The sequence below is a fragment of the Cottoperca gobio genome, chromosome 3, assembly GCF_900634415.1.
Source record: "Cottoperca gobio chromosome 3, fCotGob3.1, whole genome shotgun sequence".
NCBI lineage: Eukaryota > Metazoa > Chordata > Actinopteri > Perciformes > Bovichtidae > Cottoperca > Cottoperca gobio.
The window spans coordinates 25,381,599-25,503,494 of NC_041357.1; the positions used below are offsets into that span (position 1 = coordinate 25,381,599).

Below are 121,896 nucleotides of genomic sequence, written 5' to 3' on the forward strand. Positions count from 1 at the left end.
GAGATGTGCCAGTGGATGGCAGATGCTCAGACTTGTGAGCAAACATGCAAGAGTTTTAGAATAGCACAAAGACTTTGGAGGCTTTTTTGGGGGGCATAACATGTGTTTTCTGAGCACATTTGTCGTTATGGTACTTTTTGAATGTGTTTGTATCTTTGCTTCCTTTTGCTATAGTAGCATGCTAACATCCCAGCTCTAATGCACTGCAAGGATTTTTATAGATTGTTACTGTTTTTGTAAGAAAGGTGAATGTGCTGTATATAAGGAACACTTTTACACACCGCTCATACCATAAGATTATGCTTTTCCTTGAAGCATGAAGTTTCTCCAGCTGTTGTGTCGGATATTGATACATATCTTTACCGTCTTTATCCATTTGTGGCCATCATGTATTCCCAAGGGCATGATGGGAAATTTCAGAAAGATAATGCATAGTACTAGAATCATGAAGGAAGGACTTGAAGAACATTAAAGTATGTTAATGATCTGGCCACTGCAAACTCCTGATGCTAATCCTATTGAGTCCCTTCAGGATGAACTCCATCCCACCCAAACACGTCGAGCAGTTGCACTGATTAATGCATGGTCAGCTTTTACACTCTTACACTACAATTTCCCAGGGAAGTAAAGTTTATTTTCACTAACACGGACTGCATTTTATGGTGGGAGATGTATACATTTCTGTGATAAGGCAGGAGGCTTTTATTAGGGATTAGATTTGTTTCTCCCAGAATGAGGAGGGCCATGAATATGACTTATGGGAAGTAATGCTGCTCTGTCGGGCCCCGTTGGGCACAGCATGCAAAATTGTCCACCAAATTGCCATAATGCTGCCTCTGTTGGCTCCATTCATCACGTACAGTAGCTGTGGTTTTGCTGTCAGATGTTTATTGATTGTAAAAGCAGGATTCAGTAGATCTACATTTGTAGATTCGGGCAAATAAGAAGAAAGGTACCATTGTATTAAAGTATTAAATATTTTTGATTGACTTCTTCGTAATGTCATAGTCATAGTTCTGTTTTAGCTTTGTTCATTACTCTTCATGCTCCTTCAAGTAAAACCCATAAATATGTGAAAAATAATATGTCTAGTGTGTGGATGCATTATGTTTTATTGAGACAATTCAAGGTGTGGATGCATTATGTTTTATTGAGACAATTCAAGGTTCAATGTTTTAATAATGTGCTCGTCACTAACCATGTTGTCTTTGAGTAAATAGGAAGACACCACCAGATTTATATATATATATATATATATATATATATATATATATATATTATATATATATATATATATATATATATATATATATATATAATATATATATATACTTATATATATATATATATATATATATATATACTTATATTGTTTATATATATATATATATATATATATACGCACATGTAGTATTATTTATTATTATTTATGTATTATTTATTATATTTTTGCTATACTTGTTTAAGGTTCCTGGAAGATAAAAACAAAATGTCATCTAAAAAAGTTAATCAGATGGGCAAAATATACTTTGTATTATTTCTCATATTTCACTTTCACCTATAATAGTAACATCTCTTCCTATTAATAATTAACAAAATACTTCCATTTAGTTAAGTAAATGTGGATGACTTAATTTCACCAAATGAAAACATGCATTTGTGTCTTTCTCTGGTATAATTATATATTTTCAAATCCTTGAGATCTACATTAGTGGCCATCTGTTTCTCTTTGCTGGAGTATTTGAGTTAGAATCTCCTTTTTGCAGAAAACCCTGAGGTCATGTTCACAATATGCCTTTGGAAAAATATGAGTGTTTTACCACAATAAAACATTATTTATTGAGTTAACCTTGTCATCATTCATTCACTTTGTAGCAGACAGAGCGACTGCCTGGCATCAGGTGCATGGATGAATAATCTGACAAGAATGGAAATGGACGTCAGTAACGTGCCGACGTGCCCCAGTTAACAATTAATTAAGCAGATGAAAACCACTGAGATGTATATAAAATCCAGAAGAATACATCATGGCTGCATTCCTTTCTAAATAACATGTCGTTAATTTTGTTAATTACAATTCTATGATGGAAGGAAAGGTAAAGCTACCTTGTAATACATGTAGGTATGTTGCTTTGGTAAGTGAATCAGAGGTAATTAGCCGGAAGTGTTATTTAATTTTGTCACATATTTCATTTGTCCTTACAAAACATACATGTTTATGTATGATGGCTGTCTTTAGTGTTCTCAGTAAACTCTGGTCCCCCCAGGCAGTGGAGAGACCAGTGTTTGCAGCATTAAAGGGGAACTCGATAGGATGCAAGTGACCCTTCAGGTGCTGCTTGACACAGGTGCAGCTTTTCAGATACACAACATGCTGGTACACATACAGAAGATTGGGTAGAAGAGGAATGATTATTATAAGCATATTTTCTGGAAGGTAAGTTTTAATGTACATGAGAAAACAGTCTGTGAAGTTATTATAATAATAATAATAATAATAATAATAATAATAATAATAATAATAATAATAATAATAATAATAATAATAATAATAATAATAATAATAAGTCTTTTAATAACCATAATGAAACCTAAAAGAAACGCATCCCACAATAATAAATCCATTAATTAAAGAGATGGGGATATTGTCGATATTTAACATCAATATACTGTATTTTCCCGTATAGGAAACAAATAAAAAATAAAGGGAAACCTAAGTTAATGATTCAGTTTTGTTACATGTGTTCATACACTGGATATATTTTGTGTTACTGTGCTAATATACTGAGAAACAAACATGATGCACTGCTAAGCATTGTTGCATCAAAAGCAACACATTCTGCATTAACAAAGGCAGTTCTTAATTACTTGTTAGTAATTAAAGATCTTGTCATACTCTGCCTCCTTAACCTGGAACACGCTTCAGCAGGAATTTAAGATGTCCAGCTTGATACCCCGAGGAGATTTTAAACTCATTTTAAATAATCTGGAGAAATCATCTGTCGGTGTTTGTTCTTGCAATATCTAATTCTACGCACTTTGCACTTTCAGTGACGATTTCTTTCTGATGTTTTATTTGACTGTTGCCTCTGTGTTTAGCGTCTGTCTGTAACTTTGTGTGGTGCTGTTACCATCTGATCAGGTGTCTCTTGAGAATGAGACCCTGTGTCTCAATGAGATGTTACCTGTATAAATAAAGGCTAAATTAAAAACAACATTATTCTAATAAGAGTCTCAGTTTCTGTGGAGAAGCAGAGAGACATATTCCAGTTCAAAATGATATGCTGCCTCATGTCAATTTATCTACTAGTAACAAAAAACAGCAGAGGTTTGAATTTTCTTTTACTCATCCGTCCCATAAAACGCTCTGATGATGAAAGCGCAGTCTTTGCTTCTCAGCGTTCCAGCCGTTAAAAACCACAGAAAACAACTTCCTTCTGCTTGCGTGCAGGTTTTGTGATGCAGGGATCGTTTAGGATTCTCAGATGACCCAGGGTTGATCTATCTTGTAGTTGTATTCTGTGAAATAAACACTTTAACAGGTTTAAAAGAGGCATACTCATGCAATAAAGAAATGATGGTTTATAGTCTGTTGTTGGTGAGATCCCATTACCTTGTATTGCCACCTTTGGGTTGTGAAACAACATGGCCAGATGTGTGTTAATGATTCCCTCTGAGATGTCTAACATTTAAATAGACAGGGACGTTTTATTCCACAGCACTGTGAGCTGGAGAGTGAGTTTTAAAAGTTCAACCCCATCAACCTCCCTGCAGATATATTATCGTCTAGGGACACTACATTTATGTTTAGTGCTCTATTGAATGTTCATTTAGTTAATACTATTTTGGCACCTGTTGTGATTTGCCTAGAAAATTCAAATGTCAAATGTTTTGAATTATTTTAACACATACTCACAAAACAAAACACTTGTTTTTTATGCTCTTTATCTATTTAGCATATATGGCTTCTTTAGAGCATAATGAATTAGTACACAACTTTTATTGACGTACATAAGAAATGCATTATTATATTTTCAAATAAAAAGCTCAAACATAGGCTTCTATATCATATAAGTAATTATTTGATGTGTCAGGATTTGTGTGTGTGAGGTACTTTATCTTTACCTGTTCTAGTAGTGTGAGAAGAACAGCACTTCAGGTTTTTTAGCTTGATTTTGATCTCAAAAAGACCAAATAATTATGTATAATTTGTGGGTTGATGTATTATGGCAGTGAGGGAGTTGTAATGCCTTTGTTGTATGGTTTACAGTGTTATAAAATGGATTATTAATGTGAAAATATCCATTAAATGTATCCAAAGTCTCATGAATAGGCCAAATCTATTCTCAGAAAATAGTCCCAGACAAATGCACTAATAAGAACTACTTGAGTAACATTTGTAAAAAACTACAGAGCCCAGGTGTAAATTTCAAGTGCAGCCGGGGACATTTGTTACATGTCATTCCACATTTCCTTTCAACTGTCTGCTGCCCTCTACAGTATGCAACGAAGGCAGAACATGGCCAAAGATGCAAAAATACTTTTTTAAGTGACTTGCTTTTAACAATGTATGTTTTCAATGTGACCGGTGGCTTAAGACTGAGAGCTACAAACAAACTAGCTTTTAAGAGTTAGGCAGGATGCATGTTCGCATTCACCCTCCAAAGCTAGAGCCAAGATCAAACCAGCGTCCATTCAGTGGTTTACCAACTTTTTAAACTAAGATCAGAGCCATTGTTATGAAATACAGAAAAATACAATAGGTACAAATAATTTGCCATATAATATATAAAAAAGGAAAATTATAATGAATATAAATGTGTTATGAAGCCCAGGTAATTGAGTTGTGTGACTGCAGAATACTATGCGATACTTGTTACTATAATAATAATAATTTAACAGTTTATGTTTAGTACAATAGACACACACAATCACACACCGTCATGGTTGTGTATAAGCTTCTTCATTCGTTGTTTTTGTTTACTCACTCCTGCTCAGTTATCCCCCTCACAACGTTTCTGCCAAAAGAAATCTGGCATGGCACTACAGGAAAACCAGCTCACAGGGAGAAAACAATTTTGGGATATTTTTAAAGCAGCAACATTTGTGAAGTTGAGAGAAGATAGATGTGCATGTATATATACAAGTGTTTCACATGGAAGTGCATGTAATTGATATTCTTCAAAGCTTCATTTTCAAAGTGTGTGTGATTGTGGAAGAGCAGCAGTAGGGGATGTATCGGTCCCTGCAACTGATAAGAAAGTACTTTTAGTGCCACGTATGCTATGACACACAAACATTTGCACTGATAGAAAGCACACACATGTAAGCATTTGCAGATTGCAGCAGTTCTGCTATGAGATTACATCTTCCTCTGATCTGTGAAGAAAGTGCCGTCCCCTCCCACGGGCCAGACGGTAAACAAAAATCCCAAAATGCTGCACTGTCACACAACAACAAACTGATGTCTCGTCTGAGAGACCAAACAAGCGTCTAGATATTATTCATGCACTCTGTTTAAGAACATGCTTCTTCTCTTGTAATCAGTCATTGTTGAAGTGATTATTAAGCAGGGATAGATGCTAGAGAGGGGTGAGGCTAAAAAAAGAAAAGATTGGAAGACTGGACAGAGATTTCAGGGATTGAGATATATGTAGTCAACGCTCTGATTTGAGCTAAGCACTGATATGAACGCAGCTACACATCAGGACTACACATGGAGCCACGGCATTGTCTTTACATTACATTACAGTTCATTTAGCTGACGCTTTTGTCCAAAGCGACTTACAAAAAGTGCAACAGCAAGAATCTTGCAAGGACATTAGCTTCAAATAGGTACAATCCTTTAAGTGCAGAACACTAGCTTCAAATAAGCCAAACCAATAAGTGTTGCGGGCTTTGTGCACTTAGTGATACTGAATTAACAAAGTGATGACGTCAAAAAACTGTGGATTGTGGTCGTCTTTCTTTGGATTTAATTTTACTCTCAGGTATTTCTGGTATTCTGCCCACCAAGAAACACCTTATTATTACTTGCTAAAATGATTATGTTGTCTAATTCCATTATCATCATATAATGTATTTTTATTCGTCTGTTCATGGGGCAATAACTCTAAATAAGTGTAATGTCTAGAAGAAGAAGAAGAAGAAGAAGAAGAAGAAGAAGAAGAAGAAGAAGAAGAAGAAGAAGAAGAAGAAGAAGAAGAAGAAGAAGAAGAAGAAGAAGCAGAAGAAGAAGAAGAAGAAGAAGAAGAAGAAGAAGAAGAAGAAGAAGAAGAAGAAGAAGAAGCAGAAGCAGAAGAAGAAGCAGAAGAAGAAGAAGAAGAAGAAGAAGAAGAAGAAGAAGCAGAAGCAGAAGCAGAAGCAGAAGCAGAAGAAGAGAAGAAGAAGAGAAAAGAGAAGAAGAAGGTCTTTAGTAATTATTTGTTAGGTTTCTTTGTAACTGGTAACATCCTCTTATATCCTGAAGTGAGTGCTGTGCGCTTCGTAAATCGACCGCGGGACGTCGCCATTGTTCTCCTTTCCTTACTTCTACGAGACGGTTTGCCATCTGCTGAGCGGTCACGTGACACATCTGTCAGGGGACAGCATGGCGGACATGCATGTGGAGCCTCAAAACAAATTCCACCGATTGTCCAGCTAACCCCGCCGCGAGAAACATCGATACCGCGCGTGAAGCCGGGCCGGCGGTGCCCGAACAGACAGCACAATGGACGAGGCGAACAAACTTCAGTTCCCGTCTCTGCCCGTGTCCAAGGAGGACCTTCTGGTGAGTGCACAGCAGCCTGCGTTAGCCGATCTCCCCTAGATGTCTGGCTAATCTGAGCTAACCTCCACTTCTGCATTACTGTCTGGCAGCTAAAATATGCGCCGTAAATGATGTATGTTTTGGACCATAACGCATTAATGTGATTCCTTTAAACATGGTCGTGTCTTTGAATACGTCTGTGTGGACATCTTTTCTTTGCTAACTAACGTTACAGTTGACTGTGCCAACACTGAGTAGCATAGTCTCCAAAACACCAAGCCACGAATGTCCACAAAGTAAACTAGTGCTCATTCCTCACCCCTGCAATGGTTGCTGAAATACTTCCTGCAACTGTCACATCATCAAAGCAACTTCTTCAGCTTCTAACCTTGTTTTTATTTCCCCCTTTTTGCAGGACTGGGCTTATCCAATGAGACGAGAAATGCAGGTACGTAAAGAGGTTGTAGTCTGTGTAGGGAAGAAGAATACTTGGCAGTGGGTTGCTATGCACCAAATCCCTTGTATTCCCACTTTTGATAGTTGTTTCTGGTAAAAGTATTCATAATGTCACAATCTCTACCAACAATAATGTTATTTCAATTCCAAGCAAATGCATAAGAGTGTGTTGGTGTACAAATATAAGTGGCTATATGAGGGTGTGGTCATGTTTTAAGTAACAACTTATTGATGTGATGATATGATCATGTCGTTGTTGTTTTTCAAAATTCTGCTGTCCAAAGTAATTGACAATATGATTAACTGAAAGTGTTTTGGCATAATAAAGAGTTATGTTTTATGTAAACAGTGAAGCTGCAGCATTAAATACCAATGTGATAAAGTTACATATTGTGATATGTATCTTAAATATATTCCTACTAACATTAAGTTCTTGATTTCAAACATATAGCCCGGTGTTATTTCAAAAATTGAAGGTTTACAGGTTAGAGAACCTGATATTTACACGCCCAAAATTACAAACGCTGAATGTCCGTATTAATAGTTCTTTCTAGGATAGATGTACTTTAGGTCCTGCTCCATTTTCATTGTGGACATTGGCTGCTAAATGCACGTTATAACTCATGCATATATACTAGTAAATGCATCATATTTATGAAATAAAGTGAATAAACGTAGCATAGGATTGGGTTGTTGGTGATGTCTTGCTCTATCTTCATTTTTAGGAGATATTACCAGGACTGTTTTTAGGTCCCTACTCTGCTGCAATGAAAAGCAAGGTAAAGTTTACAGAGTTTAATGTGGCAATAGACAATATATTTATTTATTTAGTATTAAAATATATATATATATATATATATATAATTCTTTTCTATTTTTTTATATATATATTTCAAATAAAGTATATTTAGTTAAAATCAATGAGTAGGCTGGTGTTGTAACTTACTGATCTAGTAGAAAGAATGCCAACTTGACTTTTCTTCCTTTGCTGGGTAGAGTTTCCACACAGTAATATTACAATACAAATACTCCGGCTGTACAAAAGTCCGCCATTTCCGCAACCTGAAAGTAGCCACCGATAGCTACCGGGGGGGAATAAAAGCGATATCCTCTTGCTAGATGTTTGACAAGCCTAAGTCCTTATTCTATAGGCATTACATTGTGTAATCGGCATTCAACCATAATGATAAGATGATGTCTATTGCCACTTTAAACACGGCTACTTCAAGACACTGACTGAGAAAGTAAAACATTATTTTGTCATATTTCATAACTCATGTTGCTTTTCTTCTTTGTCCAGCTGCCAATCCTTGAGCGACAGGGCATAACGCATGTTGTGTGTGTCCGCCAAGACATTGAAGCCAATTTTATCAAACCTAATTTCCCTCACACGTTTAGGTAAGTAAGAAGTGGCATGATCTGTGCGCTGTGCTTGATGTGCAGTTAGTTCTCGCTAACTGAATGTTGCTGTGTCTTTGCAGATACCTTGTGTTAGACATCGCTGACAATCCCGTGGAAAATATAATACGATGTTTCCCTTCAGTGAGTTACAAAGTGGGCTTTTTACTTCCTACTTGGCAAGTGTTTCATTGACTGAAAGGTATGGCATTTACAATATGCCTGATGCACTGTCCTTCGTTTCCCTCCTGACAGACTAAAGAATTTATTGATGGCTGCTTAGCAACAGGAGGTAACGGTGCATGCAGTTTCCATTTTTCATACTTAGTGTCAAGTAGCAAAAAAGATTATTTCGTCAACAATCATTCTGTCTTGTTCTTTTAGGAAAGGTACTAGGTTCATGGTAATGCAGGGATATCAAGAAGGTGAGTTTTTTTAATATCATATTTAATTATACAACTCCACATGCATCTGACGGCATTATGCACGGGATTTCCATCGCATTAGAAATGCTCAGGTGTTTTCTAAATGTCATTGGATATAGTATTTATCATTTTCTTGAGCCAAAACACAGCTGCAGATATAAAACTGTCTCCTTTTGTGTTTATTCTTTCAGTGCTGCCTTAGTGATTGCGTATCTTATGGAAACATTTGGGATGAAATACAGGTGAGTGTTTGTTTTCTCACATCAAATTATGGTTTTCCATTTCACCCCAAGTCTAACTTTTCTTTCATAAATGTATGTTGTTGTTTTTTTTAAAGCATTTAAATAATGCACATTAAATAGTTTTTTTTTGTACCAGTATGTGGCAACCATGTACGCCATGCATCGTGTTTAAGCATGAATATAAGAAAGTGTCATAGTGTGCAGGTATAATAAAGAAACTGCAGCATAGTTGTTAGAATATAAAAAGTAACACATAGAAGCATAATTATATCCACATTTGCTACATGCATGTTATTAGTATATGTTACTGTTTGCAGTGGTATAACTCAGTGTTTCAGCGGCTGTGGTTGTAACTCTCTACATTTCCTCCACAGGGAGGCATTCAGCCACGTCCAGGAGAGGAGGTTCTGCATCAACCCCAACGTGGGCTTTGTGCATCAGCTACAGGTGCGTCTTTACTTTGTTATATATATAAAAGCACTCTACTAAGTTGTTAGTCCACAAAATGTCTCGAGCTCCTTGACTTTAAAAGGCTCGGGTGAGTCAGGCTGTTGTCTTTCTGCATGTGCGAGTCGTTTGCTTCTGATGCGACACTGCAGAAGTTATTTCCCCTTTTATTTTTTTTTTAAGTACGATGTTACATCTCTGCTATTAATCACACTTTATTTGTTTAGTAGCTTTCATACAAGTTAGTGCGGTTCAGAGTGCTTCACACGTTGCAGCCTGACGAGCAGACGATGATCAGAACTGAAAAGACAAAAATACTATTGACAATTTGAGACCAATACACACAAGATGATAAATGTATAAACGGTAATAGTAGTAAAAGAGCATGAAATAAAAACAAGATTAGTAAAATAACAATAAAATAGTATAAAAATTATACATTTTACAATAAAATCTGGGATTAAATATTCAAATTAAATACAATAACAAAAAAGTAAAGAAAATAATGTTTAAAATAAAAATCTATAAACCATTTTGGAACAACTAACAACCGCTTTGTTTCCCAGGAATATGAAGCGATCTACCTGGCCAAATTGACGATTAAAATGATGTCACCAATGCAGTTGGGCAGATCCTTCTCCTTACAAGCTGGGATGCCAGGTTTGTACACCAGTGTACCGCTCGGCCACACCTGTCTCTTCAATTTCCTTTTGTTTCTCACTCTGACTTTCTGAAAAGCATTCCAAACATGGTTCACTGGCACCGTGTTATTTAGGCATGGAGTAGCATTAGTTGTTTGTTTGGCACATTGTTGAGTCTGACTTGCTGGATGGCTGACATCATTTATCAGCAGCATTGAGTGATTATGTTCCAGAGGTGTGTTCCACTTCTGTACAAAGCAGCTCGAGTCTTTCTTTGAATCCACAATGAAGCTGGCAGCAGGGAGCCAGATCCATTGTGTGGGGGGTTTCATAACTTACTGTATTCATCTTTTCTATTTACGAGACGTAAACAGACGCTAACATTCACACACACTTGGAGCCTTTGACAACCGGCTTATAATTTGAGCTATTTCTGTTCTCCCTGAACTGTCTGTGACTTCACCCAGCACAGACTGAGGAAGTCTTTAATCCAGGAGGGGTTACGGTTGAACTAGGGTGTAACGTTTTATTCTTTTACGTCTCCACATTTCTGTAACAGGAAGCCGTAAACGCAGCCTGGAAGAAGACGAAGACTTTGGAGCCATGCAGGTCACAGCAGCACAGAACGGATGAGCTTTGCTGATATTTAGCCGTGTGGCGCAGTGCACTCAATTTTCTTTTTTTTTTTTCTACATTTTTAATGGGATTAAAAATGTTGTAAATATTTGAACTTTTTCTAAGGAGAAGGGACTTGGGTGGGAGGGGGATCGCTCATGTCTGAGACGTGGAGCACTGACTGGGATCGGGCCAATTTGATAACTCCTTTTTTTTCTCGAGCTGTATGCACTGATGGGAGATTTTTTGCAGTTTTATAGTATTTAAAAGCATTTTGCATTTGCAGCGGGACAGTATTGCAATAATGCACTTTCGATACTTGAATTTGTGTAGATGACCAGAAAGGGGCAGTCGGCAAAAGGGAAAGTAGCCAGGACGTCGCCCAGTGGAGGACAGGAGAAGAAGAATAGCTAACGCCTTTATTTTGGGAGTAATAGGATTATGGACTAATATCAGGCTTAACATGGGGTAGTAAGGAATGAATAAATAACTCACTGCTTAATAAAATAAAATAAAAGGTCTGACTGAGTCCTGTTCAGCTGTGTTTTTATATCATGTTATGTTGTGCATAAACATCAACATTGTTTCCAGCGCTTTGTTTGTAGTTATTGAATGTTATTATTTAGAGACAAACAGTTCAAAACTATCACAAGTTCACTTTCATACGTAGTGATGAGCTCTTGGGGACAGAATGTGTCTACCTAAAGTAATTAATTTTGAATTCATGTAAAGAAAATATGGTATTTACTTGGGTTTTCCAAAATCTAACGTGGCAGAGGGTTACTAACTTGTGATCTGATGCTAAAGTAACTATTTGAATTATAGATTGAACTTGAATTTGGAACAATTATGATTAGTAGACATCAATAGCTTCCCAGCTTCAACAAACAAACATGAATTTGTTTTACAACCAAGAATATAAGCAAAGAAACAGTACGGTAGATTGTGGAATATTTTATGTAACAATTACATATTTCTTTTAATAAATTACATTAAATATGTTGCAATGTTCTCCAGAAATGCAGCATGATTATATAACTTAAATAATTGTATCCCTTTCCCATCACAAAATGTTTCAGTCCTCATCACAGCTGTGATCAAAATTCAAATATCGGCCAAATACAAAACTTTAAGAACCGTGATTCCTCAGATACACAAAATGTAAACCTTTTTGTTCTCTAGAAATATTATACATAAGTCTTGATTTGAGAGTAATGCTTGTAGCATCCGAACTTTCATTAGTTATCCAGCAACACCGCTGTCGAAGACACAGAGCACTTTGTACCAAAGACAACATATTAGAAAAAGGAAACTCCTGTAAAACCCAAAGTAATATTAATAAGCACATTAGAGAGAAAGAAATCTGCTTTTCTTTGGTGACAGATTGGTGAGACTAATCATGATCTGAGGTAATTCCTTCCAGCATACGAGTAAATTTGAGAAGCTGTATTAAATTATTATTTAATTGCTTCGGAAATATAACTTCATTTGTACCATCTTGATTTCCTGCATTTACTGACAATTACATGGTAGTCACAAATATAAATATGTTCTCTGTTAGTACACAGAAAGTTACTTGTTGTTAATGTAACACAATGAGAATACATTACATTTACAGGAAATGACACTCCTTTCTTCGGATGACGTGGGAAGATGATGACAGAGCTCCGCCCTGCTGGTTACCAAAGGGGCGGAGGGTTTCCAACATACTTTTGCGTTTACTCAAGTGTGTTCAATTCAGGATGAGCGTTCCAGAACGACTCACAACCACATGCTCATCCTTGAGCAGCTCTCCCAATTCCTAAGACGATTTGTCAACTTTTGATGTCAGCGGGTGTATAAAAAGGTGTGGTGCACGCCCCAAAAACGGAGGTTTAAAGCCGAAGTCATCAGTTGGAAAATCGACACTGCATGTAAGTTTCTTGGGAGGCTGTGTATCCAAACTTTTGGTAGAATGTCACATTGTTGGCCGAGCATTCCAGCGTGATTTTGTAGCAGTTCAGTTTTTTGCTGAGAAGAGTAAGAGCTGAAACTAACCTATAGGGACAGAGAGAAGAAGACAAAGAGAGGAAGAGGAAAATAAATCAGCACGACACGTACCATAATTCCTAAATAAGTCTCACATGAATCAGGATTGAAATATTAAAAAACAGGCCGAAGCAAGAAGTCACAGATCTACTCACAGTTTGCCCAGCTGCTTCCCTCTGCACACGTCACTGACTACTACCTCCTCCACTCGGCCCCGCTACAAAACAGAACATCTCAATCATTTTCAAGATCAATACAAATTAACATTTATTATGCAAATTCAATTTGCATCGTTTTTAATGTAATTAAATGGAACTTCTTTTGGTTTATGGTGGTGAACCAAGTCAATAATTACCACCGTTCTAATAATAATTAACTTCTTCCGGGGTAACTACAGTTGTGTTAATGTTAAATATTAGTGAACAGCTTGCCGGGATGTGATTTACCTTTGCACACGAGTGGATGAATTTATTTTCTGTGATCAATGTGGCCGTGGCAACGATCTGTCCCAGATGTGTGTCCTCCACCACAACAACGTAGTAGTCTCCCGTCTTCTTCATATGTTCAAACTTTTCTGAAAAGGCAACAGACAACATAAATGCATTTTCTTTTTTTATCTTTTATTACATTGCTTTGAATTCAAAGTTTGTCTTCCAGGGTACGGGTTGTTTCTATTCTCAAATGTGTGATCTGATGTATGTAAAGTAAAAACTGTTTTTGGCACCAAATCCAAGTTTAAAAACTTGGGAAAACTTTATGATTCGAATTAAACCGTTAATGGTAAATAGCATTATGCTTAGCATGACTTACTCGTGAACTGCTCTGGTGTGACGTCGCCCGTCGTGGTGAGTTGAGATAAAACCTTGAAGAATCCTGAAAAACAGTTGGTGAAAATGTCGGGGGTGAATTGTCACACCATCGCTTGTGAATGCTTCACTCCTGTTGCTGTTATGTTTTAAATGTTTATTAAATTACCAAGATCTCTCAAAGAGGATGCCAAGGAACAAAAAGCATGTTTTACACATCATCTATCACAAACTGGCCACGTTCTTATCTTCATATTCTCTTGAGAATTCAAGTACTGGAGTCAGGAATATGTTATCCATCCAGTCTCTGTCTCACCCCTGTTGAAGTCTGCCGTACAGAGCGGTCTGAGCACCAGGCCTTCCCCTGGGCTGGACGGAGAAATGGGGGGAGAGAAGGGGACAGTGTTGCTACTCCAGTCCAGCTCCTGAAGCAGCGAGGGCTCAAAAAGTGGAGTCTCGTTTAGCAGCATTTCACAATCTCTGCTTAGAAAACATACACACATAAATCGATAAGTCCACAGACACACACACATAAATTACACTGAATAGAATATGCTGAATCAGCACATACTGTCAGCGTGGACTTGAACTATGTTTGTTTTAAGTTACACAGAACTTTGACCTGACAAATAAAGTTTCACTTGGTAAAAAAGTTGTCATTACTTTACAGCCATACTTCAGTGGTTGATAAGCCAGTTGACATATAAATGAATTAAAATGTACAATCTTCTTACAAAAATACATCATGAGGTGATTTCCATCTTTAGCATTCACTCATTCATTCATTCATTCATTCATCCAGGACCTGTTCCAGGATGTGTAATATGAACGGGGCCCCTCCTACAAAAGGTTTGGTTCTTGTTTCAGCGAAGTCAGAATTGTCGTTTCCATGACAGAAAAACACAATCACTATGTCACATCTTGGAAAGACTTAAGAATTACATATTGTGCAAAAACAACACATGAAGTAATTAATATAGAAGGGGAAAAAATGTATCACTTATTTTGAATGGGATGATAACAGTATGTGCAATATTATTAACTTGTTTATTGCTTATTAGGGAAATGTCATTCATAAAATAATTGATTAATTTACCACAATTTTTAAAGTTGTTTTTCATTTTAATGTTATTTTGAGTCTCTTAAATGTGTAAGAAATGCATGTCAGTACCTAAGATTTACTCAAGAGATGTTTGTCTGAAGAAGTATGTCACCAAGTTTTATATTTAGTATTATTATTATTATTATTATTATTATTATTATTATTAATATTACTTTCTGGTGTAACTTTTATTCTGTATGTATTGAACTTGTATGGCTAATTGTTAGTAGATTATTATATGTAAATAAATAAATAAAACACAATTACTGTTTAGGGGTGTCATATTCCTGATAGTAAAGACGGCAGGGTTCCCCTGAAGTTAACCACGTTACATTTCACCAAACTGCTCTTATTAACCGAGTTTAGCAAATGTAGTGTTTTGTTTAGCTAACGTTAGCATCAAATCATTAGTTTAATTTCTATAGTTAGCATTAATTAAGTAGCTAGCTATATAAAGCGTCTCACTTTTCTCGTGTGTCCTGTCAAACAGCTACAGGAGGACACCTTCACTCAAGCAAACTATCCAGCTAAGCTAGCGTCAGAGCTGTAACTTCACATTTCACATTAGCATTACCTCTTTAGGCTAAGGCTAGCTAGCTTAACTACTTACCTGTGGAAGAAGAAACACCTGAAGAGATGGTCCAGTTGGAAACTCAGACTGAGGTAACTAAGTGACAACAGGGCAGTTTTGATGGAGGTTGGGTTGCTGTTTCCGCCTGGCACGCGCCCATCTGTGTTCTATGACGTGGCAGAGACATACCTGTCAACCCTCCCGTTTTTCCCGGGATTATCCCGTATCTTTCCTTCTATCCCGCTGTCCTCCCGGTTAAATATTTAACCGTAATCATCCCGTATTTTTTAACCTTTAAAAAATAAAAATAGGCCTCATTTAAAAAAGTGTACACGGTAAAGTGGCCTCCGGTACAGCAGGTGGCAGTATTATGTTTAACTTTAGCTGAAAAACGTTATCCGGCAATAAACACAGAGAAGAAGAAAACAGGAACAATAACAGAAGAACAGAAGAAGAGACCAAGTGACCAAAGCTGAGGTATCAGGTTTCCCGATTCCCGATCAGGGAAAACAAAAGCCACACAACTCATCAGATAAATTGATAACTAATAAATAAAATACATAAATCTTATAAACATGTATATCCTGAATGTATATACCCGTCCTTTATGTGTTTACAAAACAGAGGCAAAGGCAAGATGACATCCACAAAGCATCAACAAAAGTGACATAAATTACTATAGTTTGTTAAAAAGCTGTAGAAGCTCTGTTTATTGAGTCTTTTGTATTAACATATTTTACAAAAACTACATTTACATAAATTATCCATAACTGAACCCTTCTTGGATTAGGCACAAACATACAGGAAAGCTCAGTCCAAAAAGCCTTTCAGTTTTGATTAAATAAAGTAATGTTTATGAAAAATAACCAGGAAAATAAATCAGGCATTTTAATTAAGAGTTGCTAAATTACTGAATGAAAAACTAAATTGTCCAATTTCTTTTTTTTTTTTACATTTTGACTTATTGAAATCTGAAATCAAAAATCCTATACTGTATCTTCTTACAACACTTCCAAAATGTGAAAACGTTTGAGCAATAAAATAAACACAAAATAAAGATCACAACACTACAGCTTTTAGTGGAAGTTTGTGGGCTGTTCTTTGGGATAAAGTGGAAGGAAACAAAAGCACTTGTCTAGATTCATGCGCATCTCACCCCAAACTGCCCTCGCACTGTAATAACAAAAATTTAAACACTTAAAATAAACAGTTTCCATATTTGTGTCCATTGATATGGCTCAACCAGCTAGACTCATTGAAATTTGACAATACCGAAAATTATGTGCAAATGACTCGGGTGTATCTGGTCCGACCTGATTGACGGGAAACCAATAAAGAGGAGGGAGGAACCTTGGCTTACGTTCTTTCCACCTTCCGGCTTCAGCAGCAGCAGTTTGTATTTGTGACTGACAGGATTTAAATCTTTTGCCTTTGTTAGTTCTTTGTTTTCGATGAGTCGGCTTTGAGTTGGCTTAAGTTAGAGGGAAAGAAAGCAGAGGATGATTAAGTTCCTCAGTACTAAGAATTTAGAATTGGCACTCGTCAATGTGAGTAGATAGAAGCCGCGCAAATAAAACACCCTAAACATTTTTTTCATAAAGACTCTTAGTCATTCAGGTAATTGAATATCTAGAATTAAAGTCAAAAGGCAACTGCATTTGTTGTCAAGTCGTGATGTTTTGCTGCTGCTGAATCCTCTTGAATGAGTCTGTCAGCAAGTCACAGACTTAACAATTTCTACATACCCTCAAAACTCCAAAATGGTGGACACAGATGACCAAGGTCCCCATTGATATATTCAGTAGAAAATGTTTCCTTATTCAGACAGAACTGATCATTTTCAGAGGATGACACCCATTGTACTTGTACAAAATGTAATACATCCCCTGTGTTGCCTATGCACCTCAAGCGAACAGTATTAGAAAAACTAAGATGTACATGCCCACTGTGTGTTAAATAACAAAACGCTTTGCAATGGGTGATATCTCACACACACACTAAATACAGAACAACCCATGTGGGTCAAAAAACACTTTGTTTGCAGCATTATGTTGAGAGGAACATTCATATTTGACAGAAAGGCTGAACAATACTAAAGTGACATTCTCTTACTCCACGGGTAAGAAATAAAAACATGTTATTTTGCCTACAGTTATTTCACAGTTGAAACTCTTAAAATAAACACACAAATACATCAGATGAGTTTCTCCATTCAGAATACGTAGCTGTCAGCCTTTAGTAAAACAAGTGAAAACAAAGTCTGGTAAAAAGGAAAAACAAAGACCCAAATAGCTTTTAACTAGTAATGACACCTTTAAACCCCTCTCTTCAAAGACTCTTCTGAATGCAAAGCATGCTCATTTTTGATAGCCAGTCCTAATCATGGCAGAAACTGACTCCCTACTGAAGCTGGTGGTTGCAATGTGTGGCACATGAATAAAGGGCAATGCAACCTTGCATTTCTTGACTTGCACCCATCAATTTATATAACGCTCCAAATACTCAGTGACGCAGAGGCCATACGCAATAGTCCCACCTTATTAAGGCAGCCCAAAACAGTCCAAAGGCCATGTTTGCAATGCTTTTTAATTATTGTTTTGAATAGGTGATGACCACTGACTAAATGGGGCAGGTTTGAAATAGCACTGTCTGTGCCTCTTGGGATGATAACGCGGTAGACTCTTCTGCTGAAACCAATCCGTATCAGGGTGCGGGGTCTTGTTGGTTTTGCATGCGTCTCTCTGCAGCTGCCGCCATGGTTCTACGTCTCAGCACAGTCAAGTTCAATTCTGGAACAGTGTCCTCCTCCAGTCCAGGTAAATCCTCATCCGGATCCTCTGGACTATTGTACAGATATCTCCTACAGGGAAGTAATGAAAAACATACAGTATAATCATGGGATGAAAAATAAAATGAAAGATAATGGAGGAAATAGGCAACAAATGTTCTACTTATAATTTCTGTGTAACCTTTCAGATATTCTGGTAGTCGAATAAAGAAGGCTTTTAAACATTTTATTTGTCCGCCTTGATTCACAGGCCGAGACTAACTTGTGTCACAAGGAAGGGTCTATTTTCAGAAAACATCTAGTGTGATCACACTCCTGACCGTTTTTTATTTTCATTTTCAAAAACAAGGAGATTTCTTTTTTTAATTTTTAATTGAACCTATTTTGAATATAAAACATAGCTTAACACCACTTTCTATGAGGTAGAAAACCAGCAGTTTGACTGTCCCAACCTGCGTGCCTGCTGGATCATCTCTTCTTTCCTCTGCTTTAACATCTTCTGTCTCTCCTCAGCCGACTTAGAGAAGCGACCTCCTCTGACCTCCATGTTGTCTGCCTCACTGAGGCCCTGCTCAGCTGCTCCACTGGACCCTTCCTGCTCATCTGGCGCAGAGTTCAACTGTGAAGGGGCACGCTCTATGGCCTGACAAAGGAAACACAGACAGAATATGTGACAGATGTTGCATTCTGCCTTTCAACCAAACCATCAACCATAGGGAATGTGATCAACATGAAACAGAAAGCCAGGAAGCACTGACATGAGAGAATTGTGTTATGAACACAAGGTCATTAATGACTTTAGGAAAAATGACACTTCTATTAACATTTTACCCCAAATTGACTGACCTGTGTTGGGAAAGGCACCTGGATGCGTCCCTCCAGGATGTTGTCAGTGGTGACCTCCACAGAGCGGGTCAACTGCAGATCCTGCATCACCAGGTAGGGGGGCACCTGAGGGAACATCTCCTGGATCTGATGGGCCTGAGGACCACAAGGTACATCCAAAATGAAGAGAGCAATAGAGAAATGATTTAGAGAAAGATTGTTGGAGATGGAAGAGCAGAACATAAGTGGAAATTAAAACTAGATATTTTTAAAACAAACCGTGTGTGTGTGTGTGTGTGTGTAAAATATAATATAATATAATATAATATAATATAATATAATATAATATAATATAATATAAGGCATCTCTTGTAACCAACAGATCCTAAGTTAATCTGTATGTATGTATATATGTATATATATATATATATACACGTTTGTGTGTGTGCGTAAAATATAATATAATATAATATAATATAATATAATATAAGGCATCTCTTGTAACCAACAGATCAGTTAATCTGTTGGTTAAATAAAGATGTTATCGCTATGTCAGCACAGATGTACCAGGAAATCAAATATGGGTCATGGTCCACGACCCAGGCAACTGATTACTCATAAACAGATAGACATGGAGTGCAGAGTGTGACGCAGAATTGGCTTTATGCAAATTAAGTAGAAAAACATAAAAACACATACCTAGCCTCTAATTACTATCTGTGTATCATCTCTCATAAAACTAACACGACTTTCATCAGACTGTAAACATGAACTCACCATGGCCATGAGCTGGGAGTTGTTGGCCTGAGCAATGCCCAAGATATTGGTGGTGTGCATTACTTCCACTGAGAAACTGGGCAGCCAGCTGGCAATGCGAGATCCTGTAAGAGAATGAATGGACTTTATAATTCACTGTCATACACAGCCTGTCTGATGTAAAGTAACGTCCACAACCAGATTCATTCTTAGATCTGTGTCCGACAGACTAACCATCAAAGTGGAAGAAGTGATTGTGGTGGTTGATATGTGGTCTGGCATCTGGAGCAGCTCCTGCTGGGCCGATGTTGTCTTCCAAGCCCCCGCCCTGCTGCTGGCCTCTCGCCGGGCCCCCGTCCCCATTAATGTTCAGGGACGTCCGACATGTTGGACAGGAGGTGTCCTGCTCGAGCCATGAGCGCAAACAAGAGCTAGAAACAAAACACGCAGACACAACTCGCAAATGTTATTACGACATTTATCTGAATAAAACTTGAAATTCATTTCAAGTCTTCTGTAGCTAAACATTAGGATCTGTGCAGGGCATCTTACTAAAGCTGAACATATTCAACACACTGCTATAAACAGTAGGGCAGCAGATACACATCCAAACAAAATATTACAAAAGCTAAGTTCTGCAGTCAGGTCTGCTTTGGGAACGAGCCACATTAAAGATTCAAGCTGCAGTCTCTCCTTCAGCCATCTTTATGCTGCAAGTCATTTTTATCTAGGCTACGTATGGAGCCACAGGTACGTGGACTACATAATAAAGTCCAAGCAGGGATTGCTGATTTAAAAAAACAAAAACACTTTACTTGTGGAAGAGATGGCCACAGGGTAGTTTGCGTGCCGTCAACATGGTATCCCAGCAGATGGCACAATCGTCATCATTAGCCGTCAGCTCCTCTGCAGTAGCAACTGCAAATCTGCAAAAACAAAAGTTCAAGAGAACACACAAATAATGATGAAACAAGTAATGATTATTGGATGTATTAGAAACAGTGGAATTACACAAACAGAGAACCACAACACTATGAGGTAAAAAAAAAGGGGAAAACGATTAAATCAAAAATCTATTATCACCTGGCCTCCATGTTGTTGATGACCCGAAGGTAGTTCTTGTGTCGGCGGACACGCCGCTGGACCTCATGGAAGAGATAGCGCAGCTGCATGAAGATAACCAAGCTTGCCATGGAAAGCCAGATGTTTCCAAAAAGCTAATGAGAGACATGAAGGCGAAAAGATTAAGCGAGTGGAAAAGAGACAGGGACGGACTAAATGATCACATGACCACACGTGTTCCACATGTTCCCTCTGTGTCTTACCAGCATGTGGATGTGGTGCATCAGGTCCAGGAAGAGCATCGCCAGCTCCATGACGAAGTCTGTGTAATAGACATATGTTCCCTTATTCTCCCAGGTCCCGGGATGGTTCAGATCCCACAGATGAATAGAATATCTGAGGAGGACACGCACAAATCTATCAGGCCACGAAACACCGGTGATATTAAGACAGTGTGCTGGATGACGCAGCATTTATTTTAGGATTGGAAATTCATAATGCAAAGATGGTGTAAAAGTATGTTTAAATAGCTTTATGTCAATATGCTTGGTTGAAAATAAGAAGCGCTATTGTGTGTAGTCAAACACAAACTAAGGTAACTATTGTTAAAGTAACGCGCAGTTCGTTTCAACAAACACTACGTTGCTATGTGCCTGAACACAGTTTGTATGTTTTAATGTTAGACTAATCTATAAGTATCTATGTGCGCCACAGCTGATTAGAGTTGTTTATGCTGTTTGTATAATCCCAACCACTCTCTTAGGGACAAAGAAGCCTTTCACACTGCTGTAATGGAACCAGAGAAAAACAAATGGGGAGGCTAACATTAGCTCCGGATTCTAAATCTGCACAGGCTAGGTCATCCGTACTGCTGCAGTATGCTCACGTGCATGCATGTGTAAGGAAGCTTTGAAGGGACTTACCGCATGATGACATGCCCAGTGCGCACAGTCACCAGCAGACACTGGGGAGAAAAAAAGGACACAGGTGAATTCGTTTTCCATGCAGACATGGACATTTCAGTTGTGGGTGAAAAAAAAGAACCATCTGAAGGAAATGAGAGGAGTATTTTGAGCTAAAGAATGGTGCAGAGACTCTAAAAACATATTCCCTTTGAGACTTCAGGAGCTTCTGTATCATATAAATAAGCCTTTGTCCACAGTAGACATTTTGGCTTGTCATAGCAGAAACAAAAGCAGTTGTAGCTGAAAACATTAGGGATGATTCCAGAGCCCCGGTAAACCAGCATGCACAATACTGGAGCCCTGGAACTGGTACACCTACATTAAATGCATTATTACTGTAATTAATGACCACAGGTGCTTTTCAAGCTTTAATGTCCAATTGTTTGACCATGAAAGAGGTTTACAGTGTTTACATGAAACACGGATTTACCCATAAGCATGTTAAATACACTGATTTAACCAAAAGCTTACATTATACAAACAGTCCACAACCATCATGCCTTTGTCCCCACATCGGGAACCCATTTGTATACAGTTGAGGCTCCAAGTTCTCACCTCTGCTGCCATGAAGCTGAAGGTGTGCATGCCATGGGAAGCTCCCATCAGACCACCACAGCCCACAGCCAGCCCACAGCAGTCCAACAGCAGGGAGACCAGCAGACAAAGCACCCGTACGTGGCTGTTCATGGGAGTGGAGGGTGAGAAAGACAGCTGTAGGGAAGAAAACGTGAATTATGAGTGAATTGTGCCTCACGCAAAGTTTCTCCCTTTCATTATGCCTGAGGGTTTCCTTGTCTTCTTCGAGATCTTGTGCTGGTTGGGGAAGTTCATGTGGGCCCACTAAGACATTGTATGTAATAGCCGGGCTATACAAATAAAGTTGACAAGTTGTAAGTATTAGTTAGTAGATTATTCTGGCATGTATACAATATCTGCAACAACTCATTTAAAAAAGGGGATTATTCCTAAATCAAAGGAAACATGTCCTTTCAACTTTTTCAAATTTGACACAACCCTTTAAAATCAATAGACTCCTCACACACAACCCCCCCCCCCCCCCCCCAAAAAAAAAAAGCATATATGTACTGGCAAAACATTGCATAAGACTGTAAACTGAGAGCTAACATTGTCTGTAGTAGAAAGAGTACCATTCATCACTTCACAAGAAAACATATAACAGTAATTCTGTAAAGCTATAATACCACAAGTTTCCCCCAGCACAATGACAACACTATATACCATCATCATCATCATCATCATCATCATCATCAGCCGTTTAACCTACAAGCGTCATCCTGACCCAAAAAGCTAAACCCACAGAAAGAGGGAGCAGGAAGGAAGACAGCTGAGCGAACACAACTGACAAACTTCCACCAAACATGTGTAAATGCATATCTAAAGTCAAAGCTGAGAAACAAAGACTTGAAAACAGTTACACACACACACAACACAGCACACACACACACCACAGGACATTCACTCACACACACACACAAAGCCAGTCAGCATTACATCACAGGCAGCATATCTACTTAATGCCCATTTAAATGTCATTGCTTGAGAGGAGGTTGATTAAATTTGATATTTTGTTTACCCCGTCTTGCAGAGCATAATCTGATACAAGAGCGTGTCAATCAGCCACCTCACATGCCAGTACAAGAAACTATATATAGATCCAGAGCTGAGGAGAGTACTGTTACTCTCAGACCTTTGGGGACGCTACCCACACCTTTAAAATAAAAAAAATACACTTTATAAAATTTGAAAGTACATTACATTTAGCTGACGCTTTTTGTCCAAAGCTACTTTCAATAAGTGCCGTGCATGCAGGTGTCGTCCTTTGACAGGCTTCTGGTTACCTCCATATCGGGTTCACAGAGTAACATAAATAGAGAGCAGGTCTCATACAGGGACATTTAGGCCCATCTATTATATCTCAGAGCAAAGAAACAGACTAAACTTGCTCTAAACGTACACTTTTGTGAAAAAGCTCTAACGTTATTTCTGTTAATTGTAAACATCTTGTACAATATCATTAGTTGTTGTAGCTATTCTCAGTTTTGGAAAATTGTGATGAGTGTATTTGTAATAATAACTGATTTATAATAGCAATAATTAAATACACTTGGTATATTGTCCTGCTCTAGATTACAATACAAGGTCAAGTCTTAAACCATGGTTAAGGGCACTAGAAGGAATTGAAACACAATGGTGTTGTTTATAAAAACTTACATATTCAAATCGGTCTTTGCAGAGCTGCACCATGAGGTGGAGAAAGACCAGCGCAGAGAACCACAAACACCACATGACCACCTCCTCCACCGTCTGCACGTTCAATACGCCAAAGATGAAAATGAACTTGTAGAAGATGAAGTTCCAGAACTTATCTTTCAGGTGCTGAGGAATAAACACAAATGAGCACATTAGATGCATTTCTCATTATCAAAACAATAACAAAAGACGGAGTTTGGTGGCGTTGTGAAGTAGCATGGGATCATGGGAGTTTGTCTTTGCAGTCAGCTTCTCCCGGTTAAGAATCTTTCATGTGTCAAACAGATCAAGTGAGTAAAACTACTAAATAAAGCAGTTTCAAGTTAGGAAATAGTATTTCCCCTGTGGACAGAGGGCTCAGCTTGTTTCTACGATAACTTAAGATCCAGATGTCCAATGACTAAAATCCTTTATCCGGTTAACAAATAAGCAAGATCAATAAATTGTATCGTAAAAATGTGGCTTAGAATTGGACAAGAAAGTTAATGGGGATACACCGCCTTTACAGGCAATCAAACATAATGATCCCTTGATAAAAATGACATATTTCACTAGGTTTGAAAATCGTTGGAAACATTATGGATAATCCAAGTACACAACTCAAGTTTTTCGACCTTTTAATGGCAGAAATGTTACATATTATACCTTTAACTCAGTCCTAGATGCAGACTCACCTGCTTCTCGCTGACTCTGAGCGGGCCAAACACAATATACTGAATCATTTTAGCAATTAACATCAAAGAGCAGCAGAATGTGTTGACCAAGACCTAAAAGGAGTACAGAGAATAAAGTGAAAATGTAGTTTTTTGTAAGATCAAACATCATCTTATCAAGCCATTTAAAGTCATACACTGGATGACACTCACCCATACAAAGAGACTGTCAGTGACAAGATACCACAGGACAGTAGTTGCCTAATTCTGTGTTAGTAATATCATTGTTTAGATGTTCAAGATCCACATCAGGAGCAGCTGGTGTTTCATCAGCTTCCAAGACTCCGAAGCCTGGATCTGTCACAGTGGTGTAGGCACTAAAGATGCTGCCGGCAAGCAAAGCCACACTCAGGGCGGTGTAGGTCTGCAGGCTGGGCCAGGGAAACCTCTCCAAAAACAGCAGAGGCATTGCAGTGTTTACGGTCCTCTTCTCAACTTATGAAAATGGTGTTTTGTCCCCGATCCAAGAATTCAAACAACCTGTGAGAGCGGAAGTGAGTTAGCTAGCTAACGATGGTTGCGGAGACATTAATTTCGCAAAATACATACAAAAGTGTTAGCATAGGTTCGTTGCTAAGTCTTGTTAACAACTTATTTAGTAATGATTTTGAAAATTGAACATGCGTACGCAATGTTCTTGCTTGTTTCCAAGAAGTTAGAAGACTGACATTAGCTAGCTGGATATGTTAACGTACGTTACTGTCAGTTGTCAAACGAGGCTAACTTCACGTTAGCTCAGTAGTTGGGAAAGGTACTCCTGGACTGGACTGTCTTTAGTGACACGTCAAATGTTAAATCAGCAAAACAGGACAACTGATGCCTAGCTATCAAACTGGCTAACATTAATACTCTAGTAACTATAACGTTATACATGTAACGCTAAATAATAGCAGTTCACGCCCTGTAACATTAGCTATTTACATGGCTAACGTTACCTAATACTAGCTTGCTTTTAGCTAACACTAGCAACGTAGCTAGCGACTGTTAAGCACCACACAACAAGCTCGTATTAAATCGTCACTTACACTCTTTTTTAAATGTAGTCAAACACAATATCCAATGTCCCTCGTTGTATTCAGTGTTGTACTTTTAGTGCAGCTGCACTGAGAGCGTCGTAGTTGTCAACATCGTCATGTTTTTATTTAATCGACAAGGCAGCTGACTGAGAGAGACTTCTTCTTCTTCTGTGGTTGAACAGTTTCACTGCCCTCTTCTGGAGTTAGTTCACATTTGTTCCATCAACTGTTCTCCTGGGAAGCTGATCAAACACATGCTGCCATGTCCACCTCCACCACACACACACAAGCAATGAACAATAAATGATAGAATAAAGCACCTGTGAGATGAGACAACAACTATACCTCAGGGGCGTGCAGGTTCCCCAGTTGGTAGGATTAAGGTTAATCCTGATCCTGTTGGCCGTAATCTTATCATCACTTTCATCATGTCCCTTTTCTTTATCAAAAACACTCCTAATCTAGTCATTATCTTTTCTTTTTTTGTCATTTCCTCCCCTATTTCTCACAATACTCTCTTTATGTTTAATGCAAATTACTTCCTTTATCTCCTGATCTTGCTGCCACACATCAGCAGTAGGACATTTGAAGTGTGTTTGTGTAGGAAATGCAACTGCAGAACCTGTATGAGGCTACCCTATGGTATTACCCCGTAGTAGGTCTACCTGTATTTACATTCATTATATAACTAGACAACTCACACACTAAATCTGCACTTTTATGTATTGCCTTAATTTCAAAAATGTCAAAAGCTACCACAGTCCCTCCCACTGGTGGTTTGTCATCTTCTGCCCCTGTATTTACATTTACATTGTTGATTATTAAAACTTGATTTGTTTATGATTTTCTCTCATTTTGATTTAACGCAGAACAACTTGACTAGATGTCTTGCCTCTTTGGGGAAAATATACCCTAATAATGGCATTTAAGATAAATAATAAAAAGCCAAAGAATCTCTTTAGAATAATTATGCTGAACTAAAATGTAGTCATAATTGGAGCAATTATTCCATAATCAAATATTTCATACAATGTTCTGGGCTCGGGAATAATTAAAGTAAAGGCAAGTGATGGTAATAATTAACTATTCAAATGGTTCATGCAATAAATGGAGTTGACAGAGAGTCCAAAGTGTGTGAATGTGTTGTTACAAATGCAATTGCAAAGGTTGTTGGGGGAGAGTAAGGATGGGACAGTACGGACACAGGCACAGAGTTGTCTCTGCCATCTCAGAAATATATGAATCATGTCAAAACTAGATTACTCAAAAGGTTTTTGGATAAGGAGAAAACAATTCCTGCCTTCATTTCAGTTCAGCTGGACTATTGCAGCAGTGGTCAGTCCAATGATATATTCCATTGTGCTTCATAATGTTTGTTTCTCAAGCAGAGGTGGTTATGCAACGGTCGGTGTCTGCTAATGGTCGTAATTCTGTGGAAAAGAGAAAGAAATAACCTGCTTTTAGGTGATTTAATGTATTTATTGAATTGTATTATTGATTATTACAAATAGGCTGTTGTTCAGCAGCTAGTCACTTCCTGTGAAGTTCTTTCAGGTAGCAAATGTAGGAACTAACAAAACAAATTATTATTATTACTATTTAAAAAGTTTGTTTCTGATGCACACTCTCGAGCAGAAGGTGGCAGTAATGCCCAGGAATCTGGATCCACCCGTCACAAAACAATAAAAATAAAAAGCAGATTTAGTCAATGATTGAAATCTAAAAGACATTTGACTCCTTTTGTTGCCATGCAGTAAATAAAGTAAATCATTCCATGGCAGTCAAATAAATGTTAAACTCTTCCATATAAGTAATAAAGTTGATAGATGAACTATGGCCACAGAATAGAAACAGAAAGTTATTTGGAATGACAGCAGATCGACAGTATCACTTTCAGATCACTTTCACTATCCTGTCACTCTCGAACGGTCTTGTGAGAAAACGTCAATGTATCCATAAAGGGAAGTGAAGATTTTCTTGTACAGCACTATGTTTGTCTTTTCATGCAGACGCCACTCTCAGCACATACACTTGCAGCATGAACAACTCGACTGAGCGTTCCTCTTCAGAGGAAATGGCCCCTGAGGAGTTTGACGGCGAGACGGCGGTGGCTTGTGTGATCCTGGGCCTGTCCTTCCTGGTCGGAGCTCCGGGGAACCTGCTGGTGATCTGGACTATCCTGAGACACGTCAAGCAGCGTTCACACACTGTGGTGCTCATCCTGCACCTGGCTGCTGCGGACCTGCTGGTCCTCATCACACTGCCTCTTTGGATATACTCCCTGGTACACACCTGGGTGTTTGGAGAAGCCTGCTGCAAGGCACTGGTGTACATTGTCAGTGTGTGCATGTTCAGCAGCATCTTCTTCATCACCCTCATGAGTGTGGAACGCTATTTAGCCATCTGTCATCCATTTGTGATGATGCAATGGAAGACTGAGAGCCTTATGAACAAATGTCTCGCACTTTTGTGGCTCCTTGCTTTGCTTCTAGGAGTGCCTGCTGTACTGACCCAGCCTGTGGATGAAAGCGATGGAACTGAGCAGTGTTTTATCAAAGAATTCAGCTCTGTGACTCAAGCTATCATCTTGTTGTGTCTGGAGACCTTCGGGGGCTTTGTAGTTCCGTTTCTCATTCTCAGTATCTGTTACTGTCTCGTAGCTGCCCAGCTCAGGAAAATGAGTTTCAACTCCAAACATAAATCCATGGTTCTTGTGCACATCGTGGTGATAGCCTTCATGCTTTGCTGGTTGCCTTACCATATCGTCAACATTATTGATCTGGTGTGCATCCTAGGATCAGGCACAGAACATGACTGTGCGCAGGAGAGTCTTGTCTTTAGCTTTGGTGCCCTTGTTTTCGTCAGCAGTTCAGTGAATCCTGTGTTATACGTCCTCTTCGCGAGGAACTTACGAGGGAGTTTGGAGCAGTCCCGACTGGTCAGGCTGTTTCAGGAAATGGCCACTCACGCCAACAAACTCAGAGAGCTGGTAGTACAACCAGACCAGAGGGCAGCACATACACAAGTAGAGCTGATGTCTGTCTCTGAAAAAGACTGAATCGCTGAAATTGTGACGACGGGTAAATGTGACATTCGTCTTCTGGAGTTAATCAAGGGACTATACTTTACTATGAAGGACTGTATATGATCTAAGGCTTAGAAAGCCTGTGTGTCACATGTTAAACAATGCGATGACATCATTGACACATACCTTACTCTCCTATCTTTGTTTAACATTTATGTTTGGATGTCAATGCAAGTAAACTCATGACTGCAATCTTTATTTGTTTTTCAATTTGGATGTTAATTTATTGCTCTATTGTTCACAACTTGAAAATGAATAAGTTCCTGTATTGTGTAATGTGTTTTATGTATTACAATTACTGAGGCAACTGTTTTCTGACGAAATACCTCTAGATCAGGGGTCGGGAACCTTTTTGGCTGAGAGAGCCATAAAAGCCAAATATATTTAAATGTATTTCCTTGAGAGCCATTTATTTAATAAAATTGAGTTTTAAGTATATCACGTCTCCGAGTACTAAAAGCGGTATCAGTGTTTCCCCTACCATTGTCTGTGCCCCCCTCTGATTTTTTTAAATTTAATATTCACAACTCACTTTTCACATTGAACAGGTGCTCTTTTATTCAATAAACTAAATGCTTATGTTATTTATCTAATTTATGTGCACGTTTCTGTGTTTACTGCACGGGTGTCAAACTCAAGGCCACAATTATATCCGGCCCGCGAGAAAATATCATTTTTCTATCATAACTGGCAATTAAATCAATGCATGGCACAACCACGGGAAAATACATATTTGAGGAAGTATCTAAATGTGTGAATGAAATGAAGCTGCCCCGGGACAAACTGACGGGATGGGAGCATGCGATGTGATGAAAAGAGCGGATTAGTGCAGGATGCGGGAGAAGATGCAGCGGGAGAACTGTGCAGGTGAGCTGACGGTGTATCACTGCATCATACACCAGGAAGCGCTGTGTTGTAAAGCTCTGGAGATGGAACATGTAATAAGCACCGTAACACAGACAGGAAACTTTATAATAGTCAATGTAAGTCTTTTCCTGAGGAGATACATTCTGAACATGGCGGTGCGATGGCTCAGTCGAGGGAAAGTGCTGAATAGATTTTTCGAGTTGCGTGAGGAATTCTGGCTGTTTTTGGAAGCAAAGGGAAACACAGCACAGATCTCTGGGACGATGTGAGCTGGCCTGTTCGTGCGACATAACGAAGCATCTCACTGTTAAACCTGCAGCTTCAGGGGCATGTGATCACGGACATGTATGATGCAGTGAGTGCCAAGCTGCCTGTGGGAGACTCAGGTGCAGCAAGGAAACTTTGGTCACTAGTGTTTCCAAACACTGACAAACCATCTCCACCGCTGTGTTCCCGACTGCGCATGAACTGCTCAGCAATCCGTTTGCAGTTGACATGGAAACAGCACATGTGAACATCCAAATGGAGCTGACTGACCTCCAGTGTAACGACACACTCAAGGCAAAGTATGACTGTGTGGGCGCTGCACAGTTTCCAAGCTTCACCCCCGAAACGATGCCTTAATTTTGGCCCTCTCTGATTGAGTTTGACACCCCTGGTCTACTGGTTGCTTTGCGCAGTTTCTCATCGAAAGAGCCATATATGGCTCGCGAGCCATAGGTTCCCTCTAGATCAATGTTTCTTGGAAACGTTTATTACATTTGTGTTGATTAAAACTTGATTTGTTTATAATTTTCTCTTATTTTGATTTAATGCAGAACAACTTGACTAGATTTCTTGCCTCTTTGGGGAAAATATACCCTAATAATGGCATTTAAGATAAATAATAAAAAGCCAAAAAACATAATATATTTACTGAAAATGGAGCAATTATTCCACATAACCCATATTCACAGATAGTCATAGTCATATCGTAAATATTTTTGCTCGTAAGTGGGTTGAAAACAAATTCTTCCATTTTGAGTAAAATACTTAATCACACAAATCAGATAAAGCTATGAGTCACATCATTTCAGTAAATCCGTCCAAATTTAGTTTATCATGGAAGTTTCATTAACTGTCCTCATACAGATTCTCATTAAACTGCCTTGGTCGATGTTATTATGTTTATTTCTATTTCTGTTTTGTAGGTTTTTGTTTGACTTTTACTTACCTACTTTTAATCCATGACCTAAGTTAAAAAAAAAAACGGATATATGACGCTTGCATGAATCACCACTCTGCGTCTCAAATAGCCCTGTGAGGAAACCCCTTTCCTGTGCTGTCTATTCTTAAAGGGAAGTGAAAATTTGCTTGTACAGCACTTTGTTTTTCTTTTCATGCAGACGCCACTCTCAGCACATACACTTGCAGCATGAACAACTCGACTGAGCGTTCTTCTTCAGAGGAAATGGCCCCTGAGGAGTTTGACGGCGGGACAGCGGTGGCTTGTGTGATCCTGGGTCCTGTCCTTCCTGGTCGGAGCTCCGGGGAACCTGCTGGTGATCTGGACTATCCTGAGACACGTCAAGCAGCGTTCCCACACTGTGGTGCTCATCCTGCACCTGGCTGCTGCGGACCTGCTGGTCCTCATCACACTGCCTCTTTGGATATACTCCCTGGCCCACTACTGGGTGTTTGGAGAAGCCTGCTGCAAAGCCATGGTGTTCATGATCAACGCCTGTATGTATAGCAGCGTTTTCCTCATTACCCTCATGAGTGTGGAGCGCTTTGTGGCCGTGCGCTATCCCTTTGCCTCAGCTGGCTGGAAGAGGAAAAGAGCTTTGAATAAAGTTCTGCTGGTTCTGTGGACGGTGGCATTCTTGTTCAGCATACCTGTCATCCCAACTCAGGTTGTAGGGAAGGATTCTGGTAAGGAACACTGTCTGTACCGGCAGTACACTTCTGTGATCCAGGAGCTGGTGTTTGTGTTGCTGGAGACACTGGTGGGCTACATAGTACCCTTCTTTATCCTTGTGGTCTGCTATGGCTGCCTATGCAGCCGGATTACTCAAATGACCTTCAAGTCCAAGCGCAAGTCCACAGTCCTGATCGCCAGTGTCGTAGTTGTGTTTGCCATTTGTTGGACGCCTCATCACCTAGGAAATCTCCTCTCACTCATCATCCTGGCCATTGAAACCTCCCGCCCAGACGCAGCAGCGAATCTGGAGAGCATTAGAAGCACCATGGCCTTCATCGCTGGAGCCATGGTCTTCATCAGCAGCACTGTTAACCCCATCCTCTACATGTTCGCGGCTCGCTCCTTCAGGAGTTCCCTGCGTGACACCGGCATCCAGAAGCTCTTCCGCCATATCTCCAGCACCTCCCCAGGTGAGGGCAATAAAGAGTTGTCCTTTGTGTCCAAGAGACAGAGCAACCCTACCAACAGTTCTCAGTGTATGTCTGAGTCAAAAGACCAGATTGACATATTAATAAAAATGTGCGAAAATAATCCGTCCTGATATTGAACATGTATGTAGTGTCTGTGCTGTGTGTATATATTAATGTGTATATTGTATGTATTTTATTGTAGAGGATGTTGTGCCTGAAATGAAGCTCATTGTGTATGAAATTATAACACAGAAAAACAGGAAGTCGGAGTTTATCTGTCCAATACTTTGCCAACCCTGTAAATTACCTAGTTTTGTTTGTTTTCTAAAAGTTTGACATGTTTGTTTTTTAAATGGTGAACATATATTTATAAAAATATCATATAGTGTGTACTTTATTCCATATAGTATTCATAAATTGTACAATAAATAACTCTATATGCAAAATACTTTTTATTTTGTCATTTTGTTGATCCCAAAAAAGGGAAGTATTGATTATGTCATTGATTCTGTGTAACCCTTTTTTGTATTGCCTGTAAGTGTGGGAACAGAACACAGTAGGTTTGTATCTGGTAATGTGGTGGTTGCGTCAGTCAAATTTTGCATTTTACATTTTTGCCGCAGACAAATATTTCACACACCACACCACACGAAACTTTTCAATCTTGCTGTGTTGTTTTGTTTTGGTAAGCAGTAACATGTCTGATACAGTCCGATTGTGAACTCGTGTAACACAACAGTTGTGTATAAATCACCTCAAATTACAGTTCCTTTTGAAGTCATAGAATCCAAAACGTATGTGACAAATTAGAAAACAACTGTCCTGCTATCCCACTAGTGACAACAGTCATGCTTTCAACTTCCTCTCCATGAAAAGATTGCAAAATGAAAAACTGCATGTTCCCTATGGTGAGCAGCGAAAAGCGGAATCATGTCTTAATGTTTGTCACAGTCTTATAAAACCTCAACCCGTTTAGTAAAAGAGAACAGTGTCAGCTTATTTCTTGATATTCTTAAATGCATGTCAGTCCTGTATGTTGCCATGACTACACTACAAGTGTCTCACCAACTGGCACAACCAGTAGATGGCAGTGGCACTGTGTTTTTTAATAATGGAGTTTAGATATCATTTTAGTGTGGTGTTTTAGTAATATATATTTGTTTTCATTATCCAATTATGTCTTTTTTTTCTTCCCTATCCAAAGACTTGTCATGATGAGATTATCTTTTACAGCGCTGCCTTGCTTCATACACGTACAAACATCTGTGTGTTGCAGATTAAGTGTTGGAACAAAGCAGGAGACACTCTATATATTTTATAAATTTGACCAAATGGATGATACTAAATATTAGTAGAAATAAATATGTGTCAATCATTGATTTCCCTTTCATGGGACCCAAAATACAAATCTATAACACTCAATAATTAGTTCTTATTTGTCTTTTCTGGGCAGCTTCAAGTAGACTGGATGTAGATTTTGACTTAAAAGAGAAAACAACTCAAATTATAAGTTTTTTATGGGAAATAAAGTTTAACATTTGGAAGAATTGACATTCCATACTAATGATTTTCCCCTGAGGTGTCAGATACGAGATGGCTCATTCTGGTAATGGTTTGAACTGATGATTGAATAAACCCACTGTGACAGCGCTCGTCACCTCTTTGGAAGAATATTATCGAGTCATTTGAACTGCGACAGTGGAAAATTACAGAGTGCAAAGGGTGTGACAAAAAAAAATAAAAACATGTCAGACAAGATATCACACAAGAAAACATAGCTGACGAAGTAGACCCTTTCTCACAGAATGAGGAAGCAGCATGTCAATGAAACAACGTCAGTAGTGAGGTTTAACGTACATATTGCCTTTCATTACGACTACAATTCCTCCAATTTTGTTCTTTATTATCTGAATGGTTTTATAGGCTTTGTTAAATAATGAAACATTCATGCATAATTAGCTATAAAAGGTGAAAAATAATGAAGCCATGGTACATGATACACCCATGGTATTTAACACATTGTAAACTGATAACCTTTTGCCTTCAAAACCAGCCTTCTTTAAGCGATCACGTTTTCTTTGTAATCAGATTACAGTAATCCCTTTCAAGGTAACCCATACACCACAGGACGGGACCTGCCAAAAAAGGGATAACTGAGCCGTGAATCTAACCTTTCCCTAAAGTTCACTGAGAAGTGTCGCGTAAGGAACAGTTTTTGCCACTGGCTTGGTAGAAGACCCACAAACACCTCACACCACAGGATACTACTGCTACGTTTTTTTTAGCAGTTACACCTGCTGAAACAAAGACTTAACATGTCACTTTGGTGCCACCGACAGACAACCTGTACAAGCATGCCTACCATGTGATGTCATGATAAAAGTTCTTTGCTGTTGTTGTGGGGGAAAATCATTATATGTCTAGGATTTCAAGTGGTTCCAGTGTGTCCCTCAACTAATCAGACTGGTTAAACTCGAAATAATGATATTTCACATGAGGAAGGAGACACTGAGAATTACTCTTGAGACGTGAAGAGACAAAAAGCCTTACATTCACTACAGTCTACCGGCCCATAGCGAGCAGAGATGGGAGTGTCAGGAGCAACAAAACATGGCATTCTGGGAATCAGGCCAAAGACTGTCGAAATCTCCAGCAGGCCAGTAAGGACCCGTTAAGTTACTGAAAACTCTACATTGTGTATTGTTGTCCTTTAAGTGCCAGATTTAATTTCAATATCAAAGCTGCTCATAGATTAAAATATAGCCACGCAAAAGAGCGTGAGACTTCATATAGTATATAACAAAAATAATAATAAAATGATGTACAGTGAAAGCAAGTTATATTCCATATGACAGTGGGAGTTTAAAACAGCAGCACTGCAGCACGGATTCTTAAAGAATGAATAAGGATCAAAGGTTAAAACATGTAAGAAACAATAAATTAGATTAGTGTTTATTTCTCCCCTCTTCCTTTCCTTCTGTCCTTCCTTTACTTCCTTCTACATTTATCTAAAACTTCCTTACCAAGTAAATGTAAATTACTTCTAGCACTATAGCATTCCAACATAAAACATTTGGGGAATATTGGCCCGATATGGTGCAGGTGTACAGTTTTTCATTTGAATAATATCAGTGAAAACTTAAAGAAATAGATTGTTCTCACTTCTTTCTACAGCAGAGTACTCTATGCAGTGCCAGTTTGCCTGGTGCAAACTGCATTGCATTGAATAAGCCATTGTCTTATATAAAATCAGTATGCAAAATGTTATTTTAATTCTATAATAAAAACCTTTATTTGTAAAGCAGCTCAAAGTGCTGTACAATAGGGAAATCACATGCACTGACTTCACATAAAAGTAGACATAGAATGAACATAAAACATAATATGAATATAATACAATAACATCAAATTATTATTTTATCAGATACAAACTTCCTTCACCGTTTTAAACCAACAAAATCCTTGGACAAGTGGTATAGGACAAAAAAGAATCAACAGGCGACACAAATGTTGCGTCTCCAATTCAGTATAGTACAGTTCCTTATTCTCTAAACTGTTTAGAAAAATATTTAATCTCTTTTTGGAACCCATTATTTGATGCAAACATTGTCTGAACTTGAAGCAGTACAGAACTATTTAGCCTTTTTAAACACAAACACTCTCAAAACATGCATAAGTTGCTCTATGTTTGCAGGTGTATTTTAGTGAGTGTTTTGCATTTAGCAGTAAGCCTACTGTTCATTTACTCTCCACTATCAATGTGAAACATAAGTAGGCGACATGCCTCATGGAGGTAGTACAGCCCTGTTTATGCCAGAGTACTTCCTGATTCAACAGATCTGACCAATGAGATTACAGCACTCACCCAAACTCCCGCCCTCACCTTTCCAAACCAGCCAATAGGCGAGGCCTCTAGAACTCTCCTCGCGCAGAGGCCGGGCCACACAGGTAACTCAGGGGGAAAAAAATAGAAAGGAGAGGAGGAAAAAAAACTCCAGGGCTTGTTATGGAGTTCGTGTGAAAGAAACACGGATTTCCACCCTTCTTTACCAGTTAAACCAGTATCTCTGGATAGAGCACACTCAAGTACTTCAACAGGTAGAGTCTCTGACCGCAAACTCTTTCGTGGCTCCTCTGAAAATAATCTCTCCCCCCTTTTCTCTCTCCGTTTACCTCAATTGAGCCCTTTTGTTCGCTCTTCTTATCACTTGGAAAAAGGTGGAACCCTTGTGTTATTTTTATTTTAATCTTTGCTTTAATTGTAGTTTTTACCCTTGTGGTCCCTGATGGCTTCGCACAGTGATACTCTGGTGGTGTTCTTTGGGGCAACAGCTGGTGCAAATGGGGGTAAACTGGGTTCGGATGAGAGGGAAATAATTCTCTTGGTGTGGCAAATTGTGGATCTACATGAGAAAAAGGTACGGACCTTTCTGACCCGTTCGTTCGTTGTACGGTTTCTTATGTACCCAGAAGTGTTTGTGGCATAGTGTTTACCTGTAGTGGAACAGTATGTTTGACATTTAAATCAACATGGTGTGATCCCTGAAGCCGTCTGTAACCTGCTTTTCTCTGATGCTAGCTAACGCTACATCAATTGTCCGTCCAGCCGTCTTGTTAGCTCACCTATTACAGGTGTGCGACCAACATTTAACAAGCAGGTGAGGACTGTAGTTTCAGCTAATGGATAAAACACACCGTTTTGGTTTAGCATGTCAGCTTCTTGATATAAACAACGCTTGTATTGACAATTAAGTGCTTTTTTGCAACTACATTGTCAGTTGTTTTACTTTTTGTAAGCGTTCATTTCCTGAATGTGGGGGGTAATAGTCTGTAACTTGCCATAAATTAGCTTTTTATTTTTCTCGACGCTGTATTCTGTGCCGTGAACCGCTAAATCCATTTACAGGTCGGGAAGCTGCATAGATATCTTGTCAAGCCAGACTCTTTGGAGCTGACAGACGTGTGTAAAGAGGAGACTGGGCTGACTGTGGACGACCTCCTCAAAGCTGACCCCCTGGACACAGTTCTGCAACAGGTGAGTCTTAACTGGTCACTTGAGGTGCATTTAAGGAAACTTTAAGAAGAAGTTCTACTTTACTAATCCCTCTTGGGGAAATTCAGTTTTTTCACTTCGTTGTTCGACAGACACAGACATAGGTCTGGAATACACACATGTACACACAATACCTATGTATTATTATTATTATTATTATTATTATTATTATTATTATTATTGTGGGGAGATATCTATTCCTGGACTTGAACCTGCCTGCCCAAAAACCCTTTTCCCATGTAAAATAGGCCTTAAAAGTCCTGGAGCTCAGTTTTCCATCATAATTTGAAAAAACCTCAATGGTGTAATTAATTTCTACAGTATGAAAACCCCCAACAACCGCTCATAAAAAATCTCCGCCGTCCGTACCATTAAATTAAACTCTCAAGCTAATTAAACCGAGCCAACTTTCCTCTGACAGTTTATCCCCAGAGCGAGATGAGACGTGACAAGCCTGACTCTGTATTGAGCTTTAAGTTAATGTGAGAAGTGTCAAATTTCCCTGATGACCTTTTAGAGAAATCGTCTTCCACCTGGTTGAGATGCGTCATTGGTTTGGCCCTGACAGTTAAACTCTGCTGACAGTTTGTAGAAGCTCAAGGGCTAGGATGGGCAGAGCCCGGGGCACCTGGAGATAAGGAGGAGTCGCAGGTCTAGTCTTGTCTCGGCCTGATGCATGCTGCAGACATCTGGAAGGCGGAATGTTTACCTGGGACCGCACCTCTGTTTTAGACTGCAGGACAGACGAGAGGAGAGCCTTTCCGATCTTAGGCTTCATCCTCAGCGCGGCACACGGCCAAGACGTGAATTCGCTTTCTGGTTCCTCCCTGTCAGGAGGTGTGTTTCGACAAAGGTGCTTGTGTTGCCAAACATGTTTTTCAACCACCTTTGCATCAGTGTTTGTTTGCAATGACTCCACCTTTCCCACCTCTCCAGCATGTCATAGTTTTAAAATAAAAACAACAACGCATTATCATTCTACATTACTGCTGCTGTGGTTTTATATACTGTGCAGGCACAAGCAGGTTGGTTTGGGTAATGAAATGAAAATAGTGTTTCCTTTTTTGAAATGCAAAGCAATGATGCCGCTGGGGGTACGACAGTCGATGCGTAGCCTAAAACAGTTAAACTTTCACTGGAACTTGATCCAAACGCTGAAGTTATTTGTGCCTCAGACTGACCTGGTCAGACTGCAGCTCCACTGTAGGTTAGTTTGTGTGCTGAACCTTCAAATATTAACCCAAGCAATCAGTTTGTTCCTTTCAAACCTTTGTCTCATCGGTTACTTTCTCTCACTATTGGTCATTCTTAAGATTAGTTTAGAGAGTGTAGATACTGGGACGTCATGGACATGTTTCCAGGTAGTTTTGAAATGTTGTAAAGAATTGCAGTTTAGAAGTGTGTGTGTGTGTGTGTGTGTGTGTGTGTGTGTGTGTGTGTGTGTGTGTGTGTGTGTGTGTGTGTGTGTGTGTGTGTGTGTGTGTGTGTGTGTGTGTGTGTGTGTGTGTGTGTGTGTGTGTGTGTGTGTGTGTGTGTGTGTGTGTGTGTGTGTGTGTGTGTGTGTGTGTGTGTGTGCTTTCTTTAGATTCCAACTTATTCAATGATAGAAGGGAAACAAGCAGCTGCCTCTTGTTGGTGGGCTTGTCATATTGACCTGTGTTGTCAGAACCCCCAAGGACATTCGTTGGTTTTGTTTAGTGAACGATTTATTAAGGGAGAGAAGGTTAGAGGGATTAGCGGGGCTTTTTAACACTTGGCTTCCATACAATTTTCCAGCTAAACTGCATAATGTTGTGAATGTGAGAGTCCAATATCTTTTTGTATGACCTTCTGTTACACATGCACTTGGATCTTTTGTCTTATTGACATGTAGGTGTACCCACTGGGTATTTATGAAATGTTGTAAATGAGCCAATTTCTAGATGTAGACTAAATGGGCATAATGTTGAGTCCCATTCTCTTTTTTTACCCCCTCCAACCATGTTCAGTAGCTCAGATTAATGCACAGTAAAGATCCTACAGTACACACTGTGCAGTGATGACAGAAGCTCCACAAATGAAATGTCATGAACATTCATTTGCGTTCCTCATTCCCATAGTTAAAGTCACTACATGGCAGGAAACCAAATACACGTACAACATTGATGTTAAAAAAACGCAGGGTTTAGAACTGGGATCAGAAAGCTCAGCAGTCAATAGTTCAAAACATTTAAACTGCTAATTTACATGAGAATAGACTCCATAGGTATTTAAAAAAGATGTATAAAGAACACCTAAGGGTGACTAAATAACCTGTATCGTAGCTCTGTCAGAATAGATTGATGTGTAAGATGATGGCTATAGATGACTCGAGCACATGTGTTTATGACTGTTAGCTGTGACACTTTTATCACATCGTGTGTGTGGGTGTGTGTGCGTGGGTGTGTGTGTGTCGTGCCTGCAGTTCAGTTCCTGGGTGTGGGCTGATGGATGGCATGTCACAGCTTGTAGGGAGCTGCATGTGATGCGAGACCTGAAACACCTCATCATCGTCGTCGTTGTTGTTGTTGTTGTGACAGTTCTTCAATGGTTTCAAACCACAGCCAGAACTACTACTGGCCTCGGCGTTGACTTTAAGTTACTGATTCGGTGCTTGCTTAGAAAGGCAACCATATTGTAACATGTGAACCCAAAACTACAATGATGAAGTCATTGCTCAGCTGGGTGTGGTTGAGGATTCCTAAGAACAACATGTCAAGTTAATACCTCCCTATAAAAAGATCTTAAAATAATTTATGTTTTGTCACTGTTGCTACAATGACTGTGTTTACACTCACACGTTACGTTACAGGAGGAGAATATACTGCAATAACATGATTACTTCAGAATCAAGTCTCATTACTTCATTACGAATAATGTTCTATAAGTATAGTATACTGTAAGCTACGCAGCAGCTGGAAGAGATATTTTTGAGACTAATGGTGCAGTGAGACAACAGTGTCTCTTACTGTGTGTATGTGTGTGTGTGACTTTTACACACTGGAAACTTTTTATTCAGTTTTAAACATAGATTTCAGTCAGTGATTGTTCCTGTACATGCTCATAATGGTGAAGAATACACATGGCCAGTGAAAACTGTGTCTTTTACACGATTATCTGTTACCTGTGTTTGTTTTTGCCCGGTTAGAAATGATCATTCAGAATGCAAGCAGCACTCTCTCATGAGACGCGCTAATGCGCCGTAGTGGCATGTGTGTGCTTTTGACTTTAGGAGCCTTTTTAACAGTTACCACAGGGACTGCTCTGACACTCCCTGCTGCTCTTATCAGAATGTGTTTCAGCCACCTCCACCTCACCTCGGCATACAAACAGTCCGGCTACACTGGACAGCAAACTGTGATAGCACCATGTTCAAAGGCCACTTCCTCCCCCTCATCTGTGGAGGTGTGTTTTCAGAGCGTAGACTGAGACTGAAAGTTGCTTTTAAAGAAATGTGGGTCCATAGTATGTGTTGGTACAGATGTTGCTTTTGAATTGAGCAAGAATAAGTTACTTTTTCTTCCTATTATCATACAGAAAGTGTGACTTCGGTTTAAAATTGGCTGCCAATTCGTTACAGCCGAGCCGAACGTGTCAGGTTATGATAACAAAGATTGTGTCATTCTTCATTTATTATTTGTTTAAGTTGTACAGCATGTTTATTGGCAGCAGGTTGCAAAGGTTACAGGAAAACTTAGTAGAAGTTGGAACATGAATAATTCATAATATAATAATGTATTTCATACATTGCACATAAAAACTTTCATGTGAAGAACTATATTTATTACCTCATGCTCATTGCAAATGAAATGTAGCTCATTTGACGCGGAAGCACTGACTTTCTTCTCTGGTCGGTTCGTGAGTTTGTCTCTGGCTTGTTGTCTCTACCAATCATCTGTCAGTGTAAGATGTGTCTTCTGTTCAGCTTGTTTGCTCAATTTAAACTGGTTTTCGACACCGTAGAGAGAAAGGGAGTGGGTGTGCCACTACGTCATCTAAAAACATTGCTTTTCTCTCGGTAATCCAGCTTTAGTAATTGAACAAGGTGGAGCTGCCTGCACAGCTATGAGCAAACATTAGCCCTGTGATCACTGTACACATGAAACTGTGCTGCAGGCTGTGCCTAAAATGTGCCGCTGGATTAATCGACACAACTTTAGGATATCATAGTTTTGGATTTCTGTTTTCACTGTTGGAACAATGAAAGCTTCGAGTATTAAGTGGGATTAAAGAAGATGCCAGTTTTATTGTTAGTATTTCAGAGCTTTCAGAACTATGCAACTCTCCCGGAGAATAAAAATTGGGAAATGATGCACATTCAATGAATGAGGGAATACATGTTGAGGGATTTAAATCCCACAATTGTCCTTGTACTACTTGTTTTCTACTTCCTCGACTCCATTCATAGCGATCGTTGTTTTAATACAAGGTGTGCTGCTGAGGTGCTATATTGTTTTTTTAGTTTAGCAGTTCATTATGCTTGTTGAACTAAAAATAAAAGGGCGAATAGATTTGATGTTGTCAAGACATCTAGTTAATTCTATGACTTTATATTGTAAACATTGTAATTAAAGCACCTGAAATAGATTTGTCCTCTGTGTTCATTGTTTCTGGGTTCCACCTTTTACTTATATTGTTGGTTACATGGAGCAAAATGTTCCTGTTCACCTATCGTTCTCGCAAACAGTTAGTCGTGACCTACCTTTAGGTGTAGGTGTAATTACTGCTACACATTATATCCACGTAACGCTGTTTGACAGCTGACATCTTCCCACCTCTAACACATGAGCCGTCTGCATCTCATGTGATGCACTCACTCACTCACTCTAATTGTAAAACACCATCATACCTGAGAACTTTGTGGTGCTTTATCTGGATGTGTTGCTGCGTTCCTTTCCCTTGTTGGAAGCTCTATACTGCTAGATGTTGAAGTGCAACTCCCATTTTCACATGACCATGACCTGGACAATTGCAGAAACGTGTAAGGTGAAAGAGGGAGAAGTTGAAAGAATGGTAGTTAGTGTCCGTGGCAAAGAACTCAAGTATTTAAAATAACTTTTATACATTAGCACAAAGTTCAGTGACCCTTTTTACACGTCTGCATGTGTTCGTGGGCCCTCTGCAAATACCCAACTGTTTTGTTTTTCTTCTTTTTTAAATCGATGATTCGTTTAGGTTTCTGTCCAGCCACCCCGAAACCCCCTTAATCTAACCCGAAAGCATTTGTTCCCCTGTCAGCAGCTGGTAAGCGTTGCCAAATAGCCCTGCATGACTGTTAAGTAGCATGCCTCAACATGCATCTGTAATACTCTCTGACTGTCTGAAGATCAGTCATATATAGCCAGTGGCCATGTGAAACTAGGCAGTCATCAGGTTTTAGGTGCCCTCACACGCAGACGGTCTAATTTTGCACTTATCGAGGTGACTTTGAGGGAAACTTGTTTTCAACGGAGGACTTCAATGTCTAACTTTATAAGATTATAGTATTTGAAGGCTCTATCGCTGTGTTTATTTTATTTGTATAGGGTACAGACAGGAGCACCAACAGTATATGTTAATAATCCTGGGACATTATTTTAAAACCTCACAGCTGATGTTATTTTTCATTTGTGCTGCTAACATGTAAACTAACGTGCTCATGTTATAGTTGCATACACGTTCTTTTTTTTTTTACCAGGTTTATAATTCTGTTCTCATTCCTTTTCATTGTAATCGATGGACGGTTATCAAACATTGAAAATATCCTACCGTCACAACCCTACGCAGTCCTGTGACCTCAGATATCATTTGCCTCGGTGCGTATTGAAGTGATGGCTTCTGTTGACAGTTAAATAATGCAAAGCAGGTTGACACAACACAAGGACTAGGGCTCATTAAACGTGGTAGTTATAAATACACGGGTACATATGTGGGAGTTGCTGGTATGTAGTGTTGGGTGTTGTAAATATCAGCGTTTACGTGAAGTGGAGGCCGGATGGACTCGTACGAGTTGTTTTTCCTCATCCGGCTGTGACTGTTTGTCGTGCTGAGAGAAAACTGTGATTAGTGATGTGATCATTCCTCTTCTTTGTCTGCTCCCTCCCTCGCTAGACAAACACTGAGACCTGTTAGACAGTCAAATGTCAAACACGACACCACCTTCACCTGTATGCCTTTTAGATTAGAGCACACTGTGCAATTCTCACTTTCAGTGGGGGGTGTTTGCATAATACATATTTAACATTTTCACTAAATGTTTGTAAAGTGAGTGAAATGATCCAAACAAAGACACTTGTGTATATTTAGGGTATGATCAGATTATATACAGACAGTCCTGCTTTCCTGTCATAGGTGCAAATTCTGAAATATATTGTTGTAATAAAATCAGTGTTTAATTGTCTCCGTCCTCTCTGTGTCATTAAACAGTTCCAGCAGTCGGTGTCTTCAGAAGTGAAAAGCCTCGGCAGAAGCTCTTTCACACTTTGTGTCGACAGTGCCCTAGTCATCAGGCAAGCCCTCCACCCTGAAGCTTCCCAAAAGGTGATGGTACCTGCTGTTGATGCAGACGCACGTTTTTTACCCATAAAGCAACATTTTAGGATTTTCAGATCCAAAATAAAACTGTGTTCTGTAGCATATCATTGTTTTTGCAGAACCGCCTGAAACATAAGGCTCTGCAGCAAGTGTTTTGAATTGGAGAATGTTAGTTGCTTGATGGTAAAACACAAGATGTCATGTCATGCTTTGGCTTTCTGTGTTCATGGCTCCAGATAAACGATGGCGTCTTAACCTTAAACGTGTATATAACTAGTTAATTTTTAAAGTTAAATGTGATGAACTTTAATGGTAGGATGTATCTCCCTCATGAATGTGGTCAATGCTACATTTGAAGATATAATTAATTTAATTTTAAATATTATTATTTCCTCCTTTTTTGTGTTCCTGGTTATAACTCTGACACAAGAAGGTGTGCGCATGAGCTCAGGTGTCCGCTGGCTTCCTGCTGTGCCTAATGTGTCATACTGAATCCTTTGTCGTTTCCTTTTCAGAATCTTGTCCTTCCTGAATGTTTCTTTTCGTTTGTGGACGTGAACAAGGAGTTTCAGGAATGCTGCCCCAACGCCAGCCCTGCGCAGAAGCTCACACCAGCCTCCATGCTGGAATGCATCCTTTACTAGTCGTCACATCTTGATCTTTAGAAATGCTGCTTTTAAGTGTATATTTCAGGGAAGATACAAGGAACATTGTTAATGTTTGATTAGCAGAACTGTATCTAGGCTTGTTCTTTGTATAGGCTTACTAATGCAAAGGGAAGTAGGCACTAAATACTCTCAGCATGGCACATCAAGTACCACAAAGTCAAAATAGTTAAGTGTCCTTAACTGTGTGTAGATGTTGGTCTCCCTGCTGTGTCGGAGCAGTCGATGGGGGCGAGGGAGGTGTGCAGCATGGTGCAGCTGACACTCCACATCCTGGCTGAGCCCTACAGTAAGTAACCACCAAACGTAATCCCCTTTCCCACTGGACAACAACACTCCCACTAACATCTGGCTTTTGTCTTTAGTGGGAAAAGTAACAATCGGCATTAATTCTGATCCTGCAGGATGAAGGTATTTTATCGGCAGTGATGGAAACGCTAATTCGCGGCCCTTTTTTCTAGCACGATGCTGTGTGTCGTCTGTAACTCCTGCGACTCTTTGTCCACTCGGACACAATTGCTGAAAGGCGTGCTCGTCTACTCTCAATGAGAACGCGGTCTATCGACTGTTTTTAGTTTTTTAAACCCGGCTAAATTTAGTGGAAAAAGGGTATTTGTAAATAAGTGATCTGAGCTCAAACTCTGAACTACCTGTGCAGAAAAATACATGTGAACAATGACGTGGCATGCACTGTTTGCAAGCAGTTATTGCTGTGTGTTTACCTACTCTGACTACCTCATGGTTTTTGGTTTATAAAATCAAAATGTGCCAAACTGAAGTCTTTATATTTTACACATGTTGCCTGTTTGTATTTGTATGGAAACTGTAACAAAGCCCAAACTGTTCCGTGAGAACACTTTTACCTCGACCGTTTGGTAGTTTGTTGGTCATTGATTGTTTCTAGTTAACGAGACAGAAACTCTTCTAAACTACATTAGATGATACACTGCAGGATGGATGTAAGAGTTTCAGTGCAAATAAATCAAACTTTAATCAGACCTCTTCTATCTTGACTGTGGCAGTTGCCTCTGGCTTTACCCCCTTAATAACAGCCAAGTATGTCTTTGGGTGTGACAGGTAGCAGGAATGTAGAGGGCTTAAAACAGCGCACCGCTTGGCAGTGAACCTGTTCACCACAGAGATCCTTGTTTCGGACCCTCATAATGCACTAAATCATGCACCTTTTTTCTTTTAGACCACAAGTTCTCCCGTGTTGAAACGGTGACGTACAAGTTTGATTCCGGCACATGGTATGTATGAACCTTTTCAATAGATGTCTCTCACTCCATCTTTGTTGCCACCACACCTGTTTTAGTCTTTTGTGTACAGACTGAGAACCCCTCCCCCCTCCAGCCATATTCAGCTCTCAGGCCTCAGGCCCTTCGCATGTATTACAGCAACAAGGAAACCACAAGTGTGTCATTAAAGCTGTCCCAACTTTGCCATCAAGTGCTTACCTGGCTATCTAGTAGCAGAACACCAAATCCTGCCTCTCTCAGACGGGCGGGATCACTGTGACAACCCCCTGACATTTAATCATGTGTTACTGTGTTAAGCACTTACTGTGAGTGGCCTCCGTGTCTGCAGTCTGTGCACAATCTGATCACATTTAACCAAAGTGATCTGTTCTAATTATTCTTATTCACTTAATATAGTAAGAATGTCAAAAAATAAACTGAATTCTCCTTCAGCAGCAAGACGGAGCCGGTGGACAGCGAGACTGTGATCCGAGCGCGGGGGCTTCCATGGCAGTCCTCAGACCAAGACATCGCTCGCTTCTTTAAAGGCCTCAGTATTGCCAAGTATGTTGGACTTGAACGACATATTCCAATAGCACCAATACTCAAATTAACTTTATTTAAACTTCTGCTGCAGCTTTCAACATAGTTAGGCTTCAAATATATAAGCTATAGCTCTCATTTCATATTTTTGTGGGGATTTGCCGGAAGACCCGTGTCAGAAAGAAACGTGAGCTCTGCTGAAGTTTTATTTGTGACCACATTAACTGAGTTGGTACTCATGCATGTGTCTGTGCACCTTCTTGTTTCAGGGGCGGTGTGGCCCTGTGTCTTAACGCTCAAGGCAGGAGGAACGGCGAGGCCTTAGTTCGTTTTATCAACTCAGAACACCGGGACTTGGCCCTCGAACGCCACAAGCATCACATGGGCAGCCGCTACATCGAGGTTAAATTGAGCATTTACTTCTTGTTCATTCATACCGCAGTGTTTTTGTTTTGTGAGGTTTTAGCATATGCTTAGCTGAACACACACTTTTTAAGGTAGTTTGATGTGAGTCTGTCTTCTCAACTAAATGATGTTCTTTAATACTGACGTGGAGTTTTCCTCTGGTCTTCTCAGGTGTACAAGGCCACAGGAGAGGAATTCCTCAAGATTGCTGGAGGTTAGATTTCAGATCTTTTCCCCTCTCTTCTCCTTCCCATGTTTGTATGAGCACTTATAGTGAAAGGCTTTCTGTTAGTGTGAGGGAGACTTTTATTTCATGGCTTCCCGCATCTTTGAGGAAAAACAAGACCACATCTGTAGAAGAGCAGCTCTTTAGTGACCGTAAAACCGGGGATCTCATTTGCTCTCCGGCTCGCTCTCCTATTACCTGTGTATTTGCCTCATCCCAGTGACTCTCCTGCAGCTTAACTGGGACTAATGAAAGACGCTTTGTGAGGAGCTTTCCCCACTGCCTCCCCCCTCCCATCCCTTCCTCACCTCCTCATCCCCATCCCAACCCTTCAGAGGCCAATTGGAGAGAAATTTAACTCTCGGCTAACAGCAGCTCACCTGTTCAGCTCGGCCTCGAGCTGCACTCCCCTGAGGGGGAGCCGGCTGACGGCCGGTGAAAGGACTGGCTCAGTGCTGATACAAAGGGGGTGTGAAGAGACAAAGGCAGGGCCCGAGGTCTCTGGACCACAGAGCAGCAGCCACCAGCGACACAGTACAGAGATAGCAGACAAAGAAACACAATCACACAGGGCAGATAACTTACAGTGGCTGCAAGTCTGACTGTGGACTTTACTCAAATAAGATCGGTACAGATTTACAGCACATTGGACTTTAAGCAAATAGTTCAAGCAGACAAGACGGCGCTGCATTGTCACATAAATGCAAATTCATGACATTTCCATCAACCTCAACTGTTCTTTGTTTAAAGTTAATGAACAACTGTTGGCATGCTAATATGCTAAACTTATTAGGAGCGACTTGGCCAAATGATGTAAGCTGAAAATGTATAATATCAGGATGTGTATTGATGTCGCAGTATAACATTTTAGATTCATCCCGATTAGATGATTTAAGCCAAATCGCCCACTCATGTGGTGTGTTGTCATGGTGGCTGTGGCTCAGGAGGTATCATTGCTGTCCTCTGACTCTAGGTACATCCAACGAGGTGGCACAGTTCCTGTCCAAAGAGAACCAGGTGATTATCCGTATGCGGGGGTTGCCATTCACCGCCACACCCCAGGAAGTGCTCTCCTTCCTTGGTCCGGAGAGCCCAGTTACAGATGGTGCCGAGGGTCTGCTCTTTGTCAAGTACCCTGACGGACGGCCCACTGGCGACGCCTTCGTGCTCTTCTCTTGTGAGGAGTACGCCCAGAATGCCCTGAAGAAGCACAAGCAGATCCTGGGGAAGCGGTACATCGAGCTGTTTCGGAGTACGGCGGCCGAAGTGCAACAGGTAACTTCTTTCAGTCGCATCAAAGGATTCAAAATGCATGTAATACAGAGTTCTTGGGTGTTGTGTATGGAGCAATAGGTCCTGTTTTATTGTTATTAAAGGTTTAGTTTTAAGTTCCCCTGTGCAATGAGCTTAAAACATTTAGGTTAGGGTTGTGTAATTCTAGAAATGTTTCAAAATAACATTAAGACTATGAAGAAACAAACATGACGCGCATGTTTTCTTTGGTAATGAGAGGACCATCTGACATAACAAACTATGATAAATGTGAAGACACATTTAATTAAAGTGTCTTCTTGAGAAATGGCCTCAATGGACAATAAAAACATAAGTTCTCTTTCTACGTGTAATACAGTCATGAGCTGACCACAGCAGAACACTTCTAAACTACTGATGTCATGACAAAGTAGAAAAGTGAGCCAACAGGGTACCGGAAGAATGTGACGAAACAGTTGAGACATCAAGTTTGCACAAGTGAAAATTAAATATTTATTATTGCACTATGTATATTGTTTTGTACCCTGAGAAACGGCTGTGAACCTTTTGACCTTCAGCTCGTTCCTGTTTGCTGTGAATGTTCATAAGTAAACCGTACTCTTCTTCTTCTTCTTCTTCTTCTTCTTCTTCTTCTTCTTCTTCTTCTTCTTCTTCTTCTGGAAAGGGTTCTCTGTTGAGACTGGTGTAAAATGAACTTGACTTTTTGATTCATAACTGTCATCTTCTTTGTTTTCCAGGTCCTGAACCGCTATATGTCCTGCGCCTCTGATCTCCACACTGCCCCCTTCCCCCATCGTGCCTGTCCCGGTCCTGGCCCAGCCCTACCTTCCAGCGGCCAGCAGCACTCGCGACTGTGTCCGCCTCCGTGGCCTGCCCTACACTGCGGGCATTGAAGATATCCTGGAGTTCATGGGAGAGAACACCGTGGACATCAAACCCCATGGAGTCCACATGGTCCTCAACCAACAGGTCAGACTGGTGGGGCCTCGTGAGCTCAGGCACATGTAACTGTAAAGCTCCACTTGTCTTAACACCATGTTATATTGCACCCTCACGTCTCTATCAGAAGTCTCTATAGTTAGATCCTGAAGGTGTTTTCAAGCACATCTACATTTCTTTTCTTCAGACACAATCTATGGCAGATTTGTTGGGTACTCTTGTGCTCACTGTCTGTCATTCTGTCTGTTTCCTCTCTGCAGGGTCGGCCCTCTGGTGACGCTTTCATCCAAATGAAATCACCCGACAAGTCGTTTATTGTGGCCCAGAAGTGCCATAAAAAGACCATGAAGGACCGTTACGTCGAGGTGTTCCAGTGCTCCACAGAGGAGATGAGCATCGTGCTGATGGGAGGAACCCTGAACCGCAGCGGCCTCTCCCCTCCACCCTGCAAGCTTCCCTGTAAGGCGATTCATCAAACCACCAATTAACCCTCCTTTGTTCATAGTGCATTTGTGATTTAAACAATGTTTGGATGGTTTTGTTTTGTATAATGTATATTTATAGGGACACTGAGCTCCCTATAAATGCTGCGTGAGCTAGAAGAACATGCTTCATGTCTGCATTGTGCCACTGAACTCCAGTCGATTTGGATTCAAGCGATCTTATTTCTCTGATTTCATATCCTAGACATTTTGTATTAATCTATACCATACAGCTACGTCTGTCTTCCTTTGAACAATGATGCCAGCTGAGACTGGACTGAATCCAACTCTGTGCACTTTGCTCTCTTATGGCTCATATCTGGTGCAGGAGATTAGATTGTGATTGGCAGCCACTAGAGAGCAGCTTCTTTTCCATTTTTACTCTTCTGTGTTTCTTTTTACTGGTTATTGATTAACAAATATTTACAATGTTTATCTTGGATTCATTAAGTAGTTTCCTGAGAAAGTTGGTTTCGTCTTTCACCGACTAACATTAGAGTTCTGGTGATTTTCTTTTTGCGTGTAGTTACTAACCTGGAATCACTTCAGCCTCCACAAGGTCAGCAGTGTTGTGTGTCTGTTGGCACTGAGGGAGACCACAGCGCCCCACAGCCTCACACTGATGCTGGCTGTTTGTGTGTAAATACATGTATACTGGCATTTGTGTGTGTTTTCATTGTAGGGATGATGGCCTGAAGGACATGTTTATTTATCTAGCTGCTCAGTAGAAACAACCAATCTTATATAGTAGTTTCAGAATTATCTTTAGTGAGCTTGAACTTCCTTGTTGTTGTAAGAATTGGTATATTTTTTAAGGTTATTAAGTGACTGGCTTAAGATATAATATTTAGTTTGTAGCCTGTTGAAATCCCCATGCAGCATGTTGTAACTATTCCTTTACTCCTTCATACATGCACTGAAGCACTGGCAGGACCGTGCATGTACTGAACGCATCGTGAGATTATCTTTGTCTGTTTCTGCAGGTCTATCTCCCCCCACAGCCTACGCTGCCTTCCCCACCCCACCTGCCATGCTCTCTGAGGCTGCCCTCTATCAGCCCCCCCTGCTGGCTGCACCCAGAGTACCTCAGACCATCTCACACAGCCCTCACACTCTGGCCTACTACCCCCCTCATTCACACCTGTACATGAACATGAACATGAACTACACGGCTTACTACCCCAGGTTAGTTCATCATCAGCCACTAGGTCCCTTTCACTTGTACCTTCTGCATTCCTCTTTTGTTCTTTCTAACTTCTACCTTCCTTCACCTGGCGTACTCTCTCTCCAGCCCCCCAGTTTCACCATCCACAGTTGGCTACTTTGCAGCCCCACCTGGAGCAGTGGCAGCAGCAGTCGCAGCCCAACCCCACCCTGGTGTAGCCGCCGCCTCGTCTGTGCTGTCTCAACCAGGCGCCCTGGTCCGGATGCAGGGCCTGCCCTACAACACTGGAGTCAAGGACATTCTCAGCTTCTTCCAGGGATACCAGGTCAGCGCATGTTGCACAGATATAAAAGTGCATTGGTGTTTGCAGGGATGTAAGAGCCCCCCAAAGATGTCCAGTGTGCATTTGTGTTGCCATGTTCTGCAAAAGGTTGCCACCCAAGTTTCAGAGAGAAAATCTGATATTATTTTTATTTAACTGTAGGAGTGATTTTAGCTCTATTTGTAAAATGCACACACATTTGGATTAAAACTGCCGTGTGTGTGTGTGTGTGTGTGTGTGTGTGTGTGTGTGTGTGTGTGTGTGTGTGTGTGTGTGTGTGTCTTTATTTAGTTGACTTGCAAACTCTTCCCACATCCTGCAGCCCCACATTTTAAAGCCTAGTGCTGTTGGACCTCTGAGCTCTCAAAGCAGAAAGATTTATTTGTTACCATTGGTGCTTTTTTTTATTTTATTGCAAAATCCCACCACAGGATTAAATTAAGAGACGTGTGTGCACTTGTCCTCTCCTCCCTTCTCTGTGCTGGCCATATTTTTCCGCTGCCAATCCAAATTAGATGGAGTCGTCTGAAGCAGGTATGAGCCCTGACGGGTGTGGCTTCAGACGGTTTGGCACGTCAGGAGAGTGAAGATGGAGAGGGGTGGGGTTTGAGCTGGAGGGCTTGTGCTGTTGTGGCGCAGAGCTTGGTGGTTTTCATAAAGTATGTAATTTAGCACGGATACAACCACTATATTTTGTGTGTGTAGCATCACATTCACACCAAATAAGAAAAAAAACAAATTCTTACCTTGCACACTGGGGAACTTTACATGCTGAAGTATAATTGCGTGTGTGTGTGTGAGTGAGTGTGTGTGTGAGCAAATCTGACTCCAGTCATGACTGTTGGCTGAACTACTGTAATTGTATCCTGATAGAGTGAGTGTTTTTCTGTCTGCAGTAGCGTCTCACACACTGGTCCTGGGTGAGAAAATAGTTCCCACACCAATACTAGTGTCCTTTCCCAGACAGCCCCTTAAACACAGTGTTCATTTTTAGCCTGTTCAGCCACTAATGTGTGTGTGTGTGTGTGTGTGTGTGTGTGTGTGTGTGTGTGTGTGTGTTTCTGGTTTGATGTCTGTTTTTGATAGTGTATACTTCTGCATCTCGTGTGTCTGTAAAACTGTGTACTGTTCATGTGTTCAAACAATGTGGAGGCCTCCAACCCTGACTGTCCGTTCATTATTATGCTATCTGTAGTACGCCCCTGACGAGTACAGCGGCATGGTTCAGATGAGCGAACAGGCCAGGAGTCTGATTCAGCCCAAAGAATGGCTCTGTCTTTAGGGACTCACCCCAAGGTAAGAGGAGCCTCCAGCCCAGAGAACCAGAGTGGACAGAGAGGGCATCTCCTACACTTAAATAACATCTATATGTTTAGGCTAATGCACAACATGCAGCAATAAACTAGCATCAAACTACACAGTAAGCACGGAGTTGGTGATTTGATGGTCAAGGTTAAAGTTGGATGTATTTGTATATATTTTTTTAATTGTCACACAATGTAAAAATCTAAATTCAAATCTAAATGACATTTTTTTTTTTAACCCACAAATCACTAAACCAATGCTTATTGTCTCACTGAATCTAAATGAAATCAGATCAGAGGAAAGAAAAACTTTTGTTTGTTTGCAATCTGCAGATCTCGCAGAAAGATTGTAGCTTCCTAAATAAGGCGAGCATGAAACTTTGCTCACTATGGATCGTCTGTGCGACATAAAAGCTCTCTCTAAAGTTCCTACCATGAGAGCACATCAGCACACATGAATCATTACACACATGCCAGACGCACTAATCTACAGGAATGCCCAATCTAGCCAACAAGGTTCTGAGCTCCTGACCCGACATGTCGTCCTGCTGCTTCCCAAACCAATCTGCCTCATTACTGAAGTGTCTCCTGTAGGCCTGTTAGGAGTGCTGAGTCCTGACACCTGAGTAATAACGCATAACACAGAATGTATAAAATATATTAGGGACTTTTAACTGCTGTTTGCTTTATTGTTAACACCTCTGATGGAGTGACTACAGGTCAAAACTGTGTACCAGTCATACATTTCCTCACCAGGAGAAGTTACTGTAGATATGACTTCTGGACCATTCTTGTGCCTTCCACTTATATTCACAAATGTGGATTATCAGTTCAGTTTTACAACTTGGACTTGTGGCAGCACCGCCTCCTGCAGAGGATTAGCATGTTGCATGACATTTTGTACATTCTGTGTTTGGTGGCCATTGTGCATTGACTTCTGCAGCAGAGGCAGACGATCTGTCTGCAGGGTCACTTACACAACTCGACCCTGAGAGGAGGAATCAAACTGTTAAATCACATCCATGTTCTGCTGTGACGGTGAACTATTTGAATGCTTCTTCCCCAGAGACAGACGTGTATTTATATTTCACCAAACTACACAGTTAAAATACCAAGCACTGCTCACTGAACTGAGCAGAACAGAAAGACATTAAGATACTTTCACATTCTGCCTCTGCTAACAGAAGTATTGATTTAGGAAACCTGAAAACTGCATTATCAGTCGATGTTGATTCAGCACTCCTCCGACACTAAACCACCTCATGCAAATGGTTTCCTAACGAGGGTCCGCCTCACTACCTCGACTGTTTCCATTGAGCGTCCTGAATGTCTCCCTCTCTCCTGCTCTGGCTTGTAATTCTCTAACATGTAGACTTAATGACTTTTACCTCCATCATTGATAATGTGATCAGTGAGTTGTTTCATATCTGCATGTCTTTAAGGAAACAGATTTTTTTTTTTTTTCCCTGCATCAAACTTGACTTTGATGCAAGTCGTCGATGCATGCATACTTACGGATAATTACTGAGTGTGGCGTCACAACCTGCCGTGTGGGTTTCAGCATGTGTTCTGCTTCTGCTCTTTAGTCTCTGCTCATTAATCCGTTGTTTTTTCTTCTCTTCTTTCTACTTAAATGGACCCGTTTGATGAGATGATCTTGGCATTGTTCCTCCTCGACTTTGTGGGCTCCCCCTGGTGTTTTCACGCTGCAGCTGCATCAAAACAAGTGACGCCTGCTGTCTCCCGTGTTTGACTCCTGTCTTTTTTCTTTTTCTGCAGCTCCAGCCAGACGCCGTTCTTGTCTTGTACAACTTCAGCGGCCAGTGCAGCGGCGAGGCATTGATCACCTTCTACAGTGAGGAGATCGCCAGGCAGGCCATAGCTGAGTGCTCCAACCACCCCTTCTATGGCCAGCAGGTCCACATGGTCTTATGCAACTGACCACTACCCCTTCATCTTTCTCCTCCTCCTCCTCACCGTAATTTAACCTCCCATTGAAGAGCACTCGCCTCCAAAATGCTTTACATGTAGAAACAGCTTTTCCAGTTGATCCCAGTGCCACTTAAAACAGTTAGTGAACTTGTCCCTTTCCCTCGATCTGCCATTATTAATACACACCTGACACTGCTGGCCGTGACACTCCTGAAGCTGCTGTTGGAGTTTGTTGATCCACTGGTGAAGCAGCTGAAGTCACTAAAGCTTCATGTTGGGCTAATGACTTTGTGGATGTCAAACGCATGTATTTGCGCCTACTGTAATAGCTAGTTGTGGAGACAAGATGGTATGGAGCCTGGACAAATATGCATGTATATTTAAATGCTCTTTATATGTGTGTGCCCCCCCCCCCCCTCCCCATATGACTGTACAGATATTCATCCTGACATACTTGAGGCTGTACAAACCACTACTGCACACGATTCTTTCTGTATATTTCTAAATTTTCCCTCTTAACCACTACAAGAGTTTTGACTTTTCAGAGTTTATGAGTCTCTGTGTTAGCGCTATGCTAACACAGATGTGTGTATGTGCATGCACAATGTTTATTGAGTTGATGGCCTCCAGCAGTGTAGCGGTGCCATTTAAAAAGCGAGCGAGAAAGAAGCCATAAAGACCAGACTACTGAATCAACAGAGGGAATATTAAACTGTACTTAACTGTTATGGATTGATTTGAACTAACCTTGGCTGCAGTGACTATTGGTTAAAACTACAGCGACGCTAGTGTACCATCTAATTTGTAACTTTATCTTTTTCTGTAAAAAGCGTTTATGTGACATGTATGTCGACCAATTTAGACTTTTTCTAAGCACTACAGATGTATTCAATGTAAGAGTTAAGTGACAGCGTGTCTTTAACAGTAGAATGACGAATTGATCCCATTTTTATTAATCTCACTTCCTTAAATTTCTTTGAAATTTGTGTTATGAAATATATGGACTAAGGTGTATCCTGAAGCCTTTTATATGATCGACCTCAGCTACTAGATCTCTTGGGTTTTGGTTTCCAGACCATCCGTAATGATCGGACCAGAGGACTGTGTAAAAGCTGCATGAGTTTGCATGAGTACACACTTTTTACCATGCCTACATTACCCAGAGTGCAATACTGGCCCAAACAAGGCTAGGTCAACCTCTGGTGGCAGAGGAGAAATGTGTTTCTTTTGTTGCAAGTTTGACACTTGTATGACTTTAGATCTGTTTATAAGACAAAAACAATAAATGTTGACAATAATCCATGTTTCATTTGTTCTCATTTAAAGAGATGCATTCATAAAGCAACAATCAATAATAAATGTTGCCCAAACACAAGAAATATATTTTCTTAAACTGAATAAATACACTTTGAAAGATGTGAAGTGGACAGTCTTCTGCCCTGCATGCAGAGAGTCTTTTAGTCAGTCACAGGGCGACAATAGGCTGCTTGGTGCCATTATATTCTATCAGCAGGCAATGCACTGCAATTATGTCTCTTGATAACACCACTAGAGGGCGCCACATCTGACACTTTCTATGAAATATTGCTCTTGTATCCATTTCATGAAAGGCAATTATGGCTGAAGGTGATTTACAAATCAAAACTTCACCTTTTATATTGACACAAACCAGTGTTTTCTACACATACTGTAGAAACAGGGCTTTATAAAGAGAAGCATACACGTTTGCAGCTGTGCTCAGTGTATCAACTTTGTTTTTTTCTGGTAGTTTAATCTTTGAGTAAACAGTTGTGACGTCTGCTTTCTTATTAAAGACATGTAAAATAAAAGTACCACGAAGCCAGAGGTGAGTTTTTCGTTTTATTGATATACACTACTTTAGAGCCTACAGTATGATGCAAGGTATTCCCTTTGAATAATTTCAAAAAGCACTGCAGTCTTAAAAATTACAAAAATTTTAACATACAAAATATACAAGAAATGACAATACAAGGCTCGGTAAACATCAGCTGAACCTGTATTTCCCTTTATTTTACAAAACGTATATTTATATATATTAATACATATATGTATATATACACATATGTATTAATATATATAAACGTGTATACATAAATATGTATATATAAATATATATACATATTTATGTATACACATGTGTTTATATATATATATATATATATATGTATTAATATATATAAACACATATGTGTATACATAAATATATATGCACATGTATTAATACATATATATATATATATGTATATACATATATACACATGTGTTAATATATATATATATATATATATATATATATTTATATATACATATATGTATTAATATATATTAATACATATATGTATATATAAATATATATACACATGTATTAATACATATATATATATATATATATATATATACAAATACTTGCATATATGTACTGTATATACAGTATATATACATACACTATATGCATATATATATATATATATATATATATATATACTGTATATATATATATGTATATGTGTGTATATGTATTTCTATATATATATAAACTGTATACATACATATATACTGTATATATATATATATATATATATACAGTATATATGTATGTATACAGTTTATATATATATAGAAATACATATACACACATATACATATATATATATACAGTATATATATATATATATATATATATATATATATATATACTGTTTATATATATATATATATATTCAACACTCATGTCCCCAATCTTTCAGGAATGACATCCATTTCAAAGTATCAAAAATAGAGTTGTACAGTCTCTGTCTGTAAAATGGGAACATATTGTTCGGTCTTTGGTTGAGACAGACGAGGACGGCAGCCAGAGTTTACTGTCAATGCTGGTTTTGTATTTGTTTTTTGTTGAGTCAGGTCTTTCAAGCTGCAGAACCAGCTTTAAATGCAAAAAGCTGTCTCCCTCCTCCCACCAAACCCTCGATGTCCACCCTGTGTGCCCCCCAAACACAAAACAAAGGAAAAATAATTATAGTTACCGACGTATGTCTTAGTCATGGAGAAAAATAAAATCAACCCAGAACAGCATACAGACACACGGACACAATTAAAACAAGAGTTAAGGCATCCTAATAGTTTACATAGTGACATGACACTCTCACTATCTTAATGTTTTTCCTTTCCGCTCTGTGAAGTTCTGAAGCAGCATCATAGTTTATAATCTCCGTTTTTATTTTCCATGTCATCGCTCACATGTGCTGCAGTTATAGTTTGCATAGCCTTAATACGTGTGTGTGCTTCTTGTTGAAAATCGGACTCTTAAAAATTCTGTCATCTGTACAGCATATTTGGTAGAAATACTATTCATCCACACACACACACACACACACACACACACACACACACACACATACACACCTGAACCTAATAAGATGCTCGCACTGCGTCCTTAACAAGGCAGATTGGCTGATGGACAACTCCAGGATGCTAACAGAATGAATCAAGCATCTACAACAAGTCTACTCTACTTCTATAGGCATCAAGGTCTTTTTTTTATTTTACTTTTTACTTTTTCCTCCTAATTAAAAGGCATTAGGCAGAATTGTAATGCATAGCAAAATCATTTTCACCTGGAAACTGACTTCAAAACGTCATAAGCAACACTCCTCAGCTCTCACGTGCAGGAGCGTCGTTGTCAAGCTTAAGGCAAAAAAAAGAAAAGCCAACGTCTGTTCGCATCCGCGCCTGAAACCTGCCCGACGCCACGCTTTCCTCGACACGGTGTTATTGCTGCCGTACAGGCACCGCATATCTGTCAGAATAAGAAATATGAATACATCATCCCTTCTGGAGACGATGAGTTTGATTGTGAACAGCAAACATTGATTGTTGCAAACAGGGGAAGTGCATCATGTTGTTCTCTAGACTTTGGGAGGGGGGGGGGGGGGGGGGCAATACATAAATGCAATATATAAACATCTTTATGTATAAAATACTTTCAAAACCTTTTGTCAGATCATTTCCCATCATATGTCATTACATCACAGGTGGCTGTTAGAAAGGCACACAAAGGCCCCGGGGGAGTTATTGCATTACAAATAAGTTTAAGAGACAGAGACGTCCGTCTGTGGATTATTAAAAACACTTCTCTCTAACCTGGAAATAATGGGCATCGTCAAATATCTTTGAATGAAAATTAGAGGGCTCATCAGGATTCATAAAATCATGTTTTCCGAAACAATAGTAATAGTCACACTCAAAGCCAGCTGTGCAAAAACAACAAAACAAAGCATTAGCTAGTACCATTCAAAGCTGCTAAGTGTTAATAAGGCATTTGTTCAACTTGAAGAAGATAAAGAAACACAGGAGGGACGACGTAAATGCTGAGCGAAGGAGGAAGAGAGAGAAAAGAGGGGATTCATGTACAGATATCTACACGGCTGCAAGTTTACTAAAAGTTGTGGAATGTTGCAGGTTGCAGATCCTCCCTGCCGGGCCCTGCACTCCAGACCTGAATGCTTTCATCAGCTACAAAGTGAGAGAAACAAAGAGTGGACAGCGATGTCATCACTGAGCCGAGAGCCAAACACTGGGATTGGACCAGAAAGTTTTAGCGAAAATATTCACATTTTTAATGATGTTTTAATTTCTGATGACTCAGGGGGTTTGATTTGAATTTGGAACAGCACTTTAACAGCTGATTGTAAATGTTCTCCAACTTCAGAGTGCGAGTAGTTTTGCTGAAGCTCGCTCAGACAAATCTAGAATGTTTTTAGTATCCTGAGGTTGATCTTGTTTTTGCCTCTTTGGCTTTAGCGTACTGAAACAGCTTTGAGATCCCAGCTCTGGCTTCCTGTGAGAACACCGCGCACTCCCGAGTTTCTCTTATTCACACATGTCTCAAGACGTCTTCGTTAACGAAGGGTGATGCTGGTGAGAGCGGGAACCACAACACGCACTGTTGTATCGTCTCCACTACGAGAGAGTGCTCCGTACTCGCGGAGAGCTGACTGTTCAGGAAGACGGCGGCGGACACGGGGTCACATCTTATTGTCCGACCTTTTCGACCTCGCTGTAACTCCCCGTGGTCATCTTCTCCTGCTCGCCTTTCTCTTTCGTCTGTGTCAAGTTGTGAGTTCTGTTTCTGTATCTCTAAATAAGAGAAGCAGATTTATAATCAGAGGAGACGAACGAGTGTCTTCATGTCCGTGAGGCTTTAACAGAATCTCCAACCGCATTCTGTCTTTGTCCACAGTCTGTCTCATCTCTTCCTGCCCTCATGTCCCATCGCACACCACACCAGCACCCTGGACCTGGGGCCATGTCGGAGCTGTGGGGTCGCGGGATCAAGAGCTGGAGGGGGAGGGGGGGGGGGGGGGCGTTTCATGAGCCAAACGGCTGCGTCAGGGTCTGGGCGCGGGCCGGGCTATGACTGGTTGTGTGCTGATGGAGGACCGTGAGTGCTGGGGGACTGGGACATGTCTCTGCCGATGATTTCATTCACTGTGAAGAGAAAAAACAAAGGTATTATTTCCAATGACTTTACTTTACTTAGCTCACAGGAGCTTCAGGTGTTGTTTCCTCCTGCATATTTGTTGTTTGTTTTGTTGTGTTTCTGTACCAAAGAAGGAAAAACTGTGTGACAGTTCTGCAGCTTGTGGTGGGAAGATAATAGGGCGACGTACACTGGAAAACACTTGACACTAAGTAATAAGGTGATACAAGTAATATTACATTGATAAACTATGAAATCAATCTGTTGCTTTGTAGGGCTGCTTTACGTTTTGGAAACTGTGCATGTTAAGTATAAAGCCCCGAAGCTTGACATCTTTTTTCCGCAAAATCAGAAAGAAAGCCCTGAAGCTTTATAATGCTTAATCCGCTCTTCACTCATGGAAAGTTCAGTAGAGGTACATAAGTGTGGCCAGCAGAGGGCAGTGTGTTCCTCACAGGACTGAAAGCTCAAACTCAACCAGCCGAGAGCTCAAAGTGGAAAAACTCTGGAACTGGCAGCCCTATAGGTCACAAAGTCACCGCTCTGACGTGAGATATAATCACTCCTCACATAACAAATGAGAGAAACTCTTCCATTCGCTAAATGTGCACGTTCTGACCTTTGTTTGAGTCCAAGCAATGTTACCAGTTACCACCACAGCGCAGTGACTGCTATAAACCATCCTGTATGGCTGTGTGTTACTTCATTAGAGCTTTAATGGTGGTTCAGAACATTTCCTCAGGCATGTTCATGGGGTTTGTAAGCATGTCAAAAGGGCCGTGGGAAACCGATCCATTGTTTAAAAACACGTTCAGGCACAGCGAGGTTAATTACTCCATCGACTCACTTACAGCCTGATTTTAAATAAATAACAGATAACTCTCTTTCTCTGCCGCCTGTTCTCCAGCCAGCGCATGTGATTGCTTTACATGTGATGCCTCTGTTCAGTATTCACACTGGGACCACAAGAGACAAAGCGGGGCACGAGTAAAGAGTGCAGCCGTGAAGTAAATCTACTTGAAATACTTTAACGTGGTGAGAAAGACACGTTCGGTGAAATTCATGGGAAAATGTGACGTGAACGTTGTTTTTTTTTCTCCCACTGTAACAAAACTGTTGCGTTTTCATCCCGTGACTTCTTCATGTGATTTATTAAAAAAAGGTGCCATTGACAGGTCGGGAACAGGCTTGGCGACCTCTGGCCCAGTCTGACACTCGGAGAGTTATACCTGTTTGTACATGACGACTCCACCTGCCTCTGTGCATCGCTACTGTAAAATCACACATTCCCGAAGCCATAATAAACATGTGTATTACTGTAAATCTATTGTTTAAGGGGGGGGGGGGGCAGGATGACTCAGTCAATGATGAGAAATTGTGCCCAGGCATGTGTGTTTCATCAGAACGAAGAAACCATATTTAGATTTGATGACGCAAAGAGTGACAGGAACGCTGGCAACACTTCTTCTTGTGTATTAACTGCACATATTTACATTAAACATTCATTCTTTGTACATTCTGTTGTTTTATTTGTGTTTTCATGCTGCTTGCGTTTGTGTCTGGCCACCGTCACTCACATCATCCTGTTAGCGTGGGAGGCTCTTCCTTTCCCATGTCAACCATGTTCACACACACACGATCACACTCACAGCAACACCACACGCTTACGAGACTATACAGTGACTATCAAAGCAAACATTTACCTCTGTTTATATAACACTGAGATACAATATACAACCAGTTGGCCAGTTTATCGATTTTGTCACACAGTTACGGATCGGTGAAATAAAACTGTGATGGAGGACTACAGATCTCCTTTAATGGCCGTGACCTTTCAAAAGACAAGTGGTGCAACTGTGCTCCAAATAAACAGCATCTTACACCGTTAAAGGACCATCAGAGAGCAGCTGCATCCATAAACTCAAAAGGCTAGCACGCTAACCGGGCTTCTGTTGTCCCATTTAGTGAAATGTTTTATCGTATGTATTTCACTTTTAACACACGTGTCAAAACTCATCTTTCAAAACTGATCATGGTCTGTATACGGCTCTAATTTCATTTCATTACCGGGTCAATCACAGAGTGATGTTTACGGGCTGTTTTGTGGAAAACTCTGTATCTGCTCGAAACACCACAGAAAATATGAGCAACATAGTGTGAGGTGCAACAGACCGACATCAAGTGGGCGTCTGCTAAAAGAAACACATCACTTTCCGCAGTACTGTTTAGATTGTTGCACAGGCAAACATTAACCTATCGACTGGTAAATAACGCAGTTAGCATGAAACAATGTGAAGACTCGTGACGCCATCGAGAGCAACGTTGCACTAACTCCTCTCTATTTGATTCACATGGTTTTCTCATTAAAAAAAGTGCAGGGAGAGGTTTCCCCACACACTCTTTCAGAAACGTTTTCGTTAGACTTCACTCTCGATATTACAGCTGCGCTCGATGCAAATTTGGACGACTCAATTTGGGGCCGTTGGAAGAAAGATAACTTATTTTGAAAGTGAATTTCCGTCGAGGAGCAGAGTTTAATCCCTCTCGAGTCAGCATGTGTGGACTAAAGACAAAAAATATAAAGAGCAAAATAAACTTCAGGGATTTACAAAAGTTCAATCAGTATTTGACATAAAAACGAAGGTTAATTTCATTAGTCAACAATAACCTATGCGTCAGATACGATCATTCAAATAGAGCTGGAACCCCACACATCAATAATCCAGAAGTGAAAGAGCGGTTTGAGTCGAGTCTGGGCTCTGAAGAGTTTCATATGCTGCTCTCAGATTTACTGGTATTGTTCATGAGCCGGTGATTCAGCGCTGCCTGCCATAAGTGTGTCTCTGAATGTCTCAGCCGGAGGGAGATCCTCTGCAAATGACTGGGATGGGGGGGCTCCCTATTCAAAATACACACCTGCAGTCAGCCGACTACTACGACTGCTCTCAGATCAGCTCACATCAGAAGGATCCCCTGCGTGCGGACGGCTGTTAAATGCTAATGTCAAGAACAAGCCGGGGGGGGGGTTCAGATTAACGTCATTAAATATGTGAAAGATATAACTTAAAGAAACTCCAGAATATGTCACATGGTCACAGCTTTTAAAAAAGAAGAAAGTGTTGGCCTTGAAACAAATCTACATATGCTGAATACATTGTTGTTAGCAGACCGCTGAGATTGGGTAATTTTACCTCTCCGTTTATAAAGTGCATGTCAAAGGAGGTATATTAAAAAAGATTTCCATAATGCAAAACAGAAGTAAAATAAGCAGATGGCCATTCAGTACGATAAACATGTCTACTGTCGAAATGGAAAATGGGTAATTACCATAACCCTCTGTGACACATTGAAAAAAGTTCCCTGACCCAGGCTTAAAAAACATTACTCTGGCAGAGCAGCTTAAGCAAATAACTCGAAGATTGACTGATTCTTGAGAACGGCAAATGAAGACAACATGCCACGATGGAAAACATTTGTGCAGAAAGGGATCACAAAGAGGCAAGACTTGGTTTGCCTGCAAGAGGGAATATCCAAGCACAGTTTCCACTTGCAGGACCCTGTAATGACATGCACACTGTCTTCACAAAGCCTCAGGTATGAGAGGAAATCCACTGAGCGATCACACACACACACACACACACACACACACACACACTCACACATTGGAAATAGATGGTCAGTTGATGGAACGGCTCAGTAAAGCTTTCTCTGGTGCACTCGTTTAACTCTGCTCTGTGATCTCTTTTATTTTCATTTCACCTTGGGAGTAGGTAAGTACGTGAGTGGGTGAGGGCACATCGGAGAAGCTCTTTAAAAAGTCCGTTTCTCAAAGTCACTCATTTCTGTGAATCATCGCTGGATTTCCCCATTTGATCTGACGCTAAGTGATTCACAAGACTCCCTGCCTTAGATCCGGGACGCTGGATAGTGGCTCCACTCAGCGGATGACCTCAGGACTAGGCTTTAGGAAGGAAACCACTGGAGCACAAATGGCCGCCCGGGGAGATGGGCAAAGCTCATTACAATGGTTAACGGTACATGCTTTAGGTCTTATCAGCAGAGAGCATCGATCTGATGAATCTCTGGTGTCTAAATCATAATAACCCAAAAGCTTTTCTTGATATCTAATGGGTGGTAGTCACAAGCTGCTAAAACATTTAAGATAATAGATTCATTTTATCACTTGAGCAGAGAGTTTTGGTTAATGTTTCCTGTTCCCTCAGAATAATGTAGAGCAGTAAAGCTGCGACAAACGGTCACTTTCATTATCGACTGATTGTCTATAAAATGTCAGGGAATAGTGAAAGATGCCTGTTAAAATGTCCTAAAGCCCAACGTGAAGTCAAAACCTCAAAGATATTTCATTCACTAGCACATAAGACAAAGAGAAGCAACACATCCTCACATTTGAGAGGCTGAAATGACAGAATGTTTTGTATTATTCTTTGAAAAATTGAAGATGAATTATCTGTCGCCTAGTAATCCTCGTCTTAAAAAAAAAAAAAAAAAGGTGTGAGTAGTTTAAAAAAAGAAAGCATCTTTCACACTGCAGCTGAGGTGACTCAATGTAAACTTTACAAACGTACACACACCCACCCACACACACACACACACACACACACACACACACACACACACACACACACACACACACACACTTGTATAGACACATTTCAGCCCCTGTACATTTACAAGGGGGAGTGACATTTACTTTACTACGTTGTCATGTCCTTACTTGTGCACCATCAGAAATGTGGTGACTAGTTTTCATTTTCCCGTCAAACACACAAGAAAAAAATCGAGGAAGAGCAGAAACAACGCAACAAACTAAATCTTAGCAAAGTCCCCATTGAAGACAGCGCTGTTAGTTCGTATAATACTCTCAGCGTGTATTCAGAATCATGAACTAAGAGTTAATATGTTGCTCTCATCTCCACTGAGGGATTTCCAGGCTTCCCCTCCTCCCGTCTAAAGAAAAAGGCATCACTGGCACCGTATCCGGGCTCCAGCCTCTGCCAAGAGCTCTGCAGTACACTCTCTGAGACCTTAATTGTATGGAAAGATGACACAGAAAGTCCGTTTCCACTTGTTTCAGAGGGAAAGACCAGCAAATGTTTGCCATTGTTTTTAACGAGCAGCAGCAGCATTCGATGGAAATGTATTTTTCCTTCCACTGTTGTTTTTTTTAATGCCATCAAAATCAAGAGCTCTGTGTTATTACTCTGTTATGGTTGGTTAATGGCAGCATGAAGCCTCTGACGGAGATGATCCCACATACACACGTCTGTGCACAGTAAAGATTTATATGTGGTTGTTTCGTACGAATATAATCAGTTAAATGAACTGCAGATATGTTTACATTTCTTCCTGGTTGTGTACGCACACACATAATAATTATGGAAAAACTAGTTTGTCTGATGCAATATCTCTATAGTGATGAATCCAGAGCTTTTACTGTAAATGACTTCACTCTACAATGTTTTTGAATGATGGTTGTTGATCTTAGCGATGGCGGCTATTCAATGACAATAAATTAAAGCTGTACTTTTACGGTCCAAAAAAAAAAAATCGAACTTTCCAAAGAACAAAAATATGAATCAAGATCATTTACAAAGTGAGCAGAGAAACCAAAAGGTCAATTCAAAGTAAAATTTTATGTTTAATTTCATTTGGGACACAACAGGAGTCGTATTTCTCGCCACCTGTCAAAAGGTGAATCCAACATTCACTGGCGTTTTATCCTCGGCCTGGTCGCCAATTCCTGAGAAAAATATCCAAGTCTTTTTTGGATTGCTAGATGTTGGCCTCTTCCTCGCTCACTTGTTTTATTCATTTACGGCTCTCTGCCATTTTTTTCAACATTCAGAGCGCCTACAGTCAGATTGTGGCCAGAGAGCGGCGGCCCAGGAGCTGAAGCAGACTTGAAAATGAGAAGACTGGGATATTGTTTGATGTTTACAGCAACAGTCAGACACATTTACACGAGTAGAGCATTACAGAACCCCTCTCATACAGTATCTATGGGTAAACAGAAGGTTGCAGTCAGTAGCCGGTTAGCTTAGCATAAAACCTGGCCAAAAGCTAGCGTGGCTAAGTGACAAAATCCACCTACCAGTTCAATGCTAAATTAAGCTGCAGCCTCATATTTAAAAAAAAAAGCATGTGCCTCTGAGCAACAATGATGTAGCTATAAAATAAAATAAACATGCAAGGAACTATTGTGCTGCACAATATGATACGTTTCTGTCTATTTCTGCCCAGCCTGTGCTCTGTAAAGAAACAAAACAGTAAAAACATCAATTAAAAAGATGTGTTCACTGCACGGACAGGATATTTGAATACATCTCCAGGATAACGAGGGTCACTCCCTGTGTGTATCTGTGTGTGTGTGTGTGTGTGTGTGTGTGTGTGTGTGTGTGTGCGTTTGTGTCATTACTGTGTCTCTCTTAAGGAGTGCAAGCAGGATGGCTCGACCTATTATTAACCCTCAATACTGTGCTTGCAGTTTGAGGCAGCTGTGCATTTGGGCAGGGCAGGGCCAACAAAAGAGCAGCTTTTGTTGTGAACACACACTGCGCACACTACAGACACCCCAGTAACTGCTCACACGCACACACACACACACACGCAAACGGAGACAAACACACACGTGCTACCCCTTCCCATCCGTGCTCTGTAAACATAGAGATCATCACGTGCTGATTAATTACTTAAATGCACGGTTTGGCAGCACAAGGGCTTCAGATTCTGTCACCATGACGGCTGTAATCAACGTTACAAAAGAGCCGATTCTTCAAGCCACTACTGTGATTATGGAGTAGCTTAACACACAAGTTAAAAGGGCTCGCTTAGGATAGCCAGTAGACATTAATGAAAATAAAAACTCAATCATTCATCTTAAGTGAGGAACTGACACGCCATGGTCTCTTTGCCAAATGTGCCAAACTGTGACCATGAAGAAAAACCTGTCTTTGATGGCACACCCGACCGTACGCTGTTCTGTTTATATTCAGACAACAAAGCAGAAGAAATACTCAAAGCTGCACATTTGACTGACATTCAGTTTTGTTTCCTTTTCAGCTTTTCCATTTTCTTTGTTAACATCTATTTTATATTTAATATATATTCTTCATCTTTTTTATATTAGGATTTCACTGTAACTACACTACTTCACTAAGTCAATATGGACACATTCAAATGTACAGTATATACTGTAAAAAAAAGCATAAAATGATCCGGTATACACTTTACTTTAATCTCAGATGCCAAGTGCACTTCAGATTGAATGTCTCGGCTGAGTGACCTTGCAGTGGGGTTGGATCCTAACCTTGTCTGTCCATCTGTCTGTCAGTCTGTCTTCTCACCTCCTGTGTCTCCTGCTTTGCACACACACACACACACATACAGTACACTCACACCTTCACAACATCAAACAGATAGACACAAACACAATACCCCATCTCTCTCTCTCACACACACACACACACACACACACACACACACACACACACACACACACACACACACACACACGCACACATCTCAAGCACGCTCTGGTGTGCGTCACAAGGGCCATCTGCTTGCTAACCAGAGCAGTTTTTCTACATGGTCACATTTGTATTCCCTCTCATGAAAGTCTGTAATTCTCCTGCAGCAGTTCATGTCATGTAAAATGATTGTATGATATGCAAAAAATATGATTAAATCTCATCTTTCTACATGTCAGAAAACAGTTTAAAGCCACATTTTGCATGTTTTACTAAAATATGTATTTTATCAGTAAGACATTCATTTGTTAAAGGGTGTGGCCGGCAGTTACACCATCAAAAGGCTGGTTTTCCCTGTTCTAACTTTAATCATACAGCCAGTCACAGTGATTATATGCACTGCTTTGAAATGTTAATTATACATAATTGCTCTGGATTATATTTGAGTGTGTAAACAGATTTGTGCATATTTTATAAGATATATCTATATATGTGTGCATTTGTGCTCATCCTGATCTGTCTGTCTATCGAACTGGGGTGAATATGGTCTACTTAAGAGAGTGTGACCTCCTAAAACTCACGGGTGTAAGCTTCACTTTGCTACTTCAAAACATGGCCTACAGAGCTGGGCTGGCACAGAAAGCTATTTTTAGCCAGAGGCTCAAAGGGAGAGCTTACATTCCCGGCTGAATCGTGTCACTCACAAACTTTTCTCACACTTTTTTGTAGTTGTAATAGTGCGAGTGTAGCCGGCTACTTTCAGAGTGGCTGTGGTTCTGCATGTGTGTTGGGGAGACAGCAACAAAATCTGAGTTGTAGTTTTATGGGAAACATTCACACAGGTTACATGTTTAAATTGTATTGTGAACCTCAGTGGTTGTCGGTCTTTCACATGTGACTTATTGACAATGGCCATGTGTTAATTAGGCTGACCCTTGCTAGCACACTTTATCACACCTCCCTGACACAGCCTATACAGGCTATTTATTAACCCTAAACCTTTAGGACCCTCATTTGAATATGGCACTGGGGTTAACGAAACCCAAGCGAGGCTCTGGACGCCAAATAAGGAGGTAGATGATTTGGAATAGTTTGGACACACGTATTTTAAGAAAAGAAGTAGAGTTCATGGATGAGAGACAAATGCTGCTAAATTACTTCACGGTCAATTGTTAAGTCAACAAGTTCTTCTGAGCATGCTAATTAGAGTTGTTAAAGCATGTACACACACACACACTCACATACGCACAAATGCACACAGGATGTAATTACTGCAGCAGCACACAACTGTAGTCTCTGTGTTTCAGCTACAGCAAGGAGCACAACATGATGCAATCATCTCCCTCTCCCCAGTTCCAAGAAGCCAAAACATACAAAGTGTAATTCATCTCCAAACTGCTGCCAGAGATACAGAAGCTTAGTGCTTTTACAATTAGACCCCTTTCATGTGATACTATAGTTATCAGTGCTATTGTGTCTATGTTACCCAATACTATGTCACAAGACCCCTCAGTAACACACCTGTGTACACAACTGTGCGCTGCAACAACAGATGAAACGCTATCACAATAATCAGGCATCAAGGTTCCACCGACTTACTTAGCAACTGATGCTCCGTATTGTTTTACATCATCAGAAACAAGTTTAACTTGCCCGTGAAACATTGTAGCGTTCATTTAATCCCTTAGCGTCCTTTGTTTTAGACTGAAAATTAGATTGTTCACAGATGGGAGTGCTGTGTAAATATCTTTTGTAAAAAAAAAAACAGGGTGAGGAAGTCAAATGTGATTTCCTCCAGGAGCTTCAAGTTAAGAAATAAAAACTACCAGATGTCTTGTGCTTGCCTTTGTCACTTTTCATGAATTGAAAATAACAGTAGAGAAGGTACTGTAGATTGATGACATGCTCTCAATGACTCCGTCATCAGGTGGACAATAAACCCACAAAAGGATTTTGTTGTCACAGATTAATATGATAAATAAATATCTTACCATCGTCCAGCGTGATGTCCTGTAGGCCGATGGAACGGAAGGTGGGCTCCCTCTCCTGCGGCTCCTGTTTGATGTCCAGCCTCTCTCCATCAGAGGGGAAGGCACCCTGCGGGCTTAGCGGGTGAACCAGAGGCCCTGCTGCCACCGGGGACAGACTGGCCATGACCGGACTTGTAGCCTGGGGAGAGTGCTGTCCTGAATGCTGCTGTTGCATTGGCCCTAGAGGACTGCCACTAGAGGTGGGGGAGGATGAGGTGGGAGAGTGGTAGGGCAGCGAGTGGACCTGAGGGGAGGAAGGCCCAGAATGGGGAGAGGGGATCATCCTTGGAGCAGGGGCGCTAGACGATGTGGGACAGGAGGCTGACCTTTGACCTACCGGGTGGTAGCCCATAGCCCTCTGCAGTTGGGAGGAGTGCTGTCCCACGAGGGGGTGGCCTCCGGGAGAGGGTACCTGGGTGGGATTTGGGGAGCAGTGATAGCTACCTAGTGTGTGCAGGTGTGGGGATGAGGGGCTGAGCATGGGTTGCTGGCTCTGGGGAGACCCAGGAATGGGGTTGGTGATTGAAGAGGAGGGAGCTGATGGTGAGGAGCATGGGGAGGAAGGGTACACCATTCCCATGCTCATTGGGTGTGACGCTGCACTGGGGCTGTGCTGAAAGGGCATCCTCTCGTAGCCCTGAAGAGGAAGGCTGGACTGGCCGTTGAAGGGCAGGCTATGACTATGACTGTGGCTGTGGCTGTGCTGCATAGGCTGGTAGGAGGGCCGGGGAGGAACAGGATGAGGAGTAGGGACAGAGCTCGGGTGGAACGTCATGTGGCAGTCTGCAGGGGGGTGGTGCAAGCTGCGACCCTGGAGGTGAGGCAGGTGCTGGAAAGACGGGGAGCCCAGGGAGGGGCAGGGGGACTGCAGGGGTAACAAGCCAGGTCCGGAGCCGGTGGCCAGGCCGTGAGGGGAGCTGGACAGAAGGTTGTCCGATGGGTGGCACTGCTCAGGAGAAGGCAGCTGCGTACGCACCAGACTGGCAGCATGTGCCAGGGGCATGGACATAGGGGGTACTGCAGAAAGGTCCAGCTCTTCTCTGTGCTCCTGTTTCACCAGGACTAAAGGGAGAGGTATACATAGAGAGAGGGAGGAAGAGAGATATGATGAAAAAGGAGAGACAGGAAAAAGGAGAAAAAACACATTGTCAGTTACGTCTATCAATCAAACACTGCATGCAGAGGAAGAAACATAATATATACATTTGTCAAGTCACTGCAGTGTAACACAAAGACTATTTCCCAAATCTGTGTCTTCAATATGTTTCAGTACAACCAAAAGAACTAGGTCATAGAAATCTCAAAGCCGTGAACATAGTTTCTGAAATGTATGGATTGTGAAATGGGTCTCCTTCCAGAGTGACATTGTGATTAATGGGGCCATTCACTTTTACTGTGACAGCTCACAGCACTGCTATGCCAATCGGTAACCTATTTCCCAATCTGGTGCCTTGTGACAGTGAGTTTTATTTTTATCCAGCACTGAATTAGAGGGAGAGCATATGTTGTCAGTCCGGGTGCCATCATGTGAAATGTTGTGTGGGAAGAGAGGAGCTGAATGCCCTGCAGCCCAGATCAGACGAACAGCAAACGAGTTCACTGCTCTTGCCCTCTACTCACCCCATCATGCCTCTGGGATTGAGAGGCAAGGGGGCACGAAAAGGCCAAATAGGGTCTATTCAGGCTAAAAACGGCGCCAGAGGGATATCAAGGGTAAGGGAGGGTACTGTGTATATAAACATAGAAGTCTAGAAGTGTTTTCTTCTTCATTACAGCTTCAAAATTGAGCATAGAGGTTTAATAAATAGTGTGCTCCTTATGTTAAAAAAAAAAAAGACAAAAGGCAATGTTACAGTTTTCTCAGAATTCATCCTTATATTAGGCCAGGGCCTCTGCAGCACAGCCCACAATGAATTTTTGCCACAATTAAGCAGGTGGTGTCTGTGGTGACACTAGGGGTGTCAGCGACCCAGCGTGACTGACAGAGCAGGGTTACTGTACTCTGCTCTGATTGGCTGCCATAATCTGTCAACGGTGAAAACAGGAACTGTCAGTGCTGAGTGGGCGCGCTTGCAAACAGAAAGGCTGGGTGGGTGGAGGGGCAAGGCACGCACACACACAGACACACACGCACGCGCACACACACACATACACACACACACACACACACACACACGCGCACACACTGTTGTGGTAAAGCTCAGGGGTTTGGATATGTTGCACAAAATGCTCACATGTCATTATATTCCACCAACGCTGTTTTCAGTTTGACTGGCTTCAAGAGGAAAATAACACAATAACAATATCAAATAGCAACGCAGGAATTTGACTTTAATGAAAAACATTAAGGAAACTTTCCAATCAAAATATTATGACCACCGAGTTTCCTTACTGCTAAAATAATCATATCAAACCACAACTCATGATCTTGTGTAGTAAAAGTTTCCTGGAGAGCAAAACATTTGCATCATAAACCCCCATGCAAATAAAGTAAATGTGAGAGAAGGGGTTGGCTTTGGGAGTAGGTTTTACAAAAAACAAACAGTTGGCAGGTGTTAATGTTATTGTTAGTGGAAGAGCCCTCTCTAAACCACAGCGATACTTTCTTTGGAAAGAGAAAGAGAGAAACGAGGTTAGTGAAACCCCTGTGGAGAAGTGTGCAACACGGAGAGCATGTTACAACTGTCTCTGCTGTCAATCAAACTTCTTGTCATTACCTTGGGAGATCTACTACAGCAGGAAGCAGGACACCCAAAGGAATGCAAAGTAAAGCTTGAGAGAATCTCTTTGTGTCTGTAAAAGCATGAGATCAGCAATGTTGTGCTCCCTTGACTAACCCTTATTGTTCCCTGAGGATGTACTCAGGGATATTTGTATGAAAAAAACCAAAGCATTTATTGATGGTCTTTCTAAAAGTCTTGAGAACCTCTCATCTCACCTGACAGGTAAGTGAAGCGTTGCGATTGGCTCCTTTTCCGCTTGCCATTGCAGACATAAAACTGCACCTGCACAGCTGAGCCCACAGACTTACTGTGGTAGGGAGGGACCTCCACCATGATGCAAGACTACAAAAAGACATTTAACATTATTTACACTCACTTATTGCCAACAAAACATACAATGCACACAACAAAATGCAAATACTAGTACAAAAAGGTTTATGTAAGTGAAAATATTACAGACTAAATGCTGTACAATAACTTTACAGGTAAATGACTGACGACTTACTCCTTGAGTTTTCTCGCGCATTATTTTTGCCTCAACTTCCCATTGTGGTCGTCCATCTAGGAGGAAAGATTAAGAACAAAAGAACAAGCTAAATGCATAAAGCAGTGATAATCCTAGACATCCTCACATGCTAGTCACAACATACAGTAGAAATAGGCATGAAAACAACAAATGGAATAAATAAGAATAAAATTCGACCAGATGACAGAACATGATGATGATGACTACAGGTTCATCATTTAGACCCTTTTGAATTAAAGTGTGCTGTTTTTCAAAAGAACTTTCCTCTTCTGGAGAAGCTCTCTCTCTCGCTCTCTCTAATTTCTATTTTCCTAAAGATGATGTCAGTGTACAGTGCTTTCTCAAACAGACAGGGCTTAAGAACCATATGAGGCTTCAAGCGCAGGATTTCAATTTGTTCTGGAGAACCAAGAGACATCAAAACCATGTCATTTTCAAAGGCCCAGAAGCCCCTTGGAGAAAATCCTTGCAGCTATTAAATAATAATCAAATGTCCAAAAGTCCTGCTGTTTGTCTTGCCTGGTTAACATTATGGAGAGAGCAGTGGAATAATTGTATTTATTTTAAAATGCCTTTACACACTGCCAGGTTTCTGGCTAAAAAACATCCTTTCCAGCTTTCCTATAAGGAATCTAATTATTTGGCCAGACATCTTAGGGGCAGCTGCTTGAAGGGAAGCAGTTGGGCTGAAAACACTGACAGGCTCACTGTGGTTGGAAGAAATCACAGGCGTCGCAGCATCGAGAAGGACAAAAACTTTGACAACTAAGTTAGTACTGTATAGTCTCTGAGCGGAGTTAAATCATTTGCAGTCGCCTGTTTCATTGTCCTCACAGGGTGCACGTATACTCTGCACCTGCATGGCCTCTTCCTCAAAATCAGGCATCTGCAACATGTCTGAAGAGAGGACAAGCCATGTGTAGATTCTAGAAAGAGCTCCAGTGTAAGCCTTGTACCATTTACAATCCACACTCTACTGTAGCTTTAAGTACTTAAGTAAGTGATTTACCTGTTCTGATCTCACCCTAACATTAGTCGTTGTCGTAGTAATCCACTGGCACATTAGCCAGTTATAACCCCAAAGAGGATCTCTATTGTGAAGAGCTTAACTTGTAGATAAAAGAGAGTCTTTTTTTTTTCAATGAGCAAATGACCTTGAATGTCTTTGCAGCTGACAGCAGTGCATTATCGCAGTGAAGCTTGTTGACATTCAACAGGCAGGAGCAAGGGCCCCACATGCTCTGTCAGACAGCAAGCACCGACAGGAACCTCATACCACGCTAAGACAATGACTCGGATCATCCAGACACCCTGCGCACCAGTCAGAGGCGAGAAGAACGTGCACTCATTGTGCCGGAAGATTACAAAAAAGGTAATTACTGTTTATGTTGCAACACATTTGTAAATGGTGGAATGAGCTCCCCATTGATATCAGGTCAGCAGAAAGTCTTCACACCTTCCGTCGCAGACTGAAAACCCACCTGCATCAACAGCACCTCAATAATAAATACAAAAATAGACATAAATAATCCTCTTTTCTGTATGTTGCACTTACATTGGTTCGGCTTATTAGAAGCTATTGTACTGCAATTATTCCATGATTACACCTATTTGAAACTAATGTACTTGCAAGATTCTTGCTGTTCGGAGTATCCTCATGATTGTTTGCACTTATTGTAAGTTATCAGTAAGTATTGTCAGCTAAATGAACTGTAATGTAAAGGACTCTTCCAACAGAAACAACAAGGTGACTGCAGAGTATACATGCTGGACTAGTCACCATTCAGGCAGTCAGCGTTATAGCCTTTCAAGTCCACTCTCTTATATAAACATTTATCCTTGTAAAGTTGAAATACTTATACCAATTATGGACTTATTTTTAACTCTAGTGTATGTTGAAGTGTAGTAACGCTGAAATACTAGTAAAGAATATACGAACAAAAACAAGAGAAAGTAGGGAAACATATCTATCACAGATTTAAAAATGTATTTTCTTAATGTAAAGGTGTTTCAGTTAGTAAAGACTCATTTAAAAGTTCCATTAAGGTAGCAAAAAAACAGGAATCGCACTAAAGCTAAGCTGAGATATTAAAACCGAAACTATTTCCATACAGTTTGAAATGTATCATCTTTAAAATAAGACCTCACATGAACAAATGCTCCATGGTCTCTGTGCACTAGGCCAGACTCTCCAGCTCCTCATGAATCTACTGTTGTCTCTCAATTATGAGAGATGGTGGAAAAATATGTGTCACTGCCTCTCTTTTTTTCTTTTCCTCTATTCCTATACTTACTCCAATCAGTGCCTTTCTGCACTAAAGCAGGCGGATTAGTCATGATGAGGGGGATCATTTACACAAACCTAATCAACATCATCTTCCCCTCCCCTTTCATATTCTTTCTGTCTCCTTTCACAGTCCGCTGCCTTCGTGCACCATGGGGCCCAGCTTTCCTTCCTACCCATGATGCACCTCTCTAAGCTTTCCACTTGCTGCTGTGCTATAAAGACTCGAACATCAGGGAGTTGTTTCAACCGTGCTACTTTTCTTTGCCATGCTTCACCTGGTACACCTGAAAGAGCTAAAGACATTCCTACGAGATGAAAATCTTAGAGAATGGCTCTCACTGACATAAAACAACACCCCTCAACCTTCTGCCATGTGTGAACTTGATTCTGTTGCTCTACATCACAAAGGTACCTCGGGCAGGCAGAGACTGGCTCAACGAATGTTATCCATTTAACATTTCCATGCAAAGGGACAGCTATTACACGTGTTATTATCACGTAGTGATGTACACAGAAAGAAAGATAAGGCAGAGAAAGACTGGGGACTTACAAGAAGCAGGATGAATAGCACAGGAAGTTTAAGTCATCTATTTAGGCTAGGCAATTGTTAAATAGGTATAATCTACTTTTAAAGTCACAAATACTCTTATGAGTATAAAGCATCTGCTTTGTGTATTATAAAAATAAATAAATGTGCATATTTATTGACCTTATTGGCCTGTCCTGTTAAGTGAGTGTGCCTACCTTCATTATATATTTATATATTATAATATATCTTTATGCAAAGGAAAGATGACATTATTTGAGGAAGCGTGGACGATGAACAAAAGTTGTACCTTCTGTTATTGTAATGAAATATTGTGAAAATACTGCAACATAAAGGTTGTATCAGGATATACGGTGCATTGCCTCATGCCTATTTGATAGACAGCATTACAAGCAGACATACATCTGTTCTGCATTTGACAACATTCCCTGAGGGAATAGAGGACTTGTTGGGGCTAAAGTAATGATACATGTGTTGTTCACATCCCCACTGACATGCATCAGCCGTGATACTATAAGATCCTCGTAACCTTCTGCAGACCTCTGTAACATTTGCAAGATCTACAACATTTCGTATTCCAACCTTAAAGTGTGTGTACATTCACAACTACCTTTTTCCCAATAAAAATTATTGATTGTCCAATGGATCACATAAATGACATGTGCCATGTGTTACTCACGGTGGCCTCTCTGATCAAATCGGTCTGACAACCATGAATCATGATTTATTTCACAGATTTAATTGGCACAAGCTGTTTCTGCAGACGTGGTTCAAAGGGAAAGCTGCTGTGCTGACATAACACTTACCAGGGCCTTTCTCCAGGAAGATGACCTTGGACTCCGGGAAGAAGTTGGAGCCGGTGATGACCATCTCTTCTCCCCCACTGACCAGACAGCTGGTGAGGCTGGATTTCTCCACCTGGGGCAGCTCTTGAGCCGAACGCTGGGCTGGGAGAGACGCAGCAGGGGTTGAGGAGAGAAGGAGGATGATCATTTGCTGAGTAAAAGAGTTCATTCACACTGCAGTGTATTTTTTAGGGTGGAATATGGATGTACTACAATATATATATATAGTAGACACATTAAAAGGAGCCCCTTATAACAGGTTTATACACAATTGGTAAGAAAAAAATGTGGACTTGAAAATGACCACAGATTAGTAAAAGAGTTCAGGGGTTTATTTTCAGAGCGATGGTAATGGTACAGACAACATCTCAAATCGCCAGCTTGCTAATAAAGAAGTGTGTGGGAAGGTTTGTGTGTGTTTCCTGTACGTGGTTTTCTGAATGAGTATGTTTTGGGTGTGTGTGCATGTGTGCAAGACTCTGGCTGGAAAGTTGAAACTCACAGCACTCCACAGGAATAGAGGCAGCCTGCAGCGACAGCACCTTCCCGTTGGGTTGAGGGATGTGCACTCTGAACACCACACGGACCCGTGTGTTCTTTCTTCCTATATCCGTCTCCCCCTTCCGCAGCTCAATGTCTGAGTTCCGCAGCTTGAGGATGCCAGCGCAGTCGATACTGCAAGGTAAAGGGAAAATAGTTGGCCCCATACGGCATCACCGGGATGGCAATCACTAAGACATGCATAAGTAGTAAAGTCCTGGGAGTGATAAAAGCCAACCACAAGCCCAGCGGGGGATCGCCAATGAGAGGCAAACTAAGTGTCGAATCACAAAATAAAAATGCCTGTGAATATGATTTATTACAACTGTAAATGAGAAAACCCTTACCAAATCCCTACCTATGAATTCCAATGTAAATGAAACCAGACCTTATATAAATATAATAATTTGGGTGATCCAGAGTCGTAACTGTTTGAATAAAGTTTGCTTCTCTGCTCCATGAGAAAGATTTTCCCTCAGTGCCCGACTCTCCTGTTGGCTTAAATTAAGAAAATCTATTAAATCTCCTTTGGAAGATGTTACAACCCTATATGATCATAAACGTGGTTATTGTTTCATGGACAGGGCTTCCTTCATGGTGGTAAACTCATAACTGAGTAATGTAACCCTGAAGTGCTTCAGACACCTACCCGGCTGTCATGTTGTTTTCAGGCAGGAGAGGAATTTCGAGAACTTTGGTGCTGGAGAGTACAATTTCCTGGCTGGCCGTGGCAACGGTTTTCCCGGTGATCCGGTGCACCTGGTAGAAGGCGTGCGGCCTCAAGTAACGGTCGTCTGCTGTTCCGATGAACATCTGCAGGTTGATGGGCTTCTCACTGTAGCCAATGAGCTGAGACACGACAGAGAGAGATAGAAAAACAGAATAAAAACAGATGTGAGTTGTTGGAGTCCAGGTGAGAGGTGTGAACAAAGGAATATTCTCTTCATTTCCACTATCTTCAGAAGGCCACCTTTTTTTTTGGAGGGAATCTAAATGTCAGGTCGGGGGTGTTGTGATATATCTGGCAGGGCCACTGGAGATCCATCTGGTGCATTGGCCTCCAACCAGTTTGAGAGTCTGATGTTTTTTAACTAATAGACTTATCATTTTTTCCCCTTGCCCGCCTGCACCTTAACAGGATTCTGACACCGTTAGCTCCAAAAACCTCGCCAGAGCCTTGAAACCGGGTCTGCTCAATCATTCCACAACCAAATAAAAGTTGTCTAGCATCATTGGCTACCATAAATAAAATAAAAAGGAAAACTAAGAGAACTTAATCGGCTTTGAGAGATTATGAGAAGAACACAAAGCTGGTGTACTAAATCATCATATCAATTCATAAAACTTTTATGTAGCATTATACAAAGTATCATTCACACGATCCTCACTTCATTCTGTGAGGTCTCGTGCATATTAAACATCTTTTAATGGTTACACCGGGGCTAAAGGGAAAAGAAATTGCCAGTAAAAATGTCAACAGCCTTTTCAAATCCAGTGGTTCATTTGTGCCAAGCTGGTTGGCATGGGGCACCTCAAATATTTGATGCCCTCTCCATTAGTCCCTGAGTGCTGGCAACCGGATTTCAACTCAGACAGTTGAGATGCTGGATGAAGGAAATGTGTTGTGTGTCAGGTAGAGACAAGGGGAAGATGGAAAGGAGAGCAGGACCTTTTACTCCTCAGAGGGACAGAACAAACACACAGGCCACACAATCCCACCAGTGTTGTAATGTTGTATTTGGCAGACTGCGTGACGGCAAAATGGCACCCCCGCCTCCTGCACATACACACTTCCATCGTACTGCCCTCACGGCCCACACCTCTAGCTCATATGGAGGGGAGCCCATTGAGTTTAACAGAAAAGAACAAGGCCATTCATTGCTGTTTCACCCCAGGAACTGCCAAGCCTCAACCCCACCACAGCTGGCTACTGACCCCTTCCTCCCAGCAAGTTTGCGTCACACACCGCTGTGTCAATGTTTGGTACAAAAGTGTGGTGAGTGGAAGGAGAGAAAGTGGGTGTAGCTTGGGATTTGTCATGTGCTGTTCCAAAACCAGCAAAAATAAAAAAGGATTAAATTGGTCACAATCAGGCCCTGGAAACATATGTACTTGAGAAAAGCAGTGAGCAAGCACAAGCAAAGAAATGAGTGCTTGGTTTCAAAATATTGACTTTCTCTGAAGCCAATTATTGAACTTTAAGGATTATAAAACATCTTATTTCTAGCATTGCTTGAAGCTGTACTGTATTCAATGGTGGAACTGGTGCTCATGGAAACGGCTTTCATTGGATTTACTGGTAGCCTGTGCTCAATTTTTGCATCTCCCTCTCGCTCTCTCTCACTTACTACTTCCGAGACAGTCTCCTGTGGTGAAAGAAGTTAAGGTATGGGGGCACCTACGTTGAACTGAGCTGTGGAAAAACTGAAAGATGCTGTGTTTACAGCGAGTAATGTGACAGGACGAGCCTCCAGAGGCATATACTAGGCAGGCAGGGCGGCGGAGCTCAAATCTGAATAATGCTTCACTGTTCGTAGCTGAATAAAAACCTTGTATCTAAAGAGGGTTGTGCTACTGAGCTCAAGAAAGACCTACTGGTTCCCAAGAAAGGGTGGAATCAAAAATAATAAGTGAAAATCTATTTCTGGCAAATGTAACTTTTAGTTACAACTCAACACCAAGTAAGTTAAGAACCAAGAGTTACCTTTACCCAACTCCTTCAATATGTATAACCTTTGCAAGGAGAAGAATGATTAGCATCCCTTTCCAAGTAGCAAAGACACATTATTCTCCAGTGTGGCTAGCCCAGTGTCTCAGGTTGATTAAAGTGGAGCGCCAGAAGGTTACACACAAGTCTGGACTGAGATGTGCAGGTCCCGGCTGGCTAAACTAAGGCAGCTTCAGAGTGAGCTGGAAGAGAAGCCACACAGCTTGGTTTAGCTCACTATAACACTTGGTGTGCATTTATTTACCTACTGCAGTGCAGAGTTAACAGACAGAAGTAACTTTTACAAAGAAGGCAAAGGGAAACACTAACATCAGCAAAATCCAAAAGAGGGAAACCTTTACAATATTAAAATGACAGGGTAATACATGTTCGTTAAGTAGAGATTTGATCTTGAGGAAATATCTTTACTCATCCAACTTCTACTTCTGTGTAAAGCATTTCTTGTATTTTAATAAAGAAGCAGCAGTCATGTATAATTACATAGGGAAAGGTTTATTTATTGGTAGCAATAAATCAATAGTTACTGTGCCAACTGTTGAGTTCTTTAGGCTTTTAAAATTTAATTTCCAACCCCAAGGCTTTGTTTTGAAGCTGAAACTCCCCACCCAAAGGTATGTTGATGGTCCTCCACCACATCCTCCATGTTTTTAAACTGCTCGTTGATGGAAGAGTGTCTGTATTAGAGTGAATGACTAAACAGATCAGTTTTTTGTGGGTGTGTGTCATGCTTGAGCTTGCTGCAGGAGGCAGAATTAAATCTCTGTGACACGAACCACAGGGGATGGTGGCCAGAGAAAGCAGCTTCTTCCTCACTTAAAAGTACATACGTACAAACTCACAGACAACATACAGTTCTGAAATCTAACTTTTAAACTTGAAGATAATTCTTCACTTTTCAAACTGACGGCTGTAGATGGCGCATGAAATGAATGTGGAAGGAAGTTGCGCCAAAGAACAGCATGTGGCCCGTATAATAACCAGTAATGGGTTCATCTTTAAAAACCACATTAGATCTTAAGAGCCACATGAAAGTACAAATCTTGCCAGTAACAAGCTCACAGGTAATTATGCACCCGGTCTGAATGGATCCATGGCTATAAATGACACCATTATTCTGGATTCAAAGAAACATGGAGTCATGGGAATCAACAGTCTTGTGGGTTGTGTTGCTTGTTTTACGGTCATGTCTGCACACTGTGGAAGTGAGCACAGACAGACAGAGCTTGCATGTGTGTGTATGTGTGCACATGTGTCTGTGTCCATGTGTGTGTCAATAAATCAGGGCATGTTTATTCGCAGCACCATGTGTGTTCCAGACAGCATAAAATGAGTTAACAGTGTCTGGAGGAATGTATCTGTGAGAGAAAAGACGGACAAAAAAACTGAAAACGCTTCACGGAAGTAAATTAGAACAAAACAAACAAATTATTCAATTTGAAAAAGAATCTGCCCAGAAATCTTTTGAACACCAGTGTCAATGAGATACCTGAGTTTTCTATTGGAGCACCTGAAATGGTTGAGGTTGAAGATGTTTAAATAAAGTAAAGAGGTTTTCTAAGATTCTTTTCCCCCCCAGTTTGTCAGTTCTACCCAACGCCACAGACTGTCACCATGAAACAAAAAGGTCCCTAATTTCTTCCTTTCCTTCCATTAACCCGCTTCATCTCTGCCTCTCTCGTGTATTTTCTCTATTTCTCCATCTCTGCGTGTGAAGGATCTGGTGTGGAGCCAGAGTGTTGACAAACATACACTTAGCAGGCCAGGAGTTCTTTCCAAATCAAAAAATCAACCAAGAAAACCTGATTAGAGGGCCAGAAAGAAAGGGCTCACTTCAGCAGTCCAGTGAATCAACAGTCCTGGCCAAAAAGAAACATTCAGCCGGGCTAATTCAGTCACGCCACAAGTCACAACTGTTAATAAAAACACAATTGTTTTCGGTTTGGCGTTTCCTTGATTCTGTTCAATTTGAATAATTTAGGTAATAGTAAAAAATAAGACGGCTTACAAACGTAAACTGTAAAGAGTAACAAAACTGATTCAGTCAACAATAACTAAGCACATGTAAGCCTTACAAAACAAGGGCTGGTTCAAAGAACAACATTTAATTTAGCAACAAGGGCTCAACATATGGCACTGGTACATAAGGGCTGGAAACTGAACAGCAAAAGGAACAAGTGGGAAGCTTTTAGTACTAGTTTTTTCCAATTCCATAGTACGATATTCATTGATTTTAATAATCCAAAATGTTCAGATCAATGTAGTTAGCTTTTTAGTCTGATCACTTTGTTTTACACCCCTAAGACTGTGTAACAATTGCTGAGTACAAGATGCCATTAGCTCCTCAAATAGCTTTCCAAGCACACTTCAGGGGCCCATTTGCACCTTCAGTTTAGAAATTGGGTAAAGCGCCACCTGCAAACAGCAGGACATGTAAACAAGCACACATGGATAGTACCATGGTCCTGGCGAAGGAGGCTTCTCGACAGTAAAATGCACACGACGCACACAGCCTTGGCTTGTTTCACATTCCTGAGTCACCCCCTCCGCCACCCCCTAAATCTATGCTTGAGTGTGAAATACCACAGGAGGGTAGTCTCTGCAATTTTAACTCCTCACCTTTCTGCCTGTCCAGAGTGCAGCCCAGCTGGTCAGTCAACAAGTAACTGAGGCCTGATAGAGATCAGTACTTATATTAAACCACATTGACATTAAAGCCGGTCACATGTCCCAGGGCCAGGGCTCTTTGAAACCTGGCTGCCGCTTCTGACTTTGGATCGAATTTAGGATGAACTCCCTCCCCAAAAATAAAATCACTGGATACAGTTACATACTCAGCTCCCACTAAATAAAGTCCCCACTTATTTTTGGCCTTCATCTGTTCCACTGATCCAGTAATAAGGCTAGCAAGCTGAGGGGAAAAAACATCTCCCATCACTGCATACACACATAAACAGGCACCCACGCACACCAGTGTTTTAACTTTAACTTTTGTTTAAAATACAAAAATGACAGCTGTATTTTGAGCTGATCTTGGCTAAGACTTTTGATAATGTAATATTTACATGGCAAAGCCAAGAAGGAGCGCATCAGCTGCTCCCTACTGCCTCTCTTCAGCAACAGCTACCTGCAAGCATCGCTCCTTTCATTCAGTTTCTGTGTTTATCTTTTTCTCATTTTATCCCCTTTCCTCTTTTCTTCATCTTTCATCTTCACTCCTGCTCGCACCCTCAACTAGGCTGACTCCTCTTCCTTTCTTTCATCTCTTCCTACTTCCTTTCCCTTTGTTACCCTCTCCTCTCTGTCCCTGTCCTCGCCTCTCACCTACCTCAGCTCCAGCCCTCTGTCGTAACTCGACACTTTCTCACAGCGAGCGCCTGACTCTGCCAAGTTGTTTCCCTGTGTTGCTCCACTGTTGCCATGGTGAGACTCTCTGTGTGTATGCAGGAGTGTGTGTGTGTGTGTGTGTGTGTGTGTGTGTGTGTGTGTGTGTGTGTGTGTGAGCAGCTAAGTACACTCACGTTGATGTAAACTACAGCCTGAAGCTTGTGACGGAGATCGTGTGTGTGTTACAATGTGTGGATTTAACTAACACTAACTCTGGTGTAAACTGTAGTCCTTGGGGAGTGTGTGTGTGTGTGTGTGTGTGTGTGTGTGTGTGTGTGTGTGTGTGTGTGTGTGTGTCTGTGTGTGTCTGGCTAGCATGTGTGTGCAACAGATGTAAAAGCAGGAGCAATGGTGGTCAAGGTCACGAGTGGGTCCATTTTATCTGGCAGTGGTTTCCCTACTGTGGCACCGCGACCTGGGATCTATGGACACACCCCCACCCCCACACACACACACACACACACACACACACACACACACACACACACACACACACACACACACACACGCTTCACAGCTCACACAGGCTTGCTGTTTGCCCAGCACACTGGGGAGGGCAGAGAGAGCCAGGGGGCCGGTTGACTGTTTGTTTAAACAAGGTCAATACATGCGCACACACACACAGGAGCGTTTACTGTATACTGCATGAGGGCTGTATATGGCCATGCTAGGCTGGTCCAAGCTCAATTCCTCTCTCTCTCTCCCTCTCCCTCTTTCTCTTTCTCTGCCTCTCTCCCTCTCTCCCTCTCTCTCTCCCTCTCAGTGACTGGTTTCTTGCTGTGCGTTAAGCCTGATTACAAATGAGAGCCAAGCTTCCAACATGTTTACATCAAATACAGCCCTGGGGCAAAGCAGCACTAGCTCCAGCCAGGTCACAGTGCAAACGGTATGGCTCTGCATTGTTGTCTGTGTGTCTCCCCGATTATGGCAGCCAGTCATTCGAGAGAAAGAGACCTGTCAAGGCAAAAGCTTCACTATGGCACAAGGCAAGCAGGATAAAGAAAGACATCTAACAAGACAGAGGAAGAGAGAAATGGAGAAAGTAAGGGAAGGGGTTAAAGACAATGAAAATGTGAGAGTAAATGACAGAGACAGAGAGCTATGGGGTCATTGAAATGCATTCAAGAACTGGAATCAAAATCATTTAATGCATCCAAGCCAATGGAAATATAAGGCTGTCTTGGACAGCTTCTGTCATATTGTTTTTCAATCCTTGTTACCAGACACCACGGCTTCAATTTGATTTATTAACTGTCGCAACAGATTTGAAGATGAACATAAGATTTTTTCCAACTGTCTGTTTTTTGTAAGACTTGTGTTGTACTAAAGTACAGTCATGTGCAGTGTTGGCGTGCACTTATGTGTTATCTGCATGTGTGACTGTTTCGTCACTGTATCTGAAAGCTGTTGTGTCTGCCTGCCTCAATGCGTAGCAGCAGGTAATACCAGAGGGGCTCCTTATATTTGTGTGGGTGCAGCAGCACTCAATTAATCTGTTTAAATACGCACAAGGATACCTCAGCAAGACAGAGGCTTTGGACTTATATGTCTCCTAGCAACAGGTGTACCGATTATGGTCTGCAGCTAGCCCCAGAGGAATGGCTAAAACGGCTAGTCAGCCAGGCTCAGACGTAGCCAGCCTGCATTGTACAATGATTTCAGAAAGGTAAGGTGGTCAATCATATTGCAACGAATTTGGAACCATAAGGATATTTTCTAAATAACTTCCAAAATGTTCTTAACATTTGTACACCTATCAAAACCACAATGTTTGTTTTCAGCTTTTTAAAATGCATATTGTATCGTGGAAAATGGTCTTTATATTGTAAATAATGTCTTTCAACTACCAGTTCAAAGCTTTTTCTGGCAACTAGTGGATTAGAAGGGGGAGGATTTATGTTACAGGTTTCCTATTTTGATGTGCTTTACACATGAAGAAGTGGTAATTAAATGTGGATAAAAAGCCCCACAAACATCGATGACTGGTGGGCTTCGACAAAGCTACACTGCGGCTGAGTGACAGTCTTTGCATAGGAATACACTGCATTCCTCACAGATCTATGAATCATGTCTGTCAAAACAATTCAATGTAAACACTGTCGCGCACAGTGGCCTTTGTTCGTCGGGCTACCGTACATACTGACAGAAAAGGAGCTATGACCACTGCCAGCCAAGGCTTTAAGACACACGTCTCTCTTTAGATCGCCGATCAACAGCTGGTAAACACCCTCACGTCTTTCTTATGAGTATTAGCAGTCAAACTCCCAACACACTGCTGCCTCGTGTCAGAGCACACGTTACTGTGACATAGAATTCAAAGGCATGTCTAGTGCTTAATATAATCCACCACACACTCTCACACACAAAGTAACAGCTCACAGCATCAGCTTATCGGAGCATAATAATAATAAACGCATTAAACTAAATCTATGTCATTGTGACTTGAGCTCTACAATAGGATCTCCTCAGTGGCTCATTTGTCGGTTATTTTCTGTAGCTACCCTCCTTAACAGCTCCTACATCCTGCGTCTGGGGCCCAAAACCGCAGGTTAGAAATCACTGACCTAAAATTGCTTCTTAACTGAGCCATTAAATTCTACACAGACGTGCTGAAAAATTCACACGGCTATTCTCTCTGAGAAATCTGGATGAGAGCCACTGGGTGTATGAGTAACTACTGTTGTAACTGCCTTGACACTAAAGCTAGTAGATGCCCAAACAGAAACTAAAGAAAAGTGGAATTTTTACTTCTCCTAAAAAAAACAATCTTTTTATACCAATCAAAAAACCTTTTAAAAGCATTAAGTAAAACGCAGTGGCTGGGTGAATCTCTTGTAACTTCAAAACAAGATATCAATTGGACAATTATATAATGCACCGTTGTGTTTCTAATAAGTGTTTGTTTTCATATAGGGAAACTCTTATATTGTGTGTGTGTGTGTGTGTGTGTGTGTGTGTGTGTGTGTGTGTGTGTGTGTGTGTGTGTGTGTGTGTGTGTGTGTGTATGAAAGTATTAACCAAATCTGGTTTTGTTTTCATGCTAATTAGCCAACTTTTTCCAACAATTTTTCCTTCTTTACTGTTTAAAAATAAAACATTTTTACAGAAATCAGGATTTCAATACTTGGCTACAAAACAGAGCATGAAGACAAAAAGCCAGTAGCTTCATAGTTTGCTTGACACATTCTGATGAAACACCTGTTGTGACTCCCATCTGAAGGTGATTGAGCGATAAAAGTCAATAGTTAGCCGGAAACAGGTAAACCTGGTATTAGTGCCAACATTACTGGAGAGAGAAAGACTTTGAGCATTCAGCACAGGAAGAAAACTAGTCAGGTCACATAATGTGACAGAAATGTCCTCAAGCGTCTAACCACCACGTGAAATATGAAGTTGCACAGACAAGATTAGAGCTTAAGGTTCAGAATCTTTCTATTGGCTACCATCACTCCACCCTTCAGTCACAACTGTATACATACTGCTACTGAGGGCTCATGGGAAACATGATATGTGCAAGCTTCAAGGATTCAAGTGGTCTGACCACTTACGTCCGACATATACCGGGTCAGAAATGTGACTTTGATGTCCCATGTTTTTGCTGTTGTTTATGCTTGTTTAGTCTTTTCTATTTTAACATAGGGCTGACCTTATATCCAGCATGTCAAAATGTGTTCTTCTGAGAACCTCAAACAATAAGACAAAGCACAATGTTGGTTTGTGTGTTTCTGTAAAAACAATATTGACACCACAGGGTGAAATGACCTTTCAGAATGGTACTTTTTTTGCGCAGTGCATCAAAAAAAAGAGTAAGAAGACCAACAATAGAGGACTGGGTGTTTAGTACACAAAGACTGACTGTTAGACCTGCTGGACAAGTGCTGATACTATCACATAGCACAAGCCAGCTGTTCATTTTATGTTCGTTATCATTGTTTTTTACTGTCTGCACTATAAAAGGACTCAAAGCCGAGTTGTGTAACTGTATCCTAAAATTATACTCGAGCATTTAGTTTTCAATACAGAGGAAATCTGTGGTAATTTAGAGCTAGACATTACCATATCAAGATTACAGTAATAAATGATCAACTGCCACTACTCTGAAAAGAGTGGAGCAGTATGTGTAATTGATGAATACAGAATAATGGGAAGATTTATTTGGTTTAATATCACATATACTCTATAATCAACCAATAATGAAACTCACTTGCTCACTCCCTGATAAAACTCATTCACCCGTTCATGTTCTCTCACAGAGCTCTGCGAGCCGCTCCTCATGACGAGCACATCTTGTTTGTGAGCGGCTCTGTCTGCTCCCTCTGTCCATGACAACACATTGCTGTTTATCGTTGTGATTATGAAAGCAGAAAAATATTTCATTTTCATTTTCAGCACTGGTAATGGCAGCCTACTGCTACAGAAGGGGTATGGAAGACTTCTTTCACTTGTTATAACTAGGTCTAGGCACACAGACAAATCATTTTATAGGAGATCTATTGTATGGCAATTTATCAAGAAAAGAACAATGTGATTTGTAAACCATGCACATCTAACACAAGTATATGAGTGGTAGTAAACTCGACTTCACTTGTGGCTTATCATCTGTGTTTCCCTCCTTGACCTGAACTGTGATTAGCTGTTATTGGAGATGATTTAGATTCTTATCTTGGTCAAGATTTAGCCCAACAAGAACTAATGACCATAACAACATAAAACAAATAACGTTAAAACATGAAATGTTTGGAGTAAACAAAACCAGTCTGCCGCCTTCACTCTACAGTAAAACCGACTGCGCTGCTATGACCAAACAATTCCCTCTAGGGATGAGGAATGAGGGCAAGCGTGGCAAACGCTTGGTTGAAAACATTTGACAGCTAAATTATGCATCGTCACATATGGCAGGATAGAATCTTGGTCTAACTGAGGTTGAAATGGTTAATGATTGGCCTTGAGAGAGACTACATGACTGAATGCATGCGGACATAGGCTGTTTCTAAAGCAACACATTGCAGTAATTGGGGCTTCCTTGTTGTTTCAGGAAATTCTACGTCCTCAGCTGTTCGATTGTTGTGGTTTTTAAGTTGTTATATCTTGTGTTTATTGTGCATAATGAGTAGAGACTGAGTTAGCCTGAGGTCAAACCCACTTCCCATCTGTAGTCCCGAGCAATGAAAACACATGTAGACCGCAACCAGTCATAACAAAACAATAATTAACAATAATAATTAAACTCAAATGTGGCTGTGTTTCTAATGCGTTTTTACAGGTCTTACCACGGATAGAAAAATATATATATACATATATAAAAATTATATGCATTTAGTATAATTTATTACTTTATTTAACAGGGACAGTGCATATTAATAACATTGCTGAACATTTGCCAGTGTCTGTAGTCCCTGGGATTTAAATATTAATAAAATGTATCTTTACAGATTTTTAATGAAGGTGCTCTTGGGACCAATAATATACAGTATTTAAAGCCATGAACCAACTAAACTCAACAGTAGCAGCAACATGAAGGTCACATTCATACACATTTTAGTTTTTTAGACAAAATGCTTATCCAGTTCTACAAAATTTGAGAAAGAAAGAAATGTGAGCCCCACTGCGAAGCTAGTAGAGTAGACGCAAATGGGCAAGATATATGCAGGATTTTGGACTGAATGTTGCAACTCTATTGGGCTGATTGGACAGCTAAACAAACTGTCAGTCTAAAGTCAGCCATTGTTGGGTTCCACAACAACGGTCATGGTCCAGTTAAGGCCCTATCCTAATCATACGCACAAAGCAAGCTTGTCACTGTGTTCTTGAAATATTAATGGGACTGAAATCTTCTGCTATTGCTCTCTCTCCCTCTCCCTCTGTGTTTCTCTCTCTCACTCTATCTCTCTCTCTCTCTCTCTCTCTCTCTCTCTCTCTCTCTCTCTCTCTCATTTGGAGAGAATTGCAGCCGTAGCTCTTTGTAGGCTCACCTAGTATCTCGCAGGTGATATCAAATGACAGAGCAGCTGACTGTGCTATAGTGGCAGCTCTCTTGGCTGTCTGATTGTCTTCCTGCCTCAACAGGTTGATTGACAGTCTTACTGTAGGAGAGGATCCACACGTGCAAATATGTAAAATTAAACCATAAATGTAATGCTCAATCACAACAGCCGGCTGATGTTTGGACAATTACTTTTCTATAGTCTAATGATGTAGCATTAGTGTTAGCTAACAGCTATTGGTAGATTACAGGTGGGTGTTCTGCAATGTCTGAGGAGGCAGAAGACGTTCATTTTATTAATCAAATATTGCTATCAGTATTAAAAGTATGAAGGATGCCTCCCTGTATAAACTGTGAGGACAGAATATATTGCATATAGAAAGCAATCCCAGCACACTGGAAAACAGTATTAATCTATCAGAAAGCCGATGCTAAATTCATAAAGTATGTTCAGTTTAGCTTACTTCTCTTCTTTTCACATGATTTCATCACTGAAGGCTGCAAGAGTTGACATGTTGGCCGTGTGGTTAACACAGTGGGAGCTGGATAAGTACTCAGTGCACAGGAGTCTCACTTAACAAATGCATGACCAGCATCATGTTAACACGGACAGTAAATCATTCCTGACCTCAGAGGGAAATAAACCCAAGTATGGTAAAGACATCAATGCTCGTATTTTGTTTAATAGAGCAGAAAACCAAAGTTAATGTTCTGTGAAAGAGATTTTGCATAGGATACAAAATACTTTTTACCGCTAAGCTTGTTAGCATTTGGGTAATGGTTTTTACAGTTTCAGGGTTAAACTACAAAATGGTTATGGTTTTTGGCAGAGAAGCAGTCAGTGGACCAAACGTGTGTGAAAATGCTCAAATATGTTACCTTGACGATTGGGTGGCCACCGGAAGCTGCTTTGATGGCTCCTCGGCTGCCCTCAGTCTCATAGTGCGCTCGGTGGTGGGCTTTGGGTTGCACCTCTATCTTCAAGTCATACTGGCCAAACTGGCTTGGCAGCGGCCAATCTAGGGGAGGAAGTGAGGAGGTCCTGAGGAGAGAATACCACAAGCATTCACACACACAAAGAGGAAAAGTAGATTAGAGCTTAAAAAACATTATAACATAAAGTGTCGTGTAAAAGATTCAAGCGAAGCATTTTAACAGCCTTAACAGTAGGAAACTCCCTCAAAATCTTCTTTGGTGCTCACACCTTTACATTTTTCTTATTTCACAATGTTCCTGTACATACGTTAATGTATGTGACATCACAGGGTAATGTCAAGCAAGGGAAGCTCTCTTTATGGCTGAGGACAATGTTAAGGCTGTCTGAAAACATCCAAAAGATTAAAAGGTAGTTTTCCCCTTTCATGGTTTGAGACGGCATAATAGATGTGAAATTGGCGTATAACATGCAGTAAACCCACCAGACAGTGAATCACTGGAATGCCCACATACATTAATCCTGTTCTTAAGCATAACACTGGCACCAGGTCAGGTTAAGACTTTAGGGTTGAATCATTTTCTAGGGGGGGGATTCCTTTGTGAGTCTTCTGTGTGGTTCAATGAATGGGAGGTAGGATGAGAGTGAGACAGTGAGCAAATGAGAGTGTGTGTGTGTGTGTGTGTGTGTGTGTGTGTGTGTGTGTGTGTGTGTGTGTGTGTGTGTGTGTGTGTGTGTGTGTGTGTGTGTGTGTGTGTACTGTAGGGCTGGCATTGTGTGTTTTTCCTCCATGTCTCTTTTTTTTCTGTGTAGGGCACAATCATATTTGAACAGCTGCACTCAGAAATAAAACACTCAATGGCCTTCTCTACAGAGAAACTGGGTCTCTCCATCTGAGTGCATTACATCAGTTTGTCCCCAAAACATTTTATAAACACAGGCGTCAACCGTTAGCATCAACCCGAGTTGTAACGTTTTCCAAATGTTGTTCTACTGATGTTGATTATAACTTAGTTACTGATATTCAAGAACAAACTAAAATTAATTATTTTGGATTATAGTGCCACATCTCCAATCTTTAAATCTTCAATTGTTACCAAAACACATTTCTCGAGGATGGTGCATCCAAAGTTTGGTTTCTGTTTGTTGAATTGTCTTAGATTAATGGTTTACTCTGCTTATGTTAATGGTTTTACTTCTTTTATTTAACGTACTTTTGCTTTACGTCTACCATTTTATTCTACTCTGTAATATCTATACTTAACTACTACATAAGATATGTTTAACTTGACAAGGTACTTGAACTGTAGTAAAAGCCAAACAATGTAAACCTTTGACACATCTTGACATTGTACACAATTCATTATTCATGAGGCCTACTGTAGTGCAGCACAAGCTATGTGTGTCATCCAGGTGTTGTTTGTCTGGTAGCAGTTACAGAGTGCCTGTTTTCTTTAGCAGCGCAGTATAGACAATCACAAATTACTCAACTGTGTGTGTGTGTGTGTGTGTGTGTGTGTGTGTGTGTGTGTGTGTGTGTGTGTGTGAACGTGCACACTCCCACTGTATCCATGCATTTGTGTCTTTATGTCTATGTGTGTATATTAGGCCTGAGTCAGTGAATTAACTGCAGCTGCAGTATATGCCGTCTCGTGGGCCAAGAGGAAGACACCCTATGCTACACACTGATCTCTACCACAGTGTTGGCCACTGTAGGCTGTTTGTGCACCCTGTACCAAAACGGTAGAGCCTCCTAGCATGCAAACGTCTAAGTCTAAACTGCATGATAGATCTTTAACAGTACAAATAATTCTTAAGGGAAAGTTTGTAAAGTTTTAGCCAGTATGGCTGACTCCCTCAATTCTTCCCTTTCCAAACGCCTGTCAAGTGCTGGCTATGTGCAGACCAATCTGATGAGACTGAATTAAAGACATGCGAGTAAGGCTTTCTGTGGAGCCATTTCACTTCATAAACTGCCTTACAGACTGGCACCAAATACAAAGGAAAACTGCATTTTGGAACGAAAAGGCATGTGTCTGATATTTAGTTTGAAGCAGCTAGATGCAGCCTTTGGTTATAAATCTAACTGAGCTACATACATATTCTCCTATGAAATACGATATGGAAATGTCACATAAAGTCACTTTTGGTATGCAATTTGTTACATAAAGACTAACTCGCCGGGTTGAACAAACCACATAAGACTATTGGCACAAATAGTTGTCATGATGCTTGACATCATATCCAGCTTAAAAACAAAGTGTTTACTGTATCACAGTTACTCATACTGTATAGTCTGTTCTGAGTAACTGTCATGATGTAATGTGATAGTCTGTTGTAGAGTCAACCAATAGCTGTTCTCCTTTTTAAGTTTGATTTTCAAACAAGGTTATCACCTGCCATCAACTCTATCTAAGATCTAACACAGTGTAATAGAGGCATCCTAACCCTTGTGTTTTACTCCCGACAGCCACCTAGAAAGTGTGGGTTTGCATGGCTGCTACGGTAACAGGAGTAGAGGTGGACAGAGGAAATATGAGCTTTGTGATGGAGCAGAGCAGAAGCGGTGGCCTATGTCCTGACACTGCATAACCTTCCTCAACTGTCTAAGCCACGGTGTAGGGCAGGGGTGGGGAACCTCCGGCCTCCAGGCCATATACGGCCCGCGAGACCATTTGATCCGGCGCTCGAGGCAAATCATAAACACTAGAAAAAAAAACTGACTGTTTATTGTGTACTGCCTTTTTACGTCATATGTTATTTTGCTGTGACAAGATACATTTCCCCATTGTGGGACTAATAAAGGATTTCTGATTTCTGATAAAACAGAAAGATACATGGATAAAAAAGTAGATTTTTTGCACAGCATAAAAGAAAAGTGAAATGAATGGGCTGCGTCTTAAAAACAATTGCAGAGGTTATGAGTTCAATAATTAATATGGCCCTCGAAGGATGTTGTAAAAAAAAATGGCCCTTGATAGGAAAAAGGTTCCCTACCCCTGGTGTAGGGGCTCCCAGTCTAACCATAGTCCCACAACCCGTCTAGTCTTCTCTATAGTCTCCATCGTCCCATCTCCATCCTTTCTCATCCAATGAATTAGGTAATCTTGCATTTACACGCTGTGAGGGACCAGTCACATTTAAAGTAAAAAATGACACCTTGTAAATCTATATTCTAAATATAAACATATATCATGCATAACAATGTAGGCCAGGTTTAAATTGTTTTCTAGTGGCTTTATATCAAAAGCTCATCACTATTATTTCCTGGAAACCAGTTCATCTTTGCTGGTTGCCTTATTATGATTATACCAGCAAGCATACATACAAGCTCTAACCAATAATACCATCAGTCCCTATGCTACTACTCATTCATTCACTCAACTTCAGCCTAGGCACTCCTTACTGACTGGATCTGCACATACTGTATTTGCCACAGAGTAATACTGGCCGTTTGTTTAGATAATGCTTTTGGCAGCCAATTCATAAGAGTGCAATAATAATTCATTGCAGACAGCTCAGGGAGTAAGGCATGAGAAGACTGAACACCCCACCAATTTTTTTTACTTTTTACTTCTCCCACTCTAACCCACGCCCACCCACTCTAACCCACGCCCACCCATTCCACCTGGGCCATCTGTTCAAAACACCACTGACACACATGTGCATGCACACAGGCAATTCAACAATAGGCCTGGTCGGCATACATTTCTTCATACTTTCATACCCTCCTGATATGACCGATTAATGCTACGCAAACAACCTGCACACTGCGCTATTCCTTAAAGGAGTTTGCTACTTGTATAACACATTTTAGTATAAAAAACGATCTTAAAAATATAATACATGCTGAGGGACGACGGGCCGCCAGGCTTACTGTCGGAAATCCTGATACAGCATCTCCCGTAACAGTTCAATAGAAAGAGGAGCGTCTGTATTTTTGACGGGATACTAACCAATCCTACTTGGCGGACATGCGCTTACACAACCAGACTATGCATGATGTCAGTCAAATCTGAATTAGAAAAGTCTAATCTATGGAAATCTACAAAAATGGAATCCTCTTTTAATGGTCACACACATGTAGACAGCACAAACAGTGACATGTATACTCTGCATTTAACACATCCTAGTATTAGGAGCAGTGGGCAGTTATTATATTATCATTGCCTTGCTCAAGGACACCTCAGCAGTGCCCAGGAGGTGAACTGGTACCTCTCAAAGACTCAGTCCACACTCTATACTTGGTCCATTTGGGGACTTGAACCGGCAACTCTCTGGTTCCCAAGCCAAGTCCCTACGGACTGCTGCCACCAACGAATATTTTTATTCCAACATGAGCAACTATTGGAGGCAGGTTGGGCAATGGTACAGTAACTTAAGTAGTAACAAGTGTAAGGGAGTACTCGTAGGTCAAACTCAAAATAAACAGCATAACAGTATAGCATGATATAGCACTTAACTCTACAGCAATATAGACATTAATCTAGGGCAAAGACGCAAATATCAAATGGTTATTCGTCATATAGATGTCTCCGTAACCCTGTTATTGTCTGGAGATTGTTAGGTCTATGTGAGCAAGCGTGTGTGGGTGTGTGTGTGTGTGTGTGTGTGTGTGTGTGTGTGTGTGTGTGTGTGTTTGTGTGTGTGTTCGTCTGTCTGTGTGTGGTGGCCCCCTTACCATATGTGCCCTGTGCTGATTTACAGTGCTAGGGGCCAGTGCAAACAAACAAGGCCATGTCATCTGCTGCACACATTGGAGAACAGACAGCAGACTCCTCTCCTAAAAAACTCCATTCTGAGTTTCTGATTGCACCCATCACTCTTTAATGTGGAGATTGCGCCTGTGTGTGTGTTTGGAGGAGTTGGTGCTGTGTGTCCCTATGTTCCCTTCAACACACTAATAAACTTGTATTACTCTATGATGTAACTTAATCACATTTATACTGCTGATACTGTACAAAGCTCAAAGTTCCCCTGTTATTTATCTGCAGTTCACAGAATGTTCACACTTCTCTCCTAGATCAAAAAGGTTTTCCAATCTTTATGACACGTCACAAAACTCTATAAAAACATTCATCACTGTGGTCTATTGTTCAGCCTTGACCTAGTAATTTCTTTTAAGATTGACAACATACTTTCTTGCCGAACAGTGATTGCATCAATAATTAACTAAAAGACTGATAGCAGTTATTGCCACACCACCTTCTGTTTTTGACTGTAAGTTAAAAACTGATGTATACCCATCAAGAATCTATTTCACACTAATAATGCCGTCACAACTGAGTCTTTCTCAGACAAACAAACAGGAAGTAGAAAATAACAAATTGATTGCAACAGAAAGTTCTTTCAACCAGTTGAGAAAGTGACTGACATTTGAAAAGATACAATCGTTTGAATCTTGTCACTTCCTCTCCCACTGAGCGTTCTACATCTGCATGAATAATTATCTTAAACTTGATTGGGTGACTGCATCTGTGACATGGAGCTGAATTTAGACAAGATTGTTATTAGTAAAACGTTTTTCTGTTCATCAACATCAGCAAATTTACCTGAATATAGGCGTATGACCGGGTTTTGGTTTATTCCATGAGAAGTGAGAGGGCACTGAAAGGAATTGTTCCCCGGGGCCATCCTTCTTCAGGCTATGCAGACCCTCGTCAGAAGGAGAGTCTAGATTGGGAGACATATTTCCTTGGTCATCTAGCCCTAACTCCCCTTTCCCAGTCTGCATAGCCATTCTGTCCTGTGAGGTCTTCCTTGTCTTGGATGGGATGTCTGCCTCAGATGGGCAGCACTGGAAGGGTGACATGCCTACAGAAGGACTGCCAATCCAGGTGTCCTCTGTCACGCTGCCCCTAGGTGAAGGTCCTGGCGTGGGTGTGGGTGAGTGATGGGGAGACAATGAACCGGGGTAGCAGATGTCGGCGCTAGAGTGGCGCCTCTTCCCACAGGGTGAGGTGGGACGTGAGGAAGGCCTGGAAGTTGGCCGCGGGCTAAGCCAATTCTCATCAGTGACACTGGTGCGTGGCGAGTGACACGGGGACGTTCGTGGTGACAGGCTGATGGAGTGGGAGTGGTGCACGAAGGCGGGGTGATGGTGCTGCCAGTGGGGCTGCTCCTCCAAAACCCCACCACAGGTTTGAGGGGAGACACAGCCTGGGGAAGTAAGAGGGGAGCCCAGGGTGAACCGGGCAGCTGCTTCATTTAGCTCTGAGTCAACATCGTCATAGACGTGTGAGAATGATTCACAGGAGGAGGCATCAGAAAACCAGCTCCGAGAGGAGAGGCTGCTACATGGACTAGGGCTGAGCGAAGAGTCCCGGTATGAGTGGTCCAGGGGCAAATACAGGTGGTCTCTGGACAGGGGCCTATCGACATGATAGTCCCCATCAGGGCCATTGGCCCGCATATCCTGCTCATTGGCATCCATCTCCTGCTGGCAGCTGGGGGAGATGGAGGTGATCTGGATACTGGGGCACGCAAAGGCCTTTGGTGCCTCCACGGGAGCAGAGGGCAGCAGAGGAGAGGTGCCATACTTGGAGTCTTGTGCCTCATAGCTCGGAGGCTCTGGCCCTGGTTTGTGTGAGTGAAGGTGTTGGGAATTGCTGATGATCTGGGAGTGGGACTGCATGCCATGACGAGGCAGGCCAATAGACTGGTGGTTGGTGACCATAGACTGGGGCTGGACCACGTTTAGGATGTAGAACGACGTGTTCTCATCAGGCTCCAGATCTAGGAGAAGAAAAGAAAGGGAAGATTAAGATACAACAATCTGGTGAAAAGTCATTACTGTTGCTTTTTCCTCAAAGTTCCTTAGCTTGACTAAATTGTGCTCAAGAACAAGTACAATACAAATTACTCTTGGGAGGAATATCCAGAGCGACTCTCATCAAGACGTTTAAACGCTTATGTTGTATGACTACACCTTAGATGTGTCACAGCTCTTAAAGCAACATTCTTGGGATAATTGACGATACTTAGGAGTGTATTGGCACAGTCAAGGGGGTGTTTATGCAAATCAGACAAAAGCACTCGTAGGCATAGACATAGCTGATATGTCACTTGCATCTAACCCCCCCTTTAATCCTCTTCATCACAGTCAAATCAGTTGCACGTTTAAAAGACAGGAATAGACCGTGTAAAACGAATAGACATCATTTTCAGCCAGGAGTAGAGCTTCTGTTGGCTGTTCAGTACAGTACGTCAGATCCAACATGAAACATTGATTATGAGGCCAAACTCCCAAGTCAAAGGCAACCAAGATATTGAAAGCATACTTAAGGCGTTTTCATCCTGCTGATACTGTATTCCTCCTACTACTAATGTATTCACTCTGACCAGGACTAGGCTTTGTGTTTCTGGTTGCCAAAATTGCATAAAAGTATTTGGTCTCAGACCAATATGCGGTTGCGCCCTGAGTTTGCGCTTGCAGCTTCAGGAAATTAGAGGCCAGAGTGTTGCTGGGTAGCAGGCAGTCATACAGGCATTGTTCCAAGAGGGATAACCGATGAACAGCACTACTCAGGAAACAAATTCACACAACGGTGCGTGCTGTCGGCTGTCATCACAGCTAGCGCCGGCAGGCTATTTATATCAAAGGTCATCCGGCACAGGCAGTGAGTACACACACACACACACACACACAAACACACACACCAACACACAAACAAATAGACAAGAGCCCACTGTCCGCACTGGCACTACTCTGTTAGAGGTTATTGATAAACTTCCACTGCCTATGCTCTGCTGCTCAGTAACACCCCCTCTCCCAGTGTTTCACATGTGAAAACTTATTTTCACATGCAAAAACATCTTTTTCACTCGTTACAATTAAGCTGACTCATCATGCATTAAGTAGAGCAGAGGACATTACTTCTAAACTCATTGTTTACTTTTGCACAGCACCACTAAAACGGAACTTAATAACAAAAAACACACACCATATAACCCATTGTAAATATAAACTAAACTAAAAAAGTAAAACAAAGCAAACACCTTGTGACATTAGCCGTCCCGTGGTGTCCTTTCTTTGATCTTTTAAACTATGAATACCACTTGATTGATTAATGATGATTAATATCCTTCAGAATGAGAGGGCCAAAGAGCGTTCATCTTAAATCTAGCTTAGCTAAACCCACAGTGTAGCCTGCACAGGATAAGGTTGTGAAATCACTACACTTCCCTATATACACTAAATGTATCTCCCTTCATAAAAATAAGAAACCATTTTTTACATACAAAAAGTCAAATCTTTGTTTAACTGTCAACCTCAGTTAGAAAGGCCACGACCTTAAAGTTACTGAATTTAAGTTCCCATAGTTGTTTCATCTGACTTTGAATGATACATACAAGTAATATGACAGCTTTGTCAAATCAGATATTAAAGGTGGTCTCAAAGAAGTTTTTAAAAAAAGCTTTTGGCTTTCTCCTGTCCTCTCTATCCAACAGCAGCAACCGAGGCAGTAGCAGCGAGCTCTTTATTTATAGCTGCTCGGCACTGGCCCTGCCTGCCTGTCACAAGACCCAGCAGTGGATCCTCTGATGACAGAAGCAAGAGCAGGACAACTGAGTGGAGAGGAAGAGAAAGAGAAAGAGGCAGAAAGAAAGAAGAAAGAAAACACACACCTGTAGAGAGAGGCATACCACAGCAAGCACCCTTTCCTATTGACTACAACAAAAAAAGAATACAAAACTATTACCTCATAGAGACAAGAGTTTCTTCCATTGTGGTTTTTGTTGTTGTATCTGGGTTTCAAAATGTCTGTCATAAAGGTAATAAAGCAAATCCATCTATGAGTGTCCCTCTTTCTTCCTCTATAAACTAATAAAAAGGAAAAAACTTCATTTGCAATTAAAGTAAATCACGATTAAAAGCAATTCACATTGCATTAATTCTTCCTTTTAAAAGCCCTTATCCTTGATACTAACTTTGGATTACAGAGACATAAATATCCCTGCATTATAATAGAAATCCTCTCTCTTAAGAGTCTATAAGTGGTTAAAAACATTGGGCTACATTTATTTTTTGCACAAACTACTATGCTTGCTTTACTTCTTTCAAATATTCACTTTGTAGGAATGAACATTAAATGCAAAATGCCTTGTGTAAGACATGAATTGTCATTTGCTAAATAAAAAAGCATGCTCAATTTGTCAGTTTTCTTTTCTGGGTTGCTGCTTAGCTAGAAACACAACATGATGAGCTTGTTTTAGCTCTGTGGAATCACGCCAAAAAAACATTGAATTCAGATCATTATAATTCAGGGCAGGGCAGTCCCGGGTGCTGACTCAGTAATTAGCTGCTACCTTAGAAAATAAGGTGCTAATTACACATAAATTGCAGGTGCCAATTGAATGAAAGTCGCGGTGAAATTTGCCCTGTGCTTTTATATTTGTAAATCTGACACTGTCTTTATATACTATATATTTTCCTTTTTCTGTGGATTTGTGCATTGAGTTGTTTTTTTTAGTAAAGCTTACGTGGAAGGTAAGTTTGTTTATTACAATTCAATATTATAAATACAATGTTGCATTTAAAATACAAGACTTAAGAAGTCATTGTTTGTGCCTTTCCTCCACAAGTAATGGCACATCCAATTGAATATGCTTTGGCATGAATTTGAACTTCAAGCAGAACCTCAAGTCTAGCAAGACACCTGATGCCAATCAGGGCTAACGAGTCCTTCATGAACTGACGCAGGTTTCATTAGGGATGCATCAACTGGCTATCAGCCATTGGCATATTTAGAACTTCTTACTGTATGACGAAAACACTAAACAGGAAAGCTGTCAAATGGGTTATAAAGAGCAGCAGTCACTAAAGAATACTGTAGGCATTGATAATTAAACTGTTGTTTACTACCAGTAGCAAAGGATCACAAGTCATCAAAGTGTCATGTCATTATTATAAAATATATGAAAAATAATCTAAATATACATCTTAAACACATTATGGTGTGGGAGAATCTTGGACTTTGTATTACATATCTGTGTTGGCGTAGTGAGAGTAATGAGAGCTTAGAAATCTCCCTGCTGAGTTGTCCTACAGTGTCAGTGGTACAAAATTAACATTTAACATACTGAGTCAAAATGAATAATGTATGTCTTACTATCTGATCTATAGTGGCCTTGTGCTAATGTTGAGGTTAAAACATGACAGGTTAAGGTGCGATAACCCCAAAAAACTATCAACTTTTTTCCTTTTGCCTTTACACTTACAGAAATACATGGTGAAGAGAGGTAGAGAAGCAGTGTTGCACAGACGCAGGTCAGAAAGGGGACGACTATGTTACCTGGCCCACAGCCCTCTCCTTGCTCAGAGATAAGATTAGCATGCTACCTAACCCTTTGAGTGTGAAGAAAGGGGAGGGTGGAGGGAAACCCCCCCCAGTCATAGCCAAACACCAGTCATCTTAGGACATGAGGTCAGAGAGGAGAGGAGAGGTGAGGTGAGGTGAGGAGAGGAGAGGAGGAGGAGGAGAGGAGAGGAGAAGAGAAGAGAGGAGAGGAGAGGAGAGGAGAGGAGAGGAGAGGTGAGGTGAGGTGAGGAGAGAGGAGAGAAGAGAAAATAGTGGAGCTGTTGTTTTATCAATGGCCTTGGTTGTAAATCCCCTGCATCGTTCCTGAAAGCGTATCCATACATCAGACAGCCAATCCGGTTAAATAAGGATCTGTAAGAGGCTTTGCTGTACCTAAGATAATAATAGCAGTGCTGCACTGGGAGATGTTTCAGTGAAGAGCGTCTTTGTGACACACCACAAAGACTGTTGTGTTCTCAGGGTAACCACAGGGAGCGGTCTGACCCACTGGTGATGGTGGCATCCTCTTTGGCTCCTTGACACAAAGCTCAACAGGCCTCTGTCTGACCGTTACACTGCCTGGGGATTCACGCTCGGGGATAATCCATAGAGACTTTGTAGCTCCCTGCTCTACTCTCACTGCCCACAAAGTGTGTCAGGGTCCTGTGACCGCGAATGACACACAGGCCCACATTCTGAGAAAGCCCAGTGTACTACTGAGGGAGGGAAGGATTTGTCTCTTCCAGAATAGATGACAAGCTCGTTGCTGCGGTAGGTTCCTGTTGGTGCACCCACAATATCTTTATGTGTTTATGCGCATATAGGTAAAGAAAGTATGGTTAGTGTATGACTGTGTATATATTCCTGTGTGCCTTCCTGTGTTTTTTTGCACTTGTATAGGTATATGTGAGTGTTTGTGTGTATGTGCACACACTCCAACACATATTGCTGTCTTATATTACCCACTAGCCTCAACACCATGTGGTGCTGGAGCTAAAGGGTAACTTTAGCCAGGGTTCCCTTTGTGGTGGGCAAGCAGGTTGATTAGAGCAGGCTCTGCTTACATCCCCTGTACAGGAGGCTTTATGTTCAGCCCAGTCTCCTCTTTCAGTCCTCCTCGTGAGCTGCTGACCAACAGAGCAGAGCAAATGTTTGCCCATCCGCCATTATAAGCCTCATGAAATAAATGGTATGTATGTCAGATTTAAATAAATCAATTAAGACATTTAAAAACAGTAAATCCATTGTTTGTGAATTCTGTGATCTTTAAAAGAAGTCTAAATGCTCAATGATTATAAAATATATTTCATTTTAGACATGTCATCTCACATTGACAAAGAGAGACACACGTGTTGCATGAGAATACTGTGTTTATGCTCTGAGTCAGGGATCCATCAATCTGACTATCTCTTTGAAATTGTAAATCTGTATACCTCACTGTGTGGAACTCATTTGCGTTTATTTTTATGCAAAGCAACAGCAGGGAACGGTTTGCTCTCAGTGGCCCGCTGTGACTTAATGAAAACTGAATGTGAAAACACAAGTTTTTATCAGAGAATTGATAAATAGTGTATACTTTGATCAATACATGAAGTCATTTACAATTATTCAACAATAACCTTTAAAAAAAACTTTGAAGAATTTAACATTTTATTTTACAACTTAATAATTTGGTTGTTATAGATATTTGCAGTGATTCCCAGCAGAGCCTGTAAAAAGCTAATTTAATTGCTCCCCCCTAGGTTTTCCAAAAACTCTGCGGCTGGCTCAATGTCTACATTTATAAAACACAGAGCCTGTGACGCACGTGTAAACATGTATTGTAAGGGTTGGCCTACACCTGTGGCTCTAAAGCTTGCTCACTTGGTTTGTGCCAAACCTCCTGATGATCCCTGTATGCGTCGGTGGTCGGGTCTGTGTACATTTTACAATTTAGTGAGAGTGAACGAGAGAGAATGTAGGTGAGAAAGGGGCAGGCTCGATTAATCTAGAGTTATGAGGTACACAGTACATATACAGCAGAATCCAGAGGTGTGGGTCTCAGTTTGACGTCCGAGCCTTGTTGCCGTCTTATTCTGTAATGTTATGTTAGGGTTACATCAAAAAGCCTTCCTGTGCCGCCACAGCACACTCACCAGCCAGCAGAGGCTTAACAATGGCAGCCTAAGCCAATGTTAACATATGCCGGCAGCTAAATTAAGCTCCTAATTAACAATCTCATGCCGAGATAACATTATGGGATAAACAGAGTGCCAAGTAACCACCTGAACTAAATACCCACCAACGCACGAAGATCCCTTTCAAACAAAGCACTAATTGCCTTTGAGTACATTATTTGGTACTCTAAAAAAAACAAGGTTTCTAGGAAAGGTTCATACTTATTAATAAGCTTTATGTAAATGGGATTTATAAAAGTGCTATATTGCATTAACAGGTTAATGAAACAACATGAAATTAATAACAAATAAAATAAAGTCAAATGCCTAAATTGTGGGATCATTTGGAATAATTCGACTGGAGAAAATTCTCAGACATCCAGCACGTAATATGAGACAAACACCAGATAATGCAGGACACGTCTGGAACTTAAGGTTTTATCAAGGCGAACAGCTGACTGACAAAATAAATGAAACTCAACGATGTGTCTTTGGATTACATGCCCCACAACAAACATATTTGACAGATATGACCAAAACCAAACTAGAGCCACATCACTGACGGTAACAAAGCTTTCCAACAAGAAACATGGTTTCCTTAATCGGGATAAAACAATATGTGAAACCCGGTGAACACAGATAGACTTCTGTTGGGAGTTTTTCGCCATGTATGCTTACTTTCTACGTTTTTTTCATGTGACATTTGCATGACAAAGCCTAAGACAAGGTTCATTACGTGTGGATTCAAAATAACGTAGTTCACAGTACAACTAAATGAATCAAGATGCATGCTCACTTTGCTCCTTCCAATAACCTGGTTTCTTGTGTGTATGTAAAACAATGTAAAACATACGCGTGTATATATTGGTGTTGAGTGGAGCAGGAGAGCTACAGTGCATTAGAATTATTGGCCTCCAAGACGAACACAAGCCGCTTGATGGCCTGCAATAACCCAGAGCAGATAACATCAGAGGCTACTGCTCGCAGGGGTGACATTTAAACAATCTGTCAGGGCTGACTGTGCATATGCCTGAAAAAGTCAGCCGGGGGGAGAGAGAAAGAGAGCGAGAGAGCAAGGGAGATGGACAGACAGGGAAACAGAGCTTTTGTGTTCCTTTATGTGTGACTGAAAAATAGACAGTGTGTGTGAGAGAGAAATACAGAGCAGAGACAAGTGAGAGAGAAGAGTTGACATTTACACACTGTGGGTCTTAGTAGTGAGACAACAGTATATACACACCACTGATAAATGCACAAGTGTGTCAACCAATATCCTCCAACCAAGTTCATAACAAATCATACAGATTATTATACTATATACTGTATATACTATGTTCCTGGAATATCCCAGCATCGACACAGTAATGCTACTTATAGAACTAAGTATATATACATAGGACAGATTGTTTTATATGTACCTGTGTACACCGTCCTTATCTCCACATGTCAACAATGGCCATCCCAACCTCCTGGCCTTGACCCACCTTCACACAGTTTAATTAAACAACTGTACCAGCAGAACCACTACCCATCATACTTGTTGCTTGTGCAGCAGTGGAATGGATGATGAGGATATGGTGAGGTGGTAAAAAGAAATGCAGTGTGTTCTCAAGTAAAGGTTCATCTGCTCTGTTTGGGGGAGAGCCTCACAACGGTCATGTTACTCTCTATCATGCTTGTAATCAACAGGAAATAATCAAGGAAAAAACAGGATGAAAGCAATTTCCACTCCAAAAACATAAATGGAATTGGAATATATCCAGAAAAGAAAAAACTACGCCTCAAGTAGGAAAACCCTTCCTTTTCGTCTTTGTCACAGCTCTAGAGATGTATACAGAAAATATTCCCCACTTCACTTTACTCTCTTGAGCATGATGTGCATAAAGTCATCAGCAGTTCATATTGTTAAAACCTCTATCCACAATTGGTGTGCCCTTTTCGCCCAGCTGTCAAAGTCCTCATGGTCCACATTCCAATTGTGACCCTTGGAGTAGGGTCCACTCAAACACAGGGGCCCCAACCTAAATGTGTACCATCACCCCTTTGAAAATCAAACTCAAGTTTAAAAGTGTCACTTAATTTAACTATATATATATATATATATATATATATATATATATATATATATATATATATATATATATATATATATATATATATATATAACTATTTCCGCCAAGGACATTGTGTTTGTTGGTTGGCAAGATTACGGAAAAATGACAGGATTACATTTCGATGAAACTTGATGGAAAGGTTAAGGAAGAACCCATTCAATTTTGGAGAGGAATCGAATTACGGGTCGGATACACACGTTGCTCTTGCTAACTCATTTTAGAATGTATCACACCTGATCATTGGACACATAACGGGAGTGGGACAATAAAAACTGCATGGTGTAGAGGTGCCAATATCAAGCATTAGCCGGAAATAAAATGGGATTCAAACCACTGTAATCCCTATGTAGCGAGCCGTACTTCATAGTAAAAGAGGAGCAGCGAAAGAAAGAAAAAAATGAAACCAGATGCAGGAGTTCAACAGCTTTCTCTCTGGTGTAATGCAGCCTCCGACATGTTGATACAGCGCAGCCAGCGGTAGCTTCAGTTACACTAAATTTAAACTAGACAGATGCCACACATATTTACTCATGCCTCGCCCCGGGAAACAAACGTCTCATTCATCACACTGGGTGCTGAGACCCTTCCAGTTCAGAAGGGTTATGGGGCACCCACATGGTGATCCCGCCCCACATGTGGACCTCATGCCTGACTGTCTCACCTCTGGCCTCTCTGTCTTTGACATTTTCATAGAAGTATTAGAACCTACCGGTCCATAAACACTCTTTTTCTGACACATAAAGTCTTCAATCTGAAACTAAAGACATTGGCTTAGTCCAACTGTCAAACACTCCACTGTCCTTGCTCAGTTTATATGTTTTCCTCTCTTCTTTAATTTAGTTTTTGATGTTTTGTGATTATTTGTGGTGACGTTTAAAATAACTATACCTATGCATATCAATAAGTATGAATGTCTTACATGTCTAATATCAAAAAGATTCACAATTAAAACGACCAAAGCTTATTGCACATTAGTAGAGTGGGAGTCAAGTGCAGTGCATATAACATGAAACAATATCAGCAAACTTTCAATTTGGACATATAATAGAGTCAGACCTCTTACTAAAATTGGCCATAGGTGTATCAATGAAAAGAATAATGCTTTCTGTTGTGATTTTAGGGACTTCAGAACAGCCTGTACACTAATGACAGCTGCTTGTCTGAGTAGTGGCTCCCACCCCTCAACCTTAAAGTCCAAACAAACACATGCACATACATAAAACACACCTGGCTTGAGTCTGGGAGTGACGACACACTCACCTGGCGATGTAGCGCACAGCATTCTTCCACTCCTCTCCTCGTTAAGATTGCAAAGTGCTTGAGCAGTAAAAAGTTGAAGGCTGCAGACGTGCTGGGACTAGAGGGGTTCTCCTGCACTAAGTACAAACGAGTCACTAGAACCTGCCGCCTGCCCTCTGCCACTCTCTTTGGGAGCTCAAAATAGTCCACCATGAGAGCGATGTAATTTCAGTCTTTCCCACGACAAGGACTGAGAGGACCGTGCTCTTGGTTCAGAGAGGCAGAGCAATGACAACAACATAGACAAGGGCAAAAGTACTTTCTCCACTAGCTGCTCTCCCTGATGCTAAAAATATTAATTGAAATATTTTAATTTCTAAGCATGCAAAGACAAACCTACAGGTACAAGAAATGCCACAGCATGTGAACAGAACAGCATAAAACATGACTAGTCACTAAGTGGTTGTGGTGACTGCTGGCATCTGGAGATTTCATTAGCCGAGACCAGTCTCTCTGATGTCACTGGTGGTCTCTTTCACATCCTGAGATAAAGACGTGAGAAAGGAAAGAAGCCTCAGTCGTCCTGGTGGCGGCTGGTCTACAACGTACTGTGCTGGTATGGTGACAACTGACAAACCACGCAAACTTATTTTCATTTGTGAGATAAGAAAAGCAACGACCAAAAAGTCAATGTATTTAGAATACATACAATAAGAAGAAAAGAAAGATCTTGACAAGGAGGGTGGGTGAACAAAAATGCTGTTCATCTTCCGCTTACCAGCAGCTAGAGAGCGATGTGCCCCCCTCTCCTTTCATTACACCCTGCCATCTGAACCCCACATGGCATGTCTAGGCAGAAAGCCAGGCACCTCCGCTGTGGATCCACTACTGTGCCACCCATAAAGGGCACTTCTGCCCCCCTGCCTCACACAACCTCTAACGGCCACTGAGGCCCCTGTTCGTGACCTGCACAACGCTAACTCACCGATACCTTAGTTCTACCACTTATACAGCCACTTCACAATAAACACATAACATCATGCAGTAAGTGGTACTTTAAGGATACGACGAAATACATGTTGTGACATATTGTAAGATGAAGAGGGTTATTTTTATATACGAAACTAGATTAAAAATAAGTGAAGGGGAAATATGTTCAATAATTAGTAAGTACAACCAAGCTTACCCTGTTTGATACTATATATGAAAGCAGGTGTGAGGCCACTGTCTGTAGCAAGCAAACCATCACACACACACACACATGTGTCTACTACTGCCACTTTCAGTGTTATTTGTTCCACAGTGATAGTTAGCTATAATCTAAAAAGTGAAAAGGGCTGGGAGTGACGGCCGTTATGCATAAAGTTAGTAAAATCATGACTTATATAGTTCTTAACACGTGGTTTCCCCTGCCTATTTAACTCTACGGGAGGCCGCCTAGGTGTGGTTTTGTTTTTACAACAGCCTAAAATTAAAAATTAAAAAATTAAAAAGCACTGAGCTGCTCAATCATCACGGGAAAGTGCTGCAGAAAACGAGTGAAACAAGAGAACAAGCAATGGCCACAAGCTATTAATGGAAATATAACACCGTAAAGTATGTTGCTTCTTTTCATGGTGAACAGTTTTTAGCTCAAATTTTATCGTGAAGTGGCCTCAGGAAGTCTGTAGTAGAGGCATCACTTTGTATTCATGGATCAGTTAAAGAGATTCTAATAGACTTTTTATAACACAAATTACAAAAAAACATCTACAAAACTTCAGAAGATAGTGAAAAGCGGCCATGGTAAGTCTGTAAATCAATTTGTCTGAACTGTCATACAGAGTGGCTATTTACAGAACACATAAGTCGGGGAACTTGTCCATTGGCCGTCGGCCTATGTGGCTAAAAGACAAGGGCTGAAAAAGTATTGAAAAGTGATTCATTTCTACTCCGCTAAGCTCACATAGAACGATGAGAATCAGTTCACTTTACTTGTTTGATTTTTCCACTTCTTATGGCTGATGTTACGCCACTATGGTTCAGTGGCTTATGCCGATCCCTGGAGTGCCGCTGATGTTCCACAGACGTATATCATTTCCTACCGTCAGACTGTCACACCATGATGCATATTTCTCATTAATTAATATTTTTTTGTATTTATTTGGCAACATAGTGCCGTAAAAAAAGGATTATATAAACATTAAATTTGATAACAGACATTTAGAGCCAAATAACTAAACAATACTTGTATTATGGCATACTCTCAGCCACTTTTCGATCTTGGCGTCACACATATTTTGCTACTCCCCTTGTTCTGAGTCATAGTTACGGGCTAGAGCTTAGCGTGGGTTTTAATCGAAAGCTAAACTATTTGTTTCTGCATTAGTTTTAACAAGTGAATTTGTTAAAAACCCACTCTTACAGCAGATTTGGGGCAAATCACACACTTCCAGGACAATTAATCCATTTTGAATCCAGGTAAAACACGTGAGCTCTCTTTATCTGCACCAAACACTGGGCAAAATGTAAAGAATCACTTTCAGTATGAGTGACTCAGCTAAGCCTAGAGCGCTGAGTTGCCATCTTTAACATAATGAACTATGCATGCCTTTAGCTACAGGCTTACTAATGGACTTCATCCAAGTTTTTCACAAACAATGTAGTAAACAGCAAACTAGAGCTGAACCGATTTTTGATGCCAATAACTGTAACCCTCACAAAAAGACGTTTTTGGAGAACCCTAACCCTATCTTTTGATTACCAAAACATAGTGAGAAGATATGTACTGAGCAGGACATTTTATAGTTAAGAAATAAACAAAATACTGGTGAGATTATTTCTAAAATGTTGCATTTGTATCTTTGTACTTTTTTCTTCTTTATTGGCCAACATACAGGTAGTAATGTTGGCCAATGCACTAAGTTAAGATCGTGGATATAGTGAACTGTTTTGTTGCCGATCTGAAACCATCTCCTGGATCTGGACTACACGACATTAATGCAAACAATAACAAAATAAATGAACATTTTATATTGTCATTTCCCTTACTAAGAAAAAAAGTAGTTCTAAAAAAAGGCTTTTAATTATCCTTTTTTAATAAAGTTGTTCTTTGTCCTTTCTAATTTATTTCAGTGAGTTTTGAATAATCTCACTTTCTAGCTACGCTAATTTTTTGTGACAGAGGAACATCTTCTATTTGCAGGCACTGTACATAATGAGGGGGAAACCCTGACAGTAAGCTCGTCCAATGCCTTTGAATAGAACTGGAATATTTCATCTCAAAGAAATGACTGTTTCCTGAGCAACAAGAAAACACTCAGAGAGAGCAGGAAAATGAGGAGAAGACAACCATTACAAACAGACAAAGAAAAGCAGAACAGAAAAGGCAGATAGAAAGGAAGGGCGTTATACTGAACCACACCATTACACTGATCTTTTTTATCCCATACACATATAGAAGTAAAAATGCTGGAAGACAGCAAGATAAATGACAGCTGGGCTGAAAGTGAAAGTGTGCAAGAAGCCAAAATTCACTCGTCAGCTCTAATATAGAATAAGAAGAACAAGGATGAAGAGGAGATTTGTCATGAACACGAGCAACCAGCTTCTATAACAGCAACGTTTTAGAAAGTAAAGTATTTTATTGTAACATGTTGTAACTTTCAGCTAAAAGGAGGTAAAGTTTGAGAGACGTTCCCTTGTTTTTACAACATCAACCGCAAGCAGCATTCAACAATAGGAAGTTATGTGCAGAAGATATTGTCAGATATTCCCAGTGCTTCAGGTTGTTACAGAAACAAGCCCTGACTTGATCCTTGCCTTCAGAGAAGGAGACCAACTCAGGAGTGCGCAACTCCGTTACTCTGGCTGTGTGATCCTGTATTACACTTCAGTTAATAATTTGGACAGGCGCCCCCCTTTTGGGCCAACTCATACAGTCAGGACCAGATTAAAACCACTTGCACAGTGGTGCTTTTATTCCTACGTTTATTCCAACTGCAGTTTTTCCCCTCGTCCCATCTCCAAATCAAACTCCTTTTTTAATCGAAGGAAAAATGTATCTAAGATTGCACGAGCCAAACCTTCACGGAGTCATTACTTTCCCAGAGTTTCATGAAAAGGACACAGCCAGAGAATTCACATGTTCCAATGGTTGAGGCCCAACGACAGAAACCAGTGAAGAAGCCGAGGTTAGCATTGATGCAAAGATTAACGCAGATGCCATTAATCGATTAATATGTGGGTTTAAATCCTGCTCATGACCTTTGTTATAATTGTACAATGCATACAATCGAAAATACTCTTTCATAACTTTACTATCAAATTTTAACTGAATAAACAACCCAACCCTGAAAAGGCAGAAGCTTCTGTCATTCACACGAGTAACTTTGGATGTTTTAATATCAAATTGATCCAAAGCCACCTCAGCTCACTGCAACACCACCTGAGTCTAGTTCCAACCAAGGAAGTTGTGTCTGAAAGTGTGATGCTTGGTGCAAATCAATGCTTTATGAGTACTTGTCCTGATTTTTTTATTAACATTTCATCTTTTTCAAGTGTCTGCAAAAATTAAAGCAACAAGCATTGTTTCCTTAAATGACAACTAAATATCAAAAGGGTGAAATCTGCTCCTGTCACTCATAATACATGTCACCTTTACCCTTTTACATTATGCTAGACATTACGCTCAAACCAGAACTGCCTAGTGCGGCCAAAATGAAAAGACACACTTACGCACCTGTAAAAACAAGTTAATGTATCCACATATCAAATATGATCAATATATCTGGAGTCATTTTGATTAAATTCCTGACACGCATAACATACTTTTACGCATTTTTTTGGAAAATAGCAGTTAACCTAACAATATATATTGCATCCCTACAAGCAGCAGTTTATTTTAACCGGATGTGACCATTTGTATGTTGAACAAAACTGGAAATGTAAATGAATATAAAGTAAAAGCAGCTTGGGACTGGAAGCAATTCTCTTAGACAATAATTGAATAAAAAACATTTTCTTTTTAAATCAGGGACCATACTATTATTTGACAACATGACATATTTATTATTTTTGCATACCTACATGTTCGCTCACTTCACTGCATCTATAATACACTTGAGTGAAATAAATATTCAAATCCAACCCAACTATTTTTACGGCTGCAACATTAAATCAACTGGAAAAATGTGCAATTTCTTTTGCATCATTTTAGATGTATTCCATGTAATTCAGCCTGAAATGTCTGGAAGCCTTGATTTAAACTGTTTATGATATGACGGCGCTGCCACATGGTCTGTGATGCTTGCATACCCAAAGTTTTAAAGTTTTAAAAATATCAGTCCTAGCAATTAAACTCACTTTATATCCAGTTCTTCACAATCAATCTTCTGCTTACTTTGTTTTGTATGGATATATTAATTGCATTATGATTGTCTGTCATTATACTTAATTAATGAACCCAGACGGTGTTTAATCTATTGTATTTTATTCTTCTCTACTGTGACATTATTTTCCAAAATAGCCTTGTAAAATTGTTTTGGTATTTTTGTTTCTCATCTTAGTATAGTTTAGCCCGGGGGAGAGAGAGGGCAGTGTCACACGTCAAAGTTCCTCATCTGGATTCAAACCTTATCTTATTTAGCATGTATACACCTGAGATCACTGATCCACCAGGACAATGTCAACTTTTAAGTACTTGGTATTGTCATATTGTTTGCTGCATCTTTGAATCTCAGCAATATATTATAGTCTATTGTTTGACTTTGAAAAGCACACTGAAGACATATCCTGAGGGTGAGAGACGTTTTCAGTAGCCTATATCACTACTTTTCCAAGTGTGTTTAAGTAAAGGATCGTTAATAATGAATAAAGCCTCACAACAATTACCTGAGGATTTTACATACCCATCTTTTGTTTATGTCCCTTACATTTTTGACATTTTACAAATTAAACAAATGTTTTATTAAGTGTTCACAGTGGATAACCTATCACTTTAATGGTAAACTGATTTCTAAATGTCCAGGGCCTGATATAAGTTTTTAGAGATAAAATACTTGACAACATTGCTACATGTTAAACTAGTGACAAAGTTGACAAACGTAAACAGACTTAAGTTTGCTTTAACTAACTATTGCAAAACATTTTACTCCCAGATATCAGGCCAATTGTGGAATTAACTTTGTCTTTACATTTAACAAATATGAACAATAGATAAAAACTCCTACGTTTTGCAATATTAAATAAATACATGTTATTACTAAGTATAGACTACTTGACAACAATTAAAAAATGTATACAGTAAAAATAACACAGCTGGCATTGTTATTAAAACATTACAACATCATCTGTCCTACTTTCAACTTAATTTGTGAACAACAAGTGTATACACGTTTTGACAACATTAGCATGTGTTACTTTGCAGAAATGTGCCTCAGTGACATTCAAACTGGTCCCTCCTTCTACTTTACTTACACAATATCAACCCAACTGTACTGTTGCAGTCCCGCCAGAGTTACACTGACGACAAACAATCTGTTGCAAAGATTATAGCAGGCATTTAACAACTTTTGGGTTTAACAGTATGCACAGTTAAATTAGCATGTGCGAAAATAACTGCATTTGTGCTAACTTGCTAGCATGTCAAGCTAATGACAGCTGGTGTTGGGGACATTAGCTGGGCGACGATAATAGAAAAGGATATTTTAATATCTCCATTTCTCCAAAAAACAAAACAAAAAAAACACTCTTGCTCTTAGGGTCGGTTCCTTTTTCTTTTACAGTTTCGAGATTGTGGCGGAAAGCTGCCGGTCTAAATTAAACCGGCAGTAGCTAAAGGTGAGTAACTAATATTAACGTTAAAGCATAAGTTTACTAGCAATACATGCAGTAACGTTATAAAACCCAAGGGGAAACACACAGACCTGCAGGGCCTAACGGCTGCTGCTGCCCGTCCTCTCCGAAGATCAGTCTGAAGTCCAGCTCCTCATTCCCGGGGCAGTTTGCAGTCGTCATCGGGTTTGACAGCTCGGGGTTTTTTACTCCGCCACTCGACCGTCGACCGTTGGAGCAATTTATGCTCTCCTAAAATTGTCACAACATTTACCGACTGTCACCGACGCCGAACTTCAACTTCTTTTAACTCATATGCGTTTATGGCCACGCACGAATCCGTGTTTCCACCACCCACCTCCACACCCCCCCCCCCCCCTCTGCTCGTTTGACAAAATCCAAAATATAGGTCGTTGGCTCCTCTTCCTCTGGCAGTTAACAGGCTTCAACTTCAGTGAAAGTCGTCTGCCACGCTCTGTGTCTTCTCCTCTCACTGTTTCTCTCTTTGTCTGCCGAACTAGTCAACGACAAAGAAGCTCTCGCTCTCTGCTATAAAAGCCGATGAATTGTGTGTTTTAATTGTCCGTGTCCTGTTTCTTTCTCTGTCTGTCTCTCCTCCTGTCTGTTTCTCTCTCCGGAGCTTCTATCCCAACTTTTACTAACCCCGCGTGACAAGGCTGTTCCAGTGGTGACGTCAGCAGACACAACACAACACAGGGTACGCACACACGTACTGTACAGCTCCTCGGCTGTGGAGTTCATAAACAGTTTATCCAATATTTATCAAGGTATTGGCCTAAAGTATATTGTTTTTTTTTCGGGCAAAATAATACACATTAAAAAACATTTAATCTAAAATCTCTAAATATTTTATATCTTTGAGTATATCTTATCACTGTGCTAATACACAACAAAGTGTACAAACAGTTGAAATCGTAAGTAGCAAACCTTTTGACCTTGCAACAACAAGGATTTAAAGCCACTTTTCTCTATTTAATTGGCCCTCCATTCTCTTCGCCCCACTAGATTACATCCGATTGAGCCTGGCTCTCAACCCTGCCTCTTTGTGTGGTTCCAATCCAAAAACAGGATTGGGTAAAATGACATGATGCTCTGTCAACCTTTAGATCGCGAGCTTGTCACCACGGGGGACCCAATATTTTCTAACCAGCCAATTTAGGCTTGTGAATGGGGCTGTACTGTATGTAGGGAAGTATAGACATCTTGATCATAGCTTTTTCAATTATTTAGTTATAGATTATGCAGCCTAAATGGCACATCAAGCTAGGTGCCACATGAAGAGCACAGTCTGTAAATGTGTATAGTTATTTGCCACTTTATCCCTGATTATACATGCTTAAGAGGGGTGTTTCTCACTCAGTTTGAAATGTTGTTTGATTTTTACACTGTGTTTTGCCCTTGGTGTGACTGAGTGGGTACATTATACCAGGACACTAAACTAAAATGTTGGCCGCAGGTGTAAAAAGTTCAGAATATAAACATATTGTGACCCAACCATTTGAAAATGTCTACAGCAAATCTCTTTGGCAAGTGAAAGAGATAGGGTGCTCCTTACACCTGCATTTAAAATAGTCACATTGTTAAATGTTACTCTGATGTGACAAGCTAATGAGTAGTTGTGCTTCTTGTACAGACTGTATATTCCTGCTCGGAGGGATTCCTTTCTGTCATTAGTTTATTTAAATCACAATGCAATTCTTAGTATCTCTTAACATAGAAAGGGTAAATCTGCGGCTAGAATAACGCAATAGTAAATCTGTCTGTATATGGGCTGTTCCACTCCCTTCAACCTCTGTGTCTCTATCCAACCCATCAATCTCCTCAGGTTAATCTTTATTGGGTTAGCTACATAGAGGTTGATGCACTCTAAAGCTGTAATGTGTTGCTTCTTTGATGATCTTTGATGACTGACAACATTTGTATTTGTATTCAGTTATCTCCTGCTTTCACCCGTCTGGACATATTAGTCCAAAGGAGAAACATTCAAGTTCACACAACTTTCTCTATCGACATAAACTATAACCTAAATAAATGTACTTTATTACATTATTGGCAGCAGGGGGAGTTCAACTTTTTGTTTTGACGCCCCCTCCCTGTACTATGCACACACACACACACACACACACACACGCACACAATATCTGCCTCTATCAATCAAGTTTCACCAACGCTAACGATAAGCAGTGTTATAAAACATTGTACGTTTATATTATGTGCATTACTGCTACTATTAATTGTACCCATCATAAATTCATAAAACTGGAATAATATTTTAGGGCTTTTATGATCAACTTGCACTAAAAGAAACAAATGAGTGCATACACTTTGTGCACAAATTAAAGTAGTATGTTTTTCTATATCAAAGCTAGACATGCTATGTTATGATAATTTATGTAAATAGCTTCTGCAAGAGCACACTTTGATTGAAACAGTCCATCCTCAAAACAAATTGCATGCACAGCAAACAACAGCTTATTTTTCTGACACATGCACAGTACATATACCTTTGCTGGATGCATGTGGGCGTACAGAAAGGCGCTCCACTTACATAGCATCTGAAAGCATCAATATCACATTTCCTGTGGTCTTTATTTCCAAGCAAAAGCACTAGGTTTAACCCTTTTTTACGTCTATGCCACCTTTTAAAACAATTCTCTCGCAACAGACTTTACTTCTCATTGTAAAGGTTGTGATTACAATTAAAGTCCTCCTGAATTCAGAATAAACTAAAGCTGTTTTTGTTTCCTCTCTAAACTAACAATCTAACAGTATCCTGCTGTTTTAGACTACTCTCAGACATTTAGTGGTTTGATTTACAAGTACTAAAAATGTTATTTATAAGGACTACTTTGAGCAGCTTCTGTAATTTAGTCACGCATGCTTATTACAAGAATCCCAAAGTATCAACCAATTCCAGTTTGTATTAAGTTACTCTCCAAAGAGATTATTATATTATTCAATACAACCAAGTCTTTTATGAGATTGACTTACAATGGAACAGAGAAGAAACATTTATGTAAGTGGAATATCCTCCTGAGCTGTGATTGTTGCCCTGTTGCAACACATTTCAGTCAATACTTCATAAAAAAAACTTGTAAGTAATGAATAAAAGTAAAACTACTGACTCAAGAATGTTCCTTAAAAATGCTAAAAGCACATTAAAATGTTAGCTTTTTAAAATAACTATAGTGCCACATAGTGCTTACAAAATAAAGGAGGAAACGAGGACTTCAGGTTTTAGTTTAAATGAATCCAAACAATTCTTTCTTCACTGGCTCACTGATTCACCTTCGTTACAAATATCTTCTTATTAAATTGAATTATAAAGTGATCGTCATATTAATATGTGGCAGTCTCATGACTTGACTGAACTTTCTCCCGTGCAGCATTCATGTCTACAGACCCACACGAGTGAGTCTAATTCAGGTTACCGGCGTCTCTTATCTTCGCAGATGACCTTTGAAGGGAGAAGATTAAGAAAACAAATTGTGTGGGAGGCTGTAGATGTGGTTTGTGATTTTGTGTTGTTGTAGAGAAAGTTATGAAGGGGAAAAAAAAACTGCATCTGCCCCCACACTGGTCCTGTTTGAGAGGTGTCACTCTTTCAAGGATTGGGGTTTGCACACACTGCAGAAATGCAACACAGTACCTTCGCAAACACACGCGTGATGTTCACTAAAAGTCAACAAATATTAAATTGCATGCAGTTTTGTATCAGAATGTCAGGAAGTAAAGGCTCACAATTACAATGTGTTGTAGACAAAATATTATTAAATAGATGCTCCAACATTTGAAAAGTAAGAAAGAAATGTATTTGTTATTTCATGTCTTCATTTATCTGTGATTGACTTACACTATATGTTATTATTCGACAGAGTGGAACAGTGAGAATCTGCTGAATATAGTTTGCTGAATAATCAATCCTAGACAAATAATATGTTTTATTTATATTTGAAATCATCTGAAAGAAGTCTGGGAAGTGCAAACAACTTGCTATCACAGCTCTGATCAGGATTTCAGATGACTTGAAATCTTCCTTGTTGATTTATGCTGCCCTCTTCTGTTCAGTCTGTGAAACTGAATCTTGACTTGGTGTGAAGAGTGAGTCGGACAGTTGCCCCACCGACAGGTAATAAAATGACTATACAGTTAGTCGGAATTTAACTCATTTTAATGTTTACTTTAAAGCGATAAAAATCATTAATCAAGACAGTTTACATACATATGGAAGTATATCGTATATGCTCAGTTCTTTCTTCCTTTGCTGGTGGACAGTGATTAAAGACCCCAGTTCGCAGGGGTTCGCAGATTTGGTTTGTCCAACACGTGACAGAGATGCTATTACTGAAAGTGTGTGTGATGTTCTGAAGCTCCAACAAATCAATCAGTGAGCCGATTCATTCGGGAAGGGTAACTGATGTACGATCAATGCTACATGTGACAGCAGCACTGATGCAGGCAGCTGTAATTGTGCTTTGCCGAAAAGAATATAATAGGAAGATCAATTATGTTAACCAAAATTAAAAGAAGGAAAACATTCCTGGAGAGAGACAGAGCCAAACAGCAGAGGCTTATATGCCCCTTTGGACCCTCTCTGAATGCATGCATGCCTGGTTAGATTAGTTTATTTTTTATTAGTTTACACTCCCAGTGGCTAAACAGCATAGATTATTCCCGTAAAAGCCCCAGGGCAGGCCTTTAAGTAGTAATGTATAAGTGTAGACTACATACTATGTTGACACGCTTGAAAGGATTAATAGGTTTTACAACAAAAATCAGATAAAATGTCAATCGGCTTTCTTTGGTAATTCTCAGATGAATATAAGTGTATAAATTGAAGTGCCTCGGGCTTGGTCTTTGCTGAAGAGGATTGACCAGAGCTCAGAGTCATGTGGACAGTTATTGACAGTCACTGTCAATGACGCTCTTTCTCACCCTTCTCTAATCTATTGCAATCTCTGGCAATAATGTACTGCAGTGCTGATACACTGGTCATTGCTAAGGGATTGAGTTCCCCTTTAACAGGCATACAATGTAAAAGACTTTAGAATAAACACAGTGATCACGCTAGAAATGGACACTTGTCTGGGGATCAATTGATCAATTGGTTTGCTGTGTAAAAACTACATATTTGTATTGTATATATAGAAATAAATATACCTTGTGAACTTAATGCTATTGTTTACAAAATAGTATATATATAGATGAATAGATTAATTTTATGGAACAAAACTCTCCCTTCAGTTTTCACGTTAAGATTATGACATTATTTTGATAACAAAAAGGCTTTTTAAAACATGTTTCAAGCATTTATACTTGATAACTTGTTTAATTAATGTATTCATTCTCCTGGCTTTTTACTTTTCTTAATTATTGTTTGTATAATAGTCATGTACTCTTAGATATTCTTATTGTTTTCCATTAATGTTTCATATTTATAGAGGTGGACCAAGTATTTAGATCCAAGTCCTCAGTTCAAAATATAAAAGTAAAAATGTATGAGCATCAAAATATACTTAAAGTTATTTATTACTTGTTAGCTCAAAATACTATATGTAAGGAGGAGCGTAGTTTTTTTTTTGCTATACCATTTCACCAAGGGATCAATAAAAGTACATGATAAATTATTATTTGACTTGTATTGTTAATCTGAATGGGCATATTTAAAGTAATTAAAACGATCAAATAAATGTAGTGGAGTAAAAAGTAGGCAACAAAATTCACTCCAAAATTTGAAGTATAAAGTAGCAGAAAATGCGTTTCTATCACGTCATCACTTAACGCCGATCTGACGTCATCAACATGCGCCAATAAAGCATGGACATGTTGCTGTCAGATGAAACGGGATGCTAACAGATCTACGCAGTTTTTTGAACATGTAAAGTGACTTTTAAAGATTCCCAGAGCACTAAAGTGTTCTCGTCTTCATGCTTTAGTCTGTTTGCGTGTTTTTCTTCTCGTCAGCGGACTCGGGACCAGTTAAAGCCCGAGATGCTCTCTGTGAAGGTCGGCTATTTGGCTTCGGCTGCGTCGCGAGCCTTCTGCTCAAGTAGAGTATACTGTCGTGAGTTTATTAAAGTGTCTGCTTCCTCTCGTGTTCTTTGTTCTGTTAGTCAAAGTCAGAGCTTTTGTCAAACAGCAGCCACGCCTGAAGAGATAGTTATTCGTGTTCCTCGCTACATACAGACAAAAGTTGAAAATGTGAAGCAGACTCGAGGCCTAAACAAGATCAGCACCGTCAAAGCTGGCAAGCTCCTGATTCAGTGCAAGAACCCTGTACTGAATCAGACTGTGGCATACACTCTTGGAAAGTTCGAGCAGCCCGTTCTCTGCACGAAAGGATGGAAACACAACAAATCTTTCGGTGACTATTTCACCATCAACAACATCAAGGCTGTTGCACCATTTGTTTCCAAAGATCAGAATGAGGAGGTTGAACAGAAACCACCGGTGACGTTCAAAAACCTCCACATCTGCAAGGAGCTGGTGGAAGCTTTAGACAAACTCAACATTATCCATCCCACCACTGTGCAGCTTCAGACCATCCCAAAGGTCATGAAAGGTCACAACATTATCTGTGCTGCGGAGACGGGCAGTGGAAAAACACTGAGTTATCTCCTGCCTATTGTTCACAGACTGCAGGCTGATAAAGAATCTGAGATTAATGATGAGAGGGAACACAAGATCCGTGCTGTTGTTCTTGTGCCTTCCAGAGAGCTTGCTGAGCAAGTGACGTCTGTGTCCAAGACTCTGTGTGCTCCGTTTGGCTTGCTGACAAGCACTGTGGGTGGTGGGCGAGGTCTAGGACACATCAAGGTGGTCTTCAAGAAGGAACATCCGGATATTTTAGTGTCCACACCAGGTGCTCTGGTCAAGGCCCTGAGGAGACGCTGCATTGACTTGAGTGATCTGAGCTTCTTTGTGGTAGATGAGGCTGACACAATGTTCGACCCCAGCTTTTCAGACATGCTGGAGAACATCCTGCTCAACACAGACATTGCTCGGGATCCCAAAGAAACACGAGGCCTAGACCAGAAAGCCCAGCTGCTAGTGGTGGGAGCCACTTTCCCTGGGGGTGTCGGGGAAGTGCTCAGCCAGGTGACCGATCTTGGCAGCATGGTTGTTCTCAAAAGCAAAATGCTGCACTTCCTCATGCCCCATGTCAAGCAGAGGTTCCTGAAGGTAAGGGGTGCTGACAAGGTCCTGGAGCTCCAACAAGCCCTGAAGCTGCTCCAACATGAAGAAGGAGGCGGTGCTGTTCTGGTGTTCTGCAACAAGTCTGCCACCGTCAACTGGCTGGGGTACGCGCTGGATGAGTTGGGGGTGAAGAACGCACGTCTGCAAGGGGAGATGCCTGCTGTTGTGCGTTCAGGAATCTTCCACTCTTTCCAGAAGGGCAAGGAAGATGTGCTGGTATGCACAGACATTGCTTCACGTGGCCTGGACACATCTCGAGTTCGCTTGGTTGTCAACTATGACACTCCAGAATCCCACACAGACTACATTCACAGGGCAGGGAGAGTGGGGAGGGCAGGAGGGATGGAGGGCGGGGAGGTGCTCAGCTTTGTTACTCATCCGTGGGACGTGGAGCTGGTGCAGAAGATTGAGACTGCTGCACGTAGGAGAACTAGTTTGCCAGGGATGGAATCTGATATACATGAGTCTAAACCCAAAGTAGTGGAGGAAGAGGAGTAGAAGTGTTTTTTTGTATGTTTGCAAGTGGAAAAGCCATGTGGGACATGTTACTGTATGTGTGGATGACAAACATGGTAAACCAGATTACAGTCTTTGGCCACTATGACTTAAAAATAGTAAAAAGAAAATTGAAAGAATTATGAATGAAATTGCCCAAGTTATGGTTGATTTCACAGGTGATGGCATTTCTACAGAAATGTGCTTCTTTTTTTACCCAACACAAATCCAAACAATACCAACGTGGGATCATTTGAAGGAAAGATTTATTGAAAAGTACTGAGTTGCAAAACTTCTAATAAAAGCACTAATATAATGCATGGTAATTATGGGAACATGGAAGAGACCCAGTGTGTGCTTTATGTCTAAATGTAATTATTATGTCTGTTTGTTTAATCTGCTCAGCAGTTGCTTATTTGGACTTAATATACTTAATGCAATGTTTTCAATCATCTGATTCAGTATTTTTGTTAATGCTCGGACTTCAAAGTAAAATCAAATTGCATATTTTTTCCAAAACCTCTTGTTTCAGTTACCTCAGTTATTTAATTGAGTAAAGAGTGTGATCTTTGAACAATGTACTAGTCATTTTCTTATACTAAAAACCTGGTTTTCTTTAGCCCTGTTGTGGATTAAAACTCATTAGGTGCTAAAATTACCTCCTAAAACACATCATCAGCTTCTCCTCCCTAAAACTGGAAACAGGAAGTGACCTGGTTGGTGAGTGTAAAGTAATGTGATGTGAGTAACGTGTCATTGAAGCTGACATTGCTGTGTAGACTTTTTCACCACACTTAACCAAATACCATCCAGGGTATGTTATTAAAATGAGCTGCAGTTGTCAACAACATTGCATCAAAGCACAAAGAAGACAAATACTTTGTACTTTGTCTGATACATCTCTTAAAATCTCAAGGCTTTTTAAAAAAGATGTCTTATTTCCATAATTGAAATCCTGAATTCTCTGGAGATCCATTCTTATTTTCTTTACCACAACTTCAAGTAGTAATATGTAATATGTACTGCATGTGTTTGGCCACTAGGGGGTGCCATTGGTCTGATTTCAGCTTACTTTAGCTGCACAGTTGATAGGGTCCAAACATGTATAAAGAATGTTGTTCATTGTGCTAAATACAATTAACCTGGCACATGTTCCATAACATATTTGAAACAGTCCCAAGCCCACCTGCTGGTTTCTGAGTGGTTTCATGTATTCCAGTACCTACCTTCATATTTGCGGTACAGAAACACTTCATCAAGCTACAGCACTAATCATTAATCTCCAGTTAAGTTGAACACAGGCCAAAACCTGACGTCTCTGCTCTTGATGTGGTCGGTCTGCTGTACTTGAAAGGGGTTTTTTTCCCCTCTTCCATGCCTGCGGGTGCTTGTTGAAAGAAAACCGCAAAAGTGTCAACATACAAATCTGCCAGAGTGAAAAAAAAAAAGTTTGGGATCTTATTCCAAAGGTAATTAATTTTCCTTTTGACAACAATGTTCCTAGTAGACATTTCTGCCTGGAAACAGCATATGCTCTTATTTTGAAAAGGATGTCACTCAGTCATGTTACATACCTGATGATTTATGCTGTAGTGTTTGTGGAAGTATAGAGATTATAGAAGCAGACAGACAGACGGACGTGTTAATGGCTCTCACCGTAACAAGGGGCTTCCATCAGAATGTCTGGAATCCAGCTGAGATTGGCCTGCTCCGGCTCAGGTCAACACCTTTTAAGCTTCACCCCCCTTTAGGTTCACATTTCACCGCACTGT

General features: G+C 40.5%; 8 protein-coding genes across 10 annotated transcripts; 5 read left to right on the forward strand and 3 right to left on the reverse strand.

The window, feature by feature from the left end:
• Positions 1-6,694: 6,694 nt before the first annotated feature.
• styx (serine/threonine/tyrosine interacting protein) lies at positions 6,695-11,565 on the forward strand. The gene is made up of 11 exons (XM_029428781.1): positions 6,695-6,769; positions 7,164-7,196; positions 7,930-7,983; positions 8,505-8,602; positions 8,686-8,746; positions 8,858-8,929; positions 8,999-9,027; positions 9,219-9,269; positions 9,644-9,716; positions 10,283-10,376; positions 10,917-11,565. Exons 1-11 carry the CDS (start codon positions 6,710-6,712, stop codon positions 10,988-10,990), a joined length of 699 nt encoding a protein of 232 aa, XP_029284641.1. The 5' UTR covers positions 6,695-6,709; the 3' UTR covers positions 10,991-11,565.
• Positions 11,566-11,910: 345 nt separating this feature from the next.
• On the reverse strand, positions 11,911-15,812 carry gnpnat1 (glucosamine-phosphate N-acetyltransferase 1). 2 transcript variants are annotated; one of them, XM_029455303.1, is made up of 6 exons: positions 15,519-15,812; positions 14,123-14,286; positions 13,811-13,873; positions 13,447-13,574; positions 13,156-13,217; positions 11,911-13,009 (listed from the first exon to the last, which is right to left on the reverse strand). In XM_029455303.1, the coding sequence occupies exons 2-6, from the start codon at positions 14,274-14,276 to the stop codon at positions 12,862-12,864; spliced, it is 555 nt and encodes a 184-aa protein (XP_029311163.1). In that variant the 5' UTR covers positions 14,277-14,286; positions 15,519-15,812; the 3' UTR covers positions 11,911-12,861. The 2 variants fall into 2 exon arrangements, with proteins under 2 accessions (XP_029311163.1, XP_029311156.1); XM_029455296.1 differs by having other exon boundaries at positions 14,123-14,289.
• Positions 15,813-16,156: 344 nt separating this feature from the next.
• Positions 16,157-25,268, reverse strand: LOC115005512 (E3 ubiquitin-protein ligase AMFR-like). Its single transcript, XM_029427364.1, is given in 14 exon segments — positions 16,157-18,339; positions 18,720-18,910; positions 19,114-19,248; positions 19,870-19,973; positions 20,083-20,279; positions 20,664-20,774; positions 20,932-21,065; positions 21,174-21,306; positions 21,834-21,874; positions 22,431-22,586; positions 24,108-24,272; positions 24,821-24,913; positions 25,013-25,060; positions 25,062-25,268. Coding segments are annotated over 14 exon segments (1,872 nt in total). The 3' UTR covers positions 16,157-18,182.
• A 2,570-nt stretch (positions 25,269-27,838) lies between these two features.
• On the forward strand, positions 27,839-29,398 carry LOC115004816 (delta-type opioid receptor-like). Its single transcript, XM_029426515.1, has one exon. It carries the CDS (start codon positions 27,914-27,916, stop codon positions 28,931-28,933), a length of 1,020 nt encoding a protein of 339 aa, XP_029282375.1. The 5' UTR covers positions 27,839-27,913; the 3' UTR covers positions 28,934-29,398.
• Positions 29,399-31,226: 1,828 nt separating this feature from the next.
• On the forward strand, positions 31,227-32,645 carry LOC115004064 (leukotriene B4 receptor 1). Its single transcript, XM_029426067.1, is given in 2 exon segments — positions 31,227-31,331; positions 31,333-32,645. Coding segments are annotated over 2 exon segments (1,086 nt in total). The 5' UTR covers positions 31,227-31,241; the 3' UTR covers positions 32,329-32,645.
• A 3,492-nt stretch (positions 32,646-36,137) lies between these two features.
• esrp2 (epithelial splicing regulatory protein 2) lies at positions 36,138-55,572 on the forward strand. The gene is given in 16 exon segments (XM_029454424.1): positions 36,138-36,615; positions 37,104-37,232; positions 43,674-43,787; positions 44,297-44,411; positions 44,640-44,735; positions 45,642-45,696; positions 46,138-46,248; positions 46,497-46,629; positions 46,804-46,846; positions 47,832-48,133; positions 48,868-48,888; positions 48,890-49,099; positions 49,330-49,528; positions 50,535-50,736; positions 50,843-51,041; positions 54,122-55,572. Coding segments are annotated over 16 exon segments (2,223 nt in total). The 5' UTR covers positions 36,138-36,483; the 3' UTR covers positions 54,284-55,572.
• A 1,439-nt stretch (positions 55,573-57,011) lies between these two features.
• Positions 57,012-112,753, reverse strand: nfatc3a (nuclear factor of activated T cells 3a). Of its 2 annotated transcripts, none has more exons than XM_029426353.1 (10): positions 112,504-112,753; positions 95,341-96,523; positions 89,734-89,896; positions 77,409-77,608; positions 76,722-76,894; positions 76,181-76,321; positions 72,520-72,575; positions 72,230-72,356; positions 69,253-70,353; positions 57,012-59,782 (listed from the first exon to the last, which is right to left on the reverse strand). In XM_029426353.1, exons 1-10 carry the CDS (start codon positions 112,592-112,594, stop codon positions 59,706-59,708), a joined length of 3,312 nt encoding a protein of 1,103 aa, XP_029282213.1. In that variant the 5' UTR covers positions 112,595-112,753; the 3' UTR covers positions 57,012-59,705. The 2 variants fall into 2 exon arrangements, with proteins under 2 accessions (XP_029282213.1, XP_029282220.1); XM_029426360.1 differs by lacking the exon at positions 112,504-112,753 and adding an exon at positions 105,587-105,678.
• A 5,462-nt stretch (positions 112,754-118,215) lies between these two features.
• On the forward strand, positions 118,216-120,634 carry ddx28 (DEAD (Asp-Glu-Ala-Asp) box polypeptide 28). The gene has a single exon (XM_029428793.1). The coding sequence runs from the start codon at positions 118,424-118,426 to the stop codon at positions 120,125-120,127; it is 1,704 nt and encodes a 567-aa protein (XP_029284653.1). The 5' UTR covers positions 118,216-118,423; the 3' UTR covers positions 120,128-120,634.
• The last annotated feature ends 1,262 nt before the right edge of the window (positions 120,635-121,896 follow it).

Coding starts and splice junctions, on each gene's coding strand:
- styx (XM_029428781.1), top strand. CDS start 6,710: ATGGACGAGGCGAACAAACTTCAGTTCCCGTCTCTGCCCGTGTCCAAG. Junction 6,770..7,163: donor TGTCCAAGGAGGACCTTCTG/GTGAGTGCACAG, acceptor CCCTTTTTGCAG/GACTGGGCTTATCCAATGAG. Junction 9,717..10,282: donor GCTTTGTGCATCAGCTACAG/GTGCGTCTTTAC, acceptor TTTGTTTCCCAG/GAATATGAAGCGATCTACCT.
- gnpnat1 (XM_029455303.1), bottom strand. CDS start 14,276: ATGCTGCTAAACGAGACTCCACTTTTTGAGCCCTCGCTGCTTCAGGAG. Junction 13,874..14,122: donor TACGGCAGACTTCAACAGGG/GTGAGACAGAGA, acceptor ACTGTTTTTCAG/GATTCTTCAAGGTTTTATCT. Junction 13,218..13,446: donor TCATCCACTCGTGTGCAAAG/GTAAATCACATC, acceptor TCTGTTTTGTAG/CGGGGCCGAGTGGAGGAGGT.
- LOC115004816 (XM_029426515.1), top strand. CDS start 27,914: ATGAACAACTCGACTGAGCGTTCCTCTTCAGAGGAAATGGCCCCTGAG.
- nfatc3a (XM_029426353.1), bottom strand. CDS start 112,594: ATGACGACTGCAAACTGCCCCGGGAATGAGGAGCTGGACTTCAGACTG. Junction 89,897..95,340: donor GGTCATACGCCTATATTCAG/GTAAATTTGCTG, acceptor TTCTCTCCTCAG/GACCTCCTCACTTCCTCCCC. Junction 70,354..72,229: donor ACGCTTCACTTACCTGTCAG/GTGAGATGAGAG, acceptor CTCTCCCTTTAG/TCCTGGTGAAACAGGAGCAC.
- ddx28 (XM_029428793.1), top strand. CDS start 118,424: ATGCTCTCTGTGAAGGTCGGCTATTTGGCTTCGGCTGCGTCGCGAGCC.